Source organism: Pelophylax lessonae, assembly GCF_965119305.1.
Source record: "Pelophylax lessonae genome assembly, chromosome: 2".
Lineage (NCBI taxonomy): Eukaryota > Metazoa > Chordata > Amphibia > Anura > Ranidae > Pelophylax > Pelophylax lessonae.
In genome coordinates, this window is record NC_138769.1 from 140,485,997 (window position 1) to 140,630,175 (window position 144,179).

Consider the following 144,179-nt stretch of genomic DNA (forward strand, 5'->3'; position numbering starts at 1 on the left):
TGCACATGTTGCTCATATGTATGGTATTGTAAACTTATGACAATAATTTTCTTTATTGAGTAGTACAATGTAATGGTCGGTAAGGCAACTCCACAGACAGCTTGGGTAGAGTATCTACAGGCTCTATCATCATATTCACACCCAGCACAGGAAGGCCCTACTCTTGTTACTGGGGCTTCTACTTGGCAGTAAGAGGAAGGCGGTAACAACTTTCAACTTCCTATCTATTCGGATCAACGATTCGGATATGTGCCATTTCCTGTGTCAGCAGCAGTCCCTCCACATTCTTTTACAGTGGTCCCCCACATACAACTTTATGGGCATTGTATACTCTTCTTCTAGTTCGGGGTGGTGGTTGGTTTCTAAAATACAGTAAGTAAATAGAGTTATAGCATTCCCACCAGCCTATCCATGTCCTCTGTTTCCCCTGTTTTATATTATCCCTTCCTCTTTCTTGATACCATAGCCTATACGACTCCATTCAGTACTTTGGTTCTCTTTTATATCTTTTATATTGTTTATATTGTACAAATATATTTTTAATATACAATTTTATTATTTAACATCACTCATGATCATCCCGATGATAGGTTCTTAGAAATGTGGATTTTAACCTACATTATTGTCCCTTGCCAATATCTATAACTTTGTTTAAATTAGATTCAAAGACATTTTTTTTGGAGATTTGCCCATGATTACATTGCTGGTCTGCTGGCCTCTGTAGTCCCACTGCAGCAGCAGCAGCAGCAGCAATGATTCAGCATATTTAGGGTATATTAGCTGCTCCCCTCCAGGGGGCAGTCGGCCTTCAAAAGGAGCCATCAGCTCTAAGCGCGTAGCCTTCTAGTCTCCACAGACTCTGTGTTCAGGACTCCCCGCCCCGTAACGGTGACGTCACTTCTGCCTCTGCATTCCACGCAGGGCTGGTGCAAGGATTTTTGACACCCTAGGCGAAACCTGATTTGATGCCCCCCCAGGCTCCACCCCCTTTGCCCTGCCCATGAGCGCGGTATGCTAATTGTGGAAGGATTTAAGAGTGCATTTCGTACATAGTACAAGGTTCAGGAGTGCATTTCATACAGGATGCAAGGTTCAGAAATGCATTGTACAGGCTGCAAGGTTCAAGAGTGCATTTCGTACAGGGTACAAGGTTCAGGAGTGCATTTTGTACAGGGTACAAGGTTCAGGAGTGCATTTCGTACATGGTACAAGGTTCAGGAGTGCATTACGTACAGGGTACAAGGTTCAGGAGTGCATTTCGTACATGGTACAAGGTTCAGGAGTGCATTAGTACCGGGTACAAGGTTCAGGAGTGCATTTCGTACAGGGTAAAAGGTTCATGAGTGCATTACGTACAGGGTGCAAGGTTCAGGAGTGCGTTTCGTACAGGGTGCAAGGTTCAGGAGTGAATTTCGTACAGGATGCAAGGTTCAGAAGTGCGTTGTACAGAGTGCAGGTTCAGGAATGCATTGTACAGAGTGCAGGTTCAGGAATGCATTGTAGAGAGTGCACTGTTCAGGAATTTTCTAAACTGCAAAGGCACCAATGAATAAACATAGCACACTTACATCCTAAAATCTTGATTAGCAGCATACAGGAGCAGAGGAAAGCAGAGGTGGGGGACTTGAGTCACATGACTTGACTTAAGTCAGACTTAAGTCACCAGTTTGAGAACTGGAGACTTGCTTGACTAAAATTAATAAAAGACTCGACTTGACTTTGACTTGGTATTCATGACTTGAGACTTGACTTTGACTTGAGACATATGACTCGAAATTACTTTACTTTTTTAGGTTATTAAATATTTGCATTTTCTCAAGATGTGTTAAAGCAAAATTAATCTGCCTGTTATGTTTCTGACACCTCAGTCACTTAAAACACCTCAGTGTGTTCTGATTTTTAGGACCCTGGCTGTTTAACAATGGAAATACTTAACATGTTTTTAGTGACTGTGGTGTTGAAACATGACCAGACAAAGTATTTTGAGCTGTTTGGGCATTCAAAGTGTTTCTTTAATATGCCAAGAAAAAAGCACTAAGCAGTTTTGTTAATGTTGAAACTAAAACAAAACCTTTCCTGACCACTGACTTTTAACTGATTTAAAGGTGAAAATTGGGGTAGATCAGTATTTTGACTTGATTTGTGACTTGAGCAAAATAAATGACTTGACTTGACTTGCTTGATTTCTAGCAGGGACTTGACTTGACTTGCTTGCTTTTCGCCACAGTAACTTGGGACTTGCTTGAGACTTGAAGGTTAAGACTTGAGACTTGCTTGTGACTTGCACATATGGGACTTACTCCCATGTCTGGAGAGAAGAATGCAGGCATCAGATAGATAATAAATGAGAGCAGCCTATAGCAGAACATTCAGCAGTATAAACCTCTATCCAGCACAGCCAGGGATTGATGGGCAAGCCAGCGGGGCGTATGGCAATAGAGAGTGAGTGCGAGTCCATGAGTGGAGCTGTCAAATTGAAGCTGTGATGTCTGGAAGGGTGTAGCCAAAGTGTGGGGCTCTGCCCCTTTGTCCCCTGCATAGACAAAACAATCGACATTTATACATTAGTGGACAGGAAAGAAGGTGGCAGGGGGCGGAACCAACTACTGCATGTGCACCCACAGCTCTGTATAATCAACCTGAATTATACAGAGCTGTGGGTGCACATGCAGTAGTTGATCTCTCCCCCTGCCACCTTCCTCCCCGCCCACCAATGTGTAAACACTGGCTGATTTCTCCATAGACGGAGCAAAGGGGCCGAGCCCCACATATTGGCCCTGCCCTTCCTGACATCAGAGTTTCAATTTGACAGCTCCACTCATGGATTCACACACGCTATCATTGCGGCAGTACGTCCCGCTGGCTTGGTACTGTTGGGACTTAAGGTATACTACTCCCTAACTTGTGGTCTCGTCACAACTCTCTGGAGCCACAGCACGGCGGCCAGTCCATTACTGATTCTGGCTGCAGGATGCCAGAAACCCCCTGCTAAGTTGCGCCCTAGGCGGCTGCCTAGGTCGCCTTACAGGTAGCTCCGACCCTGATTCCACACTGGCCAAACGCAAAAGCACCATGGAGGAACACCAGTCTTTCATCCTCAGTGGCATTGGAGCAATACAGTCCTTAGGAATGCAGCAGTAGACTCCCCACAATATTTCTTCTCCTACAGGTATTTGAGCTGTTTTGAGCTTTTACTATTCTCTGCCTGTTAATTCCCCTCTATGTTAGCCTATGTGTCAATGCACATTATAGGTGTTTTTAGGAGTTTAGTGTCAGGGGAGTTTACAGGCAGGAAAAAAAAACTATTGCCGGCCGCAATATGTATATATATTTTGCAGTAGGCAAGTGGTTTACTGGGGCTATGACTGGAGCGGATGTCCTCCTTCCCTTTCTTGGGCTTACCGTTTCCACTGGCACACCCCAGAAACAATATTTTTTGCGATCGGGAGCTTTCCAATCTTGTAATTGCCGTGACACCCAATCACGGCGGTCACATGATCATACACCCCGCTTCCCACCATCTGAAACCTCTTAAGGGGTCAGGAGGCACTGGCGCAAAGGAGTCAAAAGTTTTTTTTTCTGCCTGTAAACTCAACTGCTGCCACTAAACGCCTGAAAATGCCTATAATGTGCATGGACACACAGGCTAACATGGAGGGGAGTTAACAGGCAGAAAATAGTAAAAGCTCAAAACAGCTCAAACGCCAGTAGGAGCAGCTTAAGGCTATAAACTCAGAGAACTATGTTGGATTTTTCCTTGGTGGAGGGTCCAGAATAGAGCATCTAAAAAGGAAGGCTTTCATTAAAGTGAAATTCCAACCTGTACAAAAAGAAAATAAAAGTCAGCAGCTACAAATACTGTAGCTGCTAACTTTTAATATAAGGACACGTACCTGTCCAGGGTTCCCACAATGTCAGCATCCCAAGCCAATTCATCCATCGGCTTCGGGTGCAGGCGCTGGCATTGCAACTAAGGGAAACCGAAAGTGAAGTCTTCAGGCTTCACAGCTGGTTATCCTACTGTGCATACGCAAGTCGCGTTGCACTTGCTGAGTGGTCCGTCTTCTTCTGGGACACACACAGGTCTTAGAAGGCAGCTGGCGGGGGGACCAAAAGCAAAATATGGAAATGATGTACCTCGCCGCAGAGGGGTACATAGGAAGTGAAGAAGAATAACAATGAAAAAAAAGGTAAAACAAACACAGAAAAAAAAAATTAGCTAATACGTTTTCAGGATGCATGGATTAACTAGATGGTGCAAAGTCTTATATGTGGGTGGAACTCCGCTTTTTTTTCAAGTGGAGCTCCATCCAAAAGGGGAAGCTCCATGGGTGCCTGGTTTTGACAGGCAAACTGAGCCAGAAGTTTGGCCCCCCACTCCTTCCCCCACAGCCGGTTCATTCACAAAGCACTGCTCGCTTCACACATACGTAGTAGGGAAACCTGCTTTGAAGCCACAAGACTTCACTGCCAATTTCCCTTAGTCAAGATGGTGGTGCCAGGACCTGATAGCCAATTGAAAACCTGGATTCCTGGACAGGTAAGTGCCCTAATATTAAAAGTCAGCAGCTACAGTATTTGTAGCTGCTGACTTTTAATTTTTTGGGGGGAGCCTGGAGCTCCCATTTAAGTTATGCTATATGAATGGAGACATGTAACAAATACACTGCCTGGCCAATAAAAAAATAGCCGCCAAAAAGAAAAAGGTTACATGCGCTGGACCGTCTTTAGCTTTGATTATGGCACTCATTCCCCGTGGCAATGTTTCGATAAGCTTCTGAAATGTCACAAGATTTAATTCCATCCAGTGTTGCATTAATTTTTCACCAAGATCTTGTATTGATGTTGGGAGAGTCGGACCACTGCGCAAAGCCTTCTCCAGCACATCCCAAAGAGTCTCATTGGGGCTAAGTTCTGTACTCTGTGGTGACCAATCCATGTGTGAAAATGATGTCTCATGCTCCCTGAACCACTCTTTCACAATTTGAGCTTGATAATCCCTGGCATTGTCATCTTGGAATATGCCTTTGCCATCGGGGAAGAAAAAATCCATTGATGGAATAACCTGGCCATTCAGTATATTCAGGTAGTCAGCTGACCTCATTCTTTGGGCACATGCAGTAACTATCCAATAGGATAGTTACTGCATGCTTAGTTTAGTTAGTTGCTTAGTTAATTCCAGGTGGCGACTTTTTTTTGGCCAGGCAGTGTATAAAGCAGGTGGTATCCAATTTGGCTGCAAAAACACTTACAAACTTTTACCCATTTTAAATTAGGACAAATGTTACAGTAACCTTTTTTTACAATGCAACAACAGATGATGTCAAATGTCAGGAAATGTTGAGCAAATCTAAAAGGAAAGCTTTTTTTTTTTTTAGAATAGGGCAAACGTTTCCCAGTAAATTTAGGTTGAATGTTGGATGAATTTTGGTGGATGTGCAGCAGGTGAAAGTGCATCTTATAAAGTCACTTAATCTTTCTCTTTTCTCCCATATAAGAGAAAAAGAGTGAACGTTCATATAAAGCTTGCATGTTTTTGGCACAATGAAAGACACCTAAATGGGCATGATCTTCATTTCCATGTTTAACTGGGTCTTTTTGTTATAATAATTAATATTAATCCCACTAATGTGTGTTTCACCAAAGAATTTTCACTAAACCATTAAGAAAAGCAAGCTATAATAGAAAACATTATCTTCTGAACTCTGTCTCAATCCAATTTGGGATCTTTTTTTTCTTTTCAGCAGGTAACCAGCGTGATTTTGGCATTTATAATATAAAGAATACATAGATTAAATGGTAAGGTGACCTTTTCACAAAAGAACTATTAATATTAAAAAAATCTAGCACGTCATTTCTCATTACCAATCTTACCCAAAGACATTTGAAAAAGATAATGATCTGAAAACGTGTCAAGGAAATTGCATTAGCTAATTTATACAGTGCATCGTCCATGCAAAAGCAACTAATCATTGATGTCTCATCACATTCCACTGAATATTCAGAAAATGCCCTATTGACGTATAGCTTACAGGTTTCTATCTTATGACTTTTGTCTGCCCAGCTCATGAATGCCTCATAAACAATGGTCCTCTACATTATTAGCAACACAGAAAAAACATATTCCCATCCAAGTACAATGCATTCAGTTTATGACAAAGGGAATAATGTTTCAATCAATTTTCTGTTCTAAATGTATTCTAAATGACACTTCATTTGCTGCCTATGATGAGACCACTGTAGTACATATAAAATGATATGGACAATGCAGTGCCTTTGCAAGGAGAAAAAAGTGATCAAAATGGGTTTTGCTGCTCTGGTTATAGGTTTTCAGTCAATAAAAAAGATCCCATGCACATAAATAATAATAATTATATATATATATATATATATATATATATATATATATATATATATATACAGTATCTCACAAAAGTGAGTGCACCCCTCATATTTTTGTAAATATTTTATTATGTCTTTTCATGTAACAAAACTGAAGAAATGACACTTTGCTAGAATGTAAAGTAGTGAGTGTACAACTTGTATAACCATGTAAATTTGCCGTCCCCTCAAAATAACTCAACACACAGCCATTAATGTCTAAACCGCTGGCAACAAAAGTGAGTAAGCAAAAGTAAGCAACTAACTAAACTAAGCATGCAGTAACTATTGTATTGGATAGTTACTGCATGTACCCAAGGAATGAGGTCAGCTGACTACCTGAATATACTGAATGACCAGGTTATTGCATTAATGGATTTTTTTCTTCCCTGATGGCATGGGCATATTCCAAGATAACAAGGATTTATCAGGCTCAAATTGTGAAAGAGTGGTTCAGAGAGCATAATTTTCACACATGGCTTGGCCACCACAGAGTCCAGAACATACCCCATTGAGAATCTTTGGGATTTGCAGGAGAAGGCTTTGCACAGTCATCTGACTCTCCCGTCATCAATACAAGATCTTGGTGAAAAGAAGGACGGAAATAAATCTTGCGACATTGCAGAAGCTTATTGAAACAATGCCACGGTGAATGCGTGCTAAATCAAAGCTAAAGGCAGTCCAATGTGTGTGACCTTTTTTTTTGGTGGCGACTTTTTTTATATATACCAGAAATGCCTGATGGCCCTGTACAGAAGAGGTATGTGAGAGATGCGTTACCATAGTGAATGCAGATCCCCCAAACCAGGCCGAGAACCCGTTTCTGGTATCTCTGGTGAGGCTCAACATTAATACAGTAAGGGGATCTAGCAGGAGCGTGCAGAATGAAATATCTACACTACAAGGGCCCTGGAGTTTGTGGTTGCCTGTGAATATCCAGTACATAGCACATGATATCTAAGTATTCGGTAATAGTCTAATTCACATTTTTCCATGAGGTGATTGATCTGGCTTGTGGGAAGACACCCTGTTCCACTGACTCTTGATGTTTTGATTGCATGATAAAGAGGAGCTGGTAAGGGTACCATCACAATATCAGCCTTCACGTGGTGCTGTTGGGGGAATTGGAGTCTGCAAATCCATATTTAAATCACCTTTTCACTTTAATCCCTAAGAAGATCTTAACAGTCACTCATTTGTTTGGACTTTATGAACTTGGTTATGCGTGATTTATGTATATTTAATTCAGCATTTGTTGGCATATACTAATCACATTTATTCATTTATATACTTTGATGCATATTTCTCACCTATATTACTGAGTGCACTTATCCATTTTCCTATCCCATGTTACTGTTAATGCATAGGTTTTATTCCCTGATCCTTTTGATAACTTCATACCCACAGGTCAAGCTCTATTGTGAGTTCATTAATTTGTAGAATTCCACAGATTCAGCAAAATTAAGCCAACAAGCCCAGGTATTGAAGAATTTTGCAGGGGTCTCTCTAGCCTGGTGCATTATATCCTCCATTTCAGCAGTTATTTTTATACAATGAAACCAGTCTGCGATCTTAGGGGGGAGATCTCTTTCCAGCGAGAAGGAATATATATTTTAGCTGCGTTGATTAAGTGAAGATCTTTTATAAGCGGCTTGGGGTAGGGAGGTGTGGTGAAGGAGATATTGAGCCAAGGTGTGATCAGGCGTGTATGTCGTTATTGAGGCGGTGTACTTCTTTCCAGAAAGGTTTTATAAGGGGGCAGTCCCATCAGCTGTGGAGCAAGGTGTCGCGTGCTGTATTACATCTCCAACAAAGCGGTGAGATACTAGAGTGACATTTGTTTAGTTTATCTGGGGTTCTATATCATCTTGCATAAATTTTAAATCCGTTTTCTTGTGGGGAGACATTTGTCGATCCTTTATGTATGTGGGTGTATATGTGTTCCCAATCTTCCACTGAAAAGTCTAGAGACAGCTCCTTTTTCCAATGTTCGCTAACTTAGTTTGCTTTGGGGTCGTAGTTGGAGAACAGGTTTAGGTCTGAGATCAAATGTCTTTGGGGTTCTGATCTAGAACATACTGCTTCAAAGGGGGTATGGTCTCTGTGCCATATCGACAGCGCTTTAGAGTTGTTAAAAAAATGTCTGATTTGTAAAAAGTTGTAGAAAGAAATGTTATGGTCAGGGAATCACAAGAAGATGGCATTATACTGAAGGAGTTTGCCTTTTTCATAGAAGCTTTCTGCCCAAATAGATATCCCAGGGTTATAGTCTTGAGGGGGGCATACCAATAGACCCGGGGAAAACTCTAGATTGTGATCTATTGGAGTCAGAGGTCCGGGGGAGAAAGTAAGGTTTATTTTCTGCAAGCTGCCCTAAAATTCTGTAGAGTAAGACCTGTTAGTGCATGATTGGTGCTGTCTTTTGGGATCAGATTGGGCTTAAACCAAGGTAAGTGACGAATTGGGAATTGGGAAAATGATTCTTCGAGCCTAACCCAATCCTTTTAGTGAATGTTCAAAGGCCAGTCCACTACTCTGGCTATGTGACATGACCAGTACTATTTTTGTATGTCTGGGAGCCCAATTCCCTCTTTCAGCTTAGGAATTGCAAGCTTCTTATAGCTTAGTCAAGGGTGTTTGGAGAGCAAGATGAAGTTTGTGCAAATCTGTTTGTAGGAGGAAAAGAATGCTGAAGGAATTGTAATTGGTAGAGTTTGTAGGAGGTAAAGAATTCTTGGGAGGACATTCATCTTGATAATGGCACATCTTCCAAACCAGGAGAAGGATCCAGCAGACCATTTCTGTATATCTTGTTGGATGACTTTTAAAATTGGGAGAAAGTTTCTCGAATATAGCTCATTTAATTTGAATAGTATTTGGACCCCAAGATAGGTGATGGCGTGTGGAACCTAGCCAAAGAGAAAGTTGGTTTTGCATTGTGCTAAAGTGGATTGAGGTAGAAAGACATTTACTGCTTGGGATTTTGAAAAGTTGATTTTCAGGTTGGAAAGGGTGTTAAATAAGGAAAAGTCTTTCAATAGATTGGGAATCATGGTGACAGGATCAGGAAGAAACAAAAGAATATCGTCAGCATAAGCTGCCAATTTGTATTGTTTACCTGATATGTCAACATATTTTTTATGTCAGGGTTTGGCTCCTAATCTGTGAAGTATGGACTATAAAGTAAGTACAAAAATGGAGGAAGATAATGGGCATCCATGACATGTTCCATTTGACATAGATAAAGCGTCCGACAGGCGGTCATTAATTCAGATTCTAGCTGTAGGCGTGGGGTATAATGCAGGAATGAAATGTAGCATGCAATTGCAGATGCCCACAGCTTTAAATCTTTCTGTCATGTAATCCCAGACCACTCTGTAGAACGCCTTCTTCACGTCGAGTGATAGGAAAAAACCTGGTCTGCAGGAGAAAGATAACCAACTGAGTATGCTTAGGGTTTTCAGGGTGTTGTCCCTAGCCTCATGTCCAGGGATGAAGCCGACTTGGTTTAGAGAAATTAACTTGGGGAGCAGAGGTAGTAAGCGATTAGCGAGTATTTTTGCAAAAAATGTTCACGTCTAAGTTGAGAAATTATATTAGTCTACTGATTGGTTTACGTACCGTTATGTGGGCTTCCAATAGGTCCTTATTTGGGGGAATGAGGATGACAGTAAATTGAATGTTTTTAGGAAATGAGGGAGAAGAGTGTCTGCAAAGGTTTTGTAGTAACCTATATAGTTAAACCATCTGGACCTGGACTTTTCTCGGGCTTAAGTTGCTTTAGGATTATGTGGGCTTCTTCCAGGGAGATTGGGCATTTCAGATCAGAAGCTTCTAAAGAAGTTAGGGGTTTGGGACTGTTTTGTTTTAGAAAGTCGGCAATCATCTCGTGTCTTATGCGGTCATCTGAGGGTACATTCGTGGGAGTTAGGTTTTAGAGCTTAGTGTAATAACAAACAAATTGTTCGGCTATACTGCCGTGGTTCTTTTTCTTTAATTTGGAGGACTCTGGCTAGCAATTTACCAGACTTGTTTCCGAATTTGTAAAATAGCCTCTGTGTAACAATCCTACAGGCTCACCTGAGTCAGGGGACTGCTGGCCGGAGGTAAGAGTGGAGCCCAGTGGCTAGGACCGCAGGCAGGTAGTAGATACAGGAAGTCTGGCAGAGGCGTGATCAGACAATCCGGGTTGGTAGTACTCTGATGAGGACACGGGTTCACCTGAGGTGCGGAAACTAAGTGCTAGCTGGTTTTCACTAGAGCCCCTGATGGTGGGGATAGACTGCGCTGCAAGCTAACACCAGGTCGCGGTACTCAGGATTACCCAGCCAGGCAGAGTGCAGGTTTGGAGGCGGAGGAGCAGACAAGGGATAAACAGAGAGAAGTCAGACGAGCCAAAGGTCAGGGCAGGCAGCAGTAAGCGTGGTCAGACAATCCAGATCGGCAACAGAGGTAGCAGTTCAATAGGTAGGGACAGGCAGAAGAGTAGTCGGTAGTCAATTCCTGGTCAGCAGTGGATTTGTGGTAGTAGACAAAAGCAGCAGGTGAGGAGAAGCTTGATCAAGGCTCAGGAGCTCAATAATCAGAAAGCTTGAGTGCAAGGGGCTGGACTATATATAGGGAAGTACCAGGTGTGGGGAATCAAGGGTGATGAGCAAGGCTTGGCAAGACTAAGGTTGAAATAATAGGCTTCAGGGAGGAATGTCCAGAGAGGAAAGTCCATAGAGGATGGTAGCCTAGTAAGCAGGGCTACCGCTTGGGATGTGGCTGGTCACGGGTTTAAATCCTGACACTCTGCGTTAGTGAGTATTTGTGCTTAATTGTCTTCCCTGGTTCCTCTAATATTTATTTTCATACATTTGTAAACTTGTCAAGCGTTTGGGTTGCCAGTGATTGTTTGTGAAGGTTTTCGACAGAACGGATGTGTGTTGAGAGCTCATCAACACAGGCTTGTTGGGCTTTCCTCTGTTTGGAGGCTATGGAGATACATTCCCCTCTGATGACACATTTGTGTGCAGCCCAAATCGACATTGGAGAAGTTTTAGGGGATTCATTCTCCCGAAAGTATTGAAGTAAGCTTGTGTTGATTGCCTTCAGAGTGTCAGGGTTAGATAGAAGCAGAGATGTATAGTAACTAAGTAGAACTACTTCACTACAGTACTTAAGTACCGAAAGGCGGTATCTGTACTTTCCTAGAGTAGAATTTTTTTCTCGTACTCCCACTTTTACTTCACTACATTTTTTTGATGATTTCAATACTTCTACTCCGATATTTTTTTTTTGTCCTGCATAGTTACTCGTTACTATTATAAAAATTACCACTGCCAGAACAGTAGATGGCAGGTTTTATGAAGCTCAAAACGTGTATTATCAGCTCATACAAAATTAAATGCTACTGTATGCATAAATAAAAGCTGCATTTGAAATAATAAAAAACAATATGATGTTCAAACTTTTGACTTCTTTCTTTAATAACTACATAACACAGTACTTGTACTTTTACTTTCAGTACTTGAGTAGCAATTTTTTTTTCAAAACTACTGGTACTTTTACTTTCAGTACTTGAGTAGCAAAATTTTTAAAAAAACTACTTGCAATACTTAAGTACAAAAAATGTTGAATACTTTAGTACTTCTACTCAAGTCACTTTTTGATCGAGCACTTCCACTTCTACTCAAGTCACTTTTTGATCGAGCACTTGTACTTTTACTCAAGTATGGGTTTCGAGTACTTTATACAACTCTGGATAGAAGAGAATTGTTGAGACTCCAGATCTGCAAGCTTGGGATCTTATTTGGGAAGGTCAGGGTCATGGTGATGGGATTATGGTCCGAAAGGAACATTGGATCTATAGATGCACTTAGGAGAGATGGAAGGTAATTCTGCGAGAGAAAGAAGTAGTCAATCCTGGTGTATCTGTTACGTGGTGATGAGAAGAACGTGAAGTCCTTGGTATTAGGAAATAGGTGCACCATGTGTCGTGTAAAGTTAGGTTACTTAATTGTAATTTATTTGCCCAAAGGACTCTGTAAGGTAGTGAAGAGGACCTGGAGGATGTGTCCAGAGATGGAGTAAGAGCCAAGTTGAAGTCTCCTCCTAAAATCAGTATCCCCCCTATCCTGGCCTGCCAGGCTGCATGCTTGGATAAGGGTCTGGTTTGGATTTTGGCGTGGTGTTCCCCTAAAATCTATACCAGGCCCAAAGGGCCGGAATAGATTTTGGGGGGACCCCATGCCGTTTTTTTTTTTTTTTTTTAGATTCTGTCATAGGGTTCCCCTTAACCACTCAAATGCAGGAGCAGTGCAGTGCAGTATGGGGCACTCATCGGCGGGTGAACTTCCCGCCTAGTGGAACATCAAGCCGATCCCATATTTGGATCCCTAATTCCTTTCCATAGAAACAATGGGACTATCAGTTAATTCCTTGATGTGTGACTCGGGGTTAATTTTCAGCACCAAAAGTGGTAACCCTGAACCACACTCAGTATTACCCCAGAATGTTACTCACCTTCCCTGCGATCCCCCGCCGTCGTCCTTCCCTGCTGTCCTCCCCGCCGTCCTTACACTCTCTCCCCACTCTGTGCACAGCCGATGCTGGCACTTGCCTTCAGGGGGGGTGGAACCGGCGGCAAATTCAAAAGTGTAAATACACAAATGACATGATACAAAGTTCTGTCCTAATGGATTACACTGTATAAAGCCATTTCTGCACAGGATTGCACCTGGTGACTTTTCCAGTGCCCTGCCTGTGCTTTTCCAGTACTTTGTCCTTGGAAAATAGAGAATGACCATGGCATCCAAAAAGCTTTTTTTTTTTTTTTGTGCAAAAGCGCTTTTAGACGAACTGGAAAATAGCGACAGTGAAACGGAAATTCCTTGAAGAACTGAGTAATAGCAATTCCTGGTAAAATTTGCCATCGGGTACGGAAAGTGACGACTGCGAAGATTCTGATGTCTCTTTCTGGCACATAGCTTGTGGAATTTGGGAAGTATATCAAATGATTCTTCAGAATTTCCAACTGAGCTATGTGCCAGAAAGAGACATCAGAATCATTGCTGTCATCACTTTCCCTACCTGATGATGAATTTTCCCACTAATCGCTATTGCTCAGTTCTTCAAGTAACTCAGTTTCGCTGACGCTGTTTTCCAGTTCGTCTAAAAGCGATTTTGCGCAAAAAGAACGCTTTTTGAATGCCATGGTCGTTCTCTATTTTCCAGGCACAAATAACTGGAAAAGCACAGGCAGGGCACTGGAAAAGTCATCAGGTGCAATCCTGTGGTGAAATGGCATGATAGAGTGTAATCCGTTAGGATCACAACTTTATATCATATCATTTAGTGTATTTACATTTTTGAAATTGCTGCCGGTTTCACCCCCCTGCGCTCGCAGGGAATGGAGCTGGAAGACAGGTGCTGACATCGACCGAGCACAGAGTGGGGAGAGAGTGTGAGGACGGCAGGAGGATGGCTGGAGGACGGCGGGGGATCACAGGGGAAGGTGAGTTTTAAAATATAAAGCAAAACATTTCCATGCAAAACAATGTACCGCTTTTAGCACAGAAATCCTGACATAATCAGACCGCTAGGGAGGTTAAGGTATCCTTATCTTAGAACACCACTTTTGAATTTTGTTTATAAGGTGGAATTTACCCTGAGCATTATCATGTACATAAACAGTAGTAACACATAGAGTATGTTGCCCTTTAAGAAGAGGTGGACTTCAGGCCCCTTCTTTTAGAGTCTAATAGGAACTAATGTCCTCATCAGAAGATTTTGCCTATCTTACTGTTCTGGGTACAACCCACATTTAGGGTGATTCTCCAAAACAGTGGCAGAGGAAGCAATAAAAACAGACAGGTATTCTAATCCATCTCTACACTGTCCAAAAAAGAAACAAGAAAAAAAAAAGTTTCTTCTTCACAGTTTTGTTTTCTCTACTCCAAAAACTTTGGAGTAAGAGGAAGTGAACCCATCTCAAAAAAATGAAAAAAAAAAAAAACCCTGTAAGACAAAGGCATAATGAGCTAGTATGCATCGCATACTAGCTCATTATGAATTACTTACCTTAGAACGAAGCCCCCGCAGGGCCGCCCGCTCAGAGACAGGACAGCCGACATGTTGGGCCGTCCTGCTTCCTGGTTCGTGTCCTCCGGCCATCTGATTGGCCGGAGGTGCGATTACGTCACTCCCGAGCATTCGTGCGGGAGCCGCCATTCACGGCACAGGGCTCTGAAGGAACGGCACGGGTGGCCGTTCCTTCAGAGCGCATGCGCTGATGACGTCATCGACTACATTAAAAGTAAATATCTCCTAAACGGTGCAAGTTTTCGAGATATTTACAGTACCTATAGGTAAGCCTTATTAAAGGCTTACCTATAGGTACAAGTTCAAAGATAGGGTTTACAACCTCTTTAAATAATAATGGTTCCATATTGAAATCATTTTTGTTTCAACCTGTAATATGAAATATGAATTTTTTATAGACTGAATGACAACTACACTTTAACCACTTTACCACTAGAGGATTTTGCTGTCTTACGTCTGGGCCACTTTTTGCGCGGTCGTGCGACGCCATACCCAAACGAAATTTATGTCCTTTTTTTCCCACAAACAGAGCTTTCTTTTGGTGGTATTTGATCACCTGTGCGATTTTTTTGAAAAAATAACAATATTTTTAACATTTTTTTATATGAAATTCCCCCCAAATAAATGTAAAAATCAAATTTTTTTTAAATTTTTGGCCAATTTGTTTTCTGCTACCTATGTTTGGTAAAAAAATTCACAATAAGCGTATTTTGATTGGTTTGGGCAAAAGTTATTGCGTTTACTAACAAAGGGAAAGATTTCTGTCATTTTTGGTGTTTTTTTTTTAAACGCGTAATGGCGGCGATCTGCAATTTTTTTTGCGGGACTGCGACATTGCGGCGGACAGATCGGACCCTTGACAGTGCCCCTTTACAGTGCAGTCCCATTTATATCACAGTGACCCTTTACATGACAGTTCCCCCAGCAATTCTGAACCCCCCCATTTCTCTCTAATCACAGTGCTCCCTTTTACTCTCTGCCTCCCCTGCAAAGCCCTACCTTCGGCAAGGCAGAGGCAGGATTCAGCCTGTGTGTCCTCTCCAGTAAGGATGATCGAACTTTTGAAAAGTTCGGTTCGGCCAGAACATCCGAACTTCCCGAAAGTTCGGCCCGGATTTCAGAACCCCATTGAAATCAATGGGACCCGAACTTCGGTAATCAAAAAACACAATTTTTAAGCCCTAAAACCCAATAAACGCCCCTAAAAAGTGCCCAGGGTTCTGGGTCATGCCCCATTAACTATTAATCACACAAAAAAAAGTTCTTATAAATTGTCATTTTTGATTAAAAAGCCACTTATTGAAAAAAAAAAAGAGATTTTTTGATTTTGACTTTGGATTTAGTATCTGGGGGGGGGGGTCTAAAAGGTGTGCATGTGAAGTTTCAGCTCTGTAGCATGTCCAGAACCATGAAAAAAAAAAAAGATAATTTTTCAGTAGAACAGGGATGTGGGTCGGGACCCTCCTTTAACTTTAACACCTATATGATCTTTTTTTCTGGTTCTGGACATGCTACAGAGCTGAAACTTCACAGGTACACCTTTTAGATCCCCCAGACACCAAATCACACAAAAAAAGTTCTTAAAAATTGTCATTTTTGATTAAAAAAAAGCCAATTATTGAAAACATAAAAAAAAAAAAAAAAAGAGATTTTTTGATTTTTACTTTGGATTTCAGATCTGGGGGTCTAAAAGGTGTACATGTGAAGTTTCAGCTCTGTAGCATGTCCAGAACAAGAAAAAAAAAGATTGTTTGTATTAGAACACTTTCTTTCAGGACAGGTAGTTAGCTTCTCTCCCGGTTTAATAGCAGGCATTTTTTGGGGTTCTTTGCAGTCAGGAAAAACATCTGAACTTGTGTATAGTGGTACTGTGCACAAGTTCTGATGTTTTGCCTGCCTCCAAAACCCCCCAAAAAATGCCAGCAAAAACACACCTGGGCATTTTTTTTTTTTTGACGCTAGCATTTTTTTGTCATTTTTTTGGGTTCTTTTGAGACAGGCAAAACATCTGAACATGTGTATAGGGGGTATATATAGACATATATGTCTGAATATATACCCCTAGACATATATAGGTGTGATAGTAGCAGAAATATATTCCTGTAAATGATTTCATTAGCGCAAGCATTTATTTCTGCTACTATCACACCTATATTATGTCTAGGGGTATATATTCAGACATATATGTATATATATACCCCCTATACACATGTTCAGATGTCATGTCTGACATCAAACATGTCCTCAAAAAAGCACTGGCAGTGGCAGCCCCTGCAGCATAAAAAATGCTTGGCTGGTGAGAAGCCATATTCCAGTTACGAAGCTATTCAGAGAAATGATAATTTCTCTATAGCGGTCACCCTGCTATGGAAGGGTTTTGTCACCCTGCCATAGCAGTCACTGCCAGTTAACCCTACACTACACTACGGTCCCCTTACACTTAACACTTTCCCTACAGAAACTCAATTTTTGAAGCTAACTTAAGTGTAAAGGAGCACTCTGACTACACTAGATATCCCTTTCCTCACACTAAAAATAGCTAAATGACACTTTTAAAGTAAAATTAACAGAACTGCTTCCATTCTCTTCCATGTCCAGTATAACAATGCTAGGAATATGGCGGGGGCGATCTTATATACTGGGGGGCGTATTCACTAATGATTGGTCTAGGGACCCCCTAGTCACTCCAATCACATTCCTAGCATTCTCCTGCCCCCTCAATTGGCTTTTGCTAATGGTTCTGGTCCAATCACGGGCTTTTAAAGCCCAAGCATTGCATTTTGGGCGGTTCTGGTTGCCGAATTTCAAACTTTTTGGGCAAAAAGTTCTAAATTCGTCCGAACCTCGAACACCCAATGTTCGGGTCGAACCGATGGTGGACCCGAACCGTTCGATCATCCCTACTCTCCAGCATCTGCAGATCTGGATCATATTAACAAGTGGGTGATTACCCACTTGTTAATATGAAAAGACTCCATTTTCTGTCCAGATTTCCAGCTCCTTCTGCCCCCTGCTCTGCTGATAGGATGACATCATTTGCGGGGCGGAAGAGCCAGAACAGGAGACATATGCATAACCACATCAATCCGTGTTAGCCCCGTCCTGACTACGGTTGCCACTTACCTCCTGGTGTGTGGCCCGGTCATCATCAGGCCACAGATGCAAATGCCCAGTGTGTCCTATGGCCAGTCCGGGCCTGCCCTTCACCTTCTTTATCCTAAACATAAACTCCTATACATCCATCCTTCCACTATATATGACCCATAATGTTTTTTTTTTTTATGACCCATAAATTAACCCTTTCCCTCTTTCTTCAAATACTGTATGTATGACCTGTATATTATTGATATACTGTATCTAGTGCACTATTGCCAAGCTCCATGTTTTAAAGTTTTCTCCACCAAACACTAGCATTTTATTTTTGTATGGAAGCGTGTAGGTTGAATCACCATTTTTCCTAAAGACTCTGACGGTAAAATTAGTTTGTTCCCAGTGTTGTCCATCTTTTGTCACATTTCAAGGTGGTTCTCAGGGATTATTTTGCATCTGATTGATGTGATCAGGAGGAGTGAGATTCTGTGACAGGAAGACAGAGCATGAGGCAGATCAGTTGGATAAATATGCATGATATACCCTCCCTTAACCAAAAAAGTGGTCTGGAGTGGAGTAACTGTGTAACCACCACAATACCAGCATGTTTATCATTTCCAAAAAAAAGTGTCAAAAAATGACATTACCTTGGTGTGTCTACTTTCCAGAAAGGGCTCATTTGTGGTTGTTTGTAATGTCCTGGTATTTTTATTTAAATTGCTTTATAACCGAAAATAAGGCAAACTTTTTTCTTGTTTCTAATTTTTTCCTTTATATAGTAAAAATATTTATAAAAAAATGTGGTTAAAAAATGCTACTATAAAATACATTTGGGTACAGTATTGCCTGATTGAGTAATTGTCAGTCAAACTATGACAGCATTGAAAACTAAAACTTGGCCTGGTAAAGATGGAATATATGTAGGCTGGTACTGAAGTGGTTAAAACTATTTAATTTGTTTTTTCCTAAACCTTTCTCTTCCCAAGCAGCTGTGAAGAAGGATGCTGTACTCTGACGTCTGAGTGACTCACATCCTAATTTTTGAAAGCGATCAGCAGTAGGATATGAGTTACTCTGAGCACCCAGCACTGTGCTGGAATGCTCATACATATCAGATAGTCTGTCTTGGCTATCCACAAATCACTGAATGAATTGGGCTGTCTCCATCTAATGGGTTGCGTTATTTTTAGATCAAATTTGCCACTCAGAAGAACAGCTGGACTTTCCAAAGCAAATCTAATTTTAGGGATGTTTTGACATCCTGCATGACTTGACTGGCATACGAACCTGTAAAACAGGAAGAAAAAAAATGTTAAAAAAGCAAAGCAATATGCCACAGGTAAACTGATTTAATTAAAAAATTGCAGTCTGTCAAATCCAGAAACAGATTGGGTAATCAGGTAATATATCTATAATTTCCCTTCAGTTTTCTATGATTATTATGTGGTTGAGCAGCTCATTAGCTGTTATTTTAATTATCTTTGCTTAAGATGATTTTAACTAAAGGGTATAGCAAGTTCTAAAAATAATTACTGTGCTGAATGCATCCGTGACAAGTTATTGAGTTTCAATCATCCTCAAATCACTGCACATTCGTGAACACAGATTATATAAGCACAAACATACACTGAAATTTTCCATCTCTACTTTAAAATATAAACTGAACTAAGTTAACCCTTAAATGGAAACATGCTGTGCAGGGGGAAAAAAAAACCTGACACAGGTATTTCCTTTTAAGCCTTTAACCACTCTGGAAGGTTTTACCCCCTTCATGACCAGGCCGTTTTTTGCTATTTTGCACTGCGCTATTATACCTGGCAATTGCAGTGTCATGCAACACTGTACGCAAATGACATTTACATCATTTTTTTTACACAAATAGAGCTTTATTTTAGGGGTATTTGATCACCATTTGGATTTTTATTTTTTGGCTATATTAATGAAAAAACACTGACAATTTTGAAAAAAATCTACAGTTTCTACTTTTTGTGATAAAGTGTATCCAATAAAGTCCAATTTCTTCATAAATTTAGGCCAAAATGTGTATATTAATTGGTTTGTGTGAAAGTTAAAGCATCTACAAACTTTGATTGATCAGTCCTGATGTACTGATGCCCTTTCTCATTTCTTAAGACCCTTAAAATACCAGGACAGTACAAATACCCCCAGGGATTTTTTTTTTCACCTTGATTGCTTTTAGAGTGATGTTCACTGTAATGCAATGTTTTGAACTGTCATGAATGGATTACATTCATAACAGCTGTGATTTACTATTGTTTTTGACCCACAGCTAGCACATGGTAGAGGGTGCTGGGATTGGCCCAGGTACCATGTGATAGCTGTGGGCCAATCACAGCATCACACTATAGGGATCACAGCGGTTATGAATTAAATTTATTCATAAGAGCTTTGTTGACATTGTGATCATGTAATCGCATAGCAATCACAAGATACTCTGGCCGCTCTAATCGGCCCAGGTACCAGGCGCCTCATTCCACTGTGTCTGGTGCCAAGGATCCTTATAGTGTAGTAAATAGAATTGTTTTTTTAATTAGTTTAAAGCAACAAATTTGCACTCACAAGCATGGAGCTAGGCTAGGCATGTCTCCATAATGAAAAGTCTAGGTCTGAGGTGGATGGATGGGGCAGCTGTGTGTGCACAGAATGTAGAGCCATTTAGACGCTGTAACTGTTGCTGCCACTGATGCTGTAGAGCGGCAGGGTCCAGGATCAGTAGTGACTGAAACCCACCATTAGAGAGAGGTTTCCTCATCCAGATGCACCACCATGACGCTTCAGAAAACTAGGAACGTGCTAGTAGGCTGATAAACGGAGTAGATTATTCTTCCAAAACGCATTTCTAGTTTTATCAAACCCCGCAGTTGTTCATCCAGTCAGGGAACCTCCTTTCCCTTATCTCTCCTGTTACTGACCCAGAAGTTGCACGTAAAACATCACTTCTGGGTTCTGATGTCACTATCCCCAGCCAGTATAGCTGGGAAAGAATGTAATGGAGTATTATCTTTACTGCATTACATTCATTGGAGGGCAGGTGAGACATTGGGGTCTTTCAGACCCCCTGATGTCTCTTTGAAGAGAACCTGTCACAACCCCATGTGAGAAAAGAAAATTTCATAAAGAAAAAAAAAAAAGAAGAAATTGTAATAAAACACACACTAATGTGAGAGCAATAATCCTAGGCCTATTATTCATGGTTAACTCTAAACTGATGACCTGTAGGGGATTTTAAGGTGTCATCTATGGTTAAATATAGAATGCTGAAGTTATTTTCTGTTTCTCGGACTCACACAAATATAAGTCCTGTTGGGTTTCTATTTTCTCAGAACAACCTCATCTTTGATTCTTTGATATTTTTGCACTAATATTGTGTGACAAAAAAATTGAACTACCACTACTTTATTCTTTAGGGTGTCTGCTTTCAGAAAATATATGATTTTGGGGGTGTTTATGTAATCTTCAAAGCCAGATTGCATTTTGGGAGTGCCAAAAAGCTAAGAGAAGCAGGGCATGGAATCAGTTAATTAGGTGAATTAGGGGGTTAATAAAGGGTTAAAGTGTATGTCTGGACAACATTTAAAAGAAAAACATGCAGTGCATATCTGTAATAGAGATGTACAGAACTGTTCGCCGGCGAACAGTTCCCGGCGAACTTCGCATGTTCGGGTTCGCCGCTGCGGGCGAACATATGCGATGTTCGGTCCGCCTCCTATACATCATCATTGAGGCAAACTTTGACCCTGAACATCACAGTCAGCAGACACATTCCAGGCCAATCAGCATACCTCCCTCCCACCTCCTATAAATAAGCAAGGGCAGCATCCATCTTAGATCATTTCTGTGTTACTGAGAGCAGGGAAAGTGCTGCTGCTGCTGCTGTTATAGCTAGGGACAGTTAGTCAGTGTTCCTGGTCTTGTTAGCCAGTGTTCTTGGTACACTCCTGCTGTAAGGACAGCACCCCAAAAAGCCCTTCCTAGGGCTGGTATTTGAGGTTTTTTTTGGATATATATATATATATATATATTGTCCCCAAAAAGCCCTTTTGAGGGCTGGTATTTGTGTAATTTTTTTTGTTCTGCGATATATATATATATATATATATATATATATATATATATATATATATATATAGTCCCCAAAAGCCCTTTTGAGGGCTGGTATTTGTGTAATTTTTTTTGTTCTGTGATATATATATATATATATATATATATATATATATATATATATATATATTGTCCCCAAAAGCCCCTTTGAGGGCTGGTATTTGAGTATTTTTTTAAAATATATATATATGTAGCATGTCCAGAACCAGAAAAAAAAATTCATATAGGTGTAAAAGGGGTTCCCACCATCCCTGCTCTACTGAAAAATTATCTTTTTTTCTGGTTCTGGACATGCTACAGAGCTGAAACTTCACAGGTACACTTTTTAGACCCCCTAGACACTAAATCACACAAAAAAAAGTTCTTAAAAATTGTCATTTTTGATAGAGAGCCAAAAACTTAAAAAAAAAAAAAACTTAAAAAAAAAAAAAAAAATTCTTTGGATTTATTGTCTGGGTGGTCTAAAAAGTGTACCTGTGAAGTTTCAGCTCTGTAGCATGTCCAGAACCAGAAAAAAAATAGAATTAGGGTTAGGGTTAGGGTTAAGGTTAGGGTTATTTTTAGTGCTTAGGGTTAGAGGGTTAGAGTTAGAGGGGTAGGGGTAGGGCTACTAACTCTAACCCTAAGTATCTCACCGTAACCCTAACCCTAGCCCCTAACACTAAACCTAACCCTAACCCTCTAACCATAACCCTAACCCTCTAACCTTAACCCTAACCCTCTAAGCCTAGCCATAAAAATAACCCTAACCCTAGCCCTAACCCTAACCCTAACCCTAGCCCTAGCCCTAACCCTAATTCATATTTTTTTCTGGTTCCGGACATGCTACAGAGCTGAAACTTCACAGGTACACTTTTTAGACCCCCCAGATGCTAAATCCAAATAAATTTTTCATTTTTATTTTTTTTTAATTTTTCCAATAATTGGCTATCAAATTACAATTTTTAAGAACTTTTTTTTGTGTGATCCCTCTCCGGCATGTCACAGTCCAGGTGTTTGTCCCCTTGAAACAACTTTTCCATTACTATTGTGGCCAGAAAGAGTCCCTGTGGGTTTTAAAATTCGCCTGCCTATTAAAGTCTATGGCGGTTCGCAATGTTCGCCGGTTCGCGAACATTCGCCGATGTTCGCGTTCGCCGTTCGCGAACGGCGAATTTTATGTTCGCGACATCACTAATCTGTAATACATGCACATTTCCCCATGCCTATTCGCTTTAAAGATCTTTCAAGGACAGAAACATGCTTGGACTGACAAGACACAGCATTTTTGTGGACTGAGTGGTGTCAGCCCTGCTAAGATGTCTTTTGCTAAACTACTCAAAAGAGTGGGGAAGACACAGGACGGGAAAGCAGGACAGGACATCATCTCAGTATACATACATCGTCACCGCCAAAAATCTGTTATTTCATGTCAGAGCTGAGTTAGCTGCTAAGAACAGCTATGAGTCACAGAGCAGGACCTTAGCTGTCAAACAGACTTTAAGTAAGGGGTAATAGCCAGGCTCTGGGTCTTCATTGGTTAAGATAACAAAGTAATACATGCACTGTTTTTGGGATTATAAACATGATTTTCTTTTGCTATTTTCTTGAAAGATTTTCTATCCAATCTGTAGACAAGAAGGCATATCGAATTTGAAAAAAAAAATGTTTGTTTCTTTCTATTTTAACCATTGTTAGTTAAAACAACTAGTGTTACTGTAGACACATTTTATTCCATATTTTGCCCTGTTCAATGACACATAAAAAAAAAAAAACACTTCTGGTACAGAGCATAGAAAGTTATTTAAAAATTATTTAAATGCTTTTCTTTTTTAAATTCAATGTATTATTTAAATATGTTGCTAGAAAATGAATGAACAAAATCAGCAAAAATAAAAGATAAAGTTAAATTATAATTTTTAAAAAATATTTAAATAAATAAAAATAATAGCTCAGGGTAGAAGGGGAGGAAGATAATTTGAAATGATTAAGGTAACTAAGGAGTTAAATAGCCACAACTTTTATTAAAGAATAAACACTTCTTTCTCTCACCAGGCTTCTTTAACTGACATTATGCACAGAACTGTACATAAAGAACGAATTAAAAATGCATTGTAACCATAATACTGTTACAGACAACATAACAGTTTAGTTGGTGAGATTAGGGGGCTGGGGTCCAAATCCTGTCAAAGATATTGTCCGCACGGCGTTTGTATGTTTTCTATGTTTCCTTTCACACTATAACAAATACCTGTACTAAATTAAGTATGCCAGCTAGATTTTTCTGCAGGCTTTATTTATACAGCAGCTGATATCAGCTCTCATGCAAAAGAAACTAATACACCACTGTCAAAATGATAACTGGGCCCTGCTTTGTTTCAAGAGCATAATGTGGAATAAGTAATTCTGGGATATTTAGTAAAGCCTTTCCAACAATTTTCTGATTGTAGTAGCCTTTAAAACTACCTGCGCCTGATTCAGGCAAGCATTTGCGCCAATTTCAGTGAGAGTATCGATGCATGTAACAAATTCAGGTAGTTCTTACTACTGCTACTTTAAGAACATGTCACTTTGGCTGCAAATAATTCTTAGGCTCCGTTTACATCTTGGCATCACGGATCGTGGGCAGAATTGCCAAAACACTGTAAATCGCGGGACGCCCGTGTGATTCCTGTCACTTCCAATGGCACCCCATTTTGCCAAGATTGTCGTCCGATCATGATGCCCGCTGCTTTTTTGGTGAGTGGGTAGGCGTACAATGTACCCGATGCTTGCTCATGGCCTATAATAGTGTACAATGAGTAAACATCAGCTGTGGCTAGCTTAGACATATCGACTTTCAGATTCTCTAATATTTGTATTATATGTTTGGAGTTTTTTAGAAAAGCTTCTGTTTTTTCAACAAGGGGTTGAATATGACAATCAATATACTGCCCCAATCTGGTACAAAATCCATCTATCCCATTCATGATTGGTCATCCCAGGGGATGGTCTTTGTCCTTATGTAATTTAGGAAGATAATATATTATAGGTGTGGAATAAGTAATTCTGTGATATTTAGTAAAGCCTTTCCAACAATTTTCTGATTGTAGTAGCCTTTAAAACTACCTGCGCCTGATTCAGGCAAGCATTTGCGCCAATTTCAGTGAGAGTATCGATGCATGTAACAAATTCAGGTAGTTCTTACTACTGCTACTTTAAGAACATGTCACTTTGGCTGCAAATAATTCTTAGGCTCCGTTTACATCTTGGCACCGCGGATCGTGGGCAGAATTGCCAAAACACTGCAAATCGCAGGACGCCCGTGTGATTCCTGTCACTTCCAATGGCACCCCATTTTGCCAAGATTGTCGTCCGATCATAAAGCCCACTGCTTTTTTGGTGAGTGGGTAGGCGTACAATGTACCCGATGCCTATTCACATGGGGGGGCAGGATTTGGGGGCTCCTTGTGAAAGGGGAGCAGGGCCATGCCAAGCTGACCAAGATTTCCCATAGACACCAATGTTAAAGATGGGGAGCAGTGCCGTGCCAAGCAGTCCAATATTTCCCATAGGGACCAATGTTAAAGACGGGGAGCAGTGCCATGCCAAGCTGACCAAGATTTCCCATAGACGCCAATGTTAAGGACTGGGCTTCCAGATTCCGATAAGCCCCCACTTGCAGACCCCGACAACCACAGCCCAGGGTTGTCAGGAATGGGCTCTTGTCCCCACCAACATGGATACAAGGTGCTTTGGGGTGGGGGGGGGGGGAGCCAACAATACATTACAGCCGCGAGCAAGTTTAAATGACTTTTTTTTTCTTTAGAAATGTCAGTATTGCTGCAACAGGCTACATACATTGTACAGATGCGCCACTTTACAAGCACATTAAAGGGACCCCCCAGGCACGATATGTAAAGGAATTTTTTATTTTGATTGTTTCACTTTAAGCATCATTAACCACTTTAATACAGGGCACTTCCCTCCCTTCCTGCCAGGCCAATTTTCCCCTTTTAGCGATGTTGCATTTTGAATGACAATTGCGCGGTCATGCAACACTGTACCTACACCAAATTTATGTCATTTCCCCCCCACAAATAGAGCTTTCTTTTGGTGGTATTTGATCACCTGTGGGTTTTTCCTTTTTGCTAAACAAATAAAAAAAGACCGAAAAGTTTGAAAAAAAAAAAAGTTTTTTTTGTTTATGTTATACAATTTTGTAAATAAATAAGTTTTTATCTGCACTGATGAGACTGCATTGACAGGCACTGATGAGGAGGCACTGATGGGGTGGCACTGATGGGGTGGCACTGATAGGCGGCACTGATAGGCGGCACTGATAGGCACTGATATGTGGCACTGATAGGTAGCACAGATATGCAGCATTGGTGGGCACTGATAGACGGCACTGCTGGGCACTGATAGGCGGCATTGATGGACACTGATAGGTGGCACTGATGGACACTGATAGGTGGCACTGACGGGCACTAATGGGCACTGATAGGCAGCACTGGTGGGCACTGATGGAGCAGCACTGATGGGCACTAATGGGCACTGATAGGCGGCACTTGTGGGCAATAATGGGCACTGGTGGGCGACACTAAAGGATGGCAATGATGGGCACTTGTGGGCAGCCCTGATAGGGAGGACACTGGTGGGCAGCACTGATGGGGAGGGCAATGGGGGGCTCCCTGAGCCCTGATTGCCATCCCTGGTGGCCATAGTGGGCATCCCTGGCGTCATTCTGCTATAGGGCGGGCGGGAAGTGGTTAAAATCACTGCTCCTGTCAAAACGACTGTTTTTAAAAAAAATTTGCATTAATACATGTCCCCCAGTGCAATACCCGGGTCCCCATTCATGTTTTATTTCAATAACTTGCATATTAGCATTTAAAATTAGACTTTAATAGGGTTCGCATGTTCGCTAGAACTTTTTACCCTGTTCAAGATATTCTTGTGCAAACCGAACAAGGGGATGTTTGGCCCATCACTACTCACTAATGAAAGGAGGTCTATATGTGCTTTGCAGTGTTATAAGTGGCCTGGCTCCCACTGGCTGTATACTCCAAATCCATGGCTCTCAGCCTCTTGTCAATCATATAGGAGGCAAGAGGAAAGAACCATAGTGCAAATTGCTAATAAAAAGTATTTATTTCCATATAAAAATCCACTCACATTACAGTAGTAAAAAACAAGCATTTCACAAAATATTAGCTATGCTCGGGGCAAATTTTGCTCCCATCGCTATTCCTATCAGTATTTAGATCCATACCAAAAATAGTTATTGGTAAGCCCAAATTCTAGGCATTTCAAAATAATCTTCTTGTGTTTCCTTTGTTTGAGAAGCACTCAAGAGCCCAACTCACTGCTTCTAGTGCTTGCTCATGGCCGATAATAGTGTTGATTGAGTAAACATCAGCTGTGGCTAGCTTAGACATATCGACTTTCAGATTCTCTAATATTTGTATTATATGTTTGGAGTTTTTTAGAAAAGCTTCTACTTTTTCAACAAGGGGTTGAATATGACAATCAATATACTGCCCCAATCTGGTACAAAATCCATCTATCCCATTCATGATTGGTCATCCCAGGGGATGGTCTTTGTCCTTATGTAATTTAGGAAGATAATATATTATAGGTGTGCGACATGCAGACGGTACCAAATATTCGGCCTCCTTTTTGTTCAGGATTTTCCACTTTGTGCCCTTATTTATTAAATCTTTCAGATCTTTTTTTTAATTTTTTCACTGGATTTTTTCATATCAGCTTGTAGGATAATAAATATATAGATATATGATCTGCCTGGATAGCTTGTATCAAGTTTATTAATATCTGTGAGGCGATGGTCGTTTGGCAGTTACCATGGGAACTGGGCTACATAAAAACAGGAAGCGTGATGCAGTCCACTAGCCTGAACCTTTGAGGAAGCCCATTGGGTGCTACGCGTGAGGTGGGCGGTGACGTAATCAAGCTGGGGACTGGGTGGAGCTGTGTGTGCAGAGCATTGTATTGTGAAATGCTGTTTTTTTTACTACTGAAATGTGAGTGGATTTTTATATGGAAATAAATACTTTTTGTTAGCGATTTGCACTATGGTTCTTTCCTCTTGCCTCCTATATGATTGACACCACACTGAGAGCTGCTGAGAGCCATGGATTTGGAATGTACAGCCAGTGGGAGTGTTGCCACTTATAACATTGCAAAGCACATATAGACCTCCTTTAACCACTTCAGCTCCGGAAGGTTTTACCCCCTTAATGACCAGGCCATTTTTTGCGTTTCTGCACTGCGTTACTTTAACGAAAAATTGCGCAGTCGTGCAATGCTGTACCCAAATGCAATTGATGTCCATTTTTCCCCACAAATAGAGCGTTTTTTTGGGTGGTATTTGATCACCTCTGCGGTGATCAAATTTCTTTTAGATTTTGCGCAATAAACAAACAAAGAGCGACAATTTTGAAAAAAAAGCCATATTTTTTACTTCCTGCTATAAAACATTCCCAATAAAAATTTTTAAAACAATCTATTTTTTTTTTTATCAGTTTAGGCCAATTTGTATTCTACTACATATGTTTGGTAAAAAAAATCCCAAAAAGCGTATTTTAATTGGTTTGTGCAAAAGTTATAGCATTACAAACTACGGGATAGATTTTTGGAGTTTTTATTTATTTTTTTATTTTATTAGTAATGGCGGTGATCAGCGTTTTTTTAGCGGGACTGCGTCATTGCATTGTATGGGACTGCAACCTTTTTTTCACGGAAATTGAATCATTTATTGATGGACTCTATATACTGTATATTTAACCACTTGCCGACCGCTCACATGGAGCGTACTGCAGCAAAGTGGCTCGATTCCGTCCAGCGACGTAGACCTATTGTGGGCGGCGCGCGTGCGACGCCGGAGGTTCGCTCCCGCTGTATTCAGACACAGCGTCAGTTGGGCCAGGGGAGGAGAGGCGGTGATCACTGCCGCTCTTCCCCGATCGTCGGGGATCGAGTGAGGAGATCCGCCCGCTTGTGTAAACAAAGCGGGCGGATCTCCTATGTGACAGGCAGGGACAGATTACAGGATTGAGCATAGCTGAACCTGCGATCTGTGCCTGTGTCACACAGTCCCCTCCCCCCACACATGTCAGGAAGCACCAGGCATATATTTAACCCCTTGATCACCTATAAAGTTAACCCCTTCCCTGCCAGTGTCATTATTACAGTAACAGTGCATATTTATAGCACTGATTACTGTAGTAATGTCACTGGTCCCCCCAAAAGTGTCAAAAATGCCAGTCAAGGGTCTGATCTGTCTGCCGCAATGTCGCAGTGCCGCAAAAAAAATCGCAGATCGCCGCCATTACTCGTTAAAAAAAAAAATAAAAATGACATAAATTACATAAATCTTTCCCGTAGTTAGTAGCTACGATACCTTTTGCGCAAACCAATAATAATACGCTTACAAGATTTTTTTACCAAAAATATGTAGCACAAAACAAATTGGCCTAAAATGTTAAAAAAAAAATGATTTTTACATTTTTTTGGGGGAATTTCATATAAAAAAATGTGAAATAAATTGTTATTTTTTCAAAATTGTCGCTCTTTTTTTGTTTATAGCGCAAAAAGTAAAAATGGCACTGGTGATCAAATACCACCAAAAGAAAGCTCTATTTGTGGGGAAAAAAAAGATCATAAATTTAATTTGGGTACAGCTTTGCATGACCGCGCAATTGTCCATTGAAATAACACAATACCGAATCACAAAATATGGCCTGGTCAGGAATGGGGTAAAATCTTCTGGTCTTAAAGCGGTTAAAAATATGCTCTTGAGAATTTTTTTGTCAAAGACATGTAGCTAAATACATTTTGTCCTAAATATATGGCAAAAATTTAATATATTGGATATTTTTTAACTGTCAAAGTAGAAAAATATTGTTATTTTTTCAAAATTGTCGCTCTTTTTTTATTAATATCGCAAAAAATGAAAAGCGCAGAGGTGATCAAATACCACCAAAAGAAAGCTCTGTTTATGGGAAAAAAAGGACATAAATTTCGTTTGGATACGGCGTTGCACGACTGTGCAATTGTCAGTTAAAGTCACACAGTGCCAAGTTGTAAAAAGTGGCCTGAACGTAAAGCAGGAAAATCTTCCGGTCCTAAAGTGGTTAAAAGAAAAGATAGACTCACTGTAATTTATTATATATATTTATATATAGATATTTATTTATGCATTATAGTTTGAATGCACTTTATTGAAGGAGAGCGCTGCACTTTTTTGTGACTATATTTATTTATTGCATTTTGTACAGGTGGTTGGATACATAGTGGTGCTAGCTGCTTCCTATAGTATATAGAGTTGAGTAATAGGTGGTTAATACACAGGGATAGCGTGGAAAGTTTTTTTTTACATTCATATGTTATATCTTCTGCTTTGTGCAATGTTTTTACACAGAGCAACTCTGATCCTCCTCTTCTGGGATCCCCTGCTTGTGCTCCTGGCTCCTCCTCTTCGCTGTGTGCCCCCATAGCAAGCCACTTGCTATGGGGGCACTTGTGTGGGCACTATTCCTAACCACACTATATTGACACACACAGTGTAGCTCAGTCCCACCCAGAGTCAGTGGTAGACTATTTTGCACCCTAGGCAAGACCAGCTACTTCCACCCCCACTCCAAAAAAAAAAAACAACTGTACACATTGCCCCCCTTCCTGCACATAATGCTCCCCCCTTTAACCCTACACTCCCCGTCCTGTATACACTGCCCCCTTTAATCCTACACCCCTTTGTGTACACACTGTCCCCTTTCAACCCTACACCCCCCCTTTGGGTACACACTACCCCCTTTAACGCTACACCCCCTTCCTGCACACATTGCCCTCCTTTAATGCTACACCCCCTTCCTGCACACACTGACCCTCTTTAACGCTACATCCCTTTAACCCTACACCCCCTTCTTATACACACTGCCCCCTTTAACCCTACACCCCCTTCCTATATACACTACCCCCATTTAACCCTTCACCCCCTACCTGTACACACTGCCCCCTTTCCTGCACACACTGCCCCCTTTAACCCTACCCCATCCTTCCTGCATGCACTGCTCCCTTTATCCTACATTCCCTTCCCACACAAACTGCCCCCCTTCCTGCGCACATTGCTCTGTATGGACTATACCCCCCTGTGATGTGTGCTGCCCCCTCATTGAACTAAACTGAGCTGCCTTCCCAGACACGGCAAGCAACACATAATTGGAATACCTGGTCTGTCAGTCCCCGCTCAGTCCCGCCCCTGGCTCAGTGCTTCCACAGTTCAACCTGACAGAAAGGTTTGTCCACCTGCTCCTGCGGCCTCCCATTCTCACACTGCAGGTGGTGACAGGAGAGTGGCCCTGTCAGGTGCAGCATGTCCTCCAGCTGACTCTCCACTCTGCACCTGAACTCCCCCATAGCTGACATTCCCTCTCCTCCTCTGGTACACTCCTGCAGACCAGCCACACTGACATCTCCACCCCAAGCTCCATGCTGGCGGGGGATGACAGGTGGCGATCGGGGCTTTGGGCTGATTTTAGCTGCAGTGAGCGGCAATCACCATCATCCAGTGAATGACCTTGTCCGGTGTCGGGATCTCAGGTTCAATTTCACTGTGTGCAGATACACCTGTGTGTGCAGGGAAGAAACATAGGCTCTAGAGGTGCCATCCACTGGAGATGAGGAGGTGACAGGAGAGGAATGTGGCATAAGCTGTGGCTGCGCCCTACGTGGCAGTTTGCCCAAGGCAGCTGCCTAGTTTACCTATTGGTAGCACCGGCCCTGGTCCCACCTGCTGTACTCTGCTAACAGGGGCCAATGGCTCCTGCTGCTGTTGAGCCTCCTGTGACAATAGGGGAGAGAAGAGCAGAGCTGCTGCAGACAGACATAACGCTAGATTGATATCAGGCTCAGGTATGTATTTCAGTGGGGCTAGGGGGAGCTGACATAGAAAGTTTTTTTACCCTAGTGCAGAGAATGTAATAAGGTAAAAAAAAACATTTTACATTTACAGCCACTTTAATTATGATATTTTAGCATTGTTACTGAGGTTGAAGAAGGGTAGTTATCCCAAACCCTTTGCTGTTAATGGATGTCTATTTGAGTCAGTAGGTTTCTTATCACTTGCTGCAACAGACAGACAGAGAGACAGACAGACAGAGAGCAGGAGACTGAGTTTATTAAATAAGCAAACATTTAAAAGGTAGCCTGCATCTCCAATTTTCAAAAATACAAATTGATCCGTCCTGTTTAGGTCAGGATTTTCAAAATCCAATTATTTCTCTTCTCCTATCTCAAGGCTACACTATCATATTTAAAAAAAAAATTGTCAACCAGTAATACAACCAGTATATTTTTTTAACTTTTTCTGTATTTTAAATGCTTTTAAGCTATGGTCTTGATCTCTTTGTATAATGTAATTTGATTTTCTAAATATTTATGAGAGAGAAAAAATAAGACACTAGAGCACCTAAGTAGAAAGTTTTTTTGTTTTTTTAATTCATTTTTAATACAAGGCTATTACAGCAGCAATAGATATTGACAGTAAACAAGAATTACCAGGTTAGTAACAGACACATTTGGACAATGTGTAAATCAGTGTACAAGTCATAAAAAAGAGTATAAGGAATGTAGGGCATAAAAAGGGCTCTGTTTGACGATGAGAAAATGAGGACATAAGTATGCCCTACTGTGAGTTCTATAACATCAACTCCAGTTAATGGGGGTCAGTAACCTTGTTGGCTTCTAGGGGCCAAAAGGGGAGCAACAAAGTTTATTTTAAATCATACGTTTCAGTTCAAGAACTCCTTTAAAAGGATTATTTTAATCCTGTGTTCAGGGTGTTTAAGAAACGTATTCCACCTTTTTCTTACCTTTGCAATTGTATCCTTAGAGTATGCCAGTGTAAAAATCTTCAACTCCTACCCTCAGTATTTTGTCACCGCACCTTAGCGTTTTAGAAAATTCCTTATTAACCAGCTGCTCCAAACACATCATTTTGATATGTACAGTATCTCACAAAATTGAGTACACCCCGTTTTTGTAAATATTTTATTATATATTTTCATGTGGCAACACTGAAGAAATGACACTTTGCTACAATGTAAAGTAGTGAGAGTACAGCTCGTATAACAGTGTAAATTTGCTGTCCCCTCAAAATAACTTAACAGACAGCTATTAATGTCTAAACCGCTGGCAACAAAAGTGAGTACACCCCTAAGTGAAAATGTCCAAATTGGGCCCAAAGTGTCAATATTTTGTGTGTTAAAAAAGAATAGCGCACACATGCAAAAGAAATGACTATCAAATATGAGGACAATCCATAAATAAAAATGGGGATTTGGTCCCACCACTACGTCAAAGTACCCCATTGTTAGTGGGTCCTACACTATCCATAAAAAAGGATGAATCCAGCCTCTCTAACCCTTGGAGACAACACTCCTTGCTGGGAGAGATGTGCTAATGCACTACAAGGGACTCCTCCTATATCTACTTGATAGTGGACACTGATCTAGTACAGGTGTGTGTGGGGGGGGGGGGGGGGGTGCTCAACCCCAGAAGTCTGGTCAGACCGAATACATAATAAACAAGCAAAAAGTTGGGGGAGCAAACCCTGAACATGTATTTCTAAAGCTGGTGCAGCTATGAACCAAGCGACATGCATATTAAAAAAGAATAGCGCACACATACTAAAGAAATGACTATCAAATATGAAGACAATCCATAAATAAAAAAGGGGATTTGGTCCCACCATATGGTCATATCGTGCTCAAGCCCACCACTACGTCAAAGTACCCCATTGTTAGTGGGTCCTACACTATCCATAAAAAAAGATGAATCCAGCCTCTCTAACCCTTGGAGACAACACTCCTTGCTGGGAGAGATGTGCTAATGCACTACAAGGGACTCCTCCTATATCTACTTGATAGTGGACACTGATCGAGTACAGGTGTGTGTGGGGGGGGGGGTGGGGTGGGGTGCTCAACCTCAGAAGTCTGGTCAGACCGAATACATAATAAACAAGCAAAAAGTTGGGGGAGCAAACCCTGAACATGTATTTCTAAAGCTGGTGCAGCTATGAACCAAGCGACATGCATATTAAAAAAGAATAGCGCACACATGCAAAAGAAATGACTATCAAATATGAAGACAATCCATAAATAAAAAAGGGGATTTGGTCCCACCATATGGCCATATCGTGCTCAAGCCCACCACTACATCAAAGTACGCCATTGTTAGTGGGTCCTACACTATCCATAAAAAAGGATGAATCCAGCCTCTCTAACCCTTGGAGACAACACTCCTTGCTGGGAAAGATGTGCTAATGCACTACAAGGGACTCCTCCTATATCTACTTGATAGTGGACACTGAAAAAAAAAAAAAAAAAAAAAAAAGATAGTGGACACTGATCGAGTACAGGTGTGTGTGTGTGTGTGTGGGGGGTGGGGGTGGGGTGTGGTGCTTAACCTCAGAAGTCTGGTCAGACCGAATACATAATAAATAAGCAAAAAGTTGGGGGAGCAAACCCTGAACATGTATTTCTAAAGCTGGTGCAGCTATGAACCAAGCGACATGTATATTAAAAAAGAATAGCTCACATTTTGTGTGGCCCCCACTATTTTCCAGCACTGCCTTAACCCTCTTGGGCATGGAGTTCACCAGAGCTTCACAGGTTGCCACTGCAGTCCTCTTCCACTCTGGATGTTAAAGACCTTGCGCTCCTCCACCTTCCGTTTAAGAATGCCCCACTATAGGTGGGGCATTCTCAATAGGGTTTAGGTCTGGAGACATGCTTAGCCAGTCCATCACCTTTACCCTCAGCTTCTTTAGCAAGGCAGTGGTCATCTTGGAGGTAGTTTTAATGTTGGAATACTGCCCTGCGGCCCAGTCTCCGAAGGCAGGGGATTATGCTCTGCTTCAGTATGTCACAGTACATGTTGGCATTCGTGATTCCCTCAATGAACTATAGTTTTCCAGTGCCGGTAGCACTCATGAAGCCCCAGACCAGGACACTCCCACCACTATGGGTGACTGTAGGCAAGACACACTTGTCTTGGTACTCCTCACCTGGTTGCCACGACACACGCTTGACACCATATGAACCAAAAAGGTTTATCTTGGTCTCATCAGACCACAGGACATGGTTCCAGTAATCCATGTCCTTAGTCTGCTTGTCTTCAGCAAACTGTTAACGTGGTTTTTTGTGCATCATCTTTAGAAGAGGCTTCCTTCTGGGATGACAGCCATGCAGACCAATTTAATGCAGTGTGCGGCATATGGTCTGAGCACTGACAGGTTCACCCCACCCCTTTAACCTCTGCAGCAATGCTGGCAGCACTCATACGTCTATTTCCCAAAGACAACCTGTGGATATGACGCATGTGCATTCAACTTCTTTGGTCGAACATGGCAAGGCTGTTCTGAGTGGACCCTGTCCTGTTAAAATGCTGTATTGTCTTGGCCACCATGCTGCAGCTCAGTTTCAGGGTCTTAGCAATCTTCTTATAGCCTAGGCCATCTTTATGTAAAGCAACAATTCTTTTTTTAGAGCCTCAGAGAGTTCTTTGCCATGAGGTGCCATGTTGAACTTCCAGTGACCAGTATGAGAGAGTGAGCGCGATGACACCAAATTTAAAACACCTGCTCCCCATTCACACCTGAGACCTTGTAACACTATTGAGTCACATGATACCGGAGAGGGAAAATGGCTAATTGGGCCCAATTTGGACATTGTCACTTAGGGGTGTACTCACTTTTGTTGCCAGCGGTTTAGACATTAATGGCTGTGCATTGAGTTATTTTGAGGGGGACAGCAAATTTACACTGTTATACAAGCTGTACACTCACTACTTTACATTGTAGCAAAGTGTCATTTCTTCAGTGTTGTCACATGTAAATAAAATATTTACAAAAATGTGAGGGGTGTACTCACTTTTGTGAGATACTGTATATAGGAGTGGAAATGTAAACCATATATAAAAATAGGATTATTTAATATTCGAATATGTATACTGTACAGGAATATAAATATCCTGAAAATGCCCAAAAGCCTTCAATATCAAAATCACCACTGTCAGTGTCAACTTCCTTTACCATACTTTTTCGCTAAGTTCTCGTGCATTACAATTTCTCAGTACTTATGCTGGTCACACACATACATCGATACCTGAAGATATGTAAAGTCTCATGTGCAATTTTTTTTATTTTGTGTACACTACATGTGACATATGCACAGTGCAGCATACACTCCCTGCTCATTATCGGCATCTGAAAAATGCAAAGAATAAAGCAGGAAACCAGTAGTTTTGTGGCCCTTAAATGCATGTTGGCTTAGTGGTCAAACCCACAAACATGAAAGAAGCACCAGAGAAGATGGTGGTGCTGGAAGACGAAGCAGTGACAGAGTATGGACCTGCCAGCACTGGAGGAGCCTATACATAACAGTTATTTTCCCTTTCGAGGTGCTACACATTTAGATTGGTTTACTAAAGTTTTGGATAGATCATTGAATCGGGATTAGAACACACGCCAGTTTTTTATTTGCTGTCTGTGCCACTGTTAAGGAAATTCACCCTCTATATTAGTTCTGTTTACCATTATCATTAAAAGTGAAAGAAAATTTAAAATTTTGGGTTGTCCCCAGAAAAGTAATAGATGGGAAATCTTCCAATCAGGACACTATTTCTGGTGACCTGGGAGTCCCCAAAGAATTCCCTTAATTTCTAGGAATTTCCTCTTACTTCCTGTTTGGCTATGGAACAGGAAGTGAAGTAAATCTTTGCAATGGGACATAAATGTTAAAAAAACAAATCTGAAAGGGTTTATAACCCTCCCTTGCTCTATCCAGAATGAAAAAAAATAGTTCCACTTTAACCACTTGCCGACCGCTCACATGGAGCGTACTGTGGCAAAGTGGCTCGTTATCATCCAGTGACGTAGGTCTACGTCGCTGGACTCCTCCCCTTGTGGGCGGCGCGCACGCACCGCCGGAGGCTCGTTCCCGCTGTATTCAGATACAGCTGGAGTCGGGCCAGGGGAGGAGAGGCGGTGATCACTGCCGCTCTTCCCCGATCGTCGGGGATCGAGTGAGGAGATCCGCCCGCTTGTGTAAACAAAGCGGGCAGATCTCCTAAGTGACAGCAGGGACAGATTACAGGATTCAGCATAGCTGAACCTGCGATCTGTGCCTGTGTCACACAGTCCCCTCCCCCCACACACGTCAGTAAGCACCAGGCATACATTAACCCCTTGATCACCAGTAAAAGTTAACCCCTTCCCTGCCAGTGTAATTTTTACAGTAACAGTGTATAGCACTGATTACTGTAGTAATGTCCCTGGTACCCCCAAAAGTGTCAAAAATGTCAGTTAGGGGTCCAATCTGTCCGCCGCAATGTCGCAGTCCCGCAAAAAAAAAATTGCAGATCGCCGCCATTACTAGTTTAAAAATAAAACAATAAAAATTACATAAATTACCTGTAGTTAGTAGCTGCGATAACATTTGCGCAAACCAATCAAAATACGCTTATTGCGATTTTTTTTTCCAAACATATGTAGCAGAAAACAAATTGGCCTAAAATGTTAAATAATTTTGATTTTTACTTTTTTTTTTGGGGGGGGGGGGGATTTCATATAAAAAAATGTGAAAAATATTGTTATTTTTTCAAAATTGTCGCTCTTTTTTTGTTTATAGCGCAAAAAGTAAAAATTGCACAGGTTATCAAATACCTCCAAAAGAAAGCTCTATTTGTGGGGAAAAAAGGACATAAATTTAATTTGGGAACAGCATCGCACAACTGCGCAATTGTCCGTTAAAATAACGCAGTGCCGAATCGCAAAATATGGCCTGGTCAGGAATGGGGTAAAATCTTCCGGTCTTAAAGCGGTTAAAAATATGCTCATTGAGAATTGTTTTGTCAAAGACATGTAGCTAAATACATTTTGGCCTAAATATATGACAGAAATTGAATATATTGGATATTTTTTAACTGTCAAAGTAGAAAAATATTGTTATTTTTTCAAAATTGTCGCATTTTTTTATTAATATCACAAAAAATTAAAAGCGCAGAGGTGATCAAATACCACCAAAAGAAAGCTCTGTTTGTGGGAAAAAAAAGGACGTCAATTTTGTTTGGGTACGGCGTTGCATGACCATGCAATTGTCAGTTAAAGTTGCACAGTGCCGAATCGCAAAAAGTGGACGTAAAACAGGAAAATCCTCCGGTCCTAAAGTGGTTAAGACAAATAAACTCTGCACTTTGCATGGGCAGTTGCACTCTGCAAAGGCACTTGATCCAGAGCTGAGCAAACCTTCACTTTGCAAAAATATCCAATCACATGCAAAAAATGTTTGCTTGTAAATGACTGATTGAAGTCAGCAGAGCTTCACCTCATTTACTAAGCTCTGGAGCAAATGCCCTTGCAGAGTACAACAGCACTTGCAAAGTACGCAGTCTATTTGCCTTTAGTAGATCAACCCCATCACGTTATTTCATTCGAAGCACATATGCTTTTGCAGACACACACATCAGCTTGGCATTCATTTTTAAAGATTTAATCAGAATTTTTTATCATGCATAACAAACATTTCCATTTTGGTATTTTACTATATTTGATAACAATAACTTTCAAAATTGCACATTATAAAATAGTACATCAATGTAAAAATTTAGCTGTGTTGTTTGTCTGACCAAAAAACATACACATTTTTATTTCTTATAGATATAATTGCGCAATTTACAAACTTTCACTTTCAACAGTCACTGCTCAGAAATAAAGTTAAACAGATCACTGAGAAAAACATATTGCTGTTAGTTTTCTTGGTTAAAGAGACTTTCTATGTCTCTTCTGCCAAAAAATATATATATTTTTTCCGCTTTACTAGAAACTTTTTTTCTTACACTATTGGTGTGAATATCCGCTGTGCAATCCACATCGCTGGCATCTGTCAGACTCTGAAAGAAGGATGATGGTGTACTGTGTGCATGGGAGGTCCATCATCATCAGCCACCCTATGAATGAAAGGAATAGGAGCAGCTTCCAAAAAGAGGACACTCGTGCCTGTGGTCAACAAACGACTGCTCAGGGTTGTCATTAGTGGAACAGGACAATCTCAGAGATAATGTTGCCATATTTAAAAGTATGGCATTCATACCTGCACATTTTTCCAACTAAACCCCTTTGTTTAGATGACGAGTGTTATTCTACAGGCAGTAGGGCAGTACAGATGGGTATCAGTACTGATACTTTTATACCAGGGGCACCAAATAGATTTCCCTATTTCTCTACAATAAAATGTAAAACATAAAAAAATAAGTTTCATTTCTTACATAAGTAGCCATCAGCCAAAAAAAAGAAGAAATAATAGTAATAATAATAATAATACAATTTTCTACTTTAGAGGAAGGAAAAGTAGGCAAAAAAGAATACGGAATGAAGCATTAAAAAAGAAATGCAGCAAATGAAGTGAAAATAAAAAGACAGAAACTGTGCTTAGACTTGAGATTGAAGTACTCCCTTTTCTTAGAGTTCAACTGTTGCCATAGCAATTAACTGCTACAGCTAAGCTACGTTTTAATTTATTGCCTAGTGCATAGGCATAAGGCCATTCTGAAAAGAAGGAACTGCAGATTGCTTTTACTTTATGAAGACAGGGTGAAGGTTTTAGACCATGAAGCAGACGCAACATATTAGAATCATTTTCTGGCACTTGTCACCCTTATTGTCTAAGAGGTTCCAGTCTTTGAGCAGGAATTGTATGAGTGCAGGGAAAAGAGTGGCCTCGACAGAGATCTAAGTGTGTGTTCTTTTACCTGACATGCATTTCAGTGGAATGCAGTCGTCACAAGTGACAGAGGACACAGCTAACATTCATCCCCTATGTTGAATACATTAAGATACACTGTAGACAGCTTGGCAAGTATTACAAGGCTTTTCTCAGTCTCACTGCACCGAACCCACCCCTCTTCCACTAAATATCTTTGCTAAATCCTTAAGCTGTTAGAATGCTTTGAATAATATTGTAAATTAGTGATCTGAACATAGTGTCTAGTAACCAGTAAAAGCATCTTTGCTACATGCATTTTTCATTAGTTGCTATTTACAATAAGAATATTTTTCTGACAAATCCATGAAATTATTCAACAGAGAGTTTGCATTTTTGTTTAACCATTTCAAAATTATGTACAGGCTATATACTCCTTGTGTAGTCTGGCTTAACCGGGTGAAAAAACTTACTTGATTTTTAGGTGTGTAGATTTTCTATTTTTCTAAATATTTCATGTTCATTATATTTAGGTTAAACTGAAAAACGGTACTGTTCTAATGCTCCAGGAAAGTAAATCCTTTGGTTGGTAACAGTGAATTCTGGTGCTGGTCATAATGTAAGGCTCATCAGGCTTAGCTTAGACTACAGAAAAACGGCACCCGACTGTACAGAGGTTCAAAACCTCTCTAATCCATTTTGCCCATGTGGGGCATTAGGGAGGGGGTTTTCTATGGGTGGAGAACTGAGCTGAAGCCAGTTGTCATCATCTCTTATTATTTAGCATTACAGTCTGCTGATCCTGTGTGTGGTTGGGCACCATTTTTCTGCACTATATTTAGGTAATTTAGAACTAAGAGTAGCAATATGTAATAGAATAATGTGGAGTTTATAAAAGTGGCATTATGTGCCAGAGGAGTGCAGATGGTATGACAAGGCATCGTGTGCCCAGTAACAGTGTGGAGGATATGACAGTGGCATCACATGCCAGAGAGGAGTGTGGAAGGTGTGAATGTGGCAATATGTGCCAGAGAGGAGTGTGGAGAGTATGACAGTGGTATTATATGGCAGAAAAAAGTGTGGAGGGTATGACAGAGACATTAAATGCCATAGAGGAGTGAGGAAGGTATGACAGTGGCATTACATGCCAGAGAGGAGTATAGAGAGTATGGCAGTGGCATTACATGGCATAAAGGAGTGTGGAGGGTATGACAGTGGCATTACATGGCATAAATGAGTGTGGAGGGTATGACAGTGGCATTAAACGGAAAAGAAAGGAGTGAGGAGGGCATTAGAGTAGCATTATATCCAGACAAGTGTGTGGCGGGTGTAATAGTGGCATTATGTGCCAAAGAGGAGTGTAGAGAGTATGATGATAGAATTAGATGCCAGAGAGTAGCATGGAAGGTATAACAGTGGCATTATGTGCCAGACAGGAGTGTGTAAGGTATGACAGTGAAACGATGAGGTGTCACCAGCACTCTGTTCCAAATATATGCACTCTTTTATTAGGGCAATGTCACATCAGTCAAGTTGACTAATATGACATTACACTACTAAAGAGTGTATATCTTTGCAATGAAGTTCTGGTGACACCTCATATTTTTATTGTGATATGTGGGGCGCCATCTGCTACAGTCACTGTGAGCACCCGTCATGAGCACACCACTATGAGTGCAGTCCTTGCCTCCTGATTTATGGAAATTATGACAATGACAGCACGAGAAGCAGAGAAGCATGTGGGGTATGACAGCTGAATTATGTGCATTTAAAGAGTGCAGAAGATGTGGCATTAAAAATATGAGCAGGATAGAAGTGCACAGGGTGGCTGTATGTCCAGGAGAGGAGTGCACAGGGTATGATAGTAGCAGTTATGTGCAGAAAATTATTCCTCTTGAGCCTCTCCCACCCTCTGCAACACCCTAACCCAATCTTGCAGGCTATCTTTGTCCCCCTCTAATGAGTAACTTCACTTTTGTTCAAAAAAGAACAACCCCTTCTATGTAATTATTGATTCACATTGCAAAGATTTTAAGATACGTTGTTATAGATTCCTACCTGTTTTTGCTCTGAAGAAGTATCTATTTGCTTGGCCATGTCCTTTGGATACTGATAGCAGACAGATTCTGAATTGGAGGGACTGGTTTATTATAATCAACTGGTGTATTCTCATTGTTCTGATGAGAAAGATTGCAGTGTCTTCATCTCTTTAGAAGTAGTTTACTTTTAGGGAGTATCTCTCCAAAAATGAAATGTATGTAGCAGAGGATTCCTAAAAACATGACTTAAACCATTTACATAAATGTTCAGTGAAAGGGAATTTAAAAAGACACGTGGCCATTGACTAAAATTGGAAGAGAAGCAGTTTAACCCTAAACTGCATAGAGGGTTCTTTATTGTCAGAGTGGTAGGGTGTGGAATTCTCTTCCACAAGCAGTGGCATCAGCAGGGAGTGTCGATAGTTTCAGAACTATTAGATGGATACCTTAATGATCACAACATACAGGGATATACAATGTGCTCTTGATGCAGACACAAGCACATACTCCACAGGTTGAACTGGATGGACTGTCTTTTTTCAACCTCACCAGCTATGTAACTATTTACTCAAGGAGAAAATTACAGAACGCCTCCAGTTTTTCATATTGCATACCTTTTTTTTTTCATTTTTTTTTATTGAGTTTTAACATATAAATCATAGGAAACTTTGTACATAAAATATGTTATCCAATGGTATAAAATGAGGTTCTGGCTACAGAAAAACTATGCGTAATTGACATCATAGGTAGCATAAGATAGTTTAAAATTAACAAATGCATGTATATATTGTAGAGTAGTCAGTTCTAGCACTTCCTCCAGACACCCTAGGTGGGCGCGTACTGTGATCTGAAGGAAGTAGCTTTCCCCTTTATCTCTTGAGCATGCAAACATTGAACAGTTTGAGTACCGCCGATCTGGAATGTGTATTATTGGAAAAGTGTTGAGGAAAGGGGGGAAGCCAAGGAGGAGGGGGGGGGGGGAAGAGAAGAAGGAGAATATACTGTAAAGTACTTCTGCTAGATTAGGTGTTGAGGATGTCTCAATATTAGTAAGTGGACTGCCAGGAGCACATGGGAGACCACATGTCTATAGTATGTTGGGTAATTCTCTATACCTATGTAGCACTGCCCCCATTAGGGCTGCTGGATTTCCCACCTTTTCGGGCCCCTCTGGGTTACCGGTAACAACTGCATGCAGAATCTTAACACTTTACTCTCTGACTCAGTCAATAAACAGTCTAGGGGTTTTTGCTTTGTTGTCTTTATTTTATATGGGGATGGGAGAAGGGAAGAGTGGGATACTCCAAAACTTTAACTATTCACAATGTTGAGGACTTCTATCTGAGGATGCGGCTAGGCCGCAGTTTCACCTTGCCACTAGATGAATCTGAGGTAAAGTTCCTGAATAGACAGCTTGCTTAGCACTTATCTTCAGGTTATCGCCTAGCACCCCCTTTCTATCCACCAGCTGACACCTGTCCTCTGACTTCTCCACTCCGAGTGGCTGCCTTCCTGGTCAAACCCTTAGCCACAATCCCCTCTACTCTACTACTACTCTACTGATACTGTTTTTCCAGGTTCTCCAGTGTCTCAACCCCTATAGTCAGCTCCCCTGGACCTCTGGGCTCAGCTCCTTCCTTCTAGCTCACCAGGGCGACTACCTGTGACCATACACCAACTGCTGCAGAAGAGGAGGCAGCTGCCACCCTCCTTCCGGCACTCTGCTCACCAGCCAAAGACCCCGAGCACATGTGCTCCTGGCTTTTATACCACACCCCACAATGCACCGAGACTATCAGTCTGTGCCAATCACTGGGGCTGTATCAAAGCCTTTGTACTCATTGGCCAGGTTCCCTCCACTGTCCAATGTGCCTCCCCATTGGACCAGTGGGGACACTCCCCAGACCAGAGGAATCACACACTGAGCACATTGAGCAGACCTAACTCACAGATTCTGCTTCCTGTTAAGCAATATAGAATTTACCTGCTGCTCCTCTGATAGGCAGACAGAGCCAAAAACTATACTCACTCTCTAGCACCTACCTAGGAGGGTGCTACACTCACCCCCGCCAAACGAGCCATGTCCTCACTGGCTCAGGGCAGCCTCTATCTAGAAAAATTATTTTCTCAAAAATTTTGAGGAGTATCCTACAAACATGGAAAGTGGAAAAATGAAAAATAATGAATACACACTGCCACAGATGTAATAAATTACGTAGAAAAATATAAATATCTGTACAATATTCTCAAAGAAGCATTTACATGTCCATCCAACTGGTGCTCACAGTGTCCTCTCCCACCTGCAGCATCGAGGTAACATGTCTTCTTTACAAACAAGCTATTTTCTGGAGCCTGAGCAAGCTTGTCCAACTTGTGGGGGCTATCAATCTCTTCGGGGGTCCTCCCTACTCTCTCAAGAGGCCTCCAGCTACTAGCTGCTCTCCTGAGGTAGTGTTTTGCTTGTGTCTATCTAGCAAGGGTTACTTTGCGGTACAACCAAGGAAGCTCAGACCTCTGCAGGGTATAAATGTACTTTTACTAAACAAAAGCATGCTGTACATACAAACTATTGCAATATTAGGAACATATCACAAGACTGGCAGATATAACAATGCCTAACACATGAACAGCCTATGGTCTGTAAACAGCAGAAATACGCTTCTTAAACATACAACCCTTGTCCCAAGAATATTGAATAAATACTTAGCTCTGGTGGTGGATTCAGCAGCTTCCAATAGATCTCTGCAGCAACAGGACAAAGAGGTCCTCGCCGCATGTTTTCTCCAACTACAAACGAACAAACAAGCTAGACTGCATCATGGATGTTTAAGGGCCAAAGGGTGAGGTAGAAGGGGCTTTTCTCATGCAAATTGACCCTTTTTATAGTCCTGTACACAGAAAGACGACCCACAGGATGTGGTCATATCTTTTGACAAGCACATGGTTCATTAAATATGCGGCAGCCATTTTAAAACTACCTGTGGGTGAGAGAAATTATTTACACATGTAATGGGAACATTTGTAAAAAAATCCACAACTGATACAATCCACCTCTTGATCCCATACATTGGCAATAATTACCAACATTACAAACATTTCTACTTCTTTACAAAAAAAATATGCCTACAACATGCAACAAGCTAATTATCTTAAGCATGTACAATGTGTATGCAATACAAACTTCAACATCTCTTAAAGCCTTTGCCAGGAAAGGGCAAAAATAAACCCCCCATTCAATGGGAGGAAAAAATTCCCTTTCGACCCCCGTATCATCTGAGCGGTCAGACTAAGTCCCTGGCAGCTACAACATTACTTTAAACAGGGTTAGCAATGTCCTTGGCAGTCTGTGGAAAGAAAATCCTAAATGATGAAAGTTCTTTGTCCTCCTACTGGTAAATGCTCAGATGTAAGTCCACTCCAATTAAGCCACCATCAGGAAATCATCTGTATCTTCCTCAGGCTCTCATCTTCTGGTCTGTCCCATCCCATCCGGTTTGGTCATTTGCTCTGCCTTGTCCACCTCTCGGTGCTCGGTACCTTAAAAATTAGAGACAAAGCGGATTATATGTTCCTTCCACCTGTGCCAAAAAACATAGCTCACTGCTCACATTTAACTGCAAAACTGTTATAGGGTGCCCACTGTTGCCTGGTTACATTTTCACTGAAAGGCTTTGACTTCCAACGAAAGGAATAAACTTGCATGTCTCTCCGTGCTGTCCTGCGAATACTAGCCTGCTGTTGTCCAATCAACATAGCATGACAGTATCTAGCAAAATGCCCCATTCTATGACAGCAGAAACACTTAATGTGGCTGAATAAACCATTCCTATTCACTTGTTCCCACTTCTTATACAAAGCTGGTGTAGGGAGCCCATCTATTTCCTCTCTAGGGACCCCTGCCTTAAGTAAATCAGTCCACATGTTTCTTCTGGAGACCATAGGCCTTGTCTTCCTTGCAGGCTTAGGGCCTTTGTCCTTTGGGACATCATTAGAAATGCTTATGAGGGCTGCACACCGCTCATTCAAATCTTCAGCTCTGCCTACAGGAGTTTGAACACACTTCAAAGCCACTGCAGATTTAACTTCACCTAAATACTTTACCTTGCTTGCAGTTTCTTCGGTCACCACTGCAAGCTGCTCCTTGGGCTCAATTTGGGTAGGCCCCTTTTCCACTTCATTCAGTTCATCACAAGCACTATTCTGCATTATTGGACTTGCATGAAACTCATTCAGATCATCACTATCATCAGAATAAGACACATAGTCATCATCTGAAACATCAAACTCTGTCTCCTCATCCTCATTGGAAGAGACATCCTCACAATCCCAGTTTTGGGATGTGACAATGGCACGTACCCTGGCTTTACTAACAGGTTTTCGGCCCTTCCTTTCCCTTAAGGCATTAATTGATTTGGTCATGAGGGCTGCACACCACTCTTGCAAATCATCAGCCCTACTAGCAGTTGAACGCACACACTCTGAAGCAACTGCTAGCTGGTCTTTCAATAACTTAACTTCTGCCTCTGCCTTCTCCCTTCTCTGTGATTCTGTATAGAGAGCATGTAGAAAATACCAACCCACTGTGGACACTGTCCTCTTCTCTGCTTTACTTAAACCAAACCCCTTAAGGATAAAATCTACAAAATGATCTGAGACTTTATCACCCCAAGTCTTATTCAAGGGAGAAGCATACTTTGCGAATACTTTAGCAAGAGGCTCCCACTCATTGTTTCTGGCCCAGATAGGTAAGCTGCACACTACCTTCTGGACACCAGACTTCTCTGCAGCCTTGCTTTTCCTAAACAGCTTACACAGCATTTTTACCCAGCACAAGCTACACAATACACCACAGAAAACAGGTCTGCTTCAGTTGAATCCATAGCGCAATCCTGGCACGAGCCCCCAACTGTTTTGCTTGTGCACGCAATTGTTATGGACGAGCCCCCCAATTATCCCGGACGAGCCCCCAACTGTTTTGCTTGCGTCTAGCAAGGTTACTTTGCGGTACAAACAAGGAAGCTTAGACCTCTGCAGGGTATAAATGTACTTTTACTAAACAAAAGCATGCTGTACATACAAACTATTACAATATTAGAAACATATCACAAAACTGGCAGATATAACAATGCCTAACACATGAACAGCCTATGGTCTGTAAACAGCAGAAATACGCTTCTTAAACACACAACCCTTTTCCCAAGAATATCAAATAAATACTTAGCTCTGGTCAGCTTCCAATTGATTTCTGGAACAAACAAACAAGGCATTGCGAAATCCTGGCTCCATCATGGCTGTCCCCACAGCTGAATCCAAAGAGAGAGAGAGAAGGGCCTTTTCTCATGCAAATTCTCCTTTTTTACTTGCAAAAGTTTTTTATTTTGTAAGACATATGTAGAATAATAACATACAATCTCAGGAAATATTGCATAAGAAAGGTATACAATGTGTCAAATACAGAGCCCACTCGGGAAGGGACTTTGTAATGATAACAATGGCAACAATGCAATACGAGATAGGCATGGTTACTAAAACAGTATTACTAAAACGTCTGAGGATCAGACCAGAATCCCAGCCCGCAAGCAAAGCACAGAAAAATATAACCGTGGACCTCCATGTAAGTTACAAACGCCCTCTGTAAACCAGGAAGGGGAACCCCCCCCCTGAATCTTATGAACTGGGGTTGCATATAATCACCCTCTGAAGATATAGGTCCTGAGAGAGGTAGATACCCTATAAGCCACAAGAAAGGAGGAAGTATGGAATATCCGAAAGGAAGGAAAGGAAAAGAAGGAAAGAACACAAGAAGAGAAAGGGGATAGGAGAAAGGATGGAGATGCTGGAGTGGATGCAAGAAGGGATCGGGTGGAGAAAATACAAAACACAGACAATTAGGATGAGGGAGGTGAGATGTACAGACGCCAGGGTTCCCATACTGCTTCAAATTCCGCTTGCTTGTCACGAAAGATGCTGACCATCTTCTCCTGGGTCATGATCCAAGAGATTTTGCGTTTGGTCGCCCCCATTGAGACCGAGGGGGACTTCCAAGCCCGAGCCAAGGTAAGCTTCCCCCCCAACAACATGAAATGCATGAGCTTCAAACTGGTTCTGGGCCCTTTTACACCAGAGCCAAGAAGCAGTGCTACTTCCGGGGTCCTGGGAGCCGGAAGCCCAGTAACTTTGCGGATCAGACTAAACAATTTATTCCAAAAACTACGGATACGCGGGCATTCCCACCAAATATGGAGAAAGGAACCCTGATGTCCGCACTCGCGAAAGCAAAGAGGATCAGTCCCCGGGTACATTCTGGCTAGACGGGTGGGAACAAGGTACCAACGCGTAATAATCTTAACATTGGCTTCAACTAGAGACATATTCAAGATACCTTTAAAAGCCCTCCGGAAAATGGAGTTCCAGGTGTCCGGTTCCCACGATAGCTCCAGATCCCTTTCCCAGGAAAGGGCGTAACCGGGCTTGTCAGGTGAGTCGATCAAAGCCCTGTAAATCAACGAAATACCTCCCCTCTGGACTTGAGCTTGTGCACACCAGCATTCATATGAAGTGGCCCGGGGTTCAACATCTGAACCTGCGACCATAGATGATAGGAAATGTCTAATCTGGTGCAACCTAAATTTTTCTTGTTGGTCCACCATCGAAAAGCCCTTATGTTTAGTCCCGGAACAAAGTCCGGATTGTTAAAAATATGTGTCAGGGGTTTGTGAGCCGAGATAAGTGTAGGATGTGTATATAGTCTATCGCACAGCGCTAATGAGTGAGAGAGGGAAGGTGCCAATACAGGAGGTCTCCTACTTGGAGGAGCCCAAACCAAGTAATCTATGGTGTGATTAGGGACCGATTGTCGTTCCATATCAACCCAATCCGGTCTGCCCCCCATAGCATATACCACCGAGAATTGTGCCAGTTGGGCTGCCTGGTAGTATCTCCAAAGCAGGGGGACCCCTAGGCCCCCCTGTAAGCGGCTTCTGAAGAGGACCCTCCGCGGGAGTCGGGGACCTCTGGTGCCCCAAATAAACTGAACCATCTTGGATTGAAGACTCTGCAATTTCCCTTTAGTTACCTGTATCGGGAGTGATCTAAAAAGGTACAATATCCTGGGGAGAAGGTTCATTTTAACAGAATGAACTCTTCCCAACCAGGAAATGTTCCCTCTGGCCCAAAGTTTCATATCTGTAGACAATTTAGCGAACAGAGGCGGGTAGTTGGCTTGGTACAAAGAGGAGATGGAGGCGGTCAAATTGACCCCCAGGTACGGGATAGAGGTGGTGGCCCAGGAGAACGGAAAATTTTCCCGGAGGGTCTGCAACATTGATTGCGGGAGACTGACGTTCAAGGCTATTGACTTAGAGAGATTTACCTGGAGGCCTGAGATTTTCCCAAACTCATCCAACAGTCGGAGAAGATTGGGACTAGTAATGAGCGGTCTCGAGAGGAAAAGAAGAAGGTCATCAGCGAACAATGCGCACTTGTGTTCTCTACCCCCGCACGAAATCCCTTTAATATCAGGATGGCTTCTGATTGCTATAGCCAGCGTTTCGATGGCCACCGCAAAAATGAGGGGGGACAGTGGACAGCCCTGTCTGGTCCCCCTGTGTATCGGAAACGTGTCCGAATAGTGGCCCTGCAGTTTCACGTGCGCAATAGGAGAAGAGTAGAGGGCTCTTAAGGCGTTTAGGAAAGAGGGGCCAAAACCCCACCGGCTCAAGACATCAAACACATACGGCCATTCAACCGTGTCAAAGGCCTTCTGGAGGTCCAAGGAAAGGAGGAAACCCTGTTGGGGTCTCCCTCCATCCCAGGGGGCCCCCAGAAGAGAAATGATGTCCACAGCCCTTCGGATCTGGTCAGGTCCCTGCCTCCCCGGCATGAACCCCACCTGATCTTTGTGAATATAGCGGCCTATAAAATCCGCCAACCTATTGGCCAATATTTTCGTCATAATTTTTAAATCGTTATTAATCAGTGAGATTGGTCTATAATTTTTAACGTCAGAAGTATCCTTGCCCGGCTTCGGGATAACCGAAATGTATGCGGTATTGGCCGAAGCCTCTAATTGCTGTCCCTGCCTAAGGGAATTAAAAAAACGCGCCAAATGCGGGGCAAGCACTGGACCAAACGCTTTATAATAACCCGAGGAAAACCCATCAGGCCCGGGGGCCGAACCTTTTTTCAAATGCTTAATTACCTCTAAGATTTCTAGCTCCGAGATGGGGGATTCCATGGATTTCATATGAGCCTCGGAAATACTAGGTAATGCCAGGCCATCCAGGAAGGCCGTCCTGCCCTGGATGGTCGCTCCCTCACTAGGAGTGTACAACTGAGAGTAGAATTTGTAAAAAGCGGTCATAATTTTTTGTGGGTTCTGAGTCATGGATCCATCCGAAGTCTTAATTTTGGGAAAAGCATAGGATCTGGGCCTGGGGGAAAGTTTAGCAGCTAGCCGGGGTCCTATTTTGTCGGTTTGGTAATATAACTGTGCAGAGGACCAACGTAAACTTTTCTCTGCCCGGGTGGTAAGAGCCATGTTCAGGGCCAGACGACCCGCTTTCAAACACTGTCGCGACGCTAGAGTTCGTTTTTTCTTATGTGCCCTAGACACTTCCCGGAATTCCTTCTCCAGTTTAGCTATATCAATTTGATTTTCCCGCTTAAGTTTCGCCGCCAGCTGGATAAGCTTACCCCGCATGACAGCCTTATGAGCAGCCCACACGGTTTCTGGTGAGACCCCGCTTTGAGCGTTCAAATGAAAGTATTCAGTAATGTCTTTTTCCAGCATATTGCAGAGAGAGGGATTACTGAGCAAAGATTCGTTCAGACGCCACCTGCGCACCCCATCCCGTGATCTAGGGGACAGGAGGTCCAAGATGACCACGGAGTGATCCGAAAGAGGTGATTCCCTAATATTCGCTTTAACGGCCAGAGGGACCTCAGCCGATGACAAGAAAATGTGGTCAATCCTGGCAAATGTGCCATGAGGGGCAGAGAAATGTGTGTATTCCCTGGAGGAAGGGTTGAGTTCCCGCCATATGTCTATCAGACCCAGTGAGTTAAGTTGCTTAGCGATGGTGAGACCACGTTTGGGTGGCCCCAAGACCCTAGGGCGCCTAGGGCTGGACTTGTCCAACATCTTATCAAAAGACGTGTTGGAGTCACCCCCAACTATCAAGGTACCCGTTAAATACGGTTCAAGCTTCGCCCACATTCTGGTGAAAAACCTAGCCTGTCCCTGATTGGGGGCATAGTAGGACACAAACGTGTAGGAAATCCCCTCCATTGTCCCTGACACCAGAATGTATCTCCCTTCCGGGTCTCTAACTTCTGATGTGGGGAGAAGCCCAAGTGTTTAGAAAAGAAAATGCCAACCCCTTTTGTCTTATTAGCTGCGTTAGCCAGGAAGAACTGTGGAAATTTGGAGTGTATGAATTTAGGCAAATAAGTATCAGGGAAGTGGGTTTCCTGGAGCAGGAGCACTTCAAATTTTTGGGAGTGTGCATGTTGAAAATATTTCCGTCTCTTAACTGGGGAATTCATCCCCTGAACATTGTGCGATGCAATTTTTAGAGGAGCCAGAGATGGTTTACTAACCGCCATAAATCCAGAGAGGAGCTATAACGCCAATGAAGGACCCACCTGAAGTTCCGAGGAGTTCGGGAAGTCGGAGGAATCGGAGAACCATCACAGCAGTCCACCCACCGTCTGAAGAGGAGACAGAGTCCACTCCAGCATCTGAAGAGAAAGCAGACAGATAAGAGAGAGAAAGGCAAAGAAGAAGAGAAAGAGACGGGGAAGAGGAAGACCAACCCAGAGGCCCCTGAGGCATGTAAGCCAGGGGAGCCCCCTCCCCCCCCAGGTCCGGGCCAGGCCCGCCTAGGCCCAGACCATGAGACAAGCAAAAGTTACCTGTCCGCGAAAGTTGCAGACAGACGTCTGACGCCGCCCAGGGCATATTACACTGGACGGGGTCAGAGGGAGGCGCAAAGCTCGCGCCCCAGACCTACCCGGCCCCAACCCAAATGCTATGATAACGAACATAAACTTAAATACAACATTGTGGTGAGAACCAGGGCCAACCATCCAACCCAAACCCCCCACCCTCCAAACATGTATGTCATTCCGGATGATGAATCAAGGAGTGATGAATCCCTCTACTTCCTCTGGGAGGTGGTGGAAGGACCCGGGCAGAGGCTATACCAACCCAACGTGCGTCAGCCAACAAAACCATGCGACCCCTAGGTCGTCCACCAACCCCCCAAAGCAAAAATGTGACTCCCACCGCAAGGATGAGGTATGGGGGATATCGAGCAAGAAAAGAGCCGTACAGCAAGATTTCAATGTACGGCCAACCTGTAAAAAAAAAAAAAAAAAAAAATAGCAACAGATAGCAAGAATTTAACCAACTTAACACACCCGGCCTGATCCCAGGCCTGAAATTAACCGGGAACAGAGTTCAAAAAAGAGTCCAAGGAGTCCCCTATCTGAGAAAAAAAAAAAAATGAAAACATTTCTCAGAGAGAGGAGGTGGAAGAAAAATTTGGAACACAAAAAAAAGGGGCTGGAAAGCAGTTCAGGTGACATGCGAGTCCTTGGATCGCTTAGATTGCTTCTTCACCCACGCCTGGGCAATGGGGCTGGCTGGAGAAGGCCTTTTGGATGGGCCAGCTGGAGCCGGGGATGTAGAACGTGAAAGTTCCAGGGAGATGATGCCCAATTGTAGAAGGAGTTTTTCGCCTTCCTGAAAGCTAGAGAAACCAAGTGTCTTACTCTTGTAGGCGAAAGAAAGACGAAATGGGAACGACCACCAGTACTTGATTGCCTTTTGGGTTAAAGCATGTAGAAGCGGTTTAAGAGACCGCCTTTTCTGGATCGTCAGGGGCGATAAGTCCGCGAATATTTGGACCGGGTGTCCTTGAATTTCCAGACGATCAGAGGACCTGGCCAGTCGCATGACTTCTTCCTTCACTTTATAAAAGTGTGGCTTTACCACAATGTCCCTGGGGAGATTATCCTTCCGGGGTGCTTGAAGGGCCCTGTGTGCCCTGTCTAACTCCAGCCTATGTGCTGGGATGTTGGGAATCAGGGAGGCAATAAATCCTTGAACAGCGTCATGGACATCCTGAACTGCTTCAGGCAATCCTCTAATGCGAAAGTTGTAACGCCGTGAGCGATTTTCAAGGTCATCAATTTTGGAAATGGCGGTTTCCAGGCGATCTGTTAGATCCTGAATGCGGTCAGTGTTTTGGTTCGTCCTGGAGACTGTTTGGTCCATCTTGGACTCCATGATTTCAATTCTGGAACCCAGGTTTTGTAGGTCTGCTTGAATGGTGTGTGTGATTTGGCTTGCTGTCTGCGCTAAGCCATCAGACAGCATCTTAGAGAAGGCCGACATCATAGCATGAAAGTCCAAAGAGTGAGCAGGGGGAGTAAGCTCAGAGAGGTTGGATACTGAGGGGCTGCACTGTAGGCCTCGGACTGGGGTGTGGAGTAAATCCCCTAGGGTGTGCCTGATGAGCGACTCTGTGGAGGTAGGGGATGGGACCGCGATGATGCTGGTACTCACTGCGCCTTCCGGGAGTGCATGGGGGGTTGGGAGACCCCCTCCGTCGCTGTCCTCCATCCCCTCCGTCCCGGGATCTTGATCCTCCGGCGCGGGCGGCGCCATCTTGTGTAGGCCTGGAGCCTCCGCTCCGAAGCCCGGGTTGCGGGAGAGATCCCTGCGGACCGTCCCCGAGGCCATAGAACTGATCCTTGGTGTGCCCGAGTTGGATGGTGGGGTCCTGTGTCGGCTGCGCTGCTCAATGTGGCTGTATGGGGCCGGATGGTCTGGGGCGAGACGGAGCCTCGAAGCTAAGCGGCCATCTCCGCTGCTCCGCGCATGCGCACTGAGAAGATATCACTTATATGTTTCATCGACTGTAATTCATTAATTTGGAATGCAATTTAGAAGCATAGGTAAGTCTGTGAGGACGTTATGATCTCTCAGGGTGAAGCTTGTCAGAATTTCTGCTTGCTCAGAAATGATATTGAATGAGATCAGGAAGGCAAATTGTAAAGGTGGATTGAGGAGAGAGGGATCCACTGTTTAGGATAGATTGTAGCTGAGGCAGAAAGCAGGATAGGCTGGGCTTGAGCAAGTGAAGGATGGCAAAAAGTGAAGAATTCAGCGCCTACCCAGTCCACCGTGATATATGGATCGTCCCTTTAGGAAAAGTCCTGGATGCAGTGTCTGCTAGGCCTCAAACCTGTCTGCCTCCCTGCAGCGTGTATTTCGGACCAAAAAGCAGGATGAAGGTTCCAGGGAGGATCAGATTAGCTGTGGGTACACCGACTCTCCACCCAGGTGATCCTGGGAGCCGGATGGCTGCAGATTGGGGAGTAAGGTAGGCGATGCTCCTCTCTTGCCGATCCTGCTCAAACCCCTTTTTTGTAATCAACCCCGCAAAATATAGGCATCGGCCGATACCTATGCTCCCATAGGGCAGCTGGGGTGAGTGATGGGGCTCAGGATGATGTCCGGCAGCAAGATTATGGTGGATTGCCTCTTAGGCCTAACTAGGCCGCGATTGTAAATCTGCTCCCGGTGGCTCGATTTTGAAAATAATTGGATGATCGTGTCCCCCAGGGTCCTGAGAGGCTGGATGGGGCAAAGATGTGCTGCTCAGGTCCGTATTTAGAGAGGATTGCCGCGGATTAGCTATGCGATCGGCGGCGCTCCTCTCCAGTCCGCTTCCAGCCTACTCTGCAAATTTTTACTGATCAGGTCCCCTGGGTGATAGGGTGGGCGGTATTGAGGGTAGATTGTCCTCTGGAGAGGGGATGGAGAGCGGATGCGGCCGGATACTGCTTTAGGAAAGGCCAAGGCTTTTCCTGCGAGTAGGCCGCGGCTGGATGGCTGTGTTCGGCGGCTTTTTCGCTGTAAATTTTAGGTTTATCTGGTCCCCAGGGGTTAGGGTAGTTGATGTGAGTGGCGGATTCTCCTCTAGAGAGGGGATAGAGAGAGGATTGCAGTGGATTATTGCAAGGAGCCGGCGGAGCTCTTCTCCTAGACTTTCGCCATGTTCCTCATCCGCAAATTCTCCTTTTTATAGCCCTGTACACAAAAACACCACCCACAGGATGTGGTCATATCTTTTGACCACTCCTAGGTCACTTTGCAGCAACACATGGTTGCACATCCCCCACAACCACATAGCTCATTAAATATGCAGCAGCCATTTTAAAACCACCTGTGGGTGAGAGAAATTTTTACACATGTAATGGGAACATTTGTAAAAAAAATCCACAACTGATACAGGTAGCTGTTTGCAAAAGTTCCTCTCACTGGCCTACTGGCCCCACAAGCTGTTCGCAAAGTGTCCTTTTTGGTAAAGTCTCCTTGGGAAGAAATCCTCTTCATCTGTTATCTATCCTACTTTACTTTGGCCCGATGGCCCAAAGGATCTCCACCTTGGCAAGATCAACCAACTACTAGAGTCTTTTTTTAATAAGAGTCTCTTTGTAAGAACAGAGGATCGGCCCTCTTTGTTGAGCCCACCCAGCGATGGCAATTTTGCTGTTTCCCCAATACTGATTTCAAGGATAGAAGGGGAAGGAGTATTGGAAATAAGGCGTGGGCCCTAATAAAAAACTGGAACCTCAACTGTGGTACTAACTTCTTAATTTCAAACTCTCCAGTCCTTTCTTCTTCTGTAAGCAACTTGAACTTAGCAGCATTAGCACACCACTTTGCAAAAGTCTTTATCCTGCAACCTAAGCAATAGTAGTCTGGGTGGGGAACTCGGGCAACTTTTCCCTCTGAGTCTCTAACTCCTGAAATTATTTCAGTAGCGCAGGGATGGGGTTCTGCTCCTTTCACACCTATATATGTGTATGTGTGTATATATATATATATATATATATGTGTGTGTGTGTGTATATATATACCACTATACAGAAGTTCAGATGTCATGCCTGCCTCCAAAGATGCCCAAAAAATGCCCAATAAACGCCTGAAAAAAAAAACGCCCAGTTGTGAAAGGCACGGAACCCCATCCCTGCGCTAATAAAAATTCTAAGAAAAATTATCTTTTATATATATATATATATATATATATATATATATATATATATATATACCCCTAAGATGTCATGCCTGCCTCCAAAGACGCACAAAATACGCCCAATAAACGCCTGCAACAAAAACGCCCAGGTGTGAAAGGAGCGGAGCCCCATCCCTGCGCTACTAAAAATTCTAAGAAAAATTATCTTTTTTTCTGGTTCTGGACATGCTACAGAGCTGAAACTTCACAGGTACACTTTTTAGACCCCCCCCCCCCCCCAGACACTAAATCCAAAGAAATCTCTTTTTTTTTTTTCAATAATTTTTTTCAATAATTGGCTCTCTATCAAAAAGGAACATTTTTAAGACCTGGGGCATGACCCAGAACCCTAGGCACTTTTTAGGGGCATTTATTGGATTTTAGGGCTTCAAAATTGTGTTTTTTGATTCCAGAAGTTTGGGTCCCATTGATTTCAATGGGGTTCTGGAATCCGAACCGACTTTTCGGAAAGTTTGGGTGTTCTGGTCGAACCGAACTTTTCAAAAGTTCGATCATCCCTACTGTTCATTGTCTCAGATCTCACCCTTGGGCAATCAGCTTAAATGTGCTGTTGGTGTTACCAGTGACCATGGCAGACCCACACCCAAATTCTGCTACATGTATCATTTGATTATGGGGTAGTGAGTGTTTTTCATCCACAAGATGGCACTAAAAAAAATAGAATTAGGACTCTGTGTCAGCGATTTTGGTTAATTATTAATTTTATTATGTTGATATTCAATTTTTATTCTCACTGCAATGTTTTTATTAGATTAACTATTTTTAATCTTTTTTAAGCTGTTTAGATATTTTACTGTGTTACTTTCAGCTAATGAACCACCTTGAGACAGATGTGGCATCACTTCCGGTTTCTGGTGGTTTAGCCGTTTTCTGACATTTGAAGCGCAATGATATGGTAGCCGATTCATTTCCAACCTCCTCTGTATATAAAGGCATCGTGTGTGCGCAAAGCCACACCTCTGATGACGTCTGTATGACAAAAACACATTGGGTGGAGCTGGATTGTGTGACGTCGCTGTGCATGGAGATCGGCCATTTTGTTGGTTGGAAACATCACATTGTATCCATTGATCTGCATGCGAGTTTATGCTGATTGTTTGGTGAGTGTATTTTATTGTTTTAATAAACATGGAACTTTTAAATACTACATTATGAAGTCTCTTTGCTAATTTTGATCCACATGTACCTGACCTTGTGACTGAGGATGTGTTTTTCTCACCAGAGAGGACAGTTACAATTCAGTGGCTGTGTGATCCTGTCAGGTGTATCTATACAATTCAGTGGCTGTAAATCACATCAGGTGTATCTGACCGCTGTGAAAATAGTGGTCTATCCCTGATGGTAAGGGTTAATGTGTGGAATACTGTCAGTGAAGGATTTCTCATGGCACTGTGTATTTTGGGTGTGAATTGCATTTCTGGACTCTTTTACTCAGATTTTCATTGGAACTATTTATATGCACTTTCTCTTGAAGCACTGCACTTGTGTATATATTACATTTTTAATAACAATAATATAAAATATGGCTTGTATCGTAGTTATATGTGCTGTATTATGTGTGATTTTATCAGGATAGTCAGGTTAACCGTTAAGTGATCCCTGAAAACTCATCATCTCATCAGTGAAGCCAACACTTCCAAACCCTCTTCCACTTAAAAACTGAGCTTTTACTTTCTCCATCAACTCATTCCTTCACTTTTATTACCATTTGTAACACTTGCCTCTCCTTTTTAGACTGCTCTAATAAGCAAGACCTTCCTAACCCTCTTGACTTGCACTGTATTGTATCTTTAGGTTGGGTTCACATATGCTGTGGCCGTGGGTCACAGCAGAGGGTCCAGTGCATCCCTGTTCACCATTTCATGTGGCAATCAGGTCACAATTTTTACCTGAATTTGCACCTGAAACTAAGCCAAAGATGCACAGGACCCTTCTGCTATTCAGACTGCAGCCACCCTGGAGCTGTATGAACCAGCTCCATTGAGAGCCGATCACACTCTCCTGTCAATTGGATGCAGGGAAACCCGCATCCAGTTCCCATTAGTGTGAACCCAGCCTTACTCTCTCCATTTATATTATAAAACCCTGTACAAATTGTTGGCACTATACAAATCCTGTATAATAATATTTATCATCATAATTTTCTTATCTTAAAATGCCAAAATTATTAAATCAGGTCATTTTATTATCGGTGCATTTGTTTTTGTTTTTTTATTTTTGGAGCTAATTTGCTAATTATTATATTTTTTTCATTTATTAATCCTTTAAGCAAACCAAAAATATTAATTTAGAGTCAGCTGCTTCTTTGGCTTCTTTGTAGAAAATGACAGTTCGCACAAACAGTAATAATAGCTAAATTGATTTATCCTAAAAAGCAAAAGTTGCTTTGATCCTGAAGTGAATAAGATGTTTTTTTTATATCCTCTTGTATTTGAATCAGTAGCATAAAATCATATAGGCAAAGTGTATGATTTATTTCCAATATAAACAGACTGGTAGAAATGGTACTGTAACGTCAAAGTGAAAAGTGCTGCAGAGAAAGATCAGGTCCTCCCCTGCCAGATAGGTCCATACTGTGGGCACTGGATTAGTTAGACAGAAACACAAATACTTTGGAAGTAAAAGAGCCCCAATGTATGTATTTCACTTGTGTATTTAGATGTTTGTCTGGAGCTCAATTTTATACTAGCAAAGGTACCATATTTTGTTTCCATGACTTCAAACCATTGTAACAAAGCTTGTTAAGGATATTCCTATAAATAAGTACAATAATTAGCCATGGACTGTCCAGAGTGTGAGAATGTGTGAGTGTTAATCTCACAGAAATCCACTTATTAGCATTATAATAAATCAAAATGAGATAATTTTGGTCTGTGGTAGCTGTGGGATGAGGATATATGGACTTTGCTACCCCAAATGTAACACAGATTTTGGCTATTTTAACCACTTTACCACCGGAGGATTTTGCTCTCTTACGTCCAGGCCACTTTTTGTGATTCGGCACTGTGCGAATTTAACTGACAATTGCACGGTCATGCAACGCCGTACCCAAACGAAATTTCCTCCTTTTTTCCCCACAAACAGAGCTTTCTTTTGGTGGTATTTGATCACCTGTGCGATTTTCATTTTTTGCGATATTAATTAAAAAAGCGACAATTTTGAAAAAATAACAATATTTTTCTAATTTGACAGTTAAAAAATATTCAATATATTACATTTTTGTCATATATTTAGGCCAAAATGTATTTAGCTACATGTCTTTGACAAAAAAAATTCTCAATGAGCGTATTTTTAACTGCTTTATGACCAAAAGGTTTTACCCCATTCCTGACCAGGCCATATTTTGCGATTCGGCACTGCATTACTTTAACGGACAATTACGCGGTCGTGCAGTGCTGTACCCAAATTACATTTATGTTTTTTTTTTTCCCCACAAATAGAGATTTCTTTTGGTGGTATTTGATCACCTGTGCGATTTTTACTTTTTGCGCTATAAACAAAAAAAGAGCGACAATTTTGAAAAAATAACAATATTTTTCACATTTTTTATATGAAATTCCCCCCAAAATAAATGTAAAAATCAAAATTTTTTATCATTTTAGGCCAATTTGTTTTCTGCTACATATTTTTGGTAAAAAAATTGCAATAAGCGTGATCACCGCCGCTCCTCCCCTGGCCCGACTCCCGCTGTAACTGAATACAGCGAGAGCGAGCCTCTGGCGGCGCACGCACCGCCCACAAGTGGAGGAGTCCAGCGACGTATGTCTACGTCGCTGGACGATAACGAGCCACATTGCCGCAGTAGCAGCAATGTGAGCGGGGGTAAAGTGGTTAAGGTGAACCCAAGATTTATTCTCTGCTTTCTTTCTTTCTATTTGTATTTGTTTGTATAGAGATAGGAAAGATTCAAACTTTTGCCAGGTTTTTATTGCCATGTCCCACTTAGGGAGATGTACATTTTCTTACTGTTTTGTTACCCACTGCCCAGACCAGACAGGCCAACTATATAAGGCTTGCAGCCTCTAATAAGCCCACAGGAAATCAAGAGAAATCTCACCACATGAACATCAATAAAATTAAACCTGGCAAAATTTCTAACCGCTGCGTAAACTGTCGGCGCTATATAAATCCTGTATAATAATAATAACCCTTTATTTAAGACTGAAAATAGTTTGGACTGTAGTTCCACTTTGATGAAGGAGAGACCTAAAGCTAAGTACATTTCTTGTTTTGCAGCAAACATCCATAAAAGGCCACACACTGATGACATCACACCATTGATAATTTATTCTGCTTAAGCTCAGTATGGATGAAATGCATCAGTTGGGAGTGACCACTGGAGGGGACTACCAGTAAGGCGGTTTAGATGTTTGCTTGGGAACACTGATCATGGAAGTACTTCCAAATTCAGGGCATGATTTACTGTAGAGTTTTAAGCTTTGCTTGTCTCTGTGACCTTTTGTATTTCATTTTGGAATTATTGTATCTTTTTTCATCATATAGAAAAGTTGCATAGCTGCATAAAAAACTCTCCACCACACTCTTTTACCACTTGGTTTAGACTGGTGGTACAGTAAAGCCCGGTGCCCAGAAGGAAATACAAAGTGGTATGAAAAAAGTAGTGTACTAGAGCTAAGTTTTGGTTCTCCTTCTATATACTGGGGTCAGTCTGCGGTGTCGATTTAGCAGGTGATTGCGACAAGTGGAGTTATTTGAGATGTTGTTGAACCTTATCTGGTCCTCCAAGAGATATCATTGCTAAATTCTTATACTACTGCACTAGGGAAGCCATCCTTCAGGCAGCAATGGACAAACCCTGCCTCACTTTCCAAGGCTTTGAATATAAAAAAGGATTCTTGACCTTGCTCCTTCCACCATTGCCAAGCAGAGGGAGATGAAACCAACTCTGCAGATCCTACAACAGCATCAGATTACATACGAGTCAGGGTTACCCTTTCACTTATCTTTCACATATCAAGGCCGCACTTCCTTCCAGACCATTCACTTTCTGAGGTCTCCAGTTTGTATGCTGTAGTCTGAGGGGACTCTTAGATAGCCTTAAAATGATCCAGCCCTGTAGATGATTGAATTTATTAGATGGCTGTCTTTAATGTCTTTTGAGCATACAGTTGAGTTTTGACAATCTGTACTCAAGGTGATCTCAGAGGCAGGGGCATCAGAAGCAGGAAAAAGTAGTTAGAGATTCAGTGTGCTCTCCTTCACTGTCATCTATTGCTAAGTCAGCCCGGTGTTGCAGAGGATGACTTGTTAGAGGAGTATGCCGGTGAAATGGCAGCCAGTTTATTAGGGGATGAGTTTGATGGTGATTCCTGAGCTGAGTTGTCCATGTCAGATAGAGGGTCAGAGTCCATCTCTTCTGTTTGTTTCGGCGGTGTGCGGGGTCAGCCCCTCTCCTCTGCACCATCTTGGGATCCTCTCTGTGTCGGCTGCATGAAGTGAACAATGAGGTGGTGTGGTCCCAGAGTCAGGTATTTTTTTGCAGGACATAGCCTAGCAGCTTTGCGGTGTCTTCCCCTCCTGTGTGGAGGTAAAATCAAATTGAGTTGCTTCAAACACCCAAGGAAGTGGAGAGGGTTCTAGGTCAGGGAGCCATCTCGATCAGCAGCTAGAACACGCACCCAGTAAGCTGATATCTGATTTTTTTTAATACCCTGTACAGCAGTACTCATACAGACACTCATGCTGACAGTGAACATGGTTGTGGGTGAAAAAGCAAAGCAAACATAGTTCTTCAAAATCCAATGAACAGGCCAGGGTGTTGGCTGTCCAGCAGCCATAGAAGTAAAAGATGAGCATCTGGAGGTGATGTTTATCCAGAGTATTCACATAGATATCTGGATGTTTCACATCCAGATCACAAAATCTGCTGAACAGATTTACAATTGTGTGTTGAGATGCTTTCCAGGAGTCTAGTTTTCAGTAAGCCAAATTACATGCAATTCCCACAATCAGAATAGATATATAACCAAGGAAGAGAAGGCCTCGTTTGCTGTCTAAATCCATACTGAATTTCTTAGTTTTAAAATTTAAATTATTATAGGGATAATTTTTACATCAGTAAATCAACAGACTAGGTACAGGCTAAAATACCATGGTAAATGTACATATTTAAAAAAACTCTGGGTCCAGATGGAAGCAGAAATATCTTATTATCACTTCTATTACAAGTAGTGTAACTGTCCGCTTATCACTGTAAATCTGTGTTCAGCACTTACTGCTAGGTGGAACCTTTCTGCCTTCCTTTTGGTTCCCTGGGGAATGTTTAATCAGCAGAACCACTAGACCACTCCTTCTCCTCCTCCCTCTAGCTCTGAGGTAAAGGTTTTCTGTGACTCAGATTTTATATACAGAGCAGGAAGATGACTGCTGAGAGAATTCCTAAGGCTTAAAAGTTTTAGCACCCCTTGGCAAGCGGAGCGAGGTATGCAGTAAAAGTGCATTATATATATATAGAAGTATATATATGTTGTTAAACATAAATTGTATCCATTCTGTTAGTTTAAATATGCTATAGATAATCCAAAGCATTGTACATGTAGTCATGTTTCCTTAGATGTTTAATGTCATTTAGATATGTGTGCAGACAACTGTAATCCACCTTGTAACTTCACATTTGTAATTAACCTTGTAACCCCCTTTTTGGTGATCACTGTAAACAAATGTATTGTATGTCGTTTACAGTTTTCACGGTGCTACGGTGTTTATGATGCTTATGGTCTACGGTGCTCAAGGTGTTATAGAGAATAACATTCAACCCTCCTGCACACCTTTGATGCAAAAGAATAAAAGTACTGCACCCGTCAGAAGCTCTCCTCTCGTTATTCACTCGATGCCAAAGGGGCCGCTACAGTGAAAACTCGACGCTGAAGTAACAACTCGTCACTGCCAGTGAAAACTCGTCGCTGAAGTAACAACACGTCACTGCCAGTGAAAACTTGTCACTGCAGTGGAGATTCAACATCACCGGCTGCGTCGCTGTCTTTATCAAACTGTGAGTAATGGCTTCCCAACGCCTCGCAGGACACGTGCAGACGCCATCTTGGCAACAGAGACTTGGCTGAAAAGTAAACGTGTCACGTGGACTTTTAAATATAGTGGGCTCTTTATATGTGATTCGGAAGCCACCCTTAACTAGTATGCGAGCCAAATAATTAATATTTTGCTAAACCAGTGATTAAGTTATTATATTCGTGTTTAGAGGCCTAGTGTCAGATTTAAAGCAATGTTATCTTCCAAGTTCCTAATCCACTAAACTGCAGCTAGTTACGTAAAGGGTTAATTGTCTGGTTAGAAAGTGTCAGCAGTATATTCGTTTAAAACATTTTGTTGTATTGTATGCATTGTTTGCTAATCTTTAGTTACAAGTGTAAATGCCTGTTTTCTGTCGTAGCCCTTAGTAGCAAGTTTGAGCCAACACTCATTCAAGTTAGGTTACAGGCACACACACTTGAAAGGCAAAGGCACACTAGAACAAAATGTTGTCACCTGCTGAAGAAACAGACAAACCCACAGAGTCACAACAGGTGCGATCCAGCTCCAGAGAGCGAAGCCTAATAGAAAAAGGCAAAGAAATGCACGAAGAAACAGTTAAGAAAAATGAAAAGGCATTCAACAAGGTGTACAACTCTTGGAAGGAGCTAGCAAAGGAATTTAGGACAAAGTTAAAGGATTTCTGCTCAACTGAAGACCTTAATACAAGATTGAAAGTGATTAAAGCCAAAGAAGCGTTAGTACACCAACAGTATGAGTCCATGTGCCGAAATAATTCCACTATCCCGTACGTTGTTAAGAGAATGGATGCATGCACCGCGTTAACGGCTGAAATCTGCAAGCTCATCAGCAAGCGGCTAGAGAATGTAGATGAAATCTTTAACGATCAACTTGAGAAGGAAAAGGTGAGGATGGTGCTTAATAAAGAAGAGCATGAGTCAGTCTTTGGAAACTCAGAAACAGAAACTGTGCTCTCAGAGTCATTACCAGGCTGCAACGCAAGCTCGAGAGCTACTTCCAGATCTAGCAAACGCGCAGACGCAGAAGCAGATCTTGCAGCCAAGATAGAACAGGCAAAGGCGATGCAACAGATGCGCGAGGAGCAAGCTAAGCTGAACAAACTGGAGGCAGAAACTAAACTGAAGTTGGATGAGGAAAAGACAAGACTACAACAGCTACAAGCAGAAAATGAAGTCAAGGTAGCTGCAGCAAGAGTGAAAGCCTACAACACCTATGATAGTCTTGAAAACTGTGAACAGGAGACAGACCACAAGGTGCAATACCTCTGCCAAAATAATGAACCTCGACCTCATTGAATCCAAAAGCTGTGCCATTTCAACCTTCAAATACACCACTTGGGGTGTCAAAACCAAAAGAAGAAGTTAGTCGAACCCCAGAACTTGCAAGTCTGCTCATCTCCAACCGCCTCCTTTTACCTGAACCAACTGCATTTACAGGTGATCCTTTGAAGTTCATAGATTGGAAGATATCCTTTATGGCGCTGATTGATCAGAAACCACTCCCTGTGTGCAAAAAAATGCTGTACTTGAAGAGGTATCTCGGTGGTGAAGCTCAGAAGGCAGTGGAAGGTTTCTTCTATCGGAATTCAGAAGACGCTTATCTAGGTGCTTGGGGAATCCTATAGGACAGGTATGGAGGTCCATTCATAGTGCAAAGAGCTTTCAGGGAAAGGTTGGCTAAATGGCCAAAGATAGATAAGAGAGTTTGCGGATTTCCTTCAAGGTTGTGTGGAGGCCATTCCTCATGTTAAAGGCCTAGCTATTCTAAATGATTGGGAAGGAAACCACAAGCTTCTCAAGAAACTGCCTGAATGGATCGTGCGGAGATGGAGTCGCATAGTTGTGGACGAGCTAGACAAGTCTCAAGAATACCCAACCTTTGCTCGCTTCACAGAGTTCCTGCAAAGGGAAGCTAAGATTGCATGCAACCCCGTTGCCTCTCCTTTCCTCCTCAGTACCAAGACTACAGATGAGAGAGTTTCTAAGAGAGCCAATGCGCTCAACACAAACACTCAAACAAAGCCCTCCTCCTTCAACGCCCCAAAGATCTCAGCTTCAAGACCAAAACCACCTTGCCTAGTCTGTAAAGACGAAACACACGGTGTCGCTAAATGTCCGACTTTTGCAGAAAAGACCATCGATGAAAAGAAGGCCTTCATTCATGAAAACTACCTCTGCTTTGGTTGCTTAAGAAAGGGCCAAATTACAAAAAACTGCAAAGTAAGACACACTTGTAGTATATGTTGTCTATGTCATCCAACCTGTTTGCACATACAGAGAAACACTGAGCCTGTCAAAACATCAAACGATGATCCAGTGGGCATGGGAAATAAGGTAAATGACAACGTTCCCAAAGTTATGTCCCATACATTAACAAGACATAGTTCTGCCACATCCTGCATTGTTCCAGTTTTGTCATCAGCTGCGGCAGAGCCTCAGAGAGAAATCCTCACTTATTCCTTACTTGACACGCAGAGTGATTCAACCTTTATTCTGGCAGACCTGGTATCGAAGCTAAGTGTGAGCACCAAGCCGTTACAGCTAAAGCTCAGCACAATGACAGCTGTTGACACAGTTATATCAAGCCAAATTGCTCATGGTCTGTGAGTGCGTGGTTTCAACTCTAAAGCTCAAGTCCAACTCCGTCAAGCCTATACAAGAGATTTCATTCCAGTAGATATGTCTCACATCCCCACTAAGGAGATTGCTCTCCAGTGGTCACACCTCAAACACTTGGCAAACAAGTTACAGCCACTTCAAGACTGTGAAGTAGGACTGCTGATCGGTTATGACTGCCCATCAGCACTGGCTCCCTTGAAGGTTGTTATCGGCTCCGAAAATGAACCCTTCGCTCAAAAAACTATGCTTGGCTGGAGCATTATAGGATCAGCAAATCCACATCTTGATAGACAGGGCAGCCAGAGCTTCGTACACCGAGTCGCAGTAAAAGAAATGCCAATGCCCCCAGTCACTGATATGTTAAAGGCTTTAGAAATGGACTTCATTGAAAGAAATTATGACGATAAGTACGTGTCTCAAGATGACTTTCGCTTTGTGCAGTTTCTCTCGGAAACCATAATGAAAAGGAAAATGGACACTACGAGATGCCGTTACCCTTCAAAGACAACAGTCAACTGGCACTACCAAACAATAAGATGCTGGCCATTATTCGACTTCATCATCTAAAGAAAAGGTTGAAGGCAAATAAACAGTACCATGAACACTACACTGCATTCATGGAAGAAACAGTCAGAAAAGGTGATGCAGAACCAGCCCCTTCATTATCAGAGGAAGAGACAGTGTGGTACATCCCACATCATGGGGTTTATCACCCCAAAAAGCCAGACAAGTTAAGAGTTGTCTTTGATTGTTCAGCAAAGTTCAAAGGCATCTCCCTAAATGACACCTTACTGACAGGTCCCGACCTGATAAATTCTCTAGTGGGAGTCCTCTGTCGCTTCAGGAAGGAAGCAGTTTCTGTGATATGCGACATTGAAAAGATGTTCCATCAGTTCTACATCCCCCAGAAAGGTGCAATTACTTAAGGTTCCTTTGGTGGGAGAACGGTCAGTTGGAAACAGAACCGAAAGAATACAGAATGGCAGTTCACCTTTTCGGTGCCAGTTCCTCTCCAGGATGTGCCAACTTCAGCCTTAAGCATCTTGCACGACAATACAAGTCAGAATATCCCTCAGCATCAGCCTTCATCGAGAAGAACTTTTATGTCGACGACGGCCTAACCAGCGTTCCAACAGTCAGTGAAGCTTCTAATCTAATCCTCAAAACGCAAGGATTATGTAAAAATGCTGGCCTACGACTGCATAAGTTCAACTCTTATAAAAGGGACGTCCTGTCCTGTATAGCTCCATCAGAAAGAGCAACAACTAGTGTACCAGTCAAACTTAACCCAGACTCAACAACAGAAGGACAAGTACTTGGCATTCAGTGGTCAATTGAAAACGACACTTTCAGTTACAGTGTTGACATAAAGGATCAACCCTCAATTAGTCGTGGTATCCTGTCAGTCGTAGCCTCTCTTTATGATCCTCTAGGCGTCATAGCCCCCTTCATACTGTGTGGCAAGTGCATTCTTCAAGAGCTTTGCTGCAGGGGCATCAGTTGGGATAAAGCACTTCCTGAAAGCTTATGTCCACGGTGGGAGGCCTGGAAGAGTAGTCTGCAAGCTTTAAAGGAAATCAAGATACCCAGATGTTACCATCCCCCACACTTCGGTAACAGAGGGAAAGTGGAACTACACCACTTTTCCAATGCCAGCAACATAGGATATGGTGCCTGTTCGTACCTTAGGTACAAGAATGACAGAGATCCAGTCCATTGCAGTTTCGTAACGGCTAAAGCAAGAGTCGCGCCAACGAAGATTGTGAGCATCCCAAGGCTTGAACTCTCAGCTGCTGTCACCGCAGCAAGGTTGAGTGTCATGTTGAAAGCACTAGAGACTTTCCTAGCTGATAAACATTGTGAGTTTATCTTTAATGCTCCTTCCGCAAGTCATGCAGGTGGAATCTGGGAACATCAAATTAGAACCATTCGTAGTCCAATGTTCAAGTAGACTAGACGATGATTCTCTTAGAACGCTATTTTATGAAGCCATGGCCATTGTTAACAGCCGTCCTTTAACTGTCGATGGAATCAACGACCCCAAGGCACCAGATCCTCTAACTCCAAACCACCTCATCCTGATGAAATCCAAGGTTACATTACCTCCACCTGGGAAAATCGTAAAAGAAGATGTATATGCAGCTAAACGGTGGCGTAGAGTACAGTATTTAGCAGGACAGTTCTGGAGTCGGTGGAAAAAAGAATACCTCATGAGTGTTTCCACAAGACAGAAATGGCACACACCTCGACGTAACCTCAAAGACATTGTCATAATCAAAGAAGATATGTCTCCCAGATGCCAGTGGCAACTAGGACGTGTAATTGAAACTACAATAGAAAAGGATGGTCTAGTTCGTCGAGTCAAGGTGTTAGTAGGTGACAGAAGATTGCAAGATAAGAAGGACTATGTATCAAAACCTTCAATTATTGAACGTCCTATTCAAAAGCTAGTTATCATAGAAAGCAAATAAGTTCAGTTTTAGTGATACACTAGCATACCACCACACAAGACAGTAGCCAGTTACAGAGGTACCTATAAGCTAAATTGTGTACGATGTACCATATTTTATAGCGGCCATGGTTATGTTCTGTAAATTATGTATGACTCTTTAAGTTATATTCATCATAACATATTTTGGTGGGAGTGTAACTGTCCGCTTATCACTGTAAATCTGTGTTCAGCACTTACTGCTAGGTGGAACCTTTATGCCTTCCTTTTGGTTCCATGGGGAATGTTTAATCAGCAGAACCACTAGACCACTCCTACTCCTCCTCCCTCTAGCTCTGAGGTAAAAGTTTTCTGTGACTCAGATTTTATATACAGAGCAGGAAGATGACTGCTGAGAGAATTCCTAAGGCTTAAAAGTTTTAGCACCCCTTGGCAAGCGGAGCGAGGTATGCAGTAAAAGTGCATTATATATATATATAGAAGTATATATATATGTTGTTAAACATAAATTGTATCCATGCTGTTAGTTTAAATATGCTATAGATAATCCAAAGCATTGTACATGTAGTCATGTTTCCTTAGATGTTTATTGTCATTTAGATATGTGTGCAGACAACTGTAATCCACCTTGTAACTTCACATTTGTAATTAACCTTGTAACCCCCTTTTTGGTGATCACTGTAAACAAATGTATTGTATGTCGTTTACAGTTTTCACGGTGCTACGTTGTTTATGATGCTTATGGTTTACGGTGCTCAAGGTGTTAAAGAGAATAACGTTCAACCCTCCTGCACACCAAAAGAATAAAAGTACTGCACCCGTCAGAAGCTCTCCTCTCGCTATTCACTCGATGCCAAAGGGGCCGCTACAAGTAGTGTGGATTGACTGGTAGCCAAGTGTCTCCAGCTAGGAGGGCAGAATGTTAATGGTGTCACATTTGAAAAACAAAGAACAGTACAGTAGTTCATGACCATTCTACTCAGCAGAGTTCATCAGAGCCACTTGAAATTGTAAACAGAGATTCCACCTAAAACCTGAGATGCCTCATACAAAACCTTTATCAAAGTTAAAAACAGAGAATTTTCTTTTACTTTTAATACTTATTTTCTTTTTACACATTGAGGCGAACATTTGTACATTTAATGCAACTATATTTTGACAGTATAGTTTATTTGTTAGCTGATTATATTGTATTTAAAATTAATTTGTTAGGTAGCCAATATGCAAGCTAATGATCAGTGTGGCAGATTAGAACACTTTAGACTGAAAATGATGAAAAACCATTACAATTACATAATGCTTTAGTATATGTGTAACAATCAATATCTGATCACTGCTTGCGAAGTCATGTGATGACTAGACATCTTTCTTCCTTAAAATCAGAGCCATTTGAGAAAATACAGACTTCCAAAAAATTTATGTTTCAGTTTCATTATTCTGATGCTTCTGTTGTAAATACATTACATACAGATTTTTACAGACTATATAACATGGTCAAAGAAACATAGCAGTTGGATACTTTCTGGAGCCTATGGTCTGTACATTTTTGATGTGACATTTGCACTTCCAAATTTTATTTGGTGGCTGTGAGAAACTTGTTGCTGGAATTTTTATGTCAGACTTAAAGGGAAACTCCACTTTCATGGGGAAAAAATAGCAAATAAAGAAAAAAACAATATAGCGTATACAATTGCGACACAAATCATATTGTAATTGAATGTTATTAAAAATGACCTTTTTCTTTTCAATCTGCAGCTATTGTAATGTTCTGAAAATGCAATCCAATATGGCTATCTGGAGGTGTTTTGTACAAAGAATGTGTACTGACCACACCCCAGTAACATAATTTACTGTTTGTTTGATTGGCTCACCAATTTTCCCAGAAGTCTGCACTAAGATGCAAGTCAGATTTCTGGCATCTCCTGCAACAAAAATGTAATCTATGGTGAGATACTCCCAATAGGAACACGTCTAAAGTGATACAGGCCCAGCAGATTTCCTCATTAGAGCCCTGCAGCTGCCACAGCTGATAGATAATTATGAAACCACTCCCATTAGACCCACTCAGCACAGAGGAACAAACAATGATTTCTTCAGAATAACAAAAGGTAGGAATCTGCAACAAAGGTTGTTAAAATCCTTGTAATGTACAGAGATCACCCAGAGGGGAATGTTTTTTTCTCAACAAAAGTGGAGTTACACTTTAAGTGCCTAGGGGCATGTTTTACAGTGGGTTACAGAGTGGCAGACCCTTCCCTCAAATTCTCACTCTTGCCAGGTAAATACTTCCATCTTACTAGTTCTCTATTGTTATCAGTTGTTAGGCTATATTTCCCCCATCTCTTTCCTAAACTGCATACATGTTGATGTCTTCTGTACTGTACACACATGTCATTTCAGTGCTTATTTTTTAGATTATTAGCTTTACATAAAACATTTCTGATCTATATCTCACCCACCAGTAGAATATACTGTATTATGCAACTAGTTTTTTACACCAATACATGGTTTTGTTTTAGTAACTTTGACAGTTCTTTATTTTGTAGGAAAGAGGCGATTATTCCTTTCAGCATTATTACATATTGAGGTTCGTGTGGAAAAACTAAAGTTGGCCATACATGGATCAAAACTGGCAAAACTGGCCAAACGTTAATCCATGTATGGGCAGGCTGCACAGGCGTGCGCAGCCTATTGCATTGGGGTGTGCACCCCAAAGCTCAAACACACATGCGTGTGTGTATATATATATACAGTATATATATATACACACACATACACACACAATATATATATATATATATATATATATATATATATATATATATATATATATATATGTGTGTATATATATATATATATATATATATATATATATATATATATATATATATATATATATACATACATACATACACACTTGTCAAAAGTATTGGGACGCCTGCCTTTACACGCACGTGAACTTTAATGGCATCCCAGTCTTATTCCGTAGGGTTCAATATTGAGTTGGTCCACCCTTTGCTGCTATGCCAGCATCAACTGTTCTGGGAAGGATGTCCACAAGGTTTAGGAGTGTGTCTATGGGAATGTTTGACCATTCTTCCAGAAGCGCATTTGTGAGGTCAGGCACTGATGTTGGAGGAGAAGGCCTGGCTCGCAGTCTTTGCTCTAATTGATCCCAAAGGTGTTCTATTGGGTTGAGGTCAGGACTCTGTGCAGGCCAGTCAAGTTCCTCCACCTCAAACTCGCTCATCCACATCCATATCTTTATGGTCTTTGCTTTGTGCACTGGTCCAAATCATTTGGTGGAGGGGGATTATAGTGTGGGGTTGTTTTTCAGGGGTTGGACTTGGCCCCTTAGACTCTTAGGGTGTCAGCATACCAAGACATTTTGGACAATTTCATGCTCCCAACTTTGTGGGAACAGTTCAGGGATGGCCCCTCCCTGTTCCAACATGACTGCGCACCAGTGCACAAAGCAAGGTCCATAAAGACATGGACTTAGCATGGGTGGTGGAAAATTAATTTCAAGTGCAATCATTTACATTATATATAAAATTAAGTGTAACAATCTAAAAAATAAAAATTTTAAAGTGCTCTACTGGTGTGAACCTTCCAACTTAGGCTCCATGTACACGGGATGTTAGAAAAAACGTGCTGCAAAGCTAGCTCTGACGCTGGGAAAAAGCAGCTGTTAAACGTGCTTTCAGTAGCTTTTTCCATTTGCGTTATTGCACGTTTGGCCACGTTGCTTTTAGCAGCGATTTTTCTGCCTCCATTCAAAATCAATGGTTCCCTATGGGAGCCTATTGATTTGAATGGAAGTCGCACCGCAAGTCGGATCAGGATGATCCGACTTGCGGCGCGACTTGCGCTGTGAGAATCTTGAGGGGGAACTCCATGCCAAAAATGGGAATAAAACTGCGTGGGGGTCCCCCCCAGGTTCCAAACCAGGCCCTGGGTCTGGTATGGAATTTGAGGGTAGCCCCACGCCGAAAAAATGGCGTGGGGTCCCCCCCAAAATCCATACCAGACCCTTATCCAAGCATGCAGCCCAGTAGGGCAGGAAGGGGGAGGGGACAAGCGAGCGCCCCCCCCCCGGACCATACCAGGCCACATGCCCTCAACATGGGGGGGGGTGTTGGTGCTTTGGGGCAGGGGGAGCTCTGCACCCCCAACCCCAAAGCACCTTGCCCCCATGTTGATGAGGGCAAGGGCCTCATCCCCACAACCCTGGCCGATGGTTGTGGGGGTCTGCGGCCAGGGGGCTCATCGGAATCTGGAAGCCCCCTTTAACAAGGGGGCCTCCCAGATCCCGGACCCCCTCCCTATGTGAATGGGTATGGGGTACACTGTAGTTTTCACCTAGTGATCGGGCCAGTAACACACCTTCTGTATTAAAATGCCTAAGCTCTGGATAAAGGACCAAAGAGACACCTTCGGACAGCAGCATTGTCAGTCTGGGGGAGGGGAGTATTAGATATACTACCAGATTTAGGTACACTAACAAATTAAAGCCAAACTCCAGCTAACACTTTATAAGCAGTTACATCAACAATTTTCTTCCTTTTGGGATAAGAAAGAGATAATTATCAATGGAAGCTGATGCGGCGTCTCCCCATCCGGGGGAGTTTCTGGAGTGATTCAGCCTTGAGAAATAGCCCTGGCATCTGCTTTACAATATCCTCTGCCATTGTTGGACCGGTTGGTCCGTTTATAACTGGACCCTTCTCTATATATTGCTGTATTATAACCTTCGGCGATACAGCTACATCTGGCTGATGTTATAAAGACACACATATCTACCATTGGTTCCTCGGGCAAACTTCAATAAGCACCGCCGTTATTGTGTTATGTTTATTATTTCTGCTTTTTACTTTTTGGCTTTTGCCTGTTTGAATTACTACTTGGATCCATCCAGAAATATATGTACCAGTAGCTCCAGAGGAAGCTTTTTGTTCAAGCGAAACATGTAGGGCAATCTGGTTACATGGAATGTCTTCATACCAATTGTCGCACAAGTGGAACTCAGGGACGATAGAACAACCTCATTGTCATCGTCTATGAGACCTATAAGATGTGACGTATATATCTTGTCATTTACTCTGATACATGATATGTACTTTTGCTTTGTACCACAACTGTGATTGTTACATCTATGTCACATATGCCTACTGAGGCAATATATTTATATTCTTGTATCTGTTTTTGTTTGGAAATCTCTTGTTTTAAACTGTCAATCAATAAAATTGTATTGTTTAGAGCCGGTTCACACTGAGGCGACACGACTCTGTACTACTTCGGGGGCGACTTGTGCATTACATTGCACCACGACTTTGGAGCGACTTGCAGGGACTTCACATAATGGAAGTTTATGCAAGTCGCTCCGAGGTCACCCCGAAATAGTACAGGACCCTTTTTCTAAGTCGGAGCGACTTGTGTCGCTTCTATTAGAACGGGTCCTGTAGCGGTCAATGGACCGTGAGGGAGCGCGACTGTCTAAAGTCCATATTTCCCCAATTATCTCTTTCTAATCAGTTAGGATGTGGCACTTCCCCATTTATTTTGCGCCCAGATTTACTGCGTTCTAGTAGCGCATCCCCCAACTTAATCCTTATTTATTACATAAATAAATAAAAGCTGAATATTATAAGCACCCCTATCAGTGTTAACTAGTTTGTCTCTTCCTGTAACTGCTACATCTGGAGGACAGCTAATTCTGTTGAAAAACAACAGAAGCCAACAGAAAGAAAACAAATGAAGCCATCACATCTAAAAATTGGTAATCTGCAATATAATAAATGTTTGCTTTTAAGTTTAATACCACTTTACATTTCTTGAGCGATATATGGATCTGATTTATGTTGCATTTAGTGTTAAGCCAATTTTTTTTCATTCTGCTCAATATCTTGATTGTTTCATTTAAAAACATTGCCAACTGTAATTATAGACATGATTAAAAAGTTGACATTATCTGTGGATCATCATAAAATAAACTCCAGCCCATCAGCACAACTCTAAGGCTCTTTGATTGTGTTATGTTTATGTTAATTCTGTGTAGCACCCTCTAGTGTGCTACTAGTGTCAGAGTAAGTAAAACATAACTAAACCCTGTGAGTCTTAATCTGGTTCAGGGTTATTAGAGTTCAGGGCAGCGTGCATGTCCAAGATGGCCACCCGAGTAGACACACTTTCTGGAGCTCTGCCGGACAAATCCTGCTTCTGGGCATATACCTATTCCTGTCAGTTTCCTGCCCTGATGGGACGCCGTTCATCTGGAGCGGACCCTGGACGTGGAAAGAAGCTTAGTTTTCCTCTGCTTGCTGAAGTGCCGACTCCATCCCCTCCTGCAGGTACAGGGACTGTTAACTACTAAAAGAAGAATCAATAGGAGCTGTAATGAGGATCAATTGGAGTTGTACAGAAGATCAAGTGGAGCTGTATATAGGGAGGAAGTTGTCCATGGTTTTGTCACTATCAAGATGGGCATTCCATAATTCCTATCCCTATCCAAGTTATTACCCCGTAATAAAATCTAAAAACAAAGCTCAAAGGCTTCCTGTATCATATAGTTGATAGATAAATTAGAATACATTAATAAATCTCATAAAGTAGATAAATGGAACACATTAGTGGATACAGTGTATATCAAAATTAAAGTGCTGAGTGTATATATGAGATAGTTCAATCTCTCAGTGTCCAAGGCAATATCAAATATTGAAGTGAGAGTGATGGCTATTGAACTCCCCACACCATAGGAGAGAAGAATCGTTTTCACCCTGTGGGTAACAATAAATGATATATGCTCACCAGATTGCTTCAGGCCCCAAGGACCTATAACGCATAATGAGATGCATAGCGGGTCAAGGTACCTGCCGTGCATGTATGGGGCCGTGGCATGATAAAAAAAAAAAAAATTGTATGTCAAGATTGGTCAATTAAATATCCATTAGGATTGGTCTGTTAAATATGGTCAGGATTGGTCAATTAAAATGGTAAGGTAATTGGTAGAAAGATATACAGTTCAAGGATTGGACAGTTTTTAATATTTTCAATACCTTGAGGCGACAAATTTTCTTATATAAACAGGTGTAGCAACTGACAAAAATCAGTTGCCGGGAGCGGATCAGGAAAATTCGTCCCTCCCATGAATTTGTTTGATTGATCAATTCTATAAATGGGTTGGTGTTTTTTATTGGTTTAAAAAAACTGGATAGTTCGAGTTTTTTGACTGGACTATATTTTATGTCGATGTGTATGGTTAGTTCGAGCCTTTGGGCTGAGCTAAAATATTTTGGTTATTGTTATAAAAATAATTAATAAAAGGCCAAGGCCCATTATACCATTGCAAGTCCAGTGTTATGTTGTCTTTATTTAAAATTAGTAGTATAAGATGTTTGTTTAATTGTTCTGCCTACGGCGCCATAGAAACCAATGGCTGGTATACTTCACCCATGGATCTCTTCCACACTCCAAGGATATCATATAACATCTGTAAACATCCTTTTCACTGACTTTAGTTGGCAACTGCAGCTCTCTTTTCCATCAAAACAATGGAATGCAAAGAGCCATTCATGAAAGCAGGTGACTCTGATATATCAGATTGAATTCCTCCACAATAGATTTACTCTGTATGAAGCTAAGGATGAACCTTTCACACTAAAGCGGTGCAGTTTGACAGCACCTCTGGTGCAGCGGAGTGTACCAGTGGGTTGGGTGTGTGTTAGCTGCTCTTTCCCATTGACTTCTATTATGTCTTACTGTTTTGGTGTGCTGCACTCGCGGTGCTGTCAAAGCACACCACTTCAGTGTAAAAGGTGCTTTAGGAAACCTTGTCTCTGTGAGGGCTGATGCATTTTCAATTCTTAAAACAGACATTTCTTAAAGATCAGAATTACTGCAGCAGATGCTGTGAATGGGGTTCGTTTCTGTCAAAGCATATGGCAGTGGTTACCGTTTGTGTTTGTAATCGGTTAACTGCAAATTTAAAACTCTGGAAAAAATATAACTAAACTAGACTTTTATGTTACCTTGGATATGACATCAAATAAAAACAGCTACTGATACAGTTTCCTGTAGTACAGTCAATGTCCCCTCCCCCAGGATGGCAGCAAATTTTCCTTTTTTTTTTCAGATAAAAAAGTTAAAAGATTTCTGGGATCTTGATGCATTTTGTAGACTTCTTCAGGAGAAATATGGAACATCAGACATAAAAACAGCAGCGTGTGTTAGGCTGGGTACATACTCCAATTGACTGCAGCACTGATCTATGTATTCTAACAGTGAAGGAGTCCCGTTGTCAGAGTACAAGGAGGTTCCTGCATCCACCTTGCTTGTGGTAGTTTGTCAGAGAACTGGGAAAAAAGTGACCTTAACTAGAGAGATAAGATGATACAGCCAGGCATAAGTGAGCTATAATGGGATATCCAGCTAGAACAGAGGGGAGATACCTTTTGGTGGACCTCGCTGTAAAGTCTTCTATAGCCACTTTGGTAGAGATTATTTTACAAAGTTGTGAGAATAAAAGCAAGATGCTGCTTTGAAGCCTAGAAACTAGTGACTGAACCCAAGCTAGTTTCCATAAGTCGTACACCAGTTCTCTAGAGAATAAAGATGGCCTTAGGTTATACATTGTCCTGGTGCTATCCTAGTATAGTTTGGTGAATGCCATGTAACAAGATACCGGATGGCATGGGTCTTCACTGTATTGTTCATTAAGTCTCCATGTACACGGGATGTTAGAAAAAACGTGCTGCAAAGCTAGTTCTGACGCCGGGAAAAAGCAGCTGTTAAATGTGCTTTCAGTAGCTTCTTCCATTGGCGTTATTGCACGTTTGGCCACATTGCTTTTAGCAGCATTTTTTCTACCTCCATTCAAAATCAATGGTTCCCTATGGGAGCCTATTGATTTGAATGGAAGGCGCACCGCAAGTCGGATCAGGATGCCAAAATGGGAATAAAAACTGCGTGGGAGTCCCCCCAGGTTCCAAACCAGGCCCTTCGGGTCTGGTATGGAATTTGAGGGTAGTCCCCCCCAAAATCCCTACCAGACCCTTATCCGAGCATGCAGCTAGGGCAGGAAGGGGGAGGGGACAAGTGAGCGGCCCCACCCCCCCTGGACCATACCAGGCCACATGCCCTCAACATGGGGGGGTGTTGGTGCTTTGGGGCAGGGGGAGCTCTGCACCCCCCACCCCAAAGCACCTTGCCCCCATGTTGATGAGGACAAGGGCCTCATCCCCACAACCCTGGCCGGGGGGCTTCTCGGTATCTGGAAGCCCCCTTTAACAAGGGTGGCCCCCCAGATCCCGGACCCCCTCCCTATGTGAATGGGTATGGGGTACACTGTACCCCTACCCATTCTCCCCATAAAAGGCAGTGTATGTAAATAATGACAGGAGACGTTTTGGAAAGTTTATTAAAAATCTTCATCCGGTCTTCTCCGCTCTGGTCTTCTCCCTCTCCGCTCTTCTGCTCTTCTCCCCCTCCGCTCTTCTGCTCTTTTGCTGTCTGCTCTTCTACTCTTTTGCCCTCGGCTCTTCTTCTTCCTCCGGTCCTCCTGAGAGGATGTCTCCGGTGATTATGCCGGTCTCCAGTCTCTGCAGCTTGTTATATAGCCATTGTGGGCGTGGCCACCAGGTGATGTCATAAGGAGACCCCGCCCCCTCATCGGGCTGCATGCTTGGATAAGGGTCTGGTATGGATTTTGGGGGGTACTACCCTCAAATTCCATACCAGACCCGAAGGGCCTGGTTTGGAACCTCGGGGAGACCCCCACGCAGTTTTTATTCCTATTTTGGCGTGTAGTTCCCCCTCAAGATTCTCACAGCGCAAGTCGCACCGCAAGTCGGATCATCCTGATCCGACTTGCGGTGCACCTTCCATTCAAATCAATAGGCTCCCATAGGGAACCATTGATTTTGAATGGAAGAAAAAAAAAATGTATAACGTGGCTGAATGTACGTTCATGTACGTTCGGTCACGTACGGTCGCGTTTTTGCATTTGAAATGCCGGGAAACACACATTCGAACGTTCCAAAAAACGTCACTGAACTCAACTGCCTGCAAATGACTGTAAACGACCCTGTGTACATGGACAAATAAGATAACATGTAGGTGGGTTCAGGGGCTTCTGAAAAAAACACCCAACTGCTCCTTAACGGCCATTTACAATGTCCCGTGTACATGGAGCCTAAAGCACAAGAGACTCCATCTTGTTTGCAATGTTGAAATGCGCTCTGTAACCCTCACTTAACACACAGACACAACTTATGCTAGAAGATCTCTGTCTCTCTCTCCCCTTCCTCTCTCAAGGTTTTAGTTTTGCAACTGTTATGACATTATTTCTAGTTGCTAGTTTTTTAATAACATATTTCTATTTATTCGTTTTTAATAACATCTCACACCAACCTTTTCTTATTAAAACGTAATACCAAAATTTGTCAGAATGGATATTGTAACCACTTCAGCTTCTGAGGGTTTACCCCCTTCATGACCAGGCTATTTTTGCGATACGACACTGCGTTAATTTGACTGACAATTGTGCGGTCATGTGACGCTGTACTTAAATAAAATTAATGTCCCTTTTTTCCCACAAATAGAGCTTTTATTTTGTGGTGGACAAACCAGACACTAAGTGACACTTTTTGGGGACCAGTGTCACTAATACAGTGATCAATGCTTAAAAAAAGCACTGTCACTGTACTATTTTCCCACAAATAGAGCTTTTATTTTGTGGTATTTGATCACCTCTGCAGTTTTTAATTTTTGCACCATATTACACAGAAAAGAGTGACAAATTTTCACACAAAAAAAAAACAATATTTTTTACATAAAACACATCCAATAAAAACATGTAAAAAATCAAATTTCTTTATCATTTTGGGGCAATATGTATTCTGCTACATGTTTTTGGTTAAAAAAAAAAAAAAACCCCAAAAAGCGTATATTGATTGGTTTGCTCAAAGTTATAGCAGCTATAAACTATGGGATATTTTTATGGAATCTTTATTTATTTATTTTTTTTACTAGTAATGGTGGTGACCAGCAACTTATAGCGGGACTGCGACATTGTGGTGGAAAAACCAGACACTAAGTGACACTTTTTTGGGGACCAGTTATAAGAACTTCTAAAGCGCAGGCAGAAGAAAAACTAGCTCAGTCTATGAAAAAGGGGGATAAGACATTCTTCAGATATATAAATGAAAAAAGGAAATTAAAACAAGGAATAACTAAATTAAAAACAAAGGACGGAAGGTATGTAGAAGAGAATAAAGGGCTAGCCGACTGCCTTAATGAATACTTCTGTTCAGTTTTTAAAGAAGAAAAAGAAGGAGAAGGACCTCCACTTGAAAGGATGACTAATGAATCGTTTGATGCATGTGTCTTTACAGAGGAAGACGTTCTAAGATTGCTGTCTAAAGTGAAGACAAATAAGTCACAGGGTCCTGATGAGATACACCCAAAATTATTAAAAGAGCTTAGTGGTGAGCTGGCAAAACCATTAACAGATTTATTTAACCAATCATTAGTAACAGGAGTCGTCCCGGAAGATTGGAAATTGGCAAATGTCGTGCCCATTCACAAGAAAGGTAGTAGGGAGGAATCGAGCAACTATAGACCAGTGATTCTGACATCAATAGTAGGAAAATTAATGGAAACCCTATTAAAGGATAGGATTGTGGAACATCCTAAATTCCATGGATTGCAAGATGAAAAACAACATGGGTTTACTTCAGGGAGATCATGTCAAACAAATTTTATAGATTTTTTTGACTGGGTGACTTAAATAATAGACGGTGGAGGTGCAGTAGACATTGCATATCTAGATTTTAGTAAGGCTTTTGACACTGTCCCACATAGAAGACTTCTCAATAAACTGCAGTCATTGAGCATGGACTCCCATATTGTTGAGTGGATTAGGCAGTGGCTGAGTGACAGACAACAGAGGGTTGTAGTCAATGGAGAACATTCAGAACAAGGTCATGTTACCAGTGGGGTACCTCAGGGATCTGTACTGGGACCAATTTTGTTTAATATCTTCATAAGTGATATTGCAAAAGGCCTCGATGGTAAGGTTTGTCTTTTTGCTGATGACACAAAGATATGTAACAGGGTTGATGTTCCTGGAGGGAAACGCCAAATGGAAAAGGATTTAGGAAAACTAGAAGAATGGTCAGAACTCTGGCAACTGAAATTTAATGTGGATAAGTGCAAGATAATGCACCTGGGGCGTAAAAACCCAAGGGCAGAATATAGAATATTTGACACAGTCCTGACCTCAGTATCTGAGGAAAGGGATTTAGGAGTAATTATTTCAGAAGACTTAAAGGTGGGAAGACAATGTAATAGAGCAGCACGAAATGCCAGCAGAATGCTTGGATGTATAGGGAGAGGTTTAAGCAGTAGAAAGAGAGAAGTGCTTATGTCGCTGTACAGAACACTGGTGAGACCTCACTTGGAGTATTGTGCGCAGTACTGGAGGCCATATCTCCAGAAGGATATAGATACTCTAGAGAGAGTTCAGAGAAGAGCTACTAAACTAGTACATGGATTGCAGGAAAAAAACTTACCAGGAAAGGACCTTAACATGTATAGCTTGGAAGAAAGAAGAGACAGAGGGGATATGATAGAAACTTTTAAATACATAAAGGGAATCAACTCGGTAAAGGAGGAGAGCATATTTAAAAGAAGAAAAACTACCACAAGAGGACACAGTTTTAAATTAGAGGGGCAAAGGTTTAAAAGTAATATGAGGAAGTATTACTTTACTGAGAGAGTAGGAATAACCTTCCTGCAGAAGTGGTAGCTGCAAATACAGTGAAGGAGTTTAAGCATGCATGGGATAGGCATAAGGCTATCCTTCATATAAGATAGGGCCAGGGACTATTCATAGGATTCAGATATATTGAGCAGACTAGATGGGCCAAATGGTTCTTATCTGCCGACACATTCTATGTTTCTATAATACAGTGATCAATGCTTAAAAAATGCACTGTCACTGTACTAATGACACTGGCTGGGAAGGGCTTAACATCAAGGGTGATCAGAGGGTTACATGTGTCCCTAGGGAGTGCTTGCTAACGGTGTGGGGGTTGCTTTAACTGTGGGAAGATAGAGATCCTGCTTAGCAGAAACACATGATCTCTATCTTCCCTTGTCACAAAACAGCGATTTTCAGAGTCTCAACCAGAAATATTTCCATAAAACTGAAGGATTGCCATGCTGCTTTTTGAGTGCTAAGATGTCCGCAGAGTGCCATTTTGATATCCCGTTATTATAAATGACTCCTTATATGTGGTTCTGCTGAGAAAAACCTTATTGTGTAGTGGCAACTGTACTATGAAGATCTTGCTACAACAGCCCCAATCTATACATTTATGTAGGGAAAATAATGTGTGATACCCCCTGTTGTCTAGCCCATGCCATTTGAGGTCAATATCTTAATATAATCTACTGTATATAACTGATGAAAGGGTATTTTATGAGTTATTTATGATGTAATATACACCATCACTCTACAAACTTTTATCTAATTAGTCTAAAAAAAATAGATTTCAGGTTGCCATTCAGTTATCAAGTCATCAGATTCACTGATAAAGTGCAGTTATGGAAGTTAAGCTTCCTGTTTTATGTGCTGTTTGCTGCCAGGTCTGGGCATGCAACTATATATTGTTTCACATAAAACATTTCAGACATTGGTACGCTGTGCCCATATATGCCTATTATATAATTGTCCTTGGGGTTGATTTACTAAAGGCAAATAGACTGTGCATATCGCAAGTGCAGTTGTACTCTGCAAGGGCATTTGCCCCAGAGCTTAGTAAATAAGGGAAATCTTTGCTGACTTCCATCATTCAACCAGGGTAAGTAAAATACAAGCAGATGAAGCTTCTGCTTTTAAAATCTATTTTTTAATGTAAAGTATTCTATGTTTATTTATTTGTTTGTATACGGTATTTCAGATAGTAATTGCACTCCACTGGATAAGTAACCTCTGCAGAATTACAATTAAATTGACCTTTATTTGAAAACTCTGTGAACAAGAGGTATAATTAATAGATGCCCAGTGTATAATAAATTTGCAGCCATTACAAGGTGGTATATCGCTAGAAGCTCTGCAGCCATTAATTTTTTACAAACTAAGCGCAGCCAATGCTGATTTTAGCATTTGGTAAGAAACAATCCAAAAAGCACAAATGGTAGTTCTAAGTTTGATTTAGAAAAAGTTAATATTCCTTGCCAATGTGTTCTGTGGATGTACAATGCAAGAAAAAACTTTCTGCATTATCCTTGATTAGACAAAAGGCAAATGAAGACCAGGACATCAAAGCCCATCAGAGTGTTTTTTTTTTTACTCAAAACAGTATGCTGTGCATAACCAATGGAAGTCAAGCAAGTGGCATGGACTGCATAAACTAGTACAATTCTTTTTAACTACTTAACGACCGCCCGTGATCGTTCCCCACTGAGACCGAAGAATGGTCAGCTGTTGTAAACACAGCTGACTGTTCTTCTCTCTGGAATGATCACAGAGTGCCTATGATTATTCTATATGGGATCACAGGTCTCTATGGTCATTCCATAAGCCTCGCCCCATACAGTTAGAAACACTCCCCTAGGTACACATTTAACCCCTTGATCACCCACTGTGTTAACCCTTTCTCTGCCAGTGTCATTATTACAGTAACAGTGCATATTTTTAGCACTGATTACTGTAGTAATGTCACTGGTCCCCCCAAAAGTGTCAAAAATGTCAGTTAGGGGTCTGATCTGTCCGCCGCAATGTCGCAGTCCCACTAAAAATCGCATATCAACGCCATTACTAGTAAAAAATAAACCAAAAAAATGACATTTATGTTTCCCGTAGTTAGTAGACGTGATAACTTTTACGCAAACCAATCAATATACGCTTATTGCGATTTTTTTTTTACCAAAAATATGTAGCAGACAACAAATTGGCCTAGAATGTTAAAACATGTTGATTTTAAATGTTTTTGTTTTGGGAATGTTATATAGCAGAATGTAAGAAATATAGTTTTTTTTTCAGAATTGTTGCTCTATTTTTGCTTATAGCGCAAAAAAAGAAAAAAAAAAAATCGCAGAGGTGATTAAATACCACCAAAAGAAAGCTCTATTTGTGAGAAAAAAAGGACATTGATTTTATTTAGGTACATCGTCGCATGACTGAGCAATTGTCTGTTAAATTAACGCAGTGCCGAATCACAAAAAATGCCCTAGTCATGAAGAGGGAAAATCTTCCGATCCAGGAGTGGTTAAATGAACTAAAAACATTTTGTCAGACTTTGGTGTGCTTGTCTTTTTTTTGCTTTTTGACTACAATTACCACCACTGGATATTCACCCATGTATATTTCTTCCCCTTTGCGGGATAGTATGGGGTTCATTTACTAAAGGCAAATAGACTGTGCATTTTGCAAAGTGCAGTTGCACTCTGTAAGAGCAGTTGCTCTAGAGCTTATTAAAGCCTGGTTCACACCTATGCAGGTTGCAGTTGATGCATATTGCGGGTGCATTTTGCGTTTTTCAATACACAGTTTTGATCTATTGAAGTCTATGGAACCAAAAACCAGAAAAAAGTCCCTGGCCCTTTCCATAAAATGCACAGATGTGAACGTGACCCATAGGAAACCATGTTAAATGGACTGTAGTGTGTTTCTGCAAAACTGAAAACGCACAAAAAAATGCATAGGTGTGAACCAGGCCTGAATGAGGAGAAGCTCTGCTAATTTCCATCATCCAATATTGTGCAAGCAAAAAAGCTGTTTTTTTTATTTTCCTTGCACGTTATTGGGTATTCTTTACAAAGTGAAGCTTTACCTCATTTACTAAGCTCTGGAGCAACTGACCTTGTAGATTTCAACTGCATGTTGCAAAGTATACAGTTTATTTGTCTTTAGTAAATCAAGCCTTATGTGTACAGGAATCAGGATAGCTTCCTAAATAAATTTTAAATTTAACATATCTGGTATTTTAAAACATTTTAGCTCTGAAAATATCATAAGTGAATTTCAGAGGTTGACTGACAATAGGATCCAAATTATTAAAGCGGAACTTCACTCTCTAAATCAACACGGACTATTTCTAATGCTTATGCTGATAGAATTAGTAAACAAATAGGAAAGTATATCATATTTACTTGGTTTAAACTTAATTTTGAATTTCTTCAGTTACTTCCTGGTTTCCAGGCCTAGGCAAATGATGTCATACATCCCAAGAGTCCTCAGGAGGGGAGGGAGGGTTCTCAGCTCAACCCCATGCATGAGCTAAGGCTAGATGGATTTCAGGAAGTAAATGCTACATGAATCATTTGCCCTTACTCAAGATGGTCACTGCCAGAAATGCCAGAGGGTGTTTTTAAAAATGATATTGCAGCAAAATAAAGCATGGAGACATGGATGGATGGAGGAATTTGCTTTGAATATTAAAAATGAAAAATATAGCATTTTAGGTTTGTGGTGCTCAGATGCAGTGCAGTTCCACTTTAACAATAATTCTTTCAAATTATCTAATCTATAGTTTGTTAGTTTTTCTACATTTGCAGTCAATGAGAGTGATTTCACAGACCTCTCACTGGCCTTATTTTATGGGAAGCAGCAGAAATTGCCGCGAAAATATCCAAACCAGTTTACAGTTTACTCCGTGAGAATATTGATTGATATACAACTTTTCAAGATTTATTCATTGGATTTTATTCATTGTCTGTATACTTTTTCAGTGACCCAATCAGGAAGGAAAATATTTCAATGTCATTTAATAGTATTCTTACTGGCACCTTTTAATTTATTCTGCATGGGATCTATTGTATTGTCTTAGATTCTGTGAATTCCCTGTGTAATTTCATCTATTAGATGCTTTTAATTACCCCAGCAGGTTTTAAAATGCCGTTTCCCATTTTTTCCTAATTTAATATCACTGGGGCATTAACTAACATTTTGCTCATGTCATCCATTAAAGTACACCATACACAATTCAGGGAAATTCATACTGGGCACATGATGGAAAACCTACATATCTAAAGCTTACATTCAGAAAACATGTCAAAGGAATAAGCAAACCCAGAGATATAGGCAACTGAATTAGTTAGGTACCCCCTCCCCCCCACCTCTTCTCCCATCTCTTTAGTCTTCCTATTGATGATTTAATTTAATTGGCAACTCCAATAATCAATAGGGAGATTTAGGAAGCTGGAGCTAGAGGTACCACAGTGCAGTGTATTTAGTTACAAGCAATGTGCAAATGTCGATAAATTCCACACGCACTCCTGGGAACCTCTGGTGTACAGTATGTACCCAGTAGCTATGACTACTAAGTTAGGATTATAATAATGGATACCCCATTGACCTCATGGTTTGAGATGTAGCCCATATTCATGGAGAGAGAGAGAGAGAGAGAGGGGGAGAGAGAGAGAGATGAAGATGGAACTAGAAGAATAAGCAGCAAATACCTTTCTTATAATAAAACACTTTAATGAAGAGCCTTAAAGTGGTGTTAAATCCCCTAAATGCATTATATTGTAGCTTACTGATTCTTAGAAGCAGTGTTAATTTAATTGATGAAAATATTTTTGTCATAGTATTCGTCAGTTTCATGTTTTCAATTATGAAATCTAAACTAAATAAAACTCGAACTAGGTCAATTGATGAAAACTATGATAAAAATCAATTCCAATTTTCATTAATGAACGAAAACAGAAAAGAAATGTGAGGGAGGGACCTTTACCAATCTGAAATTCTGCTTTCCTTGGAGCTCCGCCTGTCTGTTAAAGTCCCAGCCCCCTGACTCTATCGGCAAGCTTCATTGGCTCCTATCAATCCTTTCCCTTTACTATGCAGTTCCTTACATTTTTCACACTATCTCTTTGCTGCCCTCTGCTGGCTTTTTGTAAATCGGCAACACACTTCCTTCCCCAGCCTATGACCGCTTGCCACAAAATCACGTACCTGTACATCATTTTGCTCAAGTGGTTGTACCTGCAACTGCAAGCATCACCGCAGTCTTGTTTTTTAGAGCCAACGGTCGACTTTCTTGCTAAGCAGGCGCTCGGCTGTTATTTACAAGCAGTGGGAGGGACGTCCCCCCCCCTCCCGTCACCTTCCGCGGCTCGCCTAGGTTACCGGGAAGCCCAAGCAACTAGCCGGAATGTCCGCCGCAGGCCGGAGATCTGAACAAAACTGGAATCGGCTTTGATTGGGTCTCCAACCTATTAATCCGGAAGCAAAGTCACAACGTCATTTCCGGTTTATTCGGCAGCCCACAGCGCCAGTTTTTAAAAAATCCAAAGTATTCAAAAATACAGATCTTGGGGTTTTGAATACTTTCAAGCGCAGAGGAGGTGTTTTGGGTCTTTTAGACCCTAGATCCCTCCATAAAGAGTACCTGCCACTGCCTATTACTGTGACAAGGGATGTTTACATTCTTTGTGACAGCAATAAAAGTAATCTGAATTTTTTTTTTTTAAAGGGACAGTGTAAAATAAAAAATAAGAAAAAAAAAGTAAAGCCCCATTCATCCGTGTTCACGCGTCAAAGTAAACACATACGTAAGTTGTGCCCACAAAAGTAAACAGTCTTCATACCACACATGTGAGGTATTGCCGCAATCAATAGAGCAAGAGCAATTATTGTAGTGCAATATATTCTCTGTATCTCTAAACAGGTAACCGTTAACAATTCTTAAAGAGTCGCTTATGGAGATTTTTAAGTACCATAGTTTGTCGCCATTTCACGAGTGTGCGCAATTTTAAAGTGTGACATGTTAGGTATTTATTTACTCAGTGTAACATCATCTTTCACGTTTTAAAAAACAAAATTCAGCTAACTTTACTGTTTATTTATTTTTTTTTATTTATTGAAATTTATTTATTTTTTTTAAATTGCGTTTGAAGACCGCAGCGTAAATACAGTGTAACATAAAATATTGCACTGACCGCCTTTTTATTCTCTAGGGTCTCAGCTAAAAAAATATATAATGTTTGGGGGTTCTAAGTTAACTGATATTAACTTGTAAGCAACAAATGTTAGAAATATGCCTGGTCTTCAAGTGGTTAAATATGTATTGCACTATTGCACTACCACATAGAAATAAGTAGGGGGCATCTATTAAGCTACTGAAGGAAAAAAAAAATAGGAAAGAGGCTTTTTAAATTTTATTTTCTTAATATTTAAATTTGGTAATTACAGCCAATAGAGTTTACAGTTTTTTTTTTTTTTTTTAGATTTTAAAGTTGAACTTCTGTTTGTGAAAAAGTAATATATTTGTTTGTTTTTGAAGTTTAGTTTTGTTTTTAAAGATGTTATATATCACAACAGCTAAATCTGTGTCTGTAGTGAATGTTCAAACCCTAATACCATAAATACTAACATGGTATTAGTTGTGTAACGGACCCCCAATACTTCGACTAAGTATTTCCGTCTTCGGTCTCCCGAATCCCACGTGATGCAGTGACTATGGCCCCCAATTCCCCCCAAACAACAGCCTAAGCTCGATGAAGGGTAAAACCAAGACTCTTTATTCAACAACTCACTTCCAATATATACAGTCTTATGTGCTTGATTACATCATATGCAAATATATGGTATACAGAACATAACCAACATACCTGGCAATCTGGACAGAAACAATAGGTGAATAGGGTTGAGCGGACACCTAGATGTCCGTGTTCGACGGGTTCGGCCGAACTTTAAAAAAAAAGTCCGGGTCCGTGTCCCGGACTTTTACCGAACTTTTCCCGGACACCGAACCCCATTGAAGTCAATGGGGACCCGAACTTTAAGGCACTAAAATGGCTCTAAAACACCAAAGGAAAGGGCTAGAGTGCTGCAAATGGCAGCAAAACATAATTAAGAGCATGGCAAGTGCTCTGCAAACAAATGTGGATAGGGAAATAACTTAAAACAACAAAAAAAAACAGAAAAATAAAACAATGTTCTTCTTCATCTCTGAAGGACGAGGCCCATATGGAGTAGGAGGGAGGTTGAGGTGGTGGTGGATGTGGCGGTGACATAGGCGTGCGCACAGGGTGTGCTGGGTGTGCCTGGGCACACCCTAATCACCTAGGGCACATAGCATTGCCAGTGAGGAGATGGGAAAGATCTCCCTGGGACCTGCTCTGCTCTATTTCTCCTTGCCTACAGGTACATGGCCCCGATACATTACTCTCCCTGCTGGCAAACACATGCATGTGTATTTCAACTTTGGGGTGCACACCTTAATGCAATAGGCTGCGCACACCTATGGGCGGTGTAGGTGGAAGCGGCGGTGGAGGAGGACCAGGGCCGGATTAACAGCATCATGGGCTTGGTGCTGAGGATTTTGAAGGGCCTTAGGGCCGTGCCTTGCCATGCACCCAGAGGAGGAAGGGTGCAGCCATGCATGCCTAATTCAACATGGGATGCTGTCTCTGAAGCCCATAAACACATCCATGCATCGCCAACTGTCCCTCCTTGTCCGGCCTTCACGCTGTGTGGGGAGGTTCTGAGGGTGCTGCCTGGGGAAGCGAGCATAGAAGCCAGACTTCTGTGTTTACAAGTGACAGAAGAGCGGTAACAGTGAATATGGCCAACCCGGGGCCTATATAAAAGGTAGGGGCCTGGAGCTGCAGCTCCAATAGCCCCTACATTAATCTGGCCCTGAGGAGGAGGACGAGGTAGACAACACTGCTTCTTTTCAAAAATTTTAAATGAGGGTACACCCCAAAAGAGTGAGAAAGAGCAAAAATGGAACAATGGGTGGGTAAGGTCGGTATCCATTGCTATTCTGCATAAGGTACGGAAAAGTCCCGTGGGATCCATGCCTGGTTCATTTTAATGAACGTGAGCTTGTCCACATTGTCTCTGGACAGGCGGCTGCGCTTGTCTGTTATAACGCCCCCAGCCGTGCTAAATACCCGTTCAGATAATACACTGGCTGCAGGGCACGCCAGCACCTCCAAGGCGTAAAGGGCAAGCTCAGGCCATGTGCCCAATTTGGAGACCCAGAAGTTGAAGGGGGCAGACCCGTCATTCACTACATGTAGGCGTGTGCACACATACTGCTCCACCATGTTGGTAAAATGCTGCCTCCTGCTAAGACGTTCCATCTGAGCTGCTGGTGCTGCTGTTTGTTGTGGCGTGCTGACAAAGCTTTTCCACATTTCGGCCATGCTAACCCTGCCTTCTGAGGTGCTGGCGGTGCCCTGGTTGCGTTGGCGACCTCCTCCTCCTCCTCCTCTGCCTTGTGCTTCCACTGTGGCCCCGCTGTCAGATGGGAATGCCAGCAGCATGGCGTCTACCAGCGTGCGCTTGTACTCGCGCATCTTGCGATCGCGCTCCAGTGAGTGAATTAAGGACGGTACGTTGTCCTTGTAACGGGGATCCAGCAGCGTGGCCACCCAGTAATCAGCACAAGTTAGAATGTGGGCAACTCGGCGGTCGTTGTGGAGACACTGCAGCATGTAATCGCTCATGTGTGCCAGGCTGCCCAGAGGCAACGAAAGGCTGTCCTCTGTGGGAGGTGTATGGTCCGTGTCCTCTGTATCCCCCCAGCCACGCACCAGTGATGGCCATGAGCTGGCCTGGGTGCCACCCTGCTGTGAACATGGTTCCATCTCCTCCTCCAGCTCCTCCTCCTCCTCATCCTCCTCATCCTCCAGAACTGTGCCCCTGCTGGACAATTGCGTCCCTGGCGTTTGCGTGTGCAGGAACCCACCCTCGGAGCCCCTTGCGAATGACTGCCCTGAAAGCCTTGGAAATGTTACCTCTTCATCCTCCTCCTCCTCCTCATCCTGTGCCACATCCTCTTCCATCATCGCCCGAATTGTTTTTTCAAGGAGGCATAGAAGTGGGATAGTTAAGCTGAGAACGGCGTCATTGCCACTGGCCATGTTGGTGGAGTACTCAAAACAGCGCAACAAGGCACACAGGTCTCGCATGGAGGCCCAGTTATTGGTGGTGAAGTGGTGCTGTTCCGCAGAGCGACTCACGCGTGCGTGCTGCAGCTGAAACTCCACTATGGCCTGCTGCTGCTCGCACAGTCTTTCCAGCATGTGCAAGGTGGAGTTCCACCTTGTGGGCACGTCACATATGAGGCGGTGAGCGGGAAGGCCGAAGTTACGCTGCAGCGCTGCCAGGCGAGCAGCAGCAGGGTGAGAACGCCGAAAGTGCGCACAAACGGCCCGCACTTTCTGCAGCAGCTCTGACATATCGGGGTAGTTTTTAAGGAACCTCTGCACCACCAAATTCAGCACATGCGCCAGGCAAGGGATGTGCGTCAAACCGGCTAGGCCCAGAGCTGCTATGAGATTTCGCCCGTTATCGCACACCACCAGGCCGGGCTTGAGGCTCGCTGGCAGCAACCACTCATTTGTCTGCTGTTCCATGCTCCTCCACAACTCCTGCGCGGTGTGTGGTTTGTCCCCCAAACAGGCAAGTTGTAAAACTGCCTGCTGTCGTTTACCCCTGGCCGTGCTGAAGTTGGTGGTGAAGGTGTTACGCTGTCCGGATGAGGAGGCGGTAGAGGATGAGGAAGCGGAGTAGGAGGAGTTAGGAACAGGAGGCAAACTGAAGCGCCCTGCAATCCTCGGTGGTGGAAGGACATGCGCCAAATTGCTATCCGCCTCAGGCCCATCCGCCACTGCATTTACCCAGTGTGCCGTTAGGGAGATATAACGCCCCTGACCGTGCTTACTGGTCCACGTATCCGTAGTTAGGTGGACCTTGGCACAGATGGCGTTGCGCAGTGCACACCTGATTTTTTCCCCCACTTGGTTGTGCAGGGAAGGGATGGCTTGCCTGGAAAAGTAGTGGCGGCTGGGCACGACGTACTGTGGGACAGCCACCGACATAAGGTTTTTAAAACTGTGCGTCTCCACCAGACGGAATGACAGCATTTCAAAGGCCAATAATTTTGAAATGCTGGCATTCAGGGCCAGGGATCGCGGGTGGGTAGGGGGGTACTTCCTCTTCCTCTCAAGTGTTTGGGAGATGGAAAGCTGAACGCTTCCACGGGACATTGTGGAGATGGTTGTTGGTGACCCAGGTGGTGGTGTTGCTGACAGATCGTCTGTTTGCGGGGTGGCAGGTGCCGGTATCACTACAGATGTGGCTGGAGCGGCCGAGACTGCAGCAGAAGAGGAAGCAGGATGAGCCAGAGACGTTTCTTGGTTTTGAAGGTGTGTACTCCACTGCAGCTCGTGCTTTGCACTTAGATGCCTGATCATGCAGGTTGTGCTCAGGTTGAGAAGGTTCATGCCTCGCTTCAAGCTCTGATTGCACAGGGTGCAAACCACTCGTGTCCTGTCATCAGCACATTTTCTAAAGAACTTCCACGCTAGAGAACTCCTTTGAGCTGACTTTGGTGCGCTCGTTCCCTTGCTGCGTTGGGCAGTAGCGGGCGTAGTGTCTAGGGCACGGCCGCTCCGCTTCTGCACCCTGCTCCCTCTTCTGCTGTGCTGGTGGCTCTGTGCGACCACCGCCTCTTCCTCCAAACTACTCAGTTCACCTGCATGACGTTCATTCCATGTGGGGTCGAGGACCTCATCGTCCTCCACATCATCTTCCACCCAGTCTTCACCCCTGCCCTCCTTGTCGGTCTCCACAATGCTGAACGCCGCAGCAGTTGGCACCTGCGTTTCGTCATCATCGGAGACGTGCTGCGATGATCCTTGCATGTACTCATCTTGAGAAATAAGTGGTTGGGCATCGCTGCACTCAATCTCTTCCACTTCTGGGGCAGGGCTAGGTGGATGGCCCTGGGAAACCCTGCTGACAGAGTCCTCAAAAAGAATAAGAGACTGCTGTATGGCTTGGGGCTCAGACTGCTGGCCTGATTTGCAAGGGGGTGAGGTGAAAGACGGTTGGACATTGGCTGCAGGTGCCAACTCTGACCTTTCTGCAGTAGACTGGGTGGGAGACAATGTGAAGGAACTGGAGGCACTGTCAGCAGCAAACCAATCTACTATCGCCTCAACTTGTTCTGGCCTCATCACTTCTAGGGGCGTTTGATGCCCTACCAAATACTGATGCAGGTTCTGTCGCCTACTCACACTTGAGGAAGGTGTTTCACTTGTGCGTGTAGCTGGCACAGATCGACCATGTCCTCTCCTTGCAACAGGAGCTCTACCAGCAGCACCACGACCCAGGCCACGGCCCTTATTTGACGGTCTCCTCATATTTCTGTAATTTAAGATCTTGCCCTAGAAAGGTTTTTATTGAATAGCGGAATAGAAAATATGATCCAAAAAAAGTGTATGTATATCACACGTACACAACCACACTAGGCCCCAATTACTATTGTTTGTACCCCTAAAAGGCTAGATGAGGAGTAGGGGGAGTATGGAACAGGCAGCACCCTCAAACCTTCAGAAGTATGAGATGAACCCCAACAACTTGGAAAGGTGGATCTCTCTCACACGTACCGACACAGACTATCCCGCAATTCAATTGATCCTCAAAGGTTTTTATTGAATAGCGGAATAGGAAATATGATCAAAAAAAGTGTATGTATCTCGCACGTACACAACCACACTAGGCCCCAATTACTATTGTTTGTACCCCTAAAAGGCTAGATGAGGAGTAGGGGGGGTATGGAACAGGCAGCACCCTCAAACCTTCAGAAGTATGAGATGAACCCCAACAACTTGGAAAGGTGGATCTCTCTCACACGTACCGACACAGACTATCCCGCAATTCAATTGATCCTCAAAGGTTTTTATTGAATAGCGGAATAGGAAATATGATCAAAAAAAGTGTATGTATCTCGCACGTACACAACCACACTAGGCCCCAATTACTATTGTTTGTACCCCTAAAAGGCTAGATGAGGAGTAGGGGGGGTATGGAACAGGCAGCACCCTCAAACCTTCAGAAGTATGAGATGAACCCCAACAACTTGGAAAGGTGGATCTCTCTCACACGTACCGACACAGACTATCCCGCAATTCAATTGATCCTCAAAGGTTTTTATTGAATAGCGGAATAGGAAATATGATCAAAAAAAGTGTATGTATCTCGCACGTACACAACCACACTAGGCCCCAATTACTATTGTTTGTACCCCTAAAAGGCTAGATGAGGAGTAGGGGGGGTATGGAACAGGCAGCACCCTCAAACCTTCAGAAGTATGAGATGAACCCCAACAACTTGGAAAGGTGGATCTCTCTCACACGTACCGACACAGACTATCCCGCAATTCAATTGATCCTCAAAGGTTTTTATTGAATAGCGGAATAGGAAATATGATCAAAAAAAGTGTATGTATCTCGCACGTACACAACCACACTAGGCCCCAATTACTATTGTTTGTACCCCTAAAAGGCTAGATGAGGAGTAGGGGGGGTATGGAACAGGCAGCACCCTCAAACCTTCAGAAGTATGAGATGAACCCCAACAACTTGGAAAGGTGGATCTCTCTCACACGTACCGACACAGACTATCCCGCAATTCAATTGATCCTCAAAGGTTTTTATTGAATAGCGGAATAGGAAATATGATCAAAAAAAGTGTATGTATCTCGCACGTACACAACCACACTAGGCCCCAATTACTATTGTTTGTACCCCTAAAAGGCTAGATGAGGAGTAGGGGGGGTATGGAACAGGCAGCACCCTCAAACCTTCAGAAGTATGAGATGAACCCCAACAACTTGGAAAGGTGGATCTCTCTCACACGTACCGACACAGACTATCCCGCAATTCAATTGATCCTCAAAGGTTTTTATTGAATAGCGGAATAGGAAATATGATCAAAAAAAGTGTATGTATCTCGCACGTACACAACCACACTAGGCCCCAATTACTATTGTTTGTACCCCTAAAAGGCTAGATGAGGAGTAGGGGGGGTATGGAACAGGCAGCACCCTCAAACCTTCAGAAGTATGAGATGAACCCCAACAACTTGGAAAGGTGGATCTCTCTCACACGTACCGACACAGACTATCCCGCAATTCAATTGATCCTCAAAGGTTTTTATTGAATAGCGGAATAGGAAATATGATCAAAAAAAGTGTATGTATCTCGCACGTACACAACCACACTAGGCCCCAATTACTATTGTTTGTACCCCTAAAAGGCTAGATGAGGAGTAGGGGGGGTATGGAACAGGCAGCACCCTCAAACCTTCAGAAGTATGAGATGAACCCCAACAACTTGGAAAGGTGGATCTCTCTCACACGTACCGACACAGACTATCCCGCAATTCAATTGATCCTCAAAGGTTTTTATTGAATAGCGGAATAGGAAATATGATCAAAAAAAGTGTATGTATCTCGCACGTACACAACCACACTAGGCCCCAATTACTATTGTTTGTACCCCTAAAAGGCTAGATGAGGAGTAGGGGGGGTATGGAACAGGCAGCACCCTCAAACCTTCAGAAGTATGAGATGAACCCCAACAACTTGGAAAGGTGGATCTCTCTCACACGTACCAACACAGACTATCCCCCAATTTAACTGATCCCCAAAGGTTTTTGATTAAATAGCGGAATAGAAAATATGATCCCAAAAAAGTGTATGTATATCACACGTACACAACCACACTAGGCCCCAATTACTATTGTTTGTACCCCTAAAAGGCTAGGAGTAGGGGGAGTATGGAACAGGCAGCACCCTCAAACCTTCAGAAGTATGAGATGAACCTCAACAACTTGGAAAGGTGGATCTCTCTCACACGTACCAACACAGACTATCCCCCAATTTAACTGATCCCCAAAGGTTTTTGATTAAATAGCGGAATAGAAAATATGATCCCAAAAAAGTGTATGTATATCACACGTACACAACCACACTAGGCCCCAATTACTATTGTTTGTACCCCTAAAAGGCTAGGAGTAGGGGGAGTATGGAACAGGCAGCACCCTCAAACCTTCAGAAGTATGAGATGAACCCCAACAACTTGGAAAGGTGGATCTCTCTCACACGTACCAACACAGACTATCCCCCAATTTAACTGATCCCCAAAGGTTTTTGATTAAATAGCGGAATAGAAAATATGATCCCAAAAAAGTGTATGTATATCACACGTACACAACCACACTAGGCCCCAATTACTATTGTTTGTACCCCTAAAAGGCTAGGAGTAGGGGGAGTATGGAACAGGCAGCACCCTCAAACCTTCAGAAGTATGAGATGAACCCCAACAACTTGGAAAGGTGGATCTCTCTCACACGTACCAACACAGACTATCCCCCAATTTAACTGATCCCCAAAGGTTTTTGATTAAATAGCGGAATAGAAAATATGATCCCAAAAAAGTGTATGTATATCACACGTACACAACCACACTAGGCCCCAATTACTATTGTTTGTACCCCTAAAAGGCTAGGAGTAGGGGGAGTATGGAACAGGCAGCACCCTCAAACCTTCAGAAGTATGAGATGAACCTCAACAACTTGGAAAGGTGGATCTCTCTCACACGTACCAACACAGACTATCCCCCAATTTAACTGATCCCCAAAGGTTTTTGATTAAATAGCGGAATAGAAAATATGATCCCAAAAAAGTGTATGTATATCACACGTACACAACCACACTAGGCCCCAATTACTATTGTTTGTACCCCTAAAAGGCTAGGAGTAGGGGGAGTATGGAACAGGCAGCACCCTCAAACCTTCAGAAGTATGAGATGAACCCCAACAACTTGGAAAGGTGGATCTCTCTCACACGTACCAACACAGACTATCCCCCAATTTAACTGATCCCCAAAGGTTTTTGATTAAATAGCGGAATAGAAAATATGATCCCAAAAAAGTGTATGTATATCACACGTACACAACCACACTAGGCCCCAATTACTATTGTTTGTACCCCTAAAAGGCTAGGAGTAGGGGGAGTATGGAACAGGCAGCACCCTCAAACCTTCAGAAGTATGAGATGAACCTCAACAACTTGGAAAGGTGGATCTCTCTCACACGTACCAACACAGACTATCCCCCAATTTAACTGATCCCCAAAGGTTTTTGATTAAATAGCGGAATAGAAAATATGATCCCAAAAAAGTGTATGTATATCACACGTACACAACCACACTAGGCCCCAATTACTATTGTTTGTACCCCTAAAAGGCTAGGAGTAGGGGGAGTATGGAACAGGCAGCACCCTCAAACCTTCAGAAGTATGAGATGAACCCCAACAACTTGGAAAGGTGGATCTCTCTCACACGTACCAACACAGACTATCCCCCAATTTAACTGATCCCCAAAGGTTTTTGATTAAATAGCGGAATAGAAAATATGATCCCAAAAAAGTGTATGTATATCACACGTACACAACCACACTAGGCCCCAATTACTATTGTTTGTACCCCTAAAAGGCTAGGAGTAGGGGGAGTATGGAACAGGCAGCACCCTCAAACCTTCAGAAGTATGAGATGAACCCCAACAACTTGGAAAGGTGGATCTCTCTCACACGTACCAACACAGACTATCCCCCAATTTAACTGATCCCCAAAGGTTTTTGATTAAATAGCGGAATAGAAAATATGATCCCAAAAAAGTGTATGTATATCACACGTACACAACCACACTAGGCCCCAATTACTATTGTTTGTACCCCTAAAAGGCTAGGAGTATTGGGAGTATGGAACAGGCAGCACCCTCAAACCTTCAGAAGTATGAGATGAACCCCAACAACTTGGAAAGGTGGATCTCTCTCACACGTACCAACACAGACTATCCCCCAATTTAACTGATCCCCAAAGGTTTTTGATTAAATAGCGGAATAGAAAATATGATCCCAAAAAAGTGTATGTATATCACACGTACACAACCACACTAGGCCCCAATTACTATTGTTTGTACCCCTAAAAGGCTAGGAGTAGGGGGAGTATGGAACAGGCAGCACCCTCAAACCTTGAGAAGTATGAGATGAACCCCAACAACTTGGAAAGGTGGATCTCTCTCACACGTACCAACACAGACTATCCCCCAATTTAACTGATCCCCAAAGGTTTTTGATTAAATAGCGGAATAGAAAATATGATCCCAAAAAAGTGTATGTATATCACACGTACACAACCACACTAGGCCCCAATTACTATTGTTTGTACCCCTAAAAGGCTAGGAGTAGGGGGAGTATGGAACAGGCAGCACCCTCAAACCTTCAGAAGTATGAGATGAACCTCAACAACTTGGAAAGGTGGATCTCTCTCACACGTACCAACACAGACTATCCCCCAATTTAACTGATCCCCAAAGGTTTTTGATTAAATAGCGGAATAGAAAATATGATCCCAAAAAAGTGTATGTATATCACACGTACACAACCACACTAGGCCCCAATTACTATTGTTTGTACCCCTAAAAGGCTAGGAGTAGGGGGAGTATGGAACAGGCAGCACCCTCAAACCTTCAGAAGTATGAGATGAACCCCAACAACTTGGAAAGGTGGATCTCTCTCACACGTACCAACACAGACTATCCCCCAATTTAACTGATCCCCAAAGGTTTTTGATTAAATAGCGGAATAGAAAATATGATCCCAAAAAAGTGTATGTATATCACACGTACACAACCACACTAGGCCCCAATTACTATTGTTTGTACCCCTAAAAGGCTAGGAGTAGGGGGAGTATGGAACAGGCAGCACCCTCAAACCTTCAGAAGTATGAGATGAACCCCAACAACTTGGAAAGGTGGATCTCTCTCACACGTACCAACACAGACTATCCCCCAATTTAACTGATCCCCAAAGGTTTTTGATTAAATAGCGGAATAGAAAATATGATCCCAAAAAAGTGTATGTATATCACACGTACACAACCACACTAGGCCCCAATTACTATTGTTTGTACCCCTAAAAGGCTAGGAGTAGGGGGAGTATGGAACAGGCAGCACCCTCAAACCTTCAGAAGTATGAGATGAACCCCAACAACTTGGAAAGGTGGATCTCTCTCACACGTACCAACACAGACTATCCCCCAATTTAACTGATCCCCAAAGGTTTTTGATTAAATAGCGGAATAGAAAATATGATCCCAAAAAAGTGTATGTATATCACACGTACACAACCACACTAGGCCCCAATTACTATTGTTTGTACCCCTAAAAGGCTAGGAGTAGGGGGAGTATGGAACAGGCAGCACCCTCAAACCTTCAGAAGTATGAGATGAACCCCAACAACTTGGAAAGGTGGATCTCTCTCACACGTACCAACACAGACTATCCCCCAATTTAACTGATCCCCAAAGGTTTTTGAATAAATAGCGGAATAGAAAATATGATCCCAAAAAAGTGTATGTATATCACACGTACACAACCACACTAGGCCCCAATTACTATTGTTTGTACCCCTAAAAGGCTAGATGAGGAGTAGGGGGAGTATGGAACAGGCAGCACCCTCAAACCTTCAGTATGAGATTGTGTTCACTGTACCCCACAAAGATTGAGTTCACTGCACCCCACAATGATTGTGTTCACTGCACCCCACAAAGATTGTGTTCACTGCACCTCACAAAGATTGTGTTCACTGTACCCCCCAAAGATTGTGTTCACTGCACCCCACAAAGATTCTGTTCACTGTACCCCACAAAGATTGTGTTCACTGCACCCCAAAAAGATTGTGTTCACTGCACCCCAAAAAGGATGTTGTTCACTGCACCCCAAAAAGGATGTTGTTCACTCCACCCCAAAAAGATTGTGTTCACTGCACCCCACAAAGATTGTGTTCACTGCACCCCAAAAAGATTGTGTTCACTGCACCCCAAAAATGATTTTGTTCACTGCACCCCAAAAAGGATTTTGTTCACTGCACCCCAAAAAGGATGTTGTTCACTCCACCCCAAAAAGATTGTGTTCACTGCACCCCAAAAAGATTGTGTTCACTGCACCCCACAAAGGATTTTGTTCACTGCACCCCAAAAAGATTGTGTTCACTGCACCCCAAAAAGGATGTTGTTCACTGCACCCCAAAAAGGATTTTGTTCACTGCACCCCAAAAAGATTGTGTTCACTGCACCCCACAAAGGATTTTGTTCACTGCACCCCACAAAGATTGTGTTCACTGCACACCAAAAAGGATTGTGTTCACTGCACCCCAAAAAGATTTTGTTCACTGCACCCCAAAAAGATTGTGTTCACTGCAGCCCAAAAAGATTGTGTTCACTGCAGCCCAAAAAGATTGTGTTCACTGCAGCCCAAAAAGATTGTGTTCACTGCAGCCCAAAAAGATTGTGTTCACTGCAGCTCACACACAGAAAAATGGATGTGGATCACTGACACCTGCCTATCTCCAATCCCACACCACACAGCAATATCGATTGTAGTTTGTAGAACACAGTTTCCCTAAAATTCAGCAGACTCTGTCCCTAACAGGATTGAGAAGAGATCGTAGATCAGGATTGAGTGCAGACCCCACCCCCCACACAGCAATATCGATTGTAGTTTGTAGAAGACACTGACCCTATATAATTCAGCAGACTCTATCCCTAAAATGCCTACAACTCGCCCTGCCTAAACACTCCGACCTGTCCCTCAATTCTATCCGGACACAAATGGTTTTTTCCTGCCTATCTTTCCCTAATCAGCAGCCAGCACGTTGATGTGTGCTCTGTCCCTGAATCTAAGCAGCATAATGACGCCGCTGCGGCTGCCTCGAACTTATAAAGACTTGGTCACATGCTTCAGACGGCCAATCACAGCTACTGAGACATTTGCAGGCATGGCTGGGATGGCTTAAGGCACACCAGTTAAACGATTGTTGATTGGCTGTTGAAAGCCCGCCATGAAAAGAGCGCCAAAGCATGCAAAACCCGGAAATAAAACGACCGAACACGGATTTTTACCCGAACATACAGTAAAGTGTCCGTGTCCGTGTTCGGGTACAAAAAATCCAATTATTCGGTACGAACACGAATAATACAGTCCGTGTTCGCTCAACACTATAGGTGAATGACACTGCAGGCTCAGACAGGATTAGCATTATCATAATTGACTTAACAAACAACAAGCCCAAACATAGCCGAATACGCATTCCTAGAAGTATGAACACACACATCCTCTAAACAGATGAAAGCAGAAGACATAGGCTCGCAGAAACAATAGCTGAGTCTTATGTCATTAGCATCTGTTTAGTCTCTCATTGTGTGAAGTCCTTGTCTCTTGGGGTAACATGGACTTGAATTCAAAGTACAAACAAACAAAATGGCCACTGCCCCCACCTATTACTGGCCTTCATAGCAAAGAACACATGGAAGGGCTCCACACATGAAACAAACAAAGGTAAAATTCCCAGTTCAATCTGCTAGCCAGTCTGCTTACCAACCAAATTGACCTGTCTTACAGTTTGCGTCAAAACAGGGGTTTAGTTAACACACATTTGCAAACGCATGTGAAAGCTGCAGGGCCACTCCACGGCTCCCTGTATTACCTGCAGTCCTACTCTAATGAATTTATAAGAGCCTTCACAGTGGAAGCACATGCAAGCGAATGGATAGATATGGGGCAGGTGAGCCTGGAGGTGGCCCATGCCTCCTCTGAAAGGTAATTGGGGGCATAATGGAAGCCCAGCTGATAGTATTACAGCAAAGGCATCCAGTATGTCCACTCACCAGTACACATTAACAACAAACAAAATGGCCACTGCCCCCACCTATTACTGGCCTTCATAGCAAAGAACACATGGAAGGGCTCCACACATGAAACAAACAAAGGTAAAATTCCCAGTTCAATCTGCCAGCCAGTCTGCTTACCAACCAAATTGACCTGTCTAACAGTTTGCGTCAAAACAGGGGTTTAGTTAATTCAAAGTAGTTGAATTCAAAGTAACAGTACTCTAAGGGTTCCCAAGCATACACCCCCACACAAAGCGACGCTCCCCTGCAAGCCAGGGCCCGTAGTCCGTGGGCAGGAGGCTGGCCTTCACACTCCTCCAGTAGCCCGTGGCAAACGTCCCAGCAAATGGGCGTTCGTCACAAGTTGTTTACTCCAGGAGCATATAATGAGTTTGGCAATTCTACAAAAATGCTTAAATAATGCATTACAATGTAGCTAAACCCATTCGATTTTAGTGTACTGGAGACTTTAGTCGACTAAAATACGACTAAAACTAACCAACAATTTATATGACTAAAATACAGCTAAAACTAAATGGCATTTATTTAAAAGACTATGACTAAAACTAAATTGAAATTTGATGTCAAAATAACACAGATGGCTGCATTAGTTTTCTATGTTTAGGCTGTGTAATGAACTAGCAATGCAGAGAGAGAGAAAGCACACAGAGGCAAATCGCACACAACCCCATATGAGAGTGTTTACTGTGAAGCTTGGGTATACAGGAAAGGGCAGCAATAGGGTACAACAAGAGGAGATAGTCTTCAGAGTGGCAATAGAGCACAACCAAAGGGAATAGTCCTCAGGGTAGCATTGTGGCACAACAAGGATAAATAGCCCACAGGGTAGCAATATGGCACACCAAGGGGGGGGGGGGATCATCTTGAGGGAAAGCAATATGGCACAGCAAAGAGGAATAGTTCACACTACAGAAATATGGTAGGGCAAGGAGAACTAATCCACAGGGAAGCAATATGGCACAGCAAGGAGACAAATAGGGCAGACTGGTTTAAAGTTTTACACTGTGGAACTCTGACTTTCCTGGGTAGTGTGTGTGTGGTGGTCTTGTCACCAGTTAGTGTACCCTGTAGATAACTCTGGGCACACAGCAAAGATCGCAGGCTGTCACGGTATTGGTTTAGGCTCAGAGACCAGTACCTACTACAGTAGAACGGCACCTGAGGTGTGGGGTCAAAGTACTAACCTGTGTTCAGCAGAGCTCCTGATGGTGGAGACGGTTTTGTTGCACTTTAGTACTACTTTGCGGTCTTCAGGATCGTCCCACCAGGAGATTAGCTGTAGAATTGGAAACTCCCCTGTTTTGGGACTTTGTAGGAACTTAAATCATATAACGCCTATATCCATAAAAGCAGATTTTATTAATATTTCATCAGTAAAAAAGTTGCAAAATATACATGGAATAAGTAACTGAAATTACACCAATTTAAATGCACAGTGGTACTATAGACTGATGTCCTCCATCCGACGCATTTCAGAGGTTGTGGAATCAGGGGTATAGGAGGTATAATTTTTCTACAATATAAATACATAAGTCAAAAACACATATAGGTTCACAGTACAGTATATATTTAAATATCACTTATTAAATATAAAACTTACAAGTATTCATATGATGCAGCAATGGAGATTCCATGTATTATTAAAAACAAAGTCTCGAAAAATCCTGCCTATTCTGCCCAACCTTGGAGATGATGTATATTGTCTTGAATACAGATCAGTATTGAAGAAAAGTGTCAATGAGTGTAATGTGCTCAGCTTGGACAACCAGGTACCAGGCCTAGCAGACAAGGTCCTATAATTCAAACAAATGTCACCTAATGATTATACCTTCGGGGTTCTAAAACATGTATATAGAGGTTATATTGAAAAGATGGTCCACCCTACCTGCATTGGTGGGCCTGCTATGCTATATAAACTGATAAACAAAATACTTATGTAAATATATGTCGATATATATGCAAAAAAAAGTATTTATATAAGCATATATGTACATACATGCCACAAATGGCATACAGATGGATATACTATACATTTGACCAGGAGATGAGCAAGTTGGGGTCCAGACCAGTAACAGATATAGCAGGTAGGGATCAAGCAGAAAAGTAATCAGTAAACACGCCAGAGGCCGATGACAAGTAATTGCAAGTTGAGATCAAGCAGATGATTAGTTAAGGAACAAGCCAAAAGTCGATAGTGAGTGGTAGGAAAGATTAAGATAGCAGCAAGAGTGACAAGAGCAAGATTGAAAAAGTGTAATAGATGCAACACGTAGGGAAGAGTTCCCTGTCAGTTATGAGTCAGAGCAGAGATCTTTGCCTGTTCTTCAGCAACCACAGCCTTATCCATCGGCTCTCTGTGCTGTCATCTGGAGGCTTTCATTTAGCAAAGAGCCATGAATTTAACCCAATCTGTGATCTTGACACATTAATTTGGATTATACGGTACTGTGTGAGGGATGATATTTATTTTAATAAAGTGACTTAAACGTTTTAAAACAGAGAACACTATTGGGTCAATTTTTAAAATTTTATGAGCTGCATTCCCATTTGTGGGGAAGTTGGTCTTAAAGAAGAAGTGCAACCTGAACTGTGAGCCTGTTACTTAGAGCAGATCCCAGCTGTTACAGGGGAACACACGTGTTTTGACCTTTATAATTTAAGGTCCTCATTTTAGGGTGAGAATTCTTACTACTTGTGGTGGTTTCACTATTCCTTGTTGCCCATTACTTAGGGTTACTACAGAACCCTAAAGAACTATATACCCTTGACCATATGGTAAAAGGGTTTTATTTGCGCTAAGCAGCTATCTTTTGCCTTAAGGTGGTGGTATCATTTAGATGAACATGGTAGATGTTCACGGCCAATAGGATGTGAAGATTACAGTACATGCTCCCTTCAAAAAAATTTTGGGACTTACTCACATATATTGATTGGACTTAATATCACATAACTATTTATGTATTGGTTTATTTTATTTTTTCTTATATATATATATATATATATATATATATATATATATATATACTGTATCTTGTGATTTACATACATTACCATTGGTACACTCAGATTTATTTTTGGTTTGCACTTTTGTGTGCAGCACTGACGGTATTTGTAGGAGCAAGAAATTGGTTAGAGCGAGCACAATAATCTGGCACACATGCAAAGGCATTGCTTAACCACTTGCCGACCAGCCGCCGTAGTTATACAGCAGCAGGTCAGCGCTGTTACACAAAACAATGTACATGTACATCGCTTCTTGTAGCAGTTAGTGTTGCTGTAATGTCCGCCGCCATCGCTCCCCATGGAGACAGAACAATGGTTTGCCAATGTAAACATGGCAGACCGCTGTTCTGTCAGTGATGAACACAGGGACCCAGTGTTTCTCCTATGTAAGAACACAGGTCTCTGTAATCATCCAATGAGCCCATCCCCATACATTTAGAAAGCATCACCTAGGCACACGTTTAACCCTTTGATCCCCCCCTGGCGTTAACCCCTTCCCTGCCAGTGTCATTAGTACAGTAATAGTGCATATTTTTAGAACTGATTACTGTAGTAATGCCACTGGTCCCCCAAGTGTCAAAAGCAGTGGTGGCCCATCCATTGGGGGCGCAGGATGCATGGATTTCAATGGTGTTTCTTTTTTTAAGCACTTCAAAAAAAGAGCACTGCACCCTGAGCCCACCTAGTTGTGTGACAATAGAGAATGAATATTCACTATTGTCACATGGATTATCCTCCTAGCCAATCAGGAAGCGCGTCCTGAAACCCGTTTTCCGAATGGCCGAAAGGAGAAGCCATCCTTATGGCGAAGGAGGAGGGAGGGAGGAGACGCAGGGGAAGCCCGACCCACAGAGGAGACTAAGAGGGAAGCCGCCACCCGGGGGGGGGGGGTATGGTGTGATCCATCTGCTGCCCCCCCCCCCCCGGGCAAATGGAGCACCAGCCGCCACTGGTCAAAACTGTCAGTCAGGTGTCCGATCTGTCTGCGGCAATGTCACAGTCATGCTAAAAATCGCTGATCGCCGACATTACTAGTAAAAAAAAATTAAAAATGACAAATCTTTACCCTAGATTGTAGATGCGATAACTTTTGTGCAAACCAATCAATATACACTTATTGGGATTTTTTAAACCAAAAATATGTAGCAGAATACATATTGGTCTAAAATGATGAAAAAATTTGATTTTCAAATTTTTTTTATTGGGAATGTTTTATAGCAGAAAGTCAAAAAAATATTGTTTTTTTTTTTTTTTTTCAAAATTGTCGCTCTTTTTTTATTTAAAGCGCAAAAAAAAAAAATCGCAGAGGTGATCAAATACCTCCAAAAGAAAGCTCTATTTATGGGAAAAAAAGGACATCAATTTTATTTGGGTACAGCATCGTATGACCAAGCAATTGTCAGTTAAAATAACGCAGTGCTGTATCGCAAAAAATGACCTGGTCCTTAAGGGTATGTGTGTTCCTGCTATAGGCCTCTAAGAGCATGCCACATCCCAAAATTGTAATTTACCAATGTGAATTCCCCTAGGGGTGGGACTTTTTAGGCACGGATTGAAAATATCAAAAATTCATATAAAAGGATTATTTTATTAACAAATGTTAAGACAGTAATAAATATACAAAAAGAATGTTGTCATGTTTTGTTAAAAACAATTTAGAGCAAGCAGTGATGTGTGCATAATGAAACAACTCAACCATCAGATCCAGGCTATCCGACGCGTTTCAAGGTTTTTGACCTCTTCGTCAGGGATGATGCTGGAATCTTATATGGTTGGTTTTCATATTGACAGACAAAAGGCTTGCTGTTTTTTTAAAAACAGGAAAAAGGCTGAAACCCAAACACTGCTGTGTGTTCACGAGAAGTTTTATAGAAATGCATATGTCTCAGGCACAATGTAGGTAAGACTGATGAAAAAGATGCTCTCAAAAACACTCAGAACATCTGGAGTCCAAAATTGCTTAGCAAGGTAGGTGAGGCAAAAATCATGCCCAGGCTTGATGTTAATGGACAGTAATTGAAGCCAAGCACTACATGGATTCCTTCTCCCAGCGGTGGATTGCACCTAAAACCTTCCTTAAGTGGTTAAATAGGAAGTTTGTGGCAGGAGCAAAGAGTTCAAGGTTCACTTTGAAACAAGGTTCCAGGCAAGATTATTCGAGAAATTGTCCAGGGAGCTGTTCAGCATCTCAGGCACCTCAGCAAGGAGAGACACTGCCAGACACAGCAGAGCTTGCTGGTTCAGATCCAGGTCCTGACACAGGCAGGGCATTCTCTAAAGGACTCTGGGCCCAAAGGAGAGAGGGCAGGTGGGGCAATCCTTGGAAGACTCTGGGCACACAATAAAGAGGGCAGGCAGGGCAATCTGTGGAACACTCTGGGTACAGAGCAGAGAGGGCAGGCAGGGCAATCTCTGGAGGACTCTGGACACACACACCAGAGAGGTTATGCAAGGCAATCTGTGGAGGATTCTGGGCACACAGAAGAGACAGCAAGCAGGGCTAGCCATGGGGTACTCTGGGCACACGACAAGACACAGAAGGAAATCTGTGGAGGACTCTGGGCACATAGCAGAGAGAGCAGGCAGGGCAATCCATGAAGGGCTCTGGGCCCAAACAATTCCTGGGCCCCTACAGGTTATGTCAGCAAACAGTTCCCACAGAAAAGGGACTACAAAGTAGGGAAAAAGAGAAGTTCCAGTGTCTGGAAAGCAGCACAGACAATGTGGAACTATAACTCACAGCAGTCTCAGTGTCCAGAAAGTAACACACATAGTAGTCCATACTGAACTATCAGTCTTAGAAGTTCTAAGCACCTTCTAGCCTTCTTCTAATGATACTTGCTGCAATGGGGTGCTCCTTTCTGGAGTAAACCTAGAACATTTCTGAACCTTTCCTTAGCATGGGGATATGATATGGTAATTTGAATTCAGCTGAGACCTACAGCACCAAATGGTGTTTGGCTTTATCTTGGTACAGGATGCAATAACTACCTGCTGAGAATAGCCTCAATTCCTAGCCCCTGTATGAGCAAAAGAATTTACAGATCAATTATGCATATAAACTGACTTCTTTACACACGGTCTCTGGATTAGAGATTGTTGCTTTCACGAAAGATCTGCTATTTCTGACTTATGTTACAGTATGTTTTGTTTTATTTTCACCCTGTGATTTATCCAATAAATCTGTTATTTTTCTTTAACAGACCAATCTGTCCAGCAAAAGTACAGGGGAATCATTTACTGCTGAAGGAGTGCTTACAATAGTCATCTTTTATGCCTTTATGTAAAACCTTCATCAGAAAAGTAAAAAAAAAAAAAAGAAAAACTGTTGCTATAGCTGCTTAAAAAAAGTGTTAGCTGAATTTCAGCTTAATTTGTTAGCAAAGTCCATCCAAATCCACTAGTGCATTAACACTGCTTTCTATCCAGATTGATAATGTTGCTGTCTAAAAGTGTGTCTGTTGTTCCACCATTAAGAGTGGAGACAGTAAGTGTGTTATTGGACAGCCCACAAAGCAAAAATAAAAAAAGAAAATCTTTAAAAAAAAAAGAAAGCTAATGAAGCCTCTACATTTAAGGAATGATAAACTGCTATATAATTTTACATTTTTGGTTTTGGATTTAATACTGCATTAATAAAAAAAAGTTACAGTAGTCATTGGTGAAAAAACGTATATACTTTATTTTTATAGCACCTAATTCTTTACCTGTTGCAAACCATGGGCACAGTTCTGGGGTGGTCTTACAGACCTGAGAATGTCTCAAACCTAGAATTAGAAGAATACTCCGCTAACCACTGTAAACCCAACACTGTGTGCTCCTCCTCCATTGATACCATTCAGTATTAATGCAAATGAGAAAAAAATCAAAATGACCCATCACATTAGACCATTAAATTCTGGATCTAGATATTGGACTTTCCTTTTACCACTTGCCTACTGCGCTATAGCCAAATGACAGCTGTAGCGTGGTCATCCAGTTCTGGGAGAGTGTCTATTAAAGTCCTGCCAGAACCACCCCCCTCTGTGCACCCGCTGTGGCGCACACCCGGCGCGCTCTTTGAACAGGGTAAAGGGCCAATCACAGCAGCACAGTTCTTTCAAAACATCCTCATTGTATTCTGTATGTTATTTCAAGTGCTTTTTCTTATTTCTTTCTGCAGCATGTCTGAATGGGAAAAAAAGAAAGGAATTATTGAGACAGAGCATTAAACATTACCTTTTTATCATTCCATTCACAAAACCCCAAGGAGTCTGACATTGTGACATATCACTCGGTAAAAGAAGTGTTGCAAAGCTTCAATTTTTTTCCAGCCATATTACCCATTCTAATTAGGTGAGTAATGCAAATCCATAGGATTTAGGTGCCTCATGCTTCTAAAAGAGAAACAAGCAGGTGGCACAAGGAGCTAGAGGGAAGAGATGCCAGAATTTGTCTTAGAGGTCATTAAAGTGAGAAGGAAATGGCTCCTCATAGAGTTGAATGACAGAAGCAGCATTATGAAAAGTTGAAAGCGCATTTCCAACAGAGATGGTGAAGTATGAAGAAATAAACAAGAACATGTTATGAATGAACAATAAAACCTTAGCTGGTTTATTTGAGTGATGCAGCCCATACTCATCTGTTCAATTATGGTTTAAATTATTATTTACTGAAAAACTCAAATCTTAGAAATGTATTTATTTTATTACAGAGCCTTCCAGGAAATAACATTCCATTACTTGGTGTCTAATGTGAATTCTCAGTTAGCTGTCTATTTAAGGACCTGTTGTAGCAATAGGGAATAAAAACACCTGACAGGCTGCAAATCATCAATAGGGATGAGCAGGTTCCATTTGTTGGGTGTTTGTGGAATCCTGAGTGAAGTCTAGAAAAATCTAAACTTAAAGGGGTTGTTCACCTTTACAAAAAACACTGCCCATTCAGATAAAGAGTGTTTGAAGAATAAAACAAACTATCAAGGCCTGATTAAAGTTGAATAATGTTATTGCTATAGGTGTAAGTCATACATACTGTACCTCCCAAAGCCTAGGACATTATTAAGTGAGGCCTAGTCGATACTGCTCAACTCCACCATAACAGCACAGCTCACAGCTTTGAGACCTCACTCCTTTCATAGAGGAGGTGAACAATAATGACTAGGCCTTACTTAGCAATGGCCTAACAATGTCCTGGAAGTATCCCAGTCAGGCTTCAGGAGACCTACACCTTTAGCAAAGGCATTATTCAACTTTAGTCAGAGCTGCATAGTTTGTTTTTATCTCATGATGCCCCTTACCTCCATAGGCAGCTCTTTTGGTAAAGGTGAACTTGTGGCATCAGCTGAAAAGCCTTCTAAAATGGTGGATTGTTAGTAAAAAACAAAATGGTTGATTCTGACAAGTTTATTTGTGGAACTACAGAGAACAGCTGTGTACTTTTAACCCCCCTCACTCTCCCTCCTCTGCCTAACTTCCTCTTTAGCAAAGAAAACAGACAAGTGAAAAACCACAAATCTGACATAGAAATTTACAGGAAGTAGCTGCATAAAGAGCATATGTTTTGCTTAGATAAAGGAAAATGTTGGATCTATATCTTTTGTATTTGCACTTGTGACGTAACTGCCGATATATAAGTGATGTGCATGCCAATTTCGGTAGTTTAGCTAGGTTTGTTTTCCTGAAAATCTGCATCCAAATTCCATTTTTGGTTTCAAAACAACTGTTTGCTGCTACATTTCTTGGTGCATTGGCCAGAAACCAGGTGGACCTTTGAGAATTGGGTGGCTGTTCCACTGCGACACGTGGGGATCGGTCCGTAGCCGGCCCTTTGGATCATGCCTAAGTCTCAGGCACCACTGCATGAATTCTGGGAGACTACGCTGTATCTTGGTGGCCTGCTCCAAAACCGCCCTGACGACATATTGAATCTGGATGTCAGAGAAACGGCCATGCTGCAACTGGCAGCTCCGCCAGAACTTCCAATGGCCGCAACAGACTCAGGCCATAGACTCATTATCAGTGAAATGGCTGTGCTGCAACTGGCAACTTTGCCAGTACTTCCCATGGCTGCAATGGACTCAGGCCATAGACTAATTCACTGGCCTATAAAAGGACTCTGCTCAGCCCATCAGATTGCTGGATTGTCTTCAGCTCTTCCTGTTTCCTGTGCATTGTTACTTCCTGGATTCCAGTTTGACCCGGCTCGTTCCTGACCTGTCTGCTCTCTCTCCTGGCTTTGACCCAAGGCTTCGTCTGACCCTTCGATCCTGCTCCAGTGTTTGACCCTCGGCTTGTGTGACCATCCTTGCTCTTTTGTCCTCTGCCTTACTTCTAGTGTACCGATCCCGGCTTGCTCAACGGATTTGCTTCTGCTCAATCCCCTTGTCTTGGCGACCTGTTTGGACTGATACCTGTGTATGACCCTCGGCCTGGCTTTTACCTGCACATTGCTTGATTCCCTGGAGGCCCTGCAAGTTGTTCCGGATATCCTTGTGAACCTTTACCTGCACTCCACAAGCATCCAGTGCTCCTTGGGACGCGTCACCTCCTGTCCCACTTCCAGGGGTGATTCGCACCGAGCTGCAAGGGAAGCCCTCTCAGCATTTCGGCCTCTACCAAGAAGTGATCTGACAGTACAATCCAGCCATGTCAGAGGCCGACAGAGGTGCTTCCCAGCTCGAGGCTCTTTGTCAGCAAGTCTCCTCTTTAACACAGGCAGTCCAGAGACTGCAGGACGGTTATTTTCAATTTGAGGGTCGAGTGTTGAACCTAGCTGGCGCACCCTCTCCTTCCGACCCCAATCAACCGCCCGCCAGCTCCGGGGGCACCTCCACTCAGCAAGGACCAGCCAGCCCTGCTCAGGCAGCCATGGTTTTCCCACCTGAACCCAGGGTACCTACACCCAAACGCTTCTGTGGGGAACGGAGAAGGTTCAGATCCTTTAAAAATGCATGTCTCTTATATTTGGCCCTTCAGCCCAGAACCTTCTCTTCAGAGACTGTCAAAGTAGGATTCATAATTTCTCTGTTGTCAGAAGAACCCCAGACCTGGGCCCATAACCTCCTTGAGCAAAAGAGCCCCTCATTGAACTTTGTAGACTCCATATTCTTCTGGCTGATGGTTCTTTGCCCAGTTCCGGGCCTGTTACTGAAGAGACGTGCCCCATCTTCACCACGACAGATTCTCTTCACCAGGAATTCCTCCGATTCGACGTCCTTTCCTCACCAATGTTTCCCATTATTTTAGGACTTCCCTGGCTACAGGCCCACAACCCACAGATTGACTGGGTTAAGAGAAGGATCTCCTTCACGTCTAATTACTGCCTGAACCATTGTTTCCTACCCGGATCTGATACTTCTGCTACTTGCCTGGCCGTCCAACCAGTACATGATCTCCCGGAAAATGTCCCCGCAGTTTATGAGGAATTCATGGACGTATTTGATAAAAAAAAGGCCGAAGCTCTGCCTCCTCACAGGCCTTATTATTGCCCTGTAGAACTTCTGCCCGGAGCCGAGATTCCTTTCAGAAGCATATTCCCGTTATCTGAGAAGGAGCTGGAAACCCTACGGATTTATATTAACGAAAATTTGGAAAAGGGTTTTATCCGCCCCTCCTCCTCACCAGCAGGGGCCGGGATATTCTTTGTCGAAAAAAAGGATGGCACACTAAGACCTTGTGTAGATTACCGGGAGCTTAATAAAATTACTATTAAAAACTGGTATCCTCTACCTCTTATCCCAGAACTATTTCAACGTTTCCGGGCAGCTCGGATCTTTACCAAATTGGATCTCCGTGGAGCTTACAACCTTGTTCGCATTAGGAAAGGAGATGAGTGGAAGATGGCGTTCAGAACGAGGTTTGGCCATTTTGAATACCTGGTCATGCCTTTCGGGCTGTGTAACGCACCTGCTACCTTCCAACATCTAGTTAATGACATTTTTCGGGACTTCCTGGATCTCTTCCTGATTGTCTATCTAGATGACATACTCATTTTTTCCTCCACTCTGGAACTCCACCGGACCCATGTTAAGAAGGTACTATTTACTTTAAGGAAACATGGACTTTATGTGAAACCAGAGAAATGCGAATTCGAGAAAGACTCCATTCAATTCCTGGGTCTCATTATCTCAACAAACGGCATTTCCATGGATCCACAGAAAGTGCAGTCAATTCTCGATTGGCCAGCCCCCTGTGATAAGAAAGGAGTTCAACGTTTCGTGGGGTTTGCTAACTTCTATCGGAGGTTCGTGAAGGGGTTCTCTATGATTATCTCCCCCATTACCCAATTGACCCGCCAACAGGTCCGTTTCCATTGGTCACAGGAAGCTCAAACGGCCTTTGACAAACTGAAGACGTTGTTCACCTCAGCACCTATTCTCCAGCATCCTGATCCAACCCTATCTTATGTGCTTGAAGTGGATGCTTCAGAAATAGCCACTGGAGCAATCTTATCTCAAAGACAAGGCCCGAAGACTCTTCTGCACCCTGTGGCTTTCTTTTCCCGGAAGATGACACCTCCGGAGAGAAACTATGACGTAGGGGATCGGGAACTCTTGGCCATCAAATGTGCCTTGGAAGAGTGGAGATACTTGCTTGAAGGGGCTACTCATCCCATTTTGATATTTACAGACCACAAAAACCTGGAATACCTCAGGACAGCAAGACGCCTGAGACCCCCTCAAGCTCGATGGGCCTTGTTCTTTTCCCGGTTTAACTTTCATCTGACTTACAGGCCAGGGTCCAAGAACGGGAAAGCAGACGCCTTGTCCAGAATGTTTCCAGATACCCCAAACACAGCCGAACCTAACACCATCCTCTCGGCTCAAAATTTTTTACTTATTCAAACAGATCTGCAATCAGCAATTAAGCAAGCCTCAGTTCAATGTCTCGAGCCGGGGACCTCTTCCTTGGAAAAACGCGGAGGATTCTTGTGGTTCCAAAAAAGGATTTTTGTTCCTTCACAAATCAGACTACAGGTCCTAAAGACTTTGCATGATCACAAGCACTTCGGGGTCAGGAAGACATGTGAACTCATTCAGCGCAACTTTTGGTGGCCCAATTTAGTTCGGGACTGTAAATCCTATGTGGGTTCTTGTATTACATGTCAGCGTAACAAGGGGGCTAAGACCAAGTCCTGGGGCCTGTTAAGGCCATTGCCCATCCCAGAACAGCCCTGGAAGCAACTATCCATGGATTTTATAGTGGAATTACCACCTTCAGAAGGTTTCACTACTGTCCTGGTGGTGGTTGACCGTCTCTCGAAGATGGCGCACTTTTTGCCTATGATTGGCACACCTTCTGCTGTGGAAACAGCTAACATGTTTATTAAAGAAGTGGCCAGGCTACACGGTCTCCCGGACAGTATAGTATCGGACAGAGGTGTCCAGTTCACTTCCAAATTCTGGAAAGAGCTTTGCAAATCCTTGTCCATTAAGATATGCCTATCATCAGCCTACCACCCGCAGAGTAATGGTCAAACGGAAAGGACCAACCAGACCCTTTAATAATACCTACGTTGCTTTTGCACTTGCTCCCAGGATAACTGGGTCTCTTTACTTCCGTGCGTGGAATTCGCGTATAATAACGCCCTGCATTCTGCAACCAACCAGACCCCGTTCTGGGTGAATTACGGGTTCCACCCTTCTTTTTTGCCCAGTGCTTTCTCAGAAACTTCGGTTCCTGCAGTGCAAGACCGGATAATGGCTATCAGGGATAACTACCAGGTGCTACAGGACTCCATATCCAAAGCCCAACAGGAGTACAAGAGATTCTATGACCGCAAAAAAAAGGAAAATCCTATGTATAAGGTCAGGAATAAGGTGTGGCTCTCCTCAAACAACCTACGACTATCTTGCCCTTCTAAAAAATTGGGACCAAGGTTTATTGGGCCTTTTAGAATCAAAAGGATGATAAACCCTGTGGCTTTCGAACAAACTTTACCTAATTCATACAAAATCCATCCTGTATTCCATGTTTCCCTGCTTAAGCCTGCAATTTCTAGCCCCTTCCTAGGGAGGGAAGAATTGCCTCCACCTCCAGTTTCAGTGGAGGGTGAACCTGAATATGAAGTGGAAACCATTCTGGATTGTCGAAAGAGGGGTGAGCTCATACAGTATCTTGTTAAATGGAAAGGTTACCCCCCTGAAGACAATTCCTGGGAACCCGCTAGTAACCTGCATGCCCCCAGCCTGGTACAGGAATTCCACAGGAGATTCCCAGAAAGATTGGCCCAGTTGGGCATCCAGATGCTGCCCCTTGGGGGGGGGGGCACTGTCAGAGAAACGGCCATGCTGCCACTGGCAACTCCGCCAGAACTTCCAATGGCCGCAACAGACTCAGGCCATAGACTCATTATCAGTGAAATGGCTGTGCTGCAACTGGCAACTTTGCCAGTACTTCCCATGGCTGCAATGGACTCAGGCCATAGACTAATTCACTGGCCTATAAAAGGACTCTGCTCAGCCCATCAGATTGCTGGATTGTCTTCAGCTCTTCCTGTTTCCTGTGCATTGTTACTTCCTGGGTTCCAGTTTGACCCGGCTCGTTCCTGACCTGTCTGCTCTCTCTCCTGGCTTTGACCCACGGCTTCGTCTGACCCTTCGATCCTGCTCCAGTGTTTGACCCTCGGCTTGTGTGACCATCCTTGCTCTTTTGTCCTCTGCCTTACTTCTAGTGTACCGATCCCGGCTTGCTCAACGGACTTGCTTCTGCTCAATCCCCTTGTCTTGGCGACCTGTTTGGACTGATACCTGTGTATGACCCTCGGCCTGGCTTTTACCTGCACATTGCTTGATTCCCTGGAGGCCCTGCAAGTTGTTCCGGATACCCTTGTGAACCTTTACCTGCACTCCACAAGCATCCAGTGCTCCTTGGGACGCGTCACCTCCTGTCCCACTTCCAGGGATGATTCGCACCGAGCAGCAAGGGAAGCCCTCTCAGCATTTCGGCCTCTACCAAGAAGTGATCTGACACTGGACTCAGGAACCAACCAAACTGTTGGAGCTCCACTTCTGGACCAGGTAAGATCTTTGCCTTTTGGTTTGGGATAATAGTCAAACAGGATCTCTCGACAGTATTTGAGGGGAGGAGAGCCTGATCACCTCTTGAGGAAAGCCCTAAGTTGGATGAATGCGCATCCTGGACGGACCTCAGCCAGTTAGTTATTCCGGGTGGCAAAGGTCAGTGTGAATGGTGTGACTTAGACAATGCCTGGTAACGAAGTGATAGTGGACCCTGTGTAGAAGCAGTTCTCAGTCGGGCGACCACATGTGAGTCATTGATAATGGAAGGCGATTGTCATTTGAACTACTCCTGTGTATCAAGAGTCTTGGACCCCTTACCGGATACTCAAAACCTTACCCTACCCTCTATGTCTGTCTTGACGTCTCTCTAGGGGTACAAAATGGGTGGGAACCAGTCAGTCCTATCCCCCTTAGAGTGTATTAACAAAAATTTCAGGAAGACTAGAAACACTGTGACAAATACTAGCCCCAATATGTAACACAGTGGCCCCTGCAGGAAACACTAGAGCCAGAGACTGTTGACAGAATGTTAAAAACACTCACAAAAATACGACCAAATCCCACACATAGACTGTTGGAAGAGGGTAATAGAGGGTGACCCAAACCGGATATAAAAAAAAAAAAAAAAGCAAGTGAGGAAAAGTGTAGAATTATGATTATGACAGGTACAGCCAGCAACTAAGAGTACCAGACACATATATATATATATATATACCCTGAGACTGAAGAGAAGCCTCCTCCATACATAGAGGGACACGTCACGAGCAGGTATGAGCAGAGAACAAGTCCGATGCCCCACCCTGTAGACTGGGGAATCAAATTTAATGCCGCACAGGAAGGTGACCAGACCCCGTCAATACCTTACCTCAGTGCATATACTTCCATATGTACTCCAGGGGTGACACTGTCAGTATAAATAAGATACATTTAGATTCAAATGAGATAACAGAAGCAAACAATGGGCGCACAGGTCAAGAGTCCATTTCCACCCCAAAGGATCCCAGTGCCAGCAACTGAACTCTAGACAACATCCCGTTTTACAACAATGGACCTACTGAATTGGAGAAAGCCACATGAAACCACAAACCTTCATGAGTAAGTACGGTGGAGAGTCACAGAATAAGCCAGGCAGTGCAAAAGCATGTTGAGGAGTTAGGAAAAAACAACTGGGACTTCAACTTTATCGGACAGCTATTATAGAGGGGATGAAGTCAGCAGAAAAAAAGCCTACCAACCTTAGCAAAACTGAAGGGACCTTCTAGCAGCTCAATAAAAGTCTGGGACAATTTTATGAGAGATGGAGTGAGACTTTTCGGCTGCATGTTGAATACAATGCATTTGACTCCAAGAGGCTGATGGAGGCATGTGGCTGTCAGTCAGTCTGCTAGAGACATGAGAGAGGAAGTTGGGGACCGGAAGAATAAATTAACTCTTGCAGCTACTATAAGAGGCAGGCTTTAAAGTATCCAGAAGAAAAGCTCAATTGTGTCAAGAGACTGTAAAATACCTGGAATTCAGGGTGTCACAAGGCCAGACACAGTTGAGGGAGGGCAGGAAAGAAGCTGTTTGCCAGATCCCTACCCCAACCACTAGACACCAAGTGCATGAATTTCTGGGAACAACAGGATTCTGTCGGATTTAGATACCAGACTGTGCCACCAAGGCTAGGCCCCTCTATAAATCCACAAAGGGAGGAGAGAGGGAGCCCTTCCAATGGGAAAAACAAAAAGACCAAGCCTTTCAAGACATTAAGGCTTCCTTAATGTAGACGCCTGCCCTAGGCCTCCCAGACAGCCAAAAATTGTTCTATTTGTATGTCAGTGAAAAGCAGGGAATAGCAGTGGGATTTCTGATACAGTACCTGGGATCATGGCAACGCCTTGTGTCGTACCTCTCAAAACAACTGGACACTGTAGCATAGGGTTTGGCGAACTAGCCTGCGGGCTATTTCAGCCACGACCCTCTGAGTGACCGAAGCTGATAAGTTATCGCTAGGTCAGGAAACCTATGTCTGGGTCCCACACCAGGTACAGTCTATGATGGATTACAAAGGAAATCACTGGTACACTAACAGCCAGGTGGTCAAATACCAGGCCATGCTGTGGGAAAAATCCTCAAATCTATTTAGAGACTGTTAATACCCTAAACACAGCCACTCTGCTTCCCACCTCACCAGAACCTCTGGCACATGACTGCCTCCAGGTCATGGATGAAGTCTATGTAAGTCGGCCAGACTTAAAAGACAGCCCCTTGGAAAAGCCAGATGTTGAGTACTTCACTTATGGCAGCAATTTTGTAAAGGATGGGATCCGCTATGCCGGCTATGCAGAGGTTACACAGGAGACAGTGATCAAGGCAGGAGCCTTACCACAGGGAACCTCTGCTGAGAAAGCAGATTTAATTGTGCTAACCAGGGCATTACAACTCACTGCCGGGCTATGGCTGAATGTTTATGTGGACTCTGAATATGCCTTCCTGACTCTCCATGCTCACGGAGCCCCTTTATAAGGAAAGAGGGCTCATTACATCTGGAGGGAAGAGCATCAAGTATGGGACAGAAATACTGGAACTCATTGAAACAGTATGGGCCCCCTCTGAAGTTGCAGTGGTCCACTGTAGAGGCCTGTAGAAGGGAGACTCCCAGATAGCAAGAGGCAACAGTACAGCAGACCAGGCAGCCAGGGATGCAGCTTTCCAGTGGCCCCCACAACAGATAATGCCCCCCTGTTCCCAGTACCACTCTGTGAATGGGATCCAATCTACACAAAGGCAAACAAAAAATGGATAGAGACTGAACCTGAAAAGTACAGGGAAGACCAGTGGTACCAATTGCAGGATGGAAGAATTGTCATCCCAGCTGCAGTGGCAATTGAGTTAGTGGCAGAACATGGGGAAAGAAGACCCAGGACGCTATCTTGCAGCCCCTTCCTAGCCTGTCTAGCTGTTCAGTTGGGAGTTGCACCTCCGACCATCCTTTGACAAAGTCGGAAGTGACTAAACGCTTCAGACCGTGGCTACACAGCAGATTAGAACATGAGATCGGGTGAGCGGCGGTGGGGCTCGCAGGTCTGATATACCACCGTGGAGGCAGTGAAGACTGGGTGAGCATGCCGAACCCTCGCAATGTGTGATTTTAAGCGTCTGTTTTTTTTAAAAATATGTGAGTACAATCATAATGGGATCTGTACTTTTTAGCATCCAATCGCAAAATAGGCCCTGGTCAGGAAGGGGGTAAAATGTTCCGGGGCTTAAGTGGTTAAGGAGCCTGCCGGGAAGCCGGCCACCTCATCCTTAATAACTGATGACACATCAGCTGTCAGGGGGCTTCCCTGCTGACAGATGAATGTAAACAAAAGAATGAACAATGTAAAATACAGAAAAAAAAAACAGGACAGATGCCCCCCAATAGATATCAGGCCCTTCAGGTCTGGTATGGCTTTTAAGGGGAACCCTATGCCAAAATGTAAAAGAAAAACGGTGTGGGGTCCCCCCCGAAATCCATATGAGACCCTTATTTGAGCTCAGATAAGGGACTGGAATAGATTTTAGGGGAGCCCTGCGCCAAAAGAAAATGGCATTGGGTCCCCCTTGTGACTTCTTTGACCCTGGGATGGGAATTACTTATTTGAAATGTACTGGAAAAAAAGAGAGCAAGGCTGTTTTTTTTAATGTAAGAATAGGGAAACTGCAGATCACACGGCAGTGTAAAATTGACCAGGAGCAGGCCAATTGATATATCAAGACTGGGCCCAGTTTACTAGAGACAAAGAGCACAGGCTGATGAAAATTAGGATGCCAGAGAGCATACAGCAGTGTAAAAATGGCCAGCAGCTGAATGTTTTTAAAGAAGTATTGGCGGAAACATACTAGACTAAAGGCAGGTGTTTTACCACAAGAATTGAAATACAGTAGATGACACTGCAATTTAAAACTGTCCAGCAGCAGGACAATATAAATGGCAAGTTTTGGCTTAATTTACCAGAGATAAAGAGCACAGGCTGAGGCTTTAACGCAAGAATTGAGATACCATAGATGATACAGCAGTGTAAAATTGGCAAGCAGTGGGACAGTTATTAATGTACTCATGAAGAAGAGTTCAGGCAGGTGCTTTAATATAATAATGAAGATAGCGCAGAGGATACAGCAGTCTAAAATTGGTCAGCAGCAGGACAGTTCCGGGTTAATAGGATTAACTGGTGTATACCTAAATTTGTTTTATCCAAAGTAATATTTTAGTGTGGTGAATGTGAGAGACACTTGCACATATATTTTTATTTCAAGCAATGCATAAAAAGGAAAAAGACTTAATATATAAAAAGTAGGATACTGGATATCAGGGATGGGCCCTGGATGGGCCATATGTGCCCCCAACATTTGGATTGTGATCCCTTTAAGGTGCAATAGGGGTTACCAGACCTTAAGAAGGGGTTTAGATGCAGAAAACTCCTCAGAGCATGTGAGGAGTAGTAGGAGTTGAAAGTTAGACAGGTGTATGGAGAAACTGCTACAACCTCATCAAACATTCACCTCAGTCAACCTAAATAACATTGTTATTTTCAGCACAGATTGGGAATTTCATCTTCCATGGGTTCAGACAGTTGTAGACTTTTTTGAGGAGAGAAGGTTTCAATGTTAACCCTAAGTAATGAGCGATTGGGATGAAGGAAGCAAGGTACCTTGAATGCATGATGGTAAGGGGTCTGATAAAGCCCTAGATTAAAAGGGGAGAAGCCATGCAAATTGGCACCACCCCCGGACAAAGAAATAGGTCCAATCGATCCTGGGCATAGTTAAGTACTACCAATGGTTTGCTGTTGCCAAGGAAAAGCTTTTATGAACTTTAAAGCTGCACTAAATGAACATCCAGTTCTGGTTGCTCTGGCTTTCTTCCTAGAACTTGTTGTACCTCAAATGTAGGTTTTAGAGGAATCTTATCTCAAATTGCCTCAAAAATCGCCTCCGCGAGCAATTTAACCTTTGAAGAAGAAATGCAACCCCCCATTTATCTATTTTTATTATTCCCTGCTTATCCGGAGCTGGGTTATGCACAGTTCAGATCCTCACCCAGCGGATCCAGTGTTGTTCTGATGAGATGCAGGGAATGCATTATGGTAAAAACTGTTTAGGCTACAGAACCACTTTAAATACTCATTTTATTAAGTAAGCGTTTACTACTTTGTAACCCAGTCAACCCCACTGTGTACAGTTTGTCTGAAGAGGCATTCTTTGCATAACAATATAGGTGTTTACATTGCAAGGCACAAGAGGTGGTCATTAAAGTACATAAAAAATACCTTAAAAATAAAATTGTTTGCAAAAGAAGATGCTTATCGGGTCCCTGACCCAATACGAAGCTCCGCCCTAAGTGTTGCGTCAAAGATTAATTTCTTCAAAGGTGCATTTTGCATAACAGAGCTTCTTATCGGCCACGGACCAGAGCAGAGGAGTGTGGTATTCCCTGTGCAGCAACCTTCTCTCGTCATCTGAGCTGCCACATGAACACAATCAGGAGCAGTGAGCTGTGGTGCTTGTATTTTAACCAACGTGAGTGTGGTTTTAATTTGTAAACAAATAGTGTTTGATTCGATAAATTTTGCACATATCGTTTTCTCTTCTTTGTATCCCTTATATGTTTTAAAGTTTGGAGTTCCTTTGTGGATAGCTAAACAGCAGGAGAATGCAAGTCACCCGAGACTTATCCTGGCCCTTAAAAGGGGAAAAGGTGTTTTAGATCTTTTTTCTAAAGGTCCAAGATATAAGGTAAGCGGTCATCTTCTGTCATTTTTAATGGTGAAGTTTTCCCATTTTTTTACATTGGGATCCACAGATGAGCCCTTTAGAAGACATAATTTATGACATTATAATTTGGACTTGCATGTAATGGACTATTATTGATTTATTCACTCTTTTGGCTATCACTTTATATGTGGTTTCAGTGTATTCATTTATGTGTACGAATTTTATTGTGTAAATATTTTCTTGGTTTTATTTTTGCCACCTATTAATGAGCGTGGCACTGTGTGGTTATTAAAAGTTTTGAAAAGTGGTAAAATTTGAGTGCTGCTTTTTTTTTTTTAATGTTATTTTTGTCACATAGTTTTTGATTCATTATTTCTTTATAATTGGTGAGAGCGGAAAGATTTTGTTTTAATCTGGGTCCAATGATTGACCGCTTAATCCTGAGAACTGTCACATAGGGGTGCTCCCATACTCCCCCACATCTGGAGGCCCTGCTTTGTTAAAGCAATGGAGCAAAAGACTCCAGTAAAGTTGAGGTGCAGCAAGGAAGTGCACGGATGGGTGATTGAAAGTGAGACTACCAGGAGGAACTGTCTTAAATGGCAGGTTGATAGCATCCCTTTTAGGCTAAAATCCAGGTAAATAGCTAAACCCCATTAAAAAAAAAAAAAATATAGGTTCTGCATTTTGTAGCAAAGGTTTTGTATTTCTCTACATCTGGCCTTTGGATTTACACATCCAAGGAGTGACTTGCCACAAGGCAAATAAAAAAAACACACACATACACATATATATATATATATATACTCTATATATATATATATATATTTATTTATATAGCTGAAACAATAAAACGTAAAATTCCTTCAAATAACATGCCTGGGGAATGCCATGAGCCTGCCTGTGAACTGGTGCGGTGCATTGGTAGAATGTATACAACCTACTACAGCAAAGGTGACATTTACAAATATACAAGGTACAAAGAACAAGCCATACATAACTGACATATAGATTTTCACTTCAAGTAACCCTATTAACAGACAATAATCAATATACCGAGTCAAATAGACCTTCAAACTTGGTTCTTGGAGAGATACATACATTCTACCGATATTCAGATAAAATTGGCTGTGGAGAATAGGCATACTAGGATTTATGACATTTAAGGAGTTGTAAAGTCAGAAGGTTTTTTATCCTAATGCATTCTATGTCCATGAGTCCCTCAGCCGTCCGGGACTCTCTCTCTCCTGATTGGCGTCTGTGGCTCCTGCGACTGTCAATCAAAGTCAGTTAGCCAATCAGCAGAGAGAGGGGATGGGGCCGAACAGCAGCTCCATGTCTGTATGAACACACGGAGCTGCAGGGAGGGGCCAGGAGCAGCAAAGATGGACCCAAAAAGAGGAGGATCCAGGCTGCCCTGTGCAAAACCACTGCACAGAGGAGGTATGTATAATATGTTTGTTATTTAAAAAAAAACAAGACTTTACAATCACTTTAAAATAAAGTAAGAATCATAGCTTATATTTTGACAAACCAAAATGTATGTCATATGGGAGTCAGCCAGAGAGGTCTTGGGAACCTCTAGTCTTATTTAGAAAGCACATAAAGGAGGAATAAAGAATATTCTATCTACTATAGGCAACCAAAGAAAACCTACAGGAGTATAATCAGCTGAGGGTAGGGGATATATATAAAGAAGTAACTCAAACAAATAGAGAAAAAAAGTGAAGGTGGGAACACATACATGTGTGGATCTCAATACAGCACCATCACAATCAATGCCCACCCTGGAGACATTCAGGAAGCATGGGTAGAGCTGAGTATGCATACTGCACAAATATGAACTAAGGTCAGCCTCAGCACAGTGTCTGAAATGAAGCCAAGTGGACAGTGTCTCATGTCCCATTAAAAGTATCCTTTGTCTCTTGGGAGCTTTGTCTCTTGGGAGCATCATTTTCATTTGAAACGCAGTTTATCTCACACACCAGCTCCGAAAGTGCAGGTGGGTCTGTCTTGCATTAAGGAGCCCAGGGTCATAGAGAGAATAATAATTTGGGTAAGTTGGGGAACCTGTCAATTGTATGTTTGTGGAATATTGGTAGGATTTTATCCCAGAATGGAGACAGGTATTGCAAAGCATTTTCATCAAGTATCTAGGATAGAAGGGTTCAGCTTGTGCAGGATTGTAGTACAGCAGTACAAAAAAAGATAGAATCAATTTATGAAGTTCCTGCATTTAAGGAGAGATAGATATCTTATGTGTACAGTAAATGTCAATATTATATCTTAGTCCATGTTCTTGGGGTAAAGCTCAGTTCTGTCTCACATTTTGAGAGATTTGCAAATAAATTTAACCACTTGCCGACCGCCAGCAGTACATATACTGTAGGCTCTGTCCCGCAAAACAACGTAACTGTACATTGCTTCACGGGACCGGGAGTGGGGACATGCGCACCCATTCGCCACAGGGGGAGCCAATCAGAGGGTCTGGCGGCCACAAATTCCGCTGAGCACCCACGATCGCTCCTCGTGCAGACAGAACGGTGGTATGCCATTGTAAACATGGCAGACTGCTGTTCTGTCAGTAATGAGCACAGGGATCCTGTGTTCCTCTTATTTAGGAACACAGGTCTCTGTGTTCATTCAGTAAATTCATCCCCCCCACAATTAGAAAGCACCCTCTAGGGACACATTTAACCTTTTGATTGCCCCTCTTGTTAACCCCTTCCCTGCCATTGTCATTAGCACAGTAACAGTGCATATTTTTAGCACTGATTACTGCAGTAATGTCACTGGTCCCCCCAAAAGTGTCAAAAATGTCAGTTAGGTGTCTGATCTGTCTGCTGCATTGTCACAGTCCCGCTAAAAATCGCTAATCGCCGCCATTACTAGTAAAAATAAATATAAATGACATAAATCTTTCCCCTAATTTGAAGACGCAATAACTTTTGCGCAAACTAATCAATATACACTTACTGGGATTTTTTTTACCAAAAATATGTAGCAGAATACAAATTGGCCTAAAATGTTGAAAACATTTGATTTAAATTTTTTTTTTTATTGAGAATGTTGTATATCAGAACGTTAAAAATATAATTTTTTTTTCCAGAATTGTCGTTTTTTTTTTGTTTTTTAGCTCAAAGAATAAAAAAATAGCACAGGTGATCAAATGCTACCAAAGGAAAGCTCTATTTGTTGGAAAAAATGGACATACATTTTATTTGGATACAGCATCGCACGATCGCACAATTGTCAGTTAAAGTAGCGCAGTGCGGTATCGCAAAAAATGGCCTGGTCATTAAGGGGGAAAAACTTCCGGTCTAGAAGTGGTTAAGTTGTAAGAATACTGCTTCCTGTATGAAAGCAATTCTCTACTAATAGAATAAACAGAAATGACCAGCGCTATGGAGTATATATCAACCGTATGTAGGTTATAAGGTGTGAGCTGCCAACAACCAAACCCAATAAAGGGTTAAAGAATGAAAAAGTGCAAGAAAGGTTTAAAACGGCACTACCTTTTAAAAGTGATAGAGTGCACTTAAATAAATAAATAAGTGGTGATTTTCACTGTGAAAAATAAATTAAACTATAAGGTGCGCAACTGATATCCTGTCTAACCAGAGACCGGTTATTTTATTCTTAAAAATAATTGTACAATATTAAGGTGCCAAGTGCTTGTGCAATAAATAAACCAGGAAAATTTTAAAAGAGACAGTGAATTTTATTCAAAATAAAGGTTATACAGTGTGAATAAAATCAATGGTGCCTTGTATTGGTTTTTACAAATAGTGAATAAATTAATTTAAGGGACAAAATTCCCTTGAATAAGTGTGAGTAAAAGTGAAAAAAATCCAAGTGGAAAGTTGATCTAATTGAGAAAAAATTTTTCAATAGCAGTGACAGAAGCTTCGGGTGGCAACCACCAGCGTAGCCACTAGGTGTCGCACCCTGTATACAACCTGCTATGTTGTTCCGTAGAGATAGGGGTGTTAATGCCCAGGGGTTCCTTCGGTGGGAAAGCTGCTTGTAGATATCAATCCCTCAAATGTAAAGAAAAAATGGAAACCCCATGGTGCAGTATTTTGTACAACCGAGGGAAAAATGTAGTCACTTACAGTTAAGCTGTAGGCTGTCCGCGATCAGATTTTCATTAGCCAGGAATCTTCCGCGTTCCACTGCCCTGGCTTCAAATGCCGGAAGTGACGTAATGACGTAGAAGACTCCACCCTACACGTTTCGTCAGAGGATGTCTGCTGGAGAGGCCGCTTATATAGGGTGGAGTCTTCTACGTCATTACGTTACTTCCGGCATTTGGATTTGAATTTAGGAGCAGCAGTGGATGTAGCACCCTCTTTGGTAGGTGCTAGGATATCACATTTGGTGGTTCTGTTCTGCTTGTCAGGAGAGACAGATCTGTTAGTTTAGCCTGTCATATGTTTCCAGGTGTGACTCATTGGGTCTAAGGGAGTCTCCCCACTGTATTCAATGAGGGAGCTCGTTGGACAGTGGAGGAAACCTAACCAATATCACACCAGGGTTTATTGTTGTCCCAGTGGGTGGGCATTGCTGCAATGCATGCTGGGGTTGGCAATAAATCCTGAGGGAGCATGTGACTTGTCTTTTGGTGGGAGCAAAGTCCCAGGAGGAGGTGGACGGCTGTCTCTCCTCCTGCTGATGTGAGGAAGGTGGTTCAGGCAGTCGGCCTGTTGAACCAGGTGTGGAGCTGGGCTGCAGAGGATCCAGTGTGCTGACCAGTGGAGCTGTTGGGCAGAGGACTTTGAGAAAAACAGTATTGTGAGTACTGAAGGATCTCCTCAAGTGTCTGCCTAAGAGAGGAGACCACTTCAGAAAAGTCAGGGGATCAAGGAGCCAGCTCACATAGAGTGTACAGGAAAGGGGGTGCCAAGTAATTAACCCTGAAGATTAGGGACAAAGGGGGTGCCAGGAAGGGCCCTGAAGTTGTTCAGCAGTACAGTCTACCTCAGAGTACAGCTTACTTCAGGATACAGTTTACCTCAGGAAGCTCTAATACTTCATTCACAGCCAACGGCAAAGTGAAGCTGCGGCCTAGCCGTGACTAGCTCTATTCAGTGTTACTCAGTGTTATACAGCATTATACAGCGTTAATCAGCGCTATTCAGCTCTATTCAAGTTGTCCCAGCCTATTGTGCATTGTTCTTTAAGTTGGAGTATCCCACTCATTCCCTTCTCCTATCTAAGTTCCAAATAAAACCTAAAAACCAAAGATACTGGACTGCTTCTTGTCTGAGGTAAAAACACTTGGAAAAATGCCAGACTGTTCCGTTGTTGCTAATGGTAACCCAGGGGAACCCACACACAGCAGCTCCCATGGGAGTAGTGCTACATGTGCATGAGACCTAACGCTGGCTTTGAGCCAGATGTATCAGGGTTAGGTTCTGGGCCAGTTTACCAAACATTAATAAAGAGCAAAATAGGGTGGGGCAGCAGGATTTTTTTGGTACCGTCATTAGACATCACAGTAGGTTACAATCACAAAATTTTTATTACATATAATTTGCAATTATTAAATTGGTATGTCTAATGACGATACCAAGACAATCCTGCTGCCCACCCCATTCTGTGCTCCAATTTTTGATACTTTAGAATGTGGGTACCTTTACATCCACTTTTCTTATGTTACTATCCTTTTCTCCTGTGCAATCAAATGCAAACATTACTAAAGTTTAGGAGTCAAAACCAACGGAATCTTAGAAATTAGTAATGGCTATTTCCGGGCTAAAATGCAAGATATTTTCAAAGAAATGGAAGTTGGGACTGGACACCACCTTGAACATGTACCAAAGCAAAAATGTATTTTTAAAAAATTCAGTTTGGCAGGGAGAAATGATTTTACAGTGGCATTAAACCTAAAAACAAATATTTATTATATTGGTGCTTACTAATTGTTAGATGTGGTGGCTGCATTATTTTCTTTTTAGGCTTTCTTTCTTCTATTTTCACCTGGTGATCTGGCTAGTAAGTCTGTTATTTTTCAACCGAACAAGCTCTCTTCCAAATATAGCAGAGAGCAGGTTGAGACAAACCATTTAACACTAACCAGGATGCGTACAGTGGCCAGCTTTTATTTATTTATATAAAACCTTTATCCCAAAAGGAATAAAAAAACCTGCTGTTGTAATTGCTTGTATAACTGCAATGTGAGCTGAAGTTTGGCTTCAATTTGTTAGTGTATCTAAATCTGCTTCTAAAACCAACACTCCCCTCTCCTAAATACTGACAATGCTGCAGTACAAAGATGTGCCCTGTGCTCTTGTATCCATAGTGGGGGCACCCTAGTACAGAAGGTGGGTTACTTCTTGTCAGATCATCTGGTGAAAACAGAGGTAGAAGAAGCCTAAAAAAAAAAAAAATGCAGCCACACTATATTTTAGGACTAGTAAGCTGAAATATATAATTTTTTTTGGTTATGGGTTTATTATTGATTTATTAATGCTTAAAATAAACCATTGAAGTTGCCAATTTCCTTTAAATAACATGCCTGAATTATGCTATTAACCTGTCTGTTAATTTGTGAATGTGAATGCTAGTTGAATTGCCAACTACATCTCCTGGCCAAATTGTTCTGTTTGTAAACAAAGTGGCAAAGGATTTCATTCATCTATACCTGGTCCATATCCTAGATGAGGGTCTGGTACAGAGGTATTGGGATACGCCATGCAAAAAAAAAAAAAACTGTGTAGGGTTTCCCCTAAAATTACATATCACATACCCATCTTTGATGAAGGTCCCCGTTAAAAAAAAAAAAAAAAAAATAGCATGCCTAAGTAACGCTGTGCTTTGCATTAAGGCAACACATTTTTGTCCGTTAAAGCTTGGTGAGTTAGGACAGTTCCTCCGTTTTGAATGTGCTAATAGTACACCTTCACCTTTATTTTCAGCAGATTGCTCATATCTGCATTGTGGTGCAATGAAACATATATGTGTTGAGGTGCAGTTGAAAGATGAGTTGAGGTACATTAGTGTGCCTAGGTCAAACGAGGACCATAAACATGGTATAGCATGGCTTTCCTGTTGTCAGCCTAATTCTGCAAAGAACTCTGAAGTACTATGCAGACTCCATATCACACTTTATAAAATATAAAATTCAGTCACAGTGGGGAGTGATCACTCATATTTTCTCTGGGGATCAGAGAGTGATATCTGCTTTCTGTTATAAATTGATTTATAGAATCTAGTACAGTAGTGTCCCTAGGTAAAGAGTATGTCCAGACAATTTTTTATTTTTTTTATTTTTAGATAGATTGGGAGGAATATAACACCTAACAGAGTTGTCATTGGTGACTTACTTTTCTGCTGACTTGTGTTTTGATGTATGTCCCTTAGTAGAGTCGGGCCAGACTAAAACCACTGTGAGATTTTTATTTATTTATTTATTTGTTTGCTACATGTGTCTTCTCTTGTAAAAATGTCAGCAGGATAGGAAGTGAGGGCAATTCTCTCTAATAAAGCCCTGGACAGCAGAGTAAAAATCTGACAAAGCCCCCCCCCCCACACCCCTCCCCAACTATATTTTAAATAGTTAAAATCAGAAAACAAATTGAGATGGTATAAACTTTGTTTATCAGCACATGTTCCTAACTTTAGTTTGTTTGCCTCTGCCAGTGCCTGCTATTGTTGGGGAGGTTCCAGTAGCCTCAGTCAAAAGAACAAATGACTGAGTTATAAATATTTGTCCTCCTCACCTAATCACTGAGATTTTGGCTCAATGGTGTGAGCTAAGAGAAGGTGATATATTTTCTGAGCAACTTTTCAAACTGATCTTCCTCCTCTGGGCATTGCCCAGATGGAGCAGTGAGAAATGCTCTGAGATGGAAGCTGCTGGGAAGCTTTTGCAGAAGAAACTATGTATTAAATATCTACCTGGAGGGAACATCTATAATTGATAATCTTCTATGCTAAGCAATGGTCAAAGATAGTAAATGTAAAAAAAAAAAAAAAAACTAATAGTTTTACACAAAGCAGCAACATCCACACATGTAGGACACCTGATGTTAAAGGTGTTTTATTATTACAAGCAAATGCACCTTTGTATGCTGGTACTGACTAATATTCCAGTGTTTCTCCTTCCCCCCCATTTTAACTCCCACACTCAGCTAATGTGACCCCAGTGCTGATGAAGAGGGGTAGGGGAGTGGCAAACAAGGATGCTGTGCAGGCACTTGACATGCTTATCAACCAATGACATCATTGTTTGTTAGAACACTAGCAGCTGGAAGGTTGTTATGGTGCACAATGAAAACCTGTGGGTTTGTCCAGGCAGGCTTGATCCACCCGCTGGCATGTATACCATTTTTGGACAATTTTTAGGCATTTTGCCAAGGCACCCCTGAATAAGCCTGAAGGCACCCTATGGGGCCTGGGAACCCTGATTGAAAAAGACTAGGATGGAGACTGCAGCTGGACTGTCAAGAAGGATTCATCACTTACTGAAGAAAGAGACTGCTCCTAAAGAGTCATAGGCCTTAAGCTAACCAAGAAGAGGAAATGTACTCTGACAGCACCAAATATTATCAGCTGAACCAAAGAGTTAAAGACATCAGCTAATCTAGTTTTGAACATTGAGATCTGCCCTACTGATTTTATTGATAAACGTCTCCCTAAAGGGCCATACACACTATAAGATTTTCTGAAGACTTTTTCCTTCCGATTTACCTTTTCTATGTAGTGCAAGGGCCTGCCAGATTGCATACAAATTGAAAGTGTTTAGGTTTGACCTCATATTATATGGTTTTGGTAAGTCTAAAGGAAAAAGTCTTCAGAAAATCTTATAGTGTGTATGGCCCATAAGTGTTTTGTTGCATCACAAATTTGATTGCTAGGGCTGCAGTTTCTAGGAATTTTTAACAAGACCACCATAATATCTCAATTAACAAATTTATTTAAATATTCCAAAAACTATCAATCTATTTAGTTAAGACTCAATTGACCAAATTAGATTTTCTTATTCAATAAATGTTTAATGGCTGTGGCTTTTTAATGAGACATAAGCAATAAGCCTATTATGGTTATATAAAAGGGTCTTGAGATAACATTGTAAGGGGAAAAAAAGAGCAGGAAAAAGTAATAGAGCCAATACATGAATTGTTGCTTACATCTCCATTCTTTGGTCTTTGCTATTTAAAAAATAGCAGGGAACAGCAACATTTGCTGCATTACTAACTTTTTTTGATTTGCTTTCTCACAGTTTGTCTCCTAATTAAAAAAAATAAATCTTCACTTTATCTTTTATCAAGTACTGTTATTCGCATTGCACCATTGTCTGCTGTTGCATGCTGTGAAATGTTATCATGAAGATTTAAATCTACAAAGAATTTTTTAAAAATCCTGAAAACTGTGAAAGCCTTTTATGTACCTAATTCATCTATTCATTATAAAACATTTTAAAATAATTATCTAAAATTTCCTAGGTTATAAAGTGTTTTGGCCTAGAGATGTATACTATGGCACATTGATAGAATAGCATAATAAAAAAAAAATTCATGTCAGAGCTCATGAATGCCATTTGTAAAGATTACTGTACAATAGAGGGAATAAAAGAATCTCCAAAGAGGAGATCCTTTTTAAAAGCATCAGTGATACTGGCATACTATACCACTAATGTCAAGCCAATTGGGTGTTGTAAAATGCTGTAATAAGCAGGATCATAGACAGAGGGGTCAACCACATTTAGACCAACTGCCAAGAATAATTGGTTCTCCTTTGGAAAGAAGTGACTCCCAGACAACAGCTTTAGAAACCTTTTCAAGGAACAATTAAAATTACTAACATAGAGATGGATCACAAGGACACATGATTCAAGCAAAGTAGGTTCTTCACTAGATGATGGCCTTGAACTGCTACTATGGAGTAGGGAAGGATCTTGCACTGCCCCAGTGGAATTTACCCACATACAGCCTAATAGTATGAAACATTGCAGCTTGGCAATGCTCCACTGAACTCACAGTTTACATTGAATGGGGTTAACTAGTAAACCTGAACAGGCACATTGCAGCTTAAAAATGTGCTTAGCATTCACAGACCATGTGCACTTTATTCTTGGCCTTCTTTACAAATCAGCTGACCCATATAAACTACTTAGCAAACCCAGTGCTCGTTGTCACCAAATCATCGTACGACTGTACTCAAAACTGCATGCCAACCGGGGGTAGCTAGGAAGAAAACATATTTTAGGGTCACTATTATCCGAAAAAGAAAAAATAACATTGCATAATTTCCTGTGAGACTATATAAGTTTTAGGAAAAAAAATCTTGGTACAGATAGTCACAAAAATGTGGTACAAATGAAATATTGCTTTTCATTGAGATTATTCTATCCAATTTCTCTTATCAATACAACTATAATGTTTATATGCTACAAGTTTCTTTTGCTTCACAAGCAATATGCCTTAACCAGAGAGTACACAGTTGAGATAGGCGTAAGATATCAAGCATTTACCATATGCTAAGACCTCACAGTGTTTCAGAGGTTGAGTCTCATTTATAAATTCTATATGGAACTGTTAGTATCGTTCACCACAGAAAAGTGTAGCTTCAGAATTGCAGCCAACTGTCCCTCTAAGCATGACAGATAAGGACCCCAACTTTCCTAGATGAACCGCAAGCTGCACCTTGTACCCATTACAGATAACAGTATGCAAGCAGAAATCAACTCCACCCACCACCATACACAGTATCTGTCTGTATTTAAACTGACTACATACACTTGTGTGTATGTATGGACTATGCTCCAATATCATCTTCAAACCTCCAGTGTGTCAGAGAGCAAAAAAGCTGAATCATGTAAATACAGCACACACAGGACCCATAGCATGCGCAAAAAATGTTCATGTTAAAACTTCAACAAGACTTTATTAAAAATTCTATTTAGAGACAACATAAAGTCACATGCTTATAAATAAAATATGGATAGAGCGAGCTCCCAACCAACAGATGGGGGGGCACCTACTACCCCAGTAAAAAATGGGATGATAAGGAGGGTTACCAACTTGGTGAGTTAGAATTCAAAATAAATAATGCATATGAAAAATTATGACATCCATTTTATTAGAATAGATAAAAAGTTTACACAGTAAAGACAATACAAAAGGTCTGGACTAAAGCCAATCCAAATCTAGTACAATACATAGAATAACCATTGTAGTCACACCCAAATTAGGGACGGGTCTTGACGCGTTTCGCCATCTAGCTTTTTCAAAAGACCACTTATAACATCCCAGGTGGACAAGTTACATGAAGAAATTTAGAAACAATTGTAAGCTCCGGACTGATCGCCCTACTGATACCACAGGCAGCCAAAAGGAGCCAAACATAGAGGGAGAGCTGAGGCCCCTAGACAGACCAAAGGCCAGTTACCAGGGACCAGTCACAAGGAAGAGGTGTTGAGTCCAATACCCTCGGATCAATCACTTGGGACTGACATGGAACGGACACACTTGTATAAGATACATCGCCCCGTACATCATATGGTTCCCGTCTTGTTATGGGTAACTGTACGTTCGGGCGGTAAAGAGGTTCCTCCGAAGGGGGAGAGAGACGCCAGGCAGCCACCTCAAGGAGACTTTATTAAAAATTCTATTTAGAGACAACATAAAGTCACATGCTATTATAAGCAGACTAGTTGCAGTAATTATTAAAACATTAAAATGCAAAACATAATGTTAAAAATCCCAAAAAATGTCAAAAAGGCAATGAAAAAACAAAGCAAAAAGAGCAGTAATCGGTGTCTATAGTTCACCATGCCTGACATGCTTCATCCAAAAAGATGTCATCAGGGGTAGATGACATCCTTGTGAATTTGGAAAGATCGCTATACTGTAATATCACAGATACAGTAGGCAGGAGGAAATGTGTTTTACATGACCAATTGTGAGGTGGTCTGGTAGACAACAATAATGCCTGGATGTAACTCCAGGGAGATGTAAAAGGCAGCCCTGTATTCACTATTACATAATTTTAAAAGTAGTGCATGCATCAAAATTTGACTTGGTACCAGCCTCTTGCAGTTCCTGAACAGAATACCTTAGACTGGGTAAGGGAGGAGCAGTACAAGTGACCAGTTAGTTTTGCTGTAATGCTCATGTGCTAACAAAGAACATGCTGATAGGAAGAGAGCGCAGGATAACAAAGAGATGAGCTCATCAGTCTGCTACTTCTTCTTTCACTGTCCAGTCAAATGGACAACAACTGTAAGTGTTACTTAAGTCCCAATAGAACCTTTCTTAATGTATTACTACAATCACATCAGACTACATAAACAGTAATTAATATTGCCATTTCTTACTGTTTGTCAGCTACATTTTGCAGCACTGGTTAAAAAAAAAGTGCTGCCAGTACATTGGGATATAGGATTGCAGCTCTCACATACAAATTGTTCAGCGGTGGGACACTAATCAACACTGCTCTCACTCCCTGAGCAGCACTATTAATTAGGTAGAATGCAGGGGGGCAAGTTGGAGAACTAGGCTGTTTCGTGAGTGTAAGATGTGCTCCTGAGTGCTTTTTAACTCCTTAATGCAGCCCTTAGCAGATATAAAAAAAAAAGAATAATAAGAAGAAAATTTGTTATTACTGTATATGCAGTCTGACTGCTTTAAATGCTAAAAATGTGTAGTTTCTCATATGTATTTTGTTTGCGTTTTTACCTGTGTACATTAAGGAGTAACTCCACTTTTGTGGAGAAAAAAACTATTTAGTCTGGTTGATCTATGCAAATTTCAGGGATTTTAACAAACTTTGTAGTAGAGCCCTACCTGTTTCTGTTCTTAAACACTTAAGCCCCGGAAGATTTTACCCCCTTCCTGACCAGGGGGTATTTTGCGATTCGGCACTGCGTGACTTTAACGGACAATTGCGCGGTCGTGCGACGCTGTACCTAAACGAATTTGACGTCCTTTTTTTCCCACAAACAGAGCTTTCTTTTGGTGGTATTTGATCACCTGTGCGATTTTTTGATCATGCGCTATAAACAAAAAAGAGTGTCAATTTTGCAAAAATAGCAATATTTTTCAAATTTTTTTATATGAAATTCCCCCCCCCAAAAAATGTAAAAATCAAAATTTTTTAACATTTTCGGCCAATTTGTTTATGCTACCTATGTTTGGTAAAAAAAATCACAAAAAGCGTATTTTGATTGGTTTGCGCAAAAGTTATCGCGTTTACTAACAAATGGAAAGATCTTTGTCATTTTGGTTGTTTTTTTTTAACGCGTAATGGCGGCGATCTGCGTTTTTTTTTGCGGTACTGCGACATTGCGGCGGACAGATCGGACCCTTGACTGACATTTTTGACACTTTTGGGGTTACCAGTGACATTAATGCAGTAATCAGTGCTATACATATGCACTGTTACTGCAAAATGACACTGGCAGTGAAGGGGTTAACTTTATTTGAGAGGGAGGGGCTGTGTGTGTCCCTAGGGGCGTGATTCTAACTGTGATTGGCTGTGGGTTGAGCTGTAGAAACAGTGATCAACGGTCCTACATAGCAGAACCGTGTGATCACAGTTTCTACACAGGGGAGAATGACAGGCGGCTTGTTTACACTAGCCGCCTGACTTTCTCCCTCTGCAGCGGCGATCGCAGAGTGACCGGCGGACATCGGGTCCGTCGGTCACACGCGCGGGGGGGTCCATGACCACGTGGGAGCGGGAGCGCGCCTCCGGCGGTGCACGCTCGCTCCCTAGACTCTCACAGGCTAGCGACGTAGATCTACGTCACTTTGCCTGTGAGGGGCTGACTGCCGACGTAAATCGTCGTTAGGCAGTCGGCAAGTGGTTAAGAAAAAGCTGTATGTTCTACTATGTCTTTGGAATACAAATTTTTGAATAGGAGTGTCTCAGTTCAATATAATGAGCTGATGCATTTACAATGTCCTAATGAGGTAAGTTGTAGTGTCTGCATCCCTTTAGAAGTAATAAGGAGTATCTCACCAAAAATGTCATTCCTGTTGCAGACAATGCCTAAAATTTTACTTGTATCTTAGACCAGATTTCTGGAAAAATCAATGGGCCAATCACACAAGCAGGCAATAACATTTGGAAAAGAGTTGCAGAACTGAAAAGAAAAGGTCTTTTTTTTATATGACATTAAATCAGAATATGGCTTGTGTATCAATAGTATCTGCAATTTTATTTCTTTTTTAATTGCTATTTTCTTCTCACAAAAACAGAGTAGTCCTTTAAGTTCAGCTTTATGCTTTTTTTTGACTGTAGTATATGTGATGGTGCTAGACCCTGCCACTGTATGAGTATAGGGAAAATTAACACAGGGTTGGTACTATCACAAAGTCTGGGGTTCTGGAGTAGTGTCTCTGAGTGGAGAAAACTGGGTATTCATTTTTCTCCCAGTTCAGTAGAGCTTTAACCACTTAAGCCCCGGAAGATTTTACCCCCTTCCTGACCAGGGGGTATTTTGCGATTCGGCACTGCGTGACTTTAACGGACAATTGCGCGGTCGTGCGACGCTGTACCTAAACAAATTTGACGTCTTTTTTCCCCACAAACAGAGCTTTCTTTTGGTGGTATTTGATCACCTGTGCGATTTTTTGATCATGCGCTATCAACAAAAAAAGAGCGTAAATTTTGAAAAAAATAACAATATTTTTCACATTTTTTTTATATGAAATTTCCCCCCAAAAAATGTAAAAATCTAAATTTTTTAACATTTTTGGCCAATTTGTTTTCTGCTACATATGTTTGGTAAAAAAAATTGCAAAAAGCGTATTTTGATTGGTTTGCGCAAAAGTTATTGCATTTACTAACTATGGGAAAGATTTTTTAATTTTTGTTGTTTTTTTTTAACGAGTAATGGCGGCGATCTGCGATATTTCTTGCGGGACTGCGGCATTGCGGCGGACAGATCGGACCCTTGACTGACATTTTTGACACTTTTGGGGTTGCCAGTGACATTACTACAGTAATCAGTGCTATACATTGTACTGTTAATGTAAAAATGACACTGGCAGGGAGGGGGTTAACTTTATTGGAGAGGGAAGGGTTAAGTGTGTCCCTAGGGGCGTGTTTCTAACTGTGCAGGGATGTGGCTGTGTGTGTAACAGCAGAGATCAACGGTCCTACATAGCAGGACTGTTTGATCTCTGCTGTTACACAAGGGAGAATGACAGGCCATTATGTTTACATCAGCCGCCTGCCTTTCTCCCTCCGTAACTGACGATCACGAGTGACCGGCGGACATCGGGTCCGCCGGTCACTCGCGCGGAGGTGTCCGTGAACGAGCGGGAGCGTGGCTCCGGCGGCGCACGCTCACCCCCTATTGGCTCATAGGCTAGTGACGTACCGCTACGTCACTGCCTGTACGGGGCTGACCGCCGCAGTATATGTACTTGTACAAGTGGTTAAGGTTTTAACTTCTTCCAGCCCGCGCTATAGCCGAAAGACGGCTACAGCACGGGCTCTAATTTCCGGGAGGCACCTTGAGTCTTATTCAACAGGAACTGTTATCGCACCCAGGATCGTTCCCACAGTCAGAACCTGGTGTCCTTAATCCTTTCGCATCCACTGCTATTCAGGGTGAACAGGATAGCTGGCGGATCCACTCAAATCATGCCCAGAGTTCAAAACAGGCTGCATGGAGCGCTCACAAAATCGGAACCAAAAAAGGCGCTAATGTAGTGTAGTATTTATTGTAAAGGTTAAAACTACATGTACATGTAAAATGATAAAAACCTCACATATGAAGACCACCGCTACAGCATAAGGACATGGCAGCAAACAAAAAGTTTGCTGAAGACAAGCAGACAAAGGACATGGATTACTGAAACCATGTCCTGTGGTCTGATGAGACCAAGATAAACTTATTTGGTTCAGATGGTGTCAAGCCTGTGTGGCGCCAACCAGGTGAGGAGTACAAAGACAAGTATGTCTTGCCTACAGTCAAGCATGGTGGTGGGAGTGTCATGGTCTCGAGCTGCATGAGTGAACCATGAATGCCAACATGTACTGTGACATACTGAAGCAGAGCATGATCCCCTTCCCATCGTAGACTGGGCTGCAGGGCAGTATTCCAACATGATAACCACCCCAAACACACCTCCAAGACGACCACTGCCTTGCTAAAGAAGCTGAGGGTAAAGGTGATGGACTGGCAAAACATGTCTCCAGACCTAAACCCTATTGAGCATTTGTGGGACATCCTCAAACAGAAGGTGGAGGAGCGCAAGGTCTCTAACATTCACCAGCTCAGTGATGTTGTCATGGAGGAGTGGAAGAGGACTCAAGAGGGTTAAGGCAGTGCTGGAAAATAATGGTGGCACACAAAATATTGACACTTTGCGCCCAATTTGGACATTTTCGCTTAGGGGGTGTACTCGTTTTTGTTGCCAGCAATTTAGACATTAATGGCTGTGGGTTGAGTTATTTTGAGGGGACAGCAAATTTAAACTGTTATATAAGCTGTACACTAACTACTTTACATTGTAGCAAAGTGTCATTTCTTCAATGTTGTCATGAAACAAATATCATAAAAAATTTACATAAATGTGAGGGGTGTACTCACTTTTGTGAGATACTGTGTGTGTTTATATATATATATATATATGTGTGTGTGTATGCCTTTGTGTGTGTCTGTGTAAATCCAGGAAGTGAACAGGCAGCAGCTTCAGCTGCCCACAGTTAAAATGGCTGCAGCCATACTTAGTGGAGGGAGATTTCTGCAGCATATTTGGCAAGTACTGAATCACAGTACATATAAAATAATATGCAAAGTGGTTGGAGGGCAGCTTCAGAATGGCAAATTTGTTTTTATTATAAATTATGTGAGCAGACTGTAGTTCTTCATTAGGAATCTCCGAGCAGCTATCTTCCCACAGTTTACCGTGACATCACTGACTACAATATTTGGCATTGGTTCAAATATGAGTAATGATGTTATCAGGCACTGGTGCTTTGGGTTGGGTATTCACTTTTTTGAGGAACCTCTTTTAAAATTCCTTGATTCCTAAAGGGCAAGTGGATTGCTACCAACATGATATACGGCTCACTGCTTCTTGCCATGGGGATTCCTGTTAGCATTTCTGGTCTACTTGGCTTGTTTCTTTTAATGTATCTTGTTGAAAAACTTTTATGTAGAGTATTTAAAAGCACAGGTTCAGTGCTCACCATCGGCAACAATTGCATTTTCATTAAAGAATGCAACTTTTTTTTAATGCAGAATTTGCAAATTGCAAAATTTAGGTAAATTTCCTTTCCATTAGACAGTAATTTACTTAGTGTAATTTACAACAGGAGGCAAAGGTCAGTAAATACAAGTAAGCCTTTGACAGGTGACTGGTGAGTCCTTGAAGTGAATAAATAATAAATAATTTTTTAAATGATGATATGTGAGGCCCCTAGTCACTTTAACACTTGCCATACTTCTAAATCAATGGAAGAATGGTAGAACCAGATGTGCATGACATTTTGTAAATGACACACCAAACTTATGGCCTGCAAATACCTAGGGCAATACTTGATGGTGACCTGACCAGCAAATGTAATGTTCCCCATTACATGTTTCTTATGTCAGGCTTGTGTTGCCTTTTGGGACTGCATAAATTAAAATCTTTTGTATCATTATCCTTATTAAAAAAATAAAAATGAATCTTTTATTTGTCAATGTTTCTTATTACTCTTTGGATTTATTCTGTTGCTTAGTTCCAGTAAAGTAATCGATCTTAGGAGTTTACTAGGCTTGTAGCACAATAAATTGAGATCGCAAATCATCTAAGCCTTATTTTGATGATCTCCTTGCATGTACTTGGAAAACATCTGTGGATGATATGTCTTTTTTAATTTGCCAATATTTTGCTCAGAATACTGTCACAGTTTATTTTCATGATAATTTATAACTAAAGTGTTCACATTTATGTGTTTTAACATTTGTTTTCTTTATTTTGTGTAATAAATTGCATTCAAAAGTATACAACAAAATGATGACATGAAGCACTCATTTTATTTAATTTATCATTAAAATATCTTGCTTTGAGCCTATCATTGTGACAGTCATGAAAGATTGTTTCTATGATCTAAGTGCAGCTACTGTGCCAGCATTGTTGTATTTTGCATCTAAAACATACCAGAAAAAAACAAGAGACATGTTTTCTAACTGTTTCAATTCTGTCAAGTAAAATGTAATGTTATAGCTATGGACATTAGACTGTAAGCAGCTCACTTTGAACTTTTAGTCATCGATGGATTGGTTCTTTTTGTGAGGCTGTATCCAGCTGTGAATGGTAGCCATATTGAGCTGACATTTACAAATGGTTGCTTTAAGCAAATGCACTATTGATATATATAAGCAGGCTACAGAAGAGAGCAGGTTAAGCAGATAAAGTTTGCAAATAGTGTGGAATAATGTAATTTTAATATGATTTTGGAATGCTCTAGCTATAGTCAATTAAAGAGCAATTCCAAGCAACAGGTTAAAAAAATATACCAGTGCTATGAAACAACATTGCCTAAATCAGAAACTTTACTTCACCTGCCTTAATGCTTTGTAGCTAAAATTTCACAGACTAACAAGGTCAATAGAGGGATAAAATCTGTGTAATCTCTATTGCCTGTGCATGCATTATCTATCATTTTTCTCTGCTTCCTGCATTATCAATCACATTTAATCTTTCAACATTGGTTGAAATCAAATTGGGGTCTGAGAAACTGGAATTCCAGCCAAGAATATTAATCTCCCACACATTTCTATAATTACTGCCATCCACTTCTGCATTATCCACCTGCTTTATAAATGGTTGATTAGAAACAATGATCTAATCAAACCATTGAGGACCCCTCCTCTCTTGGATTGACACTTCCATGTTCCATTGTTGGTCTCAGATGTCTCAGCCAGCCAGTTCCACTCTGCTCCACTCAGTCCGCCTCTCATTTCCCTTTCATATGAGATATGCATATCAAATGCTTGAGTGCAGTTGTTGGTCTGAGTACTCTCAGCGAGCCAGCTCCGCTCTGCCTCACTCAGTTCCGCCTTTTATCTATCCACCCCCGCTCACCCGCCTTCTCATGAATAACAAAGTTAGAAGATAATGCGTACACCCACTAGAAGATCTGTGTTTGCCAGTGCAGAGGGACTGTGGTCACGTGAACGGGGCAATATTGCATTACAAAAGGTAAAAAACAGGCGATTTTTAAGTTTTGGGGCATATCAGGAAGGACAATAATTGCTTAGGGTTGCAGTGACTCTTTCAAGGTATTGAGGCTTTACAACCACTTTAAAATTTTATTTACAGTAGGCTTTCTGTATGTGAGAGAAGAACAGCATGCGATGATTGCAAACAGATGTGTTCCCTGGTCGCCAAAATCCTAAGAATTAAGGTTCGTACACACTATAAGAAAACCGGGCAAGAATTTCTATCTAAATAACTTTTGTACAATTTTGGTATAGTGTGTACACAACTTTCGACAACTGATTCTGACTTTTCGTGCGAAAATTCCTTAAGGGACAAACTCCAAAATGTTCCTCGTATGGGAACAGAACAAACGATTTTCATGTAATGTGTACCATTTTCAGAAAGAAAGACAGCGCATGATCAGAAACAGTAAACAACAGAAAAAAAAAAGCCTTTGTCAACTTTTATACGAATTCTCGTTCATCAGTTTCGGTTTGCTGTGAAATTAGTTTGACTTCTACAATACATCAATTTGGGAAAGGGGGGGGGGGGAGAACTGAAGCACTAAGCTGGTAAGATATGTCCCCTATATGCATTCCATAGCACCATTTTACATTTTGATTGGAATTTACCCTTCACCACTTCAGCCTCGGAAGGTTTTACCCCCTTCACAACCAGGCCATTTTTTGCGATACTACACTACGTTATGTTAACTGACAATTGCGCGGTTGTGCGACACTGTACCCACATAAAATGTATGTCCTTTTTTTCCCACAAATAAAGCTTTCTTTTGGTGGTACCGTAAATGCTGACGTATAAGACGACTGGGCGTAATGGACGGCCCCCTATTTTCCAGTTAAAATATAGGTTTTGGGCTATACTCGCCGTATAAGACTACCCCACCTTCAGCCGTTTACACCCACTAATCTGTCAGCCCAAAACTAACATCCCTAATCTCTCAGCCCCCTGGATGTGTGGTAATATTGTATGTACCGTAGCTTCGGCTACATGCAGTATACCCCGCTGAGCCAATCACGGCAAGTGATGTAATCTATTAATAAATTTAAAGCCAGCTCGGATTGGCTGAGGTTGTAACATCATCAGCCCACCTCTCTGACTCCGTCAATCCGAACAGGCTTTGTATTCATTAATAGAATACATCGCTCACTGTGATTTGCTCAGCGTGGTATACTGTATGTAGCCAAAGCTATGGTACATACAGTATTACCGCACATCAAGCGGGTTGAGAGATTAGGGGCGTTAGTTTTGGGCCAGCTTGGCCCAAACAAACTATGTAAAGTAGTCCTCACATTTTATACTCCACGTATAAGACAACCCCCCAGTTTTTGGGGAATGTTTTTAAGGTTAAAAAGTTGTCATACGCCAGCATATACAGTATTTGATTACCTCTGCATTTTTTTATTTTTTGTACTATAAACAAAAAAAGACAGACAATTTTGGAAAAAAAATATATATATATATTTTTTACTTTCTACTATAAAACATACCCAATAAAAAATGTAAAAAATCTAATTTCTTTATCAATTTAGGCCAATATGCATTCTGCTACATATTTTTGGTAAAAAACTGGTTTGTGCAAAAGTTATAGTGTCTACAATGTATGTGATATTTTTATGGCATTTTTGTTGATTTTTTCTTTTTACTAGTAATGGCAGCAATCAGCGACTTATAGGGGAACTACCAAATTGTGGCGGACAAATTGGACACTAAGTGACACTTTGGACACTTTTTTGGGGACCAGTGGCACTAATACAGTGATCAGTGCTAAAAATATGCACTGTCATTGTACTAATGACACTGGCAGGGAAGGGGTTATCATTAGGGGCAATCAAAGGGTTACATGTGTCCCTAGGGAGTGTTTTTTGACTGTATGTGTGTGTGTGCGTGTGTGGGGGGGGTGCTTGTACTGTAAGAAGATTGAGATCTGTGTTCCTGTTTAGCAGAAACACAAGATATCTGTCTTCTCCTGTCACAGGTCAATGAAAAAACAGGAATATCGGCGCAAGCATGAATAAATAAATGGATGGAAATAAATAAAAGCAGCTGACACCAAGGTAAAAAATATGTAAAACCCAATGTAAAACTGATAGTGAAAAGTGCAGCGCTAAAACAATAAGACAATAAAAACATCAATGGATAAATGAAAAGTCTATGAATGGCACGCAGTAGTCTTGTAAAAAAGAGGAGAAAACAGTCCAATAAGAAATCCCAATGAAAGTGCTCAGTGCTGATCAGTAAACAGGACACAAGTGCTTGTTCAGTGCAATCCTTCACCAGAGGTGCTAGCCTCTCACCTGTAGGCTGTGAAAAGACAGCCTTAAAAGTACACTCCCAGCAATGTGAAAATCCTGACCAGGACAGCAATCACAGAGGGCATCTCTCCTTTTTGTAAAGGTGTTCACAACGATCCCCATGTAATAGAAAGGGGGCAGACCATAGTGCAATATGTTTCAAACACCACAATTTATTAATAAAACAAATGGACAGCCTCTTACTTCAAGGTAATGCAAAAACGGGCAGTACAGCAATCCAGCTGATCTCCAGACAGAGCGGAACGCTCTGCTAACAGGGGCTACGAGTGACGTCACGATCTCCTCCCCCTTGCGTACGCGTATCGTCCGTGGGCGGGACTTCCTCAGCGTATGGGCGGAGGGGCGGACGTCACTCTTTTTATATGCATCACTCCGCTCAATTCAGCATCGCTGCTGGCATAGCAACGTCGGAGGAAAACCAGGAAGTGCCCCAGGGCCCGCCCCACACAGGAAGCAGTACATTGACCCAGGAACATAAACAGAGTCCTCCATAAACACCGAGACAGCAACAAGGGCTAAAGGGCTAGTAACGCCCATTACTGTTCAAGAGCGGGGGGATATAGAATATCAGAACTAACATAAATATGGCAAAACATATATTAATAAAAATTACAGAAAAAACATATATTTGGGAACTAATGCCCCTAAATGTATGAATACATGAGGGGATCATGATAAGTCACTCGCAGCCCCTGTATACAAAAGAAAGCAGTAAAAAAAAAAAAAAAAAAAAACAATATATAATCAAAAACGTATAATAAAAACATCAAATGTAAATCCATAAATACAATAGTGTTCAAAGGTCAAAAAACATACATAAAATGGGTATATAATAGAGTCCATATCATAAAAGCCCATATGTGTAAGGGACCTAAAATTCATATGTTGATAAAAAGTATTAATAAAAAACGAGGGTAAAAACGAAGTAAAACTACCGATCTGAGATAAAACAGTTGAGGTCGAAGTCCACATTTAGACCTCTGGGGACCCCGACTTTTGTCTCAAAGATCCAGTAAGATTCACGCTTACTTATTTGTCTAATAAAATTACCCCCCCTCCAATGTTTCTTGACCTTTTCGATCCCCCAAAATTTCAAGTCCTTGGGATCTTTGTTGTGAAATTGTTTGAAGTGTTGGACAACATGATGGGCTTTCTTGCCCTTTCTTATACTACTCATATGTTCTCCAACACGGACTTGTAGTGCCCTAGTGGTTCTGCCCACATACTGGAGCCCACACTTGCACTCCAGCATGTAGACCACCCCTGTGGACGCACATGTGATCAGGTCCTTGATTTTATAGGATTCACCTGTGGTGTGGGCTACAAATTCCTTTTTCTTCTTAGTATTAAACTTAGAAGTTTTACAGGCCACACACCTTCCACATGCATGAAAACCCGAAAGAAATGAAAAAAGCTTATTTTCACCCGGGTTGGGGGGATCAATTACCCCTGGTGCCAGGAAATTTCTCATTGTGGGGGCTTTTTTATAAATAAACGCTGGTTTATTGGGTAAGGTAGGGCCTAGGATCTTGTCCTGCTGAAGTATTGGCCAATGTTTAGTGATGATTTTCTCCACTTTCTTAAATTGCGCATTATATTCCATGACAATCTTATATCCACCGTTGTCATATGGTGCTACCTGTGTCTTATCTGCCAATAAACTGGACCTCTCTTTATTTTTTACTTCAAGGATGTCACTCTCAAGTTTTGTAGTGTCATAACCCTTTTCGACAAACCGATCTTTTAATATATGTGCCTGTGTTTCATACTCTTCAACTAGTGTGCAGTTCCTTCTTAGACGCATAAACTGCCCTTTAGGTATGTTACATAACCAGTTCCTGTGATGGCAACTGTCTAACGGGATGTACGAGTTACGGTCAGTTACCTTAAAGTGCGTGTGCGTTTTAAAGTGATCATTGTCCTTGGAAATGACAAGGTCAAGAAAGACAATATCACTGTCACTCACGGTCCATGTGAGGACTATATTTTTATCATTGTTGTTCATTTTATCCATAAATCTATCTAAAGAGTCTCTTGTACCATCCCAAATGAGCAGCACGTCATCTATATAGCGTTTGTAGCAAAGTAACTCGGGAACAGAACAGCGATTAGCCTTGTTTACATAGGGCAGATCGCCGTTCTGTCTGCCTCAGGAACGATCTGTGGACATCCGGTCCCCCAGACCCGCTGATTGGCTCCCACTTTGTCCAATCACAGCAGGAACAAAAAATCACGTACAGGAACATGATTTTGCGCTACAAGGCCGCCCTGCCGCAGCATATGTATGTGGGGCGGTCCTAAAGCAGTTAAAGAACACCAGTTTGCTTAATTGAAGTGTTTGTTTTAACCACTTTGGGACCAGATTTTTTTTTTTTAGCAGAGACCCAAGAGAATAAAATGAAGATCGTTGCAATATTTTGTGTTACACCGTATTTGCGCAGCGGCCTTTCAAATACAATTTTTGGCGGAAGTGACGTCGGACATTGCTCCGATCCTCCAAGGGCCTAGAGCTGAGTGGGGGCTATCTTGCCTTTACTTGGCCTCCTGCCAGGGCACCCGACAGATCGGATCACCTCCGGGCTAACCGGCAGGTCTGGTAAGCCCAGAGATGACCGGGAAGCGGCGGTGGCGGGGGGGGGGGTCACCTCTCCTGCCGCCTCTAAAAGGGATCCCTGGCGAATCCACCACTTTTATCAGAAGCAAAATCGCCCACAGTACAAAAGA